Raw genomic sequence first — 144,179 nt, 5'->3', positions numbered from 1 at the left:
CAATTACAGGACTGAATATGAAAATAATTAGATTCTTGTATCTTAAAAATCATAAAAATGTGATGGGTGGGTGTTTAGGATGTTAATCCAAAAGAAAGATGTTTTTTTGCAAGATATTTTATTATGTTTTATGGTTATTAAATTGAATTGATTTTGTGCTTGTATATAAAACAGAAAATTGATATATAAAAGTAAATTAAGCTGAATTGAAGCATACATTTAAAAGAAAAAAAAGCAGTTATTCAAATAAATAAAAAAATGAAAACACTGGGTTATAAAACAATTAAAAATTAAATTCATATGATTAAAAAACAGCAGCCTGGCGGGTGAGTGGTTAGCACGTCGGCCTCACAGTGGGGAGAACTGGGTTGAAATGCAGGTCGCGTGGGTTTTCTCCGGGTACTCCGGTTTCCTCCCACATTGAAGATATTGGTCAGCTGTTTTACAGACCCAACAGTGTGAGCGTGAATGGTTGTTTGTCTCAATAAGCCCTGCGATTGGCTGGTTACCAATTTAGTGTGTCACCCACCTGTGGCCCCAAGTCAGCTGGGATAGGCCAATGTCCATCCATAGTGTAAAAAATTTGCGCCAAAATATTTTTCCTCTTTCAATGCAGATGGGCCAATTTCATTGTACAATTTCAAACTATCGTCTCCAAACGGCATGGCGCGGAAACCGCCACCAGTCCCGCCATCTTAAATGCTAGCACGGTCACCAAACCGGTGACGTCAACACCCGTCAAAGCCTTCAAGCCCACCCGAGAAAAAACATCGACACGTGGTGTAGCCCGCGAGACCTCCATGCCCCTTCTCTTCGCCAAAAACTTCTCCAAACTTCCCGTGTGGGATTTCGAAGATGTGTACAACCAGGACGCCGCGCCCGTGAACCGAGTAAATTGGCACCGTCGCCGTCGTGGGAAAGAAATGGTGTACCTGAACTGGAGTTTCGTTTTTTCGTTTTTTTTCCATCCTCAGGGGTGCAAAACATCTGTGAGGAATTCAAAGGATGAGAACTTCAAGGAAGCGTTCCTTCCCAACGTACGTTTGTACCTGCACAAGGATAACATCAACATGAGTGAATGGAACAGACTCTCCCATTTTAACAATCCCTTTGGCTTCATGGGATTCTATCACAAAGGTACATGAACATATACAGTAATCCCCTCGAATATCACGGTTAATGAAGACCAGACATGGCCGCGATAATTGAAAAATCGCTTAGGGTCAACCCTTGAACAATTTTATTTTATTTTATTATTATTTTTCTTCAGTGCTGAGTCCTAGTAGCAAGAGTAGCCTTCCACTTACGAGTTTCAGCATGGATTTTCACACTTTTTCACTGAACTTTAAATATTTTTTTTTTTATAGATGTTATGTCTTCAGTTAAATTAATCCCGGAACCAAAGGAACCTCTCCTCATCCCCCGCCCAGGCAGTAATGGTTGTATCCGCTGCGCTGTGGTGGGAAACGGCGGCATCCTCAATGGCTCAAAAATGGGGAAAGAAATTGACGCACACGATTATATATTTCGGTAACACCTTCTTTTATCCATTTTTAAATATTACATTAGCAGGGGCTTATTTTGTCCTCCTTTCCCCATTTTACTTGTACTTTCTATTATTCTTTTTTTGTGCTTGCTTTCAATTCTGGCTAGTTAATGAGTTGTACTTTGAATTTAGGGGGGAGACATAAATTGTGTCCTGCAATATTGTTTGAGCCGACTGTTGATCCAATCAAAACGTCAGCAGCCTTCTTTGTTCTTGATGTTCCGTGAGCTTCAGGATGTTTTAAATAAATATTGCTCAAGCTGCGCGCACATCATCCAATATAATCCAATCCAATTTTACAACTGCAAAATGCGTTAGAAAGCAGTTTGTCCGCATCCTAAAAACTGCTACATTTCCAATTTCATCTCATTCCGATTGAGAATTTCTAACACCTGTGTCGTGTGTTTGTGCGCCAGGATGAACGGCGCCGTCACCGAGGGGTACGAAGAGGACGTGGGCAACAGAACGTCCGTGTATGTGCACACGGCGCACTCCATCACCATGTCATTGTATGTGTTCAAGAAATACGGCTACAAGTCAGCGCCCCATGATGACGTAGGCCCGCTTTCAACTCCATCTTATTTTGTTTTACGCCGTTGTTAGTCACTCACGCGACCCGATTTATACAGGGGATCAAATATGTCATGATTCCAGAGGGCATGAGAGACTTCCAGTGGCTCCAAGGACTCCTTAGAGGAGAGAGGGTATCCCAGGGCCCCTACCATAACCAAAGGTAATGCAAATTCTTATTCTTATGCCGTAATTAGAAGGGTACACCTTGTATAAGATGCCCCCTGGCTCCCAATTTGAATGTTGTATTTCTGAGATACTGTATGAATCAAAATCACATTATTAGGGTCAACATCATAATTGATATTAGTAATTCATCGAGTAATGGTTGTTGTCTTATTGGAAAATAGAAAATAAATCATCGAATGGTAAAAGTTAATTTGCTGACATCCACTGGTGAAAAACAATATAGCAACACTGTAAATCTTGTGCGCATATATAAATAAGCCTTTAAAGAATTTTAAGGAACTTTCAAGAAAATCCCATACAAAAGTTGTTATATTGCGTACACAAGTTGAAATGATAAAAAAAATGCGCAAAAAAACGTATAAGTTGACAGTTATGATATATTTATGTTTTGAAACCTTCCAATTAGGCCTCGCACGTACTACTCGGGGCAATACAACGAGAGCCGCTTCTACGTTCTTCATCAGGACTTTCTGCGATATGTTCGAAACAGGTTAGGCTCAACTCAAATATTTCATGTTTCTGATTATTGTTTCTAACTCAAAAATATTTTCCAGGTTTTTGAAGTCTCCAAATCTGAACAAAGGTTTTTGGGCGATAGTCCGACCAACCAATGGTGCTTTTGCACTCTTTCTGGCTCTTCATACATGTGACAGTGTAAGCTTTTTCTTCTTCTACACAATTATAGACCCAAATGATTTGTAGGAAATTACCTTTTTTTACTGTTTGTCTCTATGTACCGTGTTTTTCGAACTAAATATAAGGCGCAGCAGCCAAAAAATGCACAATGAAAGTGAAAATAAACTTTTAAGTTGCATTTTGGGGGGATTTTTATTTGATAAGTTCCAAAACAAAGAACAGTCAGCTTGAAAGAAAGGCATTTCACAAAAATATGAAGAAGAAAAAACAATAGAGTAAAAAAAAAAAAATTGAACGTTTTTTCTATTGACAAAAAATGTCCTCAAACTCCAGGTTGACGCGTACGGGTTCATGACGAGAGATTACGCCAAGTACTCCAACTACTATTGCGAGAAGTACGCCAAGAGCCACGTCATTTTCTACGCCAATCACGACTACTGGATGGAAATGAAAATGTGGGAAAAACTACACAACAGCAAAATTATTCGTCTGTATCAAAGAAGTGAAAATCAACCACCTGCAAAGACTTAACTGGTTTAAACCATTTCTTTCTACAAATTGACATTTGATGATTGTGTTAAAAGACTGTTTATGTAGAAGTCTATTTTAGGCGTGAAATAGACTTCTTTTTTAATAGTGTGAATTGGAAATGATTCAAAATTGGTCATCAATCAACTGTAAATTATTGGATTTTTTTCCCAAAAGCATTAAATTTAAAAAAAAAGTCCAAGTGCCATTTTGAATGAATAGTTACATACATTTTTAGCTTTTTTTCCTAAAACATTTAGAATCCAGTCTAAATGTTCATAACTTGGATCCTCAAATTAATTAGTAAAAAAAAAGTGGTTAATTATGTTTAATAAATGTTCATTTTTGGGCTTTGTTGTCTAAAATTGATGTGTCTTACAATATTTGGAATACACTATAGTTTATCCTAATTTGAATCCTCGAATTAATTTGTTCAACAATGACAGATGAATGAATAACTTTTTGTCTGAATGATTAGTAATTATATTCAATGAACACATTTTTTTGCCCAAAAATGACTGATATGAGGCTTAATACATTTAGAATCTATCATAATTGATCTTTTTTTTGTGGATTCCCGAATTAATTGCTACAAAAATGACTAATTTATGTTAAACGAATGATCACCTTCCTTTTTTCTGGGTCTAAAATTAACCGAGATATCTCTTAAAACTTTTTTATCACTATAATTGATCCTAATTTGTATCACATAACTATTTAGTAAGCATATAATCGACTTTTTGCCCTTATATTATCTGGTCCCCGTGCGTAAAGGATTGTTTTCTACACTCTGGGTAATAAATTAGTTTCGGGGTCGTTTATGGCTATTTATTGGTCCATAACAATGCTTAAATCGAGGGTTAAATCCTAAAATAGCATCGAATGTGACTGTGAAGGAAGAGGAAGAGGAGGGAGAAGAGGAGGGTGATTTAAAGGCAGATTGGTCGCCTCAAAGTGTTTGTTAGGTTTTTTTTTTCAAAGTTTGGTCGGTCCAACTGAGAAGTTTAATTAGCCTAGCTAGCTTTCTAGCAAGCCTAGCTTTTAACTTGGCAAAAACAATGGCGGCGACGACACACAACCAAACCGTTGTGTACTTGTCCGAGCGGGTGGTGGTGTTATTTTCCTGCTTCATGTCGTTTGTGGGCTCTTCGCTCATTATTCTAACTTACGTGACTTTGGCTGACTTGCGGACGACTCCGCGCAAGTTGCTCCTGTTCTTGTCGCTGTCCGACTGGCTCTCGGCGGCGTCCTACGCCTTCGGTGTGGCGAAGAGATTCGAGTCCGATTCCTGGGACTGCGTGGTCCAAGGAGCCATATCCACGTTCTCTAACACCAGCTCCTTTTTCTGGACTGTGGCCATCGCCGTCTACTTGTACGTTTTCATCGTCCGCTCGAGTCAGAGAACTGCCGACGGGCTTGTGCTGTTCTTTCATCTGGTCAGGTGGGTGCTCTCCTGGGTCACGTGTCTTTCGGATGCCCCCCACTCACTGGTCTTACTGGGATATCCACTACTTTGGCCCCAGGGTCAGTGGCGGAACTTTTTTTTAGTCAACTTGCCCCTTAACTTGTGTTAGAAATAAGAATAGAATGTAGTATATATACAATAATACCTTGAGATGCGAGCTTAACATGTTCCGGGGCTGAGCTCGTATGTTGATTTAATCGTATCTCCAATCAACGGTTCCCATAGAAATGAACTAAATACACCTGAAAACACACCAAAAACAGGATATTGCAATGGTAAAACATTTTTATTTGTTCTAATTCACCATCTACTAACTATTTAGTGGTTATGATGTTGAATACTAAACCCCAATTTCTATCAACAGGCCCCTTAACTAATATTAAAAATAACAATAGAATGTATACAGGGTAAGGCAACTGGCATTTGGTTTACCTCCGCATGGTTGAAACCGTTGGCGTCATTGAAAGTAAGGATTCCGGCATAGAGCGTATAAATCACTGGAAAACAATATTACAGAGTCCGGAAAAATGATCTAATTATCAACTATGCAACAATGTATCATTTTTATTGCTCAATTTCCATTGCTATCTATCTGTGTGATTCTTTATTTTGAATTTAAGTTTAAGTAATGGATTTGTGTTAGAGTGGGACTTTAAATGATGTCTGTAATTCTTGTCTTAACTATTTTGTTTTATCTAGCTGGGGAGTTCCTCTGGCTATCACAGTAGCGGCTGTGTGTCTCAACAAGATTGGCTACACGGCGTCCGAGGTGTCTGTGGGCTGGTGCTGGATTAAAATCCACGCCGCTGACCGTGTCCTGTGGATGCTTCTGACTGGAAAAATCTGGGAATTCTTGGCTTACCTCACCCTCCCTGTCCTTTACATCCTCATAAAAAGACACATCCACAAAGCGGTAAGCGAAAATTGGCTCCCACTACAAAAATAGCGTCCAAAATGAAGATTATACATGACCTCACACCATAGCGGCTATCTAAAAGTCATTTATTGGTTATCTTATTTCCTTTCGTAACACAGCACGCGGCACTCTCTGAGTACCGTCCACTGGTGGCCAACAGGACGACATCGTACTCGTTTTCGTCCATGGCGGATATGAAGCTGACTCTCATTCCCGTCATCTTTATCGTGTTACGCATTTGGAGCACAATCCGCTTTGTCCTGTTGCTGGTTGGATCGCCTGCAAGACTCAACCCTGTGCTGGTGACGCTACATGTGAGTGGATTTTGAACTTTTCTAGAATTCTTGCAGGGTCAAGCAAACCTTTTGGAGCCATCCAACTCCGGGAAACTGTAATCGTATGAGGCGTTCAAGGCCAGCGCGTCGATTAAAACAATGATTGTTTTGGGTTAGGATGACCGTCCCTACCTCGAGAATTTCGGTCAATTGTCCAAATTCAATGGACCATTACTGCCAATCAAAGTGCCGATTTTTCCAAGTTGCCATCTGTTTTGCTAACCTCAGCAGACAGTAAACTAGCATGACACCTGATTGCGAAACCATATTAAATGTATATTGGCCTCGTCAGTTTATTAAACACAATCTGTTCCAATCCATTTAAATATAAGTCAATGGGAGTGAATGAGTTATGGGCTTCAAACAACTAAATATTCTCTTAGTATTTATATTCCTGAAACTTCACAACAATGAGAAAATATCAAATAACAGCAAAAACGACAAAATAATGTTGCTTTTTTTAACACAGGGTTTAAAAAATATATGTATGCGTATGTTTGCCTTACAGGGTATCGGAAACACTTCGCAGGGAGCGGCTAACTGCGTCATGTTTGTGCTGTTCACCGCGCCGATTCGCACGCGCCTCTTGAGCTCGCTCTGCTGCTGCCGTGATAACTCTTTTGGGACGCAACAAACGCAGGATGGGAACCACGAGAGGGAGGACGACGTCACCGATGTCACCCACACCGATAGGTGATACTTGATTACCCACTAGGTCTTGTGTTTACATTTGTACGTCAGGAACTTTATAATAATCAACATATAATGCACTGTGGTTATATACTGGTTGGATTTATTTATCTACTCCGTATATGGATGGGAAAGAAGAATATTGACTTACTTGAAGTAATTTTGGAGGACTCTTCTGTGCTTTTGTTCTCGTTAACGACTGGAAGGAAGAATACTCCAACAAGATGTTATAGAAACCATAAGTGATGGAACGAAATATTAATTGCTACAATTGTTTCTCTTGATTCCATTTTGTGTTTCTTTAAAACAGAAATATTCCATTTGAAATGACTGGAGTTTTGTGGCATGTCAATGATTAGCAGCCCCCAAACCCCTCCCTTAAACAATAAAACAATGGAATGAATATTTTCTGGGACTGGTGATTTCATTGTTTTTATTCTAGAGTCTGAAATCCAAATCTGACTTCCATTGATGTCACCAAAAGTGCTTGTCCTTTCTTTTGGACAAAATGTGTCTTCTTCCCTAATAATGTGTTGCAACTTTGTTGCGTTCGATGTGTCACAGAAGAATGCAAGCGCTGTCATCATGGTCAGTAAACATGACCAATCATCACATGCCATCCTTCCTTTTGGAAACCAGAGATTTTATTTTGTCTTATTAAACAATTCAAATTTTCCCTTTTTTGTTTTAGTGTATTCACTCATCATTAAAGTAAAAAGTATAAAGTACAAAGTAAAGTAAAGTAAAAAGGAATGTATTAAGAAATATTAAAATGTAATTAAAAAAAAGATAGAAGGGCTGAAAAACACAAAAAAACAAATAAGAGTGGACAGAGCTACTCCCACTGGCTTCCAGGTGACGGCGCCATCTTGGGAAAGAATAAAACATTATTTGGACAACATCGGCGGACCGGATTAAAAAGCCTCACGGGCCGTATGAGGCCCGCAAGCCACAGTTTGCCCATCACCGAACTATACTAATGCCAATAGCGAGTGATGCTAACAGAAGTCATCATTTTCACTTGATACTCTGTCAAACAGCGCGTACACATAACAAAATATAATAGCGGTCTCATAATTGAAGAGAGGCTTGAAAACTGCCTTAGCTTTTTTGATACATGTATCGAGAGCTGCGGTTAAGCTAAGAGGCCAATCGGAAGCAGGATTGTTCGCAAATTATTCTGGGAAATGGCGGAAACGTAGTCATCCGCCATAAGTCGTGTGCTTGATGTGGATGGCTGTCTATTTTTGTCCAAAAATGTTAGTAGTCATCTAATACTTACTGCTAATCTCCGAGAAAATGGAGAAGTATGGTCAGTTAATGCTGATGAGGATGCTTTTGTTTCTGTTTTTGTCCTTGTTGGCCATCGCGCATTGTTTTTGCTCCAGGGAGGAATTCACTGGGTCATTTTAGCGTCACTTATTTTATTCAAACTAATTCCAATAGAGATTTATTGCTTGCGTCATTCTGCTAGTGTTATGCTCAAAAATACAAAATATTTATTGCTAATCTAATTACAGGTTTAGTATTTGCACTGTGGACGTTTAGCGGAAGTGGCTTGTATCATGAGACAATCATACATGCCAATAATAATAATAATAATAATCTGGACTGCAGTTGCGTAATTTGGTGTGTATGTCTTTTAGAAACGGTTTTACAAGGATGTATAAATACTTTTAATTAACAGGGCTTGAAGGAACTATATTTTCCTGAGAGTATCTACTGCATTATATATTGTGGTGCAAATTGCGTCTTTTCCTCTCATTTTCTGCTCAAATTATGACAATTTAAAAACCAGTAGTTAAACACTCAGAGTAAGTTAACAATTAAACAACAACAAAAGAATATATTGACCGCAATAACTCACTGACCAACTATATTAAACAATCTAATCTAAAAATGAACCATTTTTACATTTCCAACACAAGCAGTAATAAATAATTACATCAAACAATAATTATATAATGTTCCTTTATATATCTTAAAAAGTAATTAAAAAATATTACTAGGACCATAAATCCTTTGTTTTTATTGAGAGAGTACATGTCCACCGATTTGAGGACACGAGGGCTTCATATTGACGGTTGCTAGGCAACCGAAGATGCATTTGATAAAAAAAAAAAGATGGCATATCTTGTGTTGAGAAATTAGCCCGCTAGAGGGAAGCCGAATTCTGTCATGAAATGCATACTGTACTGCAAATTCATGAATTCCTCTCCTTAGCCCCTCATTGACATTTTAACATGATTATGCAATACCAGTCTTTCCAATTAAAATGGTTTTCATATATGTTGATAGCTTGCTGGGATCGGCTCCAGCACCCCTTCAAATTCTCGTGGGGATAAGCGGTTCAGAAAATGAAAAAAAACAAAAGGGAATTGTTCATATATATTCATATATATATACATATATATATATATATATATATATATATATATATATATATATATATATATATATATATATATATATATATATATATATATATATATATATATATATATATATATATATATATATATATATATATATATATATATATATATATATATATATATATATATATATATATATATATATATATATATATATATATATATATATATATATATATATATATATATATATATATATATATATATATATATATATATATATATATATATATATATATATATATATATATATATATATATATATATATATATATATATATATATATATATATATATATATATATATATATATATATATATATATATATATATATATATATATATATATATATATATATATACATACACACATACACTGTAAAAGGGAATTGTTCCTCTTTCAAATCAAAGCGAAAGCTGACTTTTTATTGGGATTTTTATTGTTAGTAACAGATGCTGAGACGCATGAACCCAGTAGAAAGGATTAAGAGCAAAGTACAGTGAAAGGTTTAGCTGTAAATATGACAATCACCGAAGCACTAAGACAGGTTTTATCACTGTGATGTAATGGATCTACTTTAACAGTTAAGTGTGCTTGGGTCATGCTCCTTTTGATCCTTCCAGCTGTAACATGCTCGATAATTCATATGCTGTTTTTTTCAAATTTATTTTATCTTGTCTTATTTTTTCTTCCTCCAGTAGCCTATGAAATCTGCGAGTGAACATCAGATTCCAGATGGTCACGCTACAGTAAACAGTCGTTCACGGCGAATTTCGAAAAAAGATCATTCAAGCACTTAATGGCGTTGTGCCATTATTCCTCAACTGTACATTCATGTTAGATCAGACTAAAGATTCCAGTAACATAATAACCCCTCTGGATGAAAGTCATTCTAAGTACAATGTACATGGTTCAGCAGACAGGAAAAATGACCAGAAAGCAAGCATTCTAGACATGTACAATGTAAAAATAAAATCTAGACAGCCTATTATCTTAAGTTTTCTTAGTTTCCTGAGGTCCAGACTTTTTTGTTGCAGTTAATTTTCATATTGTAATTATTCCAAGCAATGGAGCATTTGCCAATAAACCTATGCATGTGCAAACATCGTTCATTCATTGGACAAAATGCTTGAAAATACATGGAAGTAAAAATTACAGACCTCCATGGCTCATTTCGTCATTGGTCATTGAACTTCAAGCATTTGTAGGACATTTGGCCAATCAAAGGGCAGGGAAGACATTGACATCATATTGAAATGACGTCAAAGTAACATGAAAAAAAATGTAGGCACAAAAAATGGTAATACACTGTCAGCATTATAAAAAATCATTGGCATATTTCAAAAGTGACCCTGAAGACCAAGTGTCTATTCATGCTTTGTTAGTTCAGGGCCTGGACCATTTGCTAACGATTGAACGATAATTTCTGCTCCTTACCAGAAAATCTTGTAGGAGAATGCATTTGTCAACACAAATCAAATTCCAATTTCTCTCAATGTGCAGGAAAGATTGTATCAAGTCATCCTACGCAAATTTACGGCATGTTTTTCTTCTGCTAATTCACGATTGGATTAGATTGTACAATGTTTTGCTTTTATTGCTTCAACGCTTTCAAAGATGCTTGATCAATTTTCTTTAAGTTTGTTGATGCTTCCTGCTATAATTAGCTAATCACTATCTGTTGGACTTCAGAGTATACAAAGAAGTAGGAAAAACATCCCGATTGCTCATTAATGCCACCACTGTAAAAGAAATCTGTTACACGGTTGGAAAGCATCTTTATTTAAGCCTTGCTTTTGTATTTTTTGTTTTTGTATTTTTTGTATTTTGCTGTGCAGCAGAGAGCTCGCAGATCTGTACTAATTTGCCCTACTTTTCAGTCTGTACCGACTGCGGGCTTGCTGGGGCCGGGCCATCGGTGCAGTTATTTGCCAATTTAAAACTTCTAATGTCATGCACCGTTGCCAGCTGAGCCACCAGGAAGCCCTCTGGTCTTGTTTTATGACTCCAATTTCATTAGTTTTATGATGCGGTTGATTTCATTTATTGGCTAAAACACATGCCACTGAAGGCAAGTTTAGCCCATGTTTCAAACGTGACGTTTTTTAAATAAGCTACCAGAATCATGGCTGCTGGACACCCAAGACTTGGGGGTTATCAATATTACCGACTATTTCTTTAATTCTTCTTTACCGTCTGTGCTCGAGGGAAGCGAATATAATCCCCTCCTCTTATTTGACGAGTACTTATCGTGACAGAGTGCCACTCAAAATCCCATTTGAGCAGCGCAAAGTAAATAGTGAATTCAGTGGCAGAACAAATGGGAACAGGGCAAGGGTGCATTGAGTAGCAACGGCCCTCTTGCATTCGAGGGATGGGGGTTTGGCAGACATATAAGCTTATACTATCCCCACTCTTTCAACGATCGCGGCCATGTTTGGTCTACATCACCTGCGATATTTGAGGGATTACTGTATTATAGCATTGGTTTTAGACTCTTTCCAAACCCAACCACGCCTCCTTTACCCGCTGAAATGTGGCATTGGGTGTGCTTACACCCCCATTCCCCGCCCCTGACTGTCACATTTCAGTTGACTTTGGGCCAGAGGTGGGGGACACCCTGAATTAGTGGCCAGCCAATCACAGGGCACAAGGAAATAAACAACCATTCACGCTCATACTCATACCTGGGGACAATTTTAGAGTGTCCAATCAGCCTACCATGCATGTCTTTGGATTGTGGAAGGAAACCAGATTATCCGGAGAAAACCCACGTAGGCCCAGGGAGAACATGAAAACTCCACACAGGTCGACAGACCTGGATTTGAACCCCGCAACGAGCCACAGTATAAACAAAATTAGATAAGAAGCAAAGATCCAAATTCATTTTGGCTCGGAGCCGGGTGCGGCTCGAGAGCCGCATGTTCCCCACCCCTACTCATGAGGGTTGCTGGGGTGCTAGAGCCTACCCCAGCTGCCTACAGGTAAGAGTACACCTTAAACTGGTTGCCAAGCCAATAACAAAGCTCCTATAGACAAACAGCTATTGATACCGCCATGGATAATTGAAAGTAACAGTACAGATGTCTGTTAGGTTTGAGTCAAATTTGTAAATGTTTATTCAATATAAAGAGTGCTTATAGCTTTCGGTGCTGCGGCATCTTGGGTAGGCAGACAAAGCCTGATTCCTAGCTAATGTTCAGCGGATGTCAGCAGGAAACAAGTTAAATGCAGCGTGACAAATTTGAATTAATAACAAGCTTTGTTTCCAACATGCCACTTCAATTACCTGCTTTTGCCCAAAATATTTGCCTGAGCAGATGAGCCACCGTGAAATTACGCTGATGAATTCTCCTCGCGTGCAATTGCATGTGGTGACTTCAGTTTTGGTGGATGACTGGTTGGCATACCTTCGCCTTTGTGGAGTTGGTGTGTTTCCTCCATGATTGCATCGGTTTATCTGGGTACACAATTGACTCTCACCTTTCCAAAAGCATGCTGGGTAGGTTAAATGAACACTGTCCAAAGGTGGGAATCAGAGTGAATGCCTCAGCATACCTGTGGGTAAAGAAGTTATTTTAGAATTAGAGGACATTTGGGCTACAAAATTCTTCAAAAATACAGTTTTGGAGTTTCTCCTGCCACGTATTTTCCAGAGTATAAGTCACACTTTTTTTTTCATAGTTTGGCTACTAATTATCTATGGTGACTTGTTTGTTTGTATTTTCTCTCTGGCCTGTTATGTTTTCTGCAGGCTATAGTTATCTGAAATACTGTTAACATGTCTATTGAGCCTGTTCTTCTCCATTTTAGGATTGGTACTTTAACATGTTTGTTCTTGCTTTTTAAATTAAAAAATGGCCCTCCTAAAAATGCAACTTGTACTCCATTGCGACTTATATATAATTTTTTCTTCAATGTGTATTTTTTATCTGCTGCGTTTTGAAGTCCGAACAATTTGGTAATAGGTTTGGTTAGCTTATGTTATAGTTATTTTTTTGAATGACATGATTTATTTGGTGATTTTCAAAATTTTGTATGATTACAGTCACATCTTGTTAATGTTTTGGGTAAAGGTGTGTGTGCTTTTCTCCTCTTGTGTCCCTCCGGGCTTCTCTTTCTCTTGAAAACAGCTTTTCGTGATTTGGTAATCAGCCCTTGTGTGTCTATTTAAACCCCGTGTGTTTGTGAGTCATTGTCCGATTGTAAACTTTGTTTACTCCATTCTATGTTCCATGTACCTCGTCTCCCCATATCTTCCCGTCAAGTTTGATTTTGTGATTTGATTTCCAAGTCCCTGTTATTTTCTGAAGATTCCTGCCCTTAAGTAATTCATGTTTTGCTACATCCAAGACCTTCACTGATTCCCTCCATTCAAGTCTTACACAACGTTTCACACTCGCCACCATTTTTTTACAGTTCGTAACAATTACAGCGGGAGGGTTACCAATATGTGCTAATGCTAGTAGAATGATACACGGATAAGCAGTGTTAAAAATGGATGAAATAGTTCACATTTCTTCTCATTACAATTTGCAATGCAAAGTTGACATAAGCCTCTTTCAGCCTTTAGCGTTAACAATTCATAAAAATGGCTCCTTGTTTACAGAATTTATTACAGTAACAAGCTAGGACATGTCCCAATGTCCTTGTACTGTATAAATGATTAACAAGACCAGCATCTGGTCGGCGTTGTGTAAAGCTACATCTTTCTGCAAAGTTCAGCAAAAGTGTGCCAGAATAGTCCCGCGTTATCCAAAAATAATCCTTCTGCACGTTCGGGGGAAAATACACGGAATTGCAAAAGCTGTTTTTTTGTAAACTGCCGATAAGATATTGTCACTTCTTAAGGGAATGGCTATATTTGGGTGGCTACAATCAGCACGCCACCCGTTGGTCTCCATGAAGATAAAGAAAATAGGCCCAGATTCTCTGGAATTCAACCTTACGGTCTCTGGGGATGAAATTGTCACATGCCTGTCTGAGTGGATATGCCTCGGATTCCATTGTCGAGCAAAGACTTGAAGGCGAACGCTTAAAAATGCTCCAGCACCTCAGCTAATGCCCCGTGAAATAACTAAACAAGGGACGGATGAGCAGATGACGAGTTTTTGCAAAGGATTTTCGTTAAAAGTAGTGTTTTTGTTTTTTTCTCCCTAAAATCCCTTCAATTTATCTGCCCAACTTCGCCTTCCGGGGCCACCAGGCCCGTTTTGCACCGTTGCGTCGTATTTCTGCCCGGAAGCCGTGTTAGCTGCTCAAGTGAAGGCTCGGGGAAGGAACTGCTGTTGGCTAGTCATAATTGCTTTTTTGTTTTAGTGTAAAACCGTTCAGTGATTTTTCTCCTTCGAGTAAATCGTTTTTGTTCTTCTCTGGGTGGCGAGGAGGAGATCAAAGGGCAAACTGGTAGGCGGATGTATTGTCAATGTTTGTGGCAAGAATGCTAATGATTTTGAAAAGGCAACAGACAGTAGCGTGGCGTAGCATTCAATCCCTACTGAGTTGCGTATTCATCGTATTTTCTTTGTAATCCGATAAAATCTGATGTCTGCATTTTCCGGACTATAAGTCACGCTCAGTCTCAGTCTGCCGACGGTCCCCACCTTGTGTACCTCCTCTGTGTGGCTCCAGTGTTTAACTAGGTCTACAATGTCTTGTGTGTCTTCTATCTGTCTTTCTACTGCAACCAAGAAATTTCCCGAATATGGAATGAAATAAAGTTTCTAATCTAACCTAAATAAGACTCAATAAAAACCTAGTTAGTACTTGCAAGTACAACGAGTAAGGGCGTTTTGGAGGGTAGGAAGAAAATACAGATCACTGCAAATCTCCGGGAATTCCTCAACTTATCCTCACGCAATTTCTCCAGAAATTGCATTTTCTAATCACTGTCAGTGTGAGCTTGACTGAGCGTGGTGCTCAAGTTTACCAAACCGTTTTTTTTAATCATTTCTTAGGGTCTTATTAAATAATTCTTTCTCCTCACACAATTTCAGAGCGTTTCCCCAACGCTATGTCCTATCACCGTCACCCCCGTGGGTTTCCACTGATAGGCATGCAGGAAAATAACCATTCCTCACTCCTGCGGTGTTGTCAATTTTGATGAACAAGATGGAACCGCATACTTAAGAACCTCACCTATTCATTACATCAGTTCCCACTGGGCATGAATGCATCAAAACAAGCAAACAGCCGAAACTGGAATTGACAGATGACGGATGCGTGCTTCCTCGCCGTCAAATTGCATGATTTTGTGTGCCATTTCATTACGCCAGCATTGCACAAAAAACAAAAAAGACACATAAACACAAAACCTAGGTGGAATGCTATCATATAGTACAAAATAATGACACTGATCCTAAGATTTCCCTCCTCATTATTATCCAAGTGACAGAAGAAATGATGATGATGCAGAGCCTTGTCATTTGTGTAAAGAGCAAAACAAAAACAGGCACCAGTGCTTGAAAGGGTGTGTTGACAAAGGAGCGCTGTTCTTGTTCTTTCGCCACTCAGCAGCTTCTAACGTCTCATCCTGGATGTGACGAGCGAAACTATTTTTAGTGCGCGAGACAAGTTAAATCTCATTAGATAATTCTCTGTGCGCATGAGGGAAATCCATTTGTCTTTCTTGATGCTGTAATAGAGGGAAAACATGTACGTCCTGTTCTGACTCGTCCTGACTGGTCCACACCTGTCACAGCATTGTGTACATTAGCTAGGCTAAAAGGAGAAAGAAAATTAAGAATTCAGTAGGGCTGAAAGAAGTCGGTCATGTAACGGGGGTTGTGATGTTGCTTGTGAACATGCTCCAGCGCGAGCTTTCGTTCGGATTGGCGCCAGGCCGCCGACCATAACATGATTCAAAGGGTCGAGTTGTTGCTTTAATTTGTTTTATAACACAATGCAGGAATGCCTTGGAGCTAACATTGTTGGATTCAATGAATATTTTGGAGCTGGTTTTCTCTCTTATTACCCAAAACATGTATTTCTTTGTTTATTATTTATCTTGTACTTTATAAGAATTGTGGAGCTGAGGTCATGAATAACTGTTTTACACTCCTGCAATCGCTGTTGACTTTCCCAATTGTCGTGTTATCCTTGCTGTTTTGTTTCCTGTGTTGCAGAGTCCAGGTGTGTGAAGTGGTGGGCGGAGTCTGCTGTGTACAGGTGCGCATACTCCATACTCTCGTTCGGGGTCGCAAAACCGAGGCTTTCCAAAAAATTCATTCATTCATTTAATTCCGAACCACTTATCCTCACAAGGGTCGCGAAAAATGCTGGAGCCTATCCCAGCTAATTATGGGCATCAGGCATGGGGCACTTTGAATCGGTGGCCAGCCAATCACAGGGCATAAGGAGACAAAAAGACATTCACACATAACTAGGGGCAATTTAGAGTCTTCGAACCTGCTGGCATGCATGTGTTTGGGATATGGGAGGAACCCCAAATATCCAGAGAAAAGCCACAGAAACCTTTGGAGAAGATGCAAACTCCACACAGTGAGGACCCACCTGGAATCGAACCCTTAACCTCAGAACTGTGATTTTTATGCATTAAACACTCGTTCACCTGGCCGACCATTCCAACAAACAATGAACCGCCATTTTGGATGTCTTGCCTTGGTTTGCCCTTATTTTTTGGTCGCTTTGATTAACCCATTGAGTTTTCACTTCCCACTGCCTCTCAGCACTAGTAGCAAAAGTCCACTTCCGCTTATGAGTTTCAACGTGGATTTTCAGATTTCTATGAACTTAAAAAAAATACTAAATTGCTAGTAGTGAATTAGCGATAAGTGATAATCGAGGGATTACTGTATTTCAGTATTTCATACAGACCCCAAACTCTCCCTTTAAGTTGAACTATAAAATCCAAATGATATCATATCTACTTCAGACTGAAGTACATTGAGACTCCCATTCCTTTAACATTTTAAACACTAATTGCAAAAAAAAAAAAAAAAAAAAACGAAAAGAGGCAACATCCTGTTCCCCACAAAGCTGTCACCCAGTTCTCTTTCGCTTTACCTCCCAGCTACCCAGGAATAAATGAAGAAATGACAGGCCTATTATGCCAAGACACAGCTGCCAACTGTTCGGGAGACACCAGGCAGAACAACGGGAGACGTTGTGCATAATTAATACCCCCTCGGTTGTTTTAAGCGCTTGCCCTTTGCATATTTTAAAGAAATATCCAGCGAATATGTTATGTATAGGACAAAGAAGACGATAGGACAAAAGGAATCAGCGTTGAAGGAAGTGATGGGAACTTCCTGCCGTTTACTTACAAGCCTTTCCCAGAGTGCTCAGGTGCTGGGGGACCAATTTGCCCATCAAAATTATTCATTTCAAGTGCCCCCCCCCCCTCCCATACACAGATTGTCTGTAGTAATATGCCAAAGACAGCCGAGAGGGACTTGTCTTACTCGTTTATGGTGGTTGTATTGTACTTGTCATGCTAATACATGTTAAAAACATTTATGTACTGTCGCGTGGGTTTTGTTAGCTTTATAATCAAGCACTTCGTTTAAGTGAAAGGACTGAGAAACGGATCTTTAGCTGGGTTTCTGAAATTTAGCATGAAAAAAATGGCAGATTTTTTTCCCCCAGACAGGTCGACATTTAAATATATCAATGGAGGATATTTTTAAAATTTCTGTACGTTTATATAATGATCACATGATCACTTTTCTTTCACCGGTGACACATTTTCAATCAAATCTAACGCAAAATTTTCTTTTTCGTTAAACAACGTTGAATGAAAGCGCGCTTAATTACTTAGATGAAATATGGCTGATATTTTGTAAAAAAAAAAAACTGGAATGGAATGGAACGGAGCCCACTGGGGATTTAACCTTCGATCTCAGAACAGCGAGGCTGAAGTCATAACCAGTTGACCACCATGTTGCCCAATGCCCACTTTTTATTTCTTTACCGTGATGACGTATCTTTCTAGCTTATAGTAACCACAAAAATAAGCGTTACGACAATGGCGAAATGGCTTGTCGGAAGCCATTCCTTAACAACGGTTGCTAGGACGTATGATTGGACAATAGTCACTGATAGTCACGTAAGTAAGTCACAATCCCAGCTAAACTTTGAAAAAAAACTTTGACTTATAGTCCATAAAATACGGTATTCAGCGTCTAGCTGTTTTTGTCTGACCACCACAGCCGATATTTCAAAAACATACATCTTGGAACATGACTGTGCATTATTGGCAGCATGACTTTGCCAGAATGGGCTTCTCTCTTTAATTAGACCTACGCGCAGGTGGCGAGCGGGTTCCGTAAATGAAATAATCGATCAAAGTCGGTTGCGGTGAAGCATTTTCCTCCAAAGTGTCACCTTCAAAAGGCGCTCCTTGCAATATTGCGAGATGGCGACAAAGCCCCCAAATTGCCAGGGGGGCCACGGAATGTGGCTCCTATTATGAATGCCATGATTTAGTGTCCCCTGGTGCAGCAACAAATCCAATGCTCACCACCCCTCCCCCCACCTTCAATCTGTATCATCTTCCTGAGAAAAGGGCAAAGTCACTCTTCTCACCTATGGAACTCACTCTTAATTGGTCTCCATTCCACTTTGTCTACGCTTTCCTAAAAAAAAAAAACACCCTCGGAACAAAGCATTTTGCCTAACCTTGATCCACCTTCAACCGTTCCTCGTTTTAATCAAAATCCAATGCCGAGCCCGCATGAGGAACATGAGAAGGGACACATGAGGCGGAAATAGTGGAGGGGGAAAAAAAGTGCAGCTCGCCAGGGATGGAGAGCGCAACTGAGGCGTTGCACAGCTGTCAGAACTCAGCAAGGATCCACATCTGTTGCCAATATGGCGGCGCGGCCGATGCCGTTCCAGTCGACGGGCCGTCGTGTAAGAGTGGGAGAGAAACTTATTATTTTTTTTCTTCTTTTTCTTTTTGCCCGAGTCTTTCTCGCTTAACTTGCAAAGAAGATATTAGCGATTTCTGGAGGCCGCCATGTCTACCAAAAGCTGCAATTTATCACTTCAACATCTGCGACGGTAGCTTCCAAAGCCTGGGGAGGCAATATGTTTTGAATACAGGCTCGTAAATGAGGCACGCGTGGCAATGCCGTCTGAAAATGGAAGTGAAGAAGTGCAGTGCCAACTTCGAATTGGCGAGTGCGGAAATTGGGGGGAAGCGTTTAGTTTTGCAAAAATCATAATAATAGTAATCCCACAATTTTCTCATATCTTAGTGTATAAAATTATTTGACAAACTCATTTTTTTCGGGTGGCCAGGTGGCCTCACAGTTCTGAGGTCGCGGGTTCAATCATCGATGGGATCTGACATTCCTGTGTGCAGTCTACATGTTCTACCCATGCTTGCGTGGCTTTTCTCTCGGTAATTCGGTTTCCTTCCACATGCCCCAAATAGGCATGAACACTCTAAATTGCTCCTAGCCATGATTGGTTGGTTTACTCTTTGTGCCCTGCCATTGGCTGGCCGGTTTGAGGTCTCCCGTTCCTAGTGCCTAAAGTCAGCTGGGATAGGCTCTAGCACCCCCGCGGCACTTTGAGGATAAGCAGTTTGGAAAATGAATGTTTTTTTTCAGGCAAATGGCATTAAGACTGTGTTTTTGTGTTTTTTTTTTTGCTCTATCTTCCACAATAAAAGACTACGTGTTGATGCTCAGTAAAGTCCAATCTATCCAATCCAATAACATATCCCCTGAGGTGATTATACAAGTCATTACCACCATTGTGATTTGCTTCGAGTGTTCAAAAAGAAAGGGTAACTATAAAACCCCCGTGGCTATGTTTCCAACGCAACCACCTTCAAATGTATCGTTAAAAACGAACACCTGAGGAAAAATGTCCAAATTCCCATGCCTGTTTGAACCTTCTCAAAATCCAAAGAGTGCATCATAACACAGTGTATTATGGCCAAATAATTCCACTATTATACTTGACCTTCAAAAGGCAGTAGCTTTTACAAAGGTGTTTAAGTGTATACTGAAAGGATTTGATGAAACATTGGTGCCTTTACATTATCCGGAGCATCTTGAGAGGACCTCGTTTGACCTCAATCTCATCTGAGCTTGTTCCGCTTGACCAAATCTTCTCGTTTGCCATTATTTTCCCATATTCTGCGGTTCGTGGGCAGACTCATTCAGATTCCCCTTTTCAAATATAAATTATAGTCCAGTTTGAGTTTGCATGTTGTCCCCTGGCCTGTGTGGGTTTCCTCCGGGTGCTCCGGTTTCCTCCCACATTCCAAAAACATGAATGGTAGGCTGATTGGACACTCTAAATTTCCCCTTAGGTACAAGTGTGAGTGTAAATGGTTGTTTGACTCCTTTTGCCCTGCATTTGGCTGGGCACCAATTCAGGGTGTCCCCCTTGTCTGGCCTGGGGTCAGCTGGTATAGGCTCAAGCACCCCCAAATGCCCCTAATGAAGATAAAGTGGTTCAGAAAATGCAGATGAGATGAGTCCACTATAAAAACCAACCCCAAAACGTAAAGTACTAATCAATTAGTAAGATTGCTTGAGCGTAGAAGCCATTTTTTTCATTTCATTTTTTTAGTTTTTACCGCGAAAGTAGTTGGGTTTTCATAATACTAAGCAGTTTTCCCCTTCAAGATAATAAATCTTCATCCCAGCCAGCTGCTTTTGATTAGTAGGGTGAACTGTTTAAGAGCTGCGTACGAGTTGCATAGGATTGTGGGTTGGCAAATGACCTGCATCTAGTGAATATTTAAAGAGAGCTAGCCGACTGCTCCTTAAAACCAAGTGGGCCCAAATGTGGTCTCGGTTGATGAGGTAGAACCATGACACCAATGGAGTGTTTGCGGGTGTTTTTCTTTTTTTTTCAAAACAAAATTGTGAATACAGAACTTGATGACTAGCTTGTTTGGAGCTCAAGAACAGTCAATCTTAGTATATAAATAGTCATATAAATGCAGTAATAATAATAGTTGAATTAATTAACTACTGAAATTCATTGTGCTGAGACAAATTGTAAGAAGAAAGATACCTAGAGCATACGTATTAAAGATTTTTACATACGTTGTTGGCCTGTGTGCAGTTTGCATGTTCTCCCGGGGCTGTGTGGGTTTTCTCTGGGTACTCTGTTTTCCTCCGACATTCCATGGATGATAGATTGAAATTACTCCATCACCCCCTGTGACCCTAGTGAGGATAAAGTGATTCTGAAAATGAATGAATGAATGAAAAAGAATAAGAACAATTTAGGGGGAAAAAACACCCGAAGAAAGACCGTAAGGGTTAAATTACAATTCAAAATCTAACCAGACAGAAATATATTTTTTAATCTAGTATTTTTAAATGTATGTATTAAAATACAAGCTGAAAATTACTGTTTTTCACAGGCTTACATCACTCAAATATACACCTAACTTAGGTTTGAATCAAATAATTGAAAAGAAAAAAACTTAAATGGTGACCTTATGGGTTGTAATTTGTTTATTCATGATTTCCATGGAGATTGAACACATTCACAGGAAGTGATTTTGTCTTAACCCTTTTCACCCGTCAGCTCACGATCATAGCTGAGCATATTAGTCTTACACAGCCTCACAGGTTAGTTGTAAAATCATTAAAGTTCCTCTTTCAAGTTGCCAATTAGAGCTGCCCCAAGAAGCCCGTGCAAAAAAAAAAAAAAAAAAAAAGCCATTGTAGCAAGCGTGTATGTTAATTGGAACAGGCGCTACAGCGGCTCCCCTGCTGCGCATGAAAATCTCATTTTGATCAAAGTTGTTAGCTTTACAGCTAATCACTCCTTAGATGACTTACCTCGGTGGACCTCACGAATTCAAATTTGTCAACGATGATGCTTGCGGGGCCGTCATAATGACGTTAAGCGATGAGGCAATTTTCTACTAAACAGGCTAGTTGAGCTCTTGTTACGTGTGCCACACAGGTGGCTTTATGAGCAACGTTTTAATGAAAGCATTTATCACCTAAATGGCAACTCAAATGAGTAAATTAGACTTGGGCATTTGACTTCTTGTGTTCTGTAATTGTTTCACAGTACTTGTTAAAGTGGTGAAGGATTTGTAATTAAATCAGGCTTTGACAAAAAGTTCGCTCGGTTTTTGCTTTAAGCAATATGGGGGACCGCTAGGGATGCAATCTATTTGGGGTCCACAACAGCCCTCAAATTTTCTTGTCACGTTAAATTAGTGGCATAGACTAAATGAATTGGACTTCTATTGTTGTCAATGCATACAAAGAGTTAAATACTATTTAAAAATACATTTCCGAGCAGGGTAGGCTGGTTGAGCACTCTAAATTGCCCCTAGGTATGAGTGTACGCGTGCAATGGTGTCCTGTGATTGGCTGGAGTGTCTCCCGAAGTTATCTGGGTTGGGCTCCAAGAACCCTCCGCTATCCTTGTGAGGATAAGCGGTTGAGAAAAGGAATGAATGAAATGATAATCATACGTATGTAGTCCTAGTTTTAATGAAGTGACTTCAAGCCTCTCCCAGTGAAAATAGCTCGGACATCTGGTGATGTCAATGGCACCCAATGAGTTAAATGACTGCTTGGCCCTCTTGTAATGGCTGTTTTGTTCCTGATGTGTCCATTCGTGCCTGAATTGAGAATAAACCCAAAGTCGCCTTGGGGCTACATCTACTACTTTATCTTACGCTGGAATACACAAGAAGAAAAAGACTTGGCCCCTTTTTAATTTTTGTCCTCACTGTTTCTTCAAAGGCTGATCCACTTAAAATTGGACTTTAGAAGAAATGAAGACACCTCTCACAGAGGAGACTCTCCACTTCCATTTTTTTCTGGCAGCTCTGCATTTTGTCGTGGGTGTCATTTGCCATTTTCCCGACAGCTGCTCACCGTCACCGTTCTGTCTCACGGCGGGGACCAAATGCTGCATCAGGAAGTTTCTCTTCCCCCGATTATATCCCTGTTCCAGATGGGGGTTATGCATTCTTTTGCAAGATTTTAGGCACTAGAATTTCCAGGAATGGGTTGGTGGTTTCAGGAGAGACATTTCTTAAGCAAAAGTAAATAGGGCATTGCTTGAAAATAGGCCGTTTGTCTCTTTTGTTCTCTCGTCTGCTCTTGATGTTCAGTTAAGATCAAGCTCAAGGCGGCTATGATTTTATCTGTCAGCACTCCAAGGTATGTCTGTCACAGGACTCCACTTTCTCTCCACACCCGTCTTGTCAGCACTTCCGACACTTCCCCGTGTGGCAATTTTGCGTCCGTCACGAGAACACTTATCGGCCAGTCGGCTTGGCGCCCCACGTCGGGGGTGGGGGTGCTCACGACCCACGGGTGTGATGCCTTCCAAAATTAGGCTCGAGATTGCAAAAATGAGGTAGCGCCGCCTCAATCAGGACAAAAATTGGCAGCCCGGTAATCAGATCGGTGGAATAATCCAGGCTTGAAAAATGTGCATCCTTTCTTTCTGATATGAATTCTGTTCTTCTAAAAATATAAAAAGTACAGACACCATAGAAAACATAGAACAGAACTAACAGTCATTGCTGCTGCAATGTAGACAAAACATTTACAAACAGTAAGATAACTAAATAACATTTAGTCATTTTCTATGTTGAGAGGGTGCTAGAACATCCCAGAGGAACTTAATCATGCCACCTTTGTGATAAAATACAAGTTACATAAAGTGTACTTACGTTTTTGTTGAGTCTTTTTATGCACGGCAACGTGCTTGTAACATAACATAAATAAATTTAAATGAACTTGGAATACGATGCAGACACAAAAATAAATTTAACTAACCTTACATTAAACTTAATTCTAATTTTGTTTTAAATTATCTTATCTTTCTTCGCACTGGTTGGCTCTATTTGCCCCGCCTCCACCATGACTTTCAGATGCAACCTATTGAGGGTTGTTTGCTTTTGTATTCCCTTCAAAATATTCCGAAAATTTTGAAAAAAAATGTCCTCACAATAGGATAACCCACGACCACTTGCCAACTTGCCCGGGAAGTAGTACTCCTCTCATATTAGCGAACAAGCTCCGCCATTCGCACTGACTAACGGGGGGAAAAAAAAAACACTGAAAAAAATGCAACGCTCCGCCCAGTGCTCCTATAGAGACATTACACGAGGGAGATACGACCAGAAAGCCAGTGTCCATGATGTCCTTACGAGCAGCCTCTCGTGTTCGCTGTATGTTCGTATATCAAAATTTGTCTCGTATCTCAAGGTAAATATTTGCCCAAAATTTTACACGTATCTCAAATTGTATGTCGGGAGACTCGTATATCGAGGTACCACTGTACTTCATTTTAAAATATCTGTAGCACGTGCCTTGATTTCAAACCTTAACGGGGAGACAAAATTCATGCAAACTTTCTCCACATTGTCCTTTAAAGCTTGGCACAAGTCCGGTCCCCTTTAGTCTGATTCACATCAAGTCCAATGTGCCAAAGCGACCAGACAAGGTTTTTTGTTCCTCCCTATTCATGATAACATTGACCTCCCTTGATGGAACTTTACACCCTTGTCTGCATCCATCACCACTGATGTTGCTGCAACTCGGCATGGGCTGTTATTCCCTGCCCCAGGTGCCGTCTCTTGCCCTTTTATCTACGTAAAGACGAGTCGGCGTAGCAAATTCCGACAACTCCCCTATCAGGAGAGCCGGCGCTTCCACGCAGAATACGGACGGAAGGTATCACGTGGGTCGGAATTGCGGTGCAAACACTGCCGGCAGCTTTCTATACTGATCAAATCACGTGTCACGAATCCCAGCCGTGTGAGCTGGAAAGTTCAGTTCATTATCTCGGGCAAAACATTTGGAGTTTATGTACGGCTTTGTGGTGTTAGCCCTTTGCTCATCCTATTGGCGTTCGGCCATGCAGTTTGTGACGAATACAGAGCTGCCAAATTTTACAACTCTTCCATAGTTTACTATGCTAGTCTTTATCCAACTACTAAATACGCATTTTGTATCAAAACTGTGAAAAAATATCAAGCAATGTTTTTTTGCTTAACAATTTACACCAAAAAACAATGAAAATGCTGAAAGTTTTTGACTCGCTATTCATTTATTCATTTTGAAACGCAACGTAAATACGTTTTGCATATTGCACGTTGTCTAAACATTTTGAAATTTCAGTAGCGTTTTCACTTCCTTTTCAACAACACGTGCATTCTCATCACTAGTTTCAAGTCGTGTTTGCTAAAATAAAAATGTGAGTAATAGGGGAATTGCTGTTTGTGTTTTTTTATGTCTTTGCAAGAATTAACTATTGAAAAAAGGAATCTATTTGAAAAGGATTAAGAAATGAGATAATATTGAGCTTTATATTTCTACGCGCCGCTGATCAATTCCACTAGGAAATAGGGTGAGAAAATCAAAAAATATTCTTTACCCACTGCGAAATATGATTTTTGACATTTGACAGCTTTGTGGATGTCGCACATAAAACTGGCTGTATCCTGGGAATTTGAGGATTCTCTTTTCTTAATTCTGCTTCCCAAAAGACGCCTATACAACAACCACTATATAAGATAAGCAGCTGTCTGCCTACCCCAACCAACTCGACCTGTTTTTGTTGTCTAGTATGGCTTGTATTTCAGCTTATTCTCCATAGACCACCATATTTCAACAATGGAAAACAATAGTTTTTATTTTTATTTTTCTAGGAGATGATTAGAGCCACTGTAGGATAAAAAAGTGGTCAAGATTCTGACTTTAAAGTACAAATTCTGACATTGTCAAATTTCTGCGAATAAACAAAGAATTACCCTTTAAAGTCAGAATCTTGACCACATTTTTTTCTTCTTCAATGGCGCTAGTGAAAAAAAAGATAAAAAATAAGGATAAAGAGTTGCTGCACAGTGATGAAATTCAGTACAATGTTGGTTTTACTGAAGGCGCCGATTTGCATGCAAACCAGACTAGACGAAACCTTGATCAAACTGTATTTAGTCAAATCCTCTGTGTATATTTGAACGGTATCGATCTTGTCATAAAAACAATTCCTTTCAAATCTTGCGTGTTCCGGATTAGCACCAAGGCAAGACACCTTTCTAATTAAAGAGATTAACCTTGGATGTGGCAACGAGACTTTATCGCCCCATTGTTTGACGAGGCGTTGCAATCAGAATTGTCCCGCTTGGTGGAAATTTGGCGTTGCAAACATTTTCCTTTCGCCCTTGTACAACCTAGTTTACGGAGCCCACCGGGGTTTTAGTCATCAACTGGCTTTGAATCTATCATTAGGTAGAGTGTCAAGATGAATCTTCCTAATGTTTGCGACTCCATTTCCCACCAATGGAGTGCAGTGAATTAATAGCATTTGACAAGCTTTCATAAAGAACACTTTTGGTGCTACAACACTAATACCACAGGCACTGAAGAACTGCCTGCACACCACAGGTTGTCACCTCTTATTACATTGTTAAAAAAATAACCTTGTCCGCAGGACTCTCTCACAAGTGGAAAAGAATATATGTTTCAGAGTATACTAATTTTACATGGTGGTACTGTTTAAAAACATAAAGATATTATCAGAAAGCTTGGTTGGATTGTCGGAGCAACATTGTTTTCAACTTAAAAAACAGCCTCAGAAGTCTTGCTCCATTGCCTGAATAAAAATATCATGTCAAAATAATCTTTACATCTACAGCAAAAATTCAGTAACAGGAATATTGATTAGATAACCATAAATACTGTAATTTATTATATTATATTGGGTTTCTGTGTTTTCCTGTGTACGCGTTTTTGCTTAATTTGTACCTCTTTGCCTCCCTTGTTGTGTGACCCAGGTGTTTGTAATTTGTCAGCATCCCCTGTCTGTGAATTCAAACCCGTGTTTTGGCATGTCTTTTGTGGGAATATTGTTGGTCCACTAGGGTGGTGTGTTCTGGATGTCCTGACTGACTTTGTAGCTCATTCATAGTACATACATAATGAAATACCTTCCTCCAAAACCAGACCTTTTTGAGTTGTGTGTTCTACTGCATTTTGCTCCATTTCCTATCCAAAAACCAACTAGGAGTAACATACAAATGCCCCAAAAATCAGCAAGAACCAAGAAACGAACAAGAAGCATCCCGAAAAGACCCTCACAATCAATATAAAGTGTTTCAAATTGTTCCGCAAGTGACATTTAAGTACCCTAAAATGGAAGTAGGAAAAAAAATGTACGTAAAATGAACTTAAACTGACTGCGGGTGCTCATCTTCCAGTTGGCGAATAAGTGCCTTTTTTGGGCCAAAAATAAAGTGGTCCGGCCCACATGTGATCTAGTTCAGTGTTTCCCAACCACTGTGCCGCGGCACACTGGTGTGCCGTGAGCAATGGTCAGGTGTGCCGTGGGAAATTGCAAGAAGTCATACAATGTGATATTGAGAGAGAAAAATTTATATGAATATAAGGAGATTATAAAGGAACTATTACAAGAATCAAATCAAAATATGATGGACGTTAAATTGTAGATTATACTATTATTTGATTCAAGTTGTCAAACAGTAATTTGTTTGCTCTTTCTCTAAGTCGAAACGGAAGTTGTCTGGTTTCTAGGACATCAACTTTTGCCGACGTAAAGTCTGTGTGAGAACAAATTTTTTTTGCGGAATATTAGGAGATTTAAGTAATATTTAGAGAAAAATCATAAAATGATGCGATCAATAACTTTACTTGGTTATTTGCATCACTCAAACCGGAAGTTGTTCAGGGTCCACAGGCCAAATTTCCGTGACATTAGGTCATTGTGAAAAATTTGATTTTGGAATAATTTTGGATGCGATTTCTGCTGATAAAACTTCGATGAGAATAACTATTTTAAATATAGGCGACAAAGATTTTCAGATGGTGGTGTCCCTTGAGATTTTTTTCAATGCAAAAAGTGTGCCTCGGCTCAAAAAAGGTTGGGATACACTGATCTAGTTGGCCTAAATGTGAAACACCTGAGTTAAACTGTTGACGAATGACACAAGCTCAAACATAAACAGCCACCTGGCTCGTAAAAGTAAAAGCATTCTTTTGGGTGCAACATTTTTAGTTTTTCACTAGCTCTTGTAGAACATATGCACAGCATATTTGGTTTTGAATTGACGCCGAAGGGTTTCACGTTTCTGTCTCGTCTGGTTGGCAGGCGCGTTGACTTTTCGCCAATATGGAGCCTTTACAAGTGTTTTTGGTTTCAAATGGCCAAGCAGTGGTGTTTGAAATTCCCTTAGTGGTAATATATTCCAATTGAAACAGCAGCGTGGAGAAAATAACCCTCAGATAAGGACTGTTCTTATTTTAATGATTGGACTACAAAGTCAACTGTTTATTCCCAGTGTTTGAAGACACTTGTGTGCCGGATGGTCGTGAATAAATACGATGAGGCGCAAATATTTTCTCCTAACCGATGCTGAGCTTGTTAACGAGAAGTGATGACAGGAAATAGCGGGAAATGAGTCGATCTCATTACCGCAATTTTTTTTTTTAAATCTCAAAAGCCCTTTTTTGTAATTTGAATTGAAGGACGAGCATTGACTTTAATTTCTAGCTAACTGCTTGTCAAAATGTTTACAGATTTACAGCTCTTTATTAGACTCAGGATTGATGTCTTGGCAATACTCCATCTTGGGTGCTTTATGTTCACCCCTTTTTGCCAACCCTTCAATTCGGGTATTCTAAAGGTATTTTAGATGAAATATTAATATCTGGGAGTAGCGCTTGAAGTCGAGCCCCGTTTCCATTATGGAAGATAACCTTGTCACCGTGGGGCCTCGTCCCAATTATGGCGACTCGTGGGGCTGATGAAATGGCTCGCAACGTGGCGACTTGTCATTTGGCCAATTATACTTAATGAAGTGCCAAAAGACTGAGGTATAACTTAGTAATCAACGCCAGAGGAACACTGTATACTGTCCGCTAGCATTTAATTAGCATTTTCTGGTTGAACCAACCCTTTGATGCATACCGCACTTGGGAAAGACCCTTTTTGCTTCCTTTAAATTGGCAGGGTTCATGGCGTTTTATCGCTTCATGGCCCAGGTGTCAAAGTGGCGGCTCGAGGGTCAGATCTGGTCCACCACATCACTTTGTGCACTTTGTTACGAAACCAATTATGTAGCTAATTTATTTTGTACTACCACGGTAATAGTTTTTGTTTGCTTTATATCCTTTATATTACTATATTTGTCTCCATGTTGTCTATGCTGCTGTGGCAAGTCAATTTCCGACGTGGGAGAGGAATAGAGTACTTCTCTACTCTACCTTACTATCCCTACCACACCCTACCACACCCTACCACACTCTACCACACTCTACCCAACCCTAATCTACTCTGTCCTATTCAAGATTCACTGTTTGTATTTTTGGTACAGATTTTGTGTGGGTGGTAACCATACGAGTCAGTTTTGTACATACTTATTCATTCATTCTATGAACCGCTTTATCCTCGCGGGGGGTGCTGGAGCCTATCCCAACTGACCTCGGGCCATTGGCAAGGGACACCCTGAATCGGTGGCCAGCCAATCGCAGGACACAAGGAGAGGAACGACCAATCACTCGTAACTAGGGGCAACTTAGAGTGTCCGATCAGCCTATCATGCATTTTATGGAATGCTGGAGGAAACCCAAACAGGAAATCATGCAAACTCCTCACAGGTGGAACTACCTGGATTTGAAACCATTTGTTTGTTTATTGTGGTTACTTGTGCACTTCCCGACTTATTATGGGACTACTTATTTATCTATTACTTATTTATTTATTTATTCATTGATTATTTATTTGTCTGTTTGTTTGTTGATGTTACTTTAAATCTCATTATACTTAGATAATGACAATAACGCATCTAAAATAAACTCCATCCATCACCCAGGAGTAGAGTCCCGACTAATCCCAAATGGTATGGCGCTCCCTCCACGAGCGCGAGTAGCACGAGGGCCTAGTTGGTGGTTGCACATTTGATTTGATTATATAAAAAAAAGCCCACGTGTCCTCTCCATATTTTAAAACAATGCAGCTAAAGCACATTGAGCAGTGCCCACTATTCCCTTTGTTGTGCTAGCGTGTTTACTTTGTGTGTGTGTGGGCAAGCGTTTGCAATCTCTTACGTCCGTCTGCGCGTGGCTTTTCGCTGGGTGATGGCTCGCTTGTAAAAAAACGTACGCGCACCCCTGCTGAGTGTGCGTGCTTGTGTGGGTGGGATGATCTTTCTTGCAGACTCCACTTCTAACAGAACTGGAAGGGGAAAAACATCAGACCAGTTTAAGAAGCTGTAGAGCGAATGTGGGGTGGGTGTTGGGGGTGGGGTGTTACTTTGGCAGTTTTCCCAAAGCATGATGACCTCGTTTTGAAGGAATACATTTATGAACTGGGCTGTATCAGTAAAAGCATTACCTGGAAACAAAACAAAATAAGACTCAATAATAGGCATAGGACATTTTGAAAATTACCTTTCCTTGGGTTCGACACCTGCAGGTTAATGATTCACTCACCCATTTTCCCTGTAGATTATTTGGATTAATTTCCCACTTGGTAATCGGATGATTGTGAATGGTTATTGTTGATTTAGTGAGCCGTGTGAAGAAATGAAGGTCATTTTCGGGTGAAATGTGTCATCTAGCGTTCAAGCACAGGTGTGGAATCATGTTTATATGATCACTATATAGGGTCAATAAAAACAACACTATACTCCAACGATGCACTTATTTCTTTTAAAAACCCAAAATAGGGAGTCTTAGTCTTAGATTTCGGCTCAGGGAGTCAGATACGCAATGAATCAATGCGTCGACTCGGGAAATAAAACGTGCGATGAATCAATGGGCACTCGTGCTTCCCTTTTTAGATTAAATTCTTTATGCTCTCTTTTTAAATCTTCTTCATCACTTTGTGTAGGCAAGCTTCATTTTCAGAACGTTCCCTCAGGCCGGGGGAGGCTGTTAATGCTTCACGGGGCAATCGTTCACCTCAACGCTCGCCAATGACCGCGCCAATCGTCCAATGTGTTTTGGCTGTGCCAGCCAATTCAAATTTAGAATTGTATTTCTTCATGAATCTAAAACCACAATTAATATTAAAAATAAAAATACAATAGTTGATATGGAGTGGACTTTGCTGAGCCATAATCCATAATCCATTTTTAAAATAAACCCCCAAAAAGCACCCAAAAAAGTTTGAATCCCATTTCGCACTTGGTCAGAGTATTTTCCGAGTGTTTTCCCGGATGGACAGACAGCCGCTTTGCACATTGTGTTCTCTCCTGTTTAGTTTCATTACTGCGGTAACCAGTGTTTTATTGTCTGCATGTTTTTCAACAGGAATACTGCCGATGTAAGCTTGTCTTTTTTTAATTTATTCCGGACAAACCAAGCAAGCGGTCAACTGAGTGAATTGAGCTCATAGAAGGACGTGGAGCAGCCGGCAAGTAGTATATTTTTCAACATTTCCTTACTAGATTCAATCCTTTAGTTGGTGTAAAAATCAATGATAGATGATTAGTAACTTTAACACAATGAAATGTTGCTCAAAATGCTTTATAATTCCAATTTATAGCTGCAATAAGCTCGATATCGAGGAATTCTCTTGCCAACTGTTCTTCACATCTTCACTGCCTGCCATTCTGTTTGTGACTGTTTGTTGCCCAACCAACTGCTCATGCACCAACAATCTGTCAACTAAGATCCTCCTATACCAAATGTTGCTATTGTGGCTTCCACTCAAATCCAACACCTTTAATTGTAACTACCAAACCTAGCTGGTGTTCAAAAATCCTATTAACACTTCCCTGTTTTTCCTAATCTGTTTTAAAATGTAACAATCCCATTTCCTGACATTAGAATTCCAAATGCCACTTTCCCACCCACCTACCTACCTCTCTTACCGCCTCGACAAATGAAACTTATCGCAAACAAACCCCTTTCCACAGAGTCTCACAGCTTTGTTCATATGATCCTCTTTGTTCTGTGACACGAGAAGACCACAGCGAGGAGGCACCAATACGTCTAATGTTGCAGATATGTTACATGGCAATAGGTGGGGGTGTCGTAAGGTCTTATATTGGTCCTCCGTGTTCCCACGAAGGAAATATTGGCCCGTGTTGAGAGTGTAAGGGAAGAATTTGAAAAAGGGCCACGCTCGGTCATTCGAAGAGAGCGCTTATCAGCTATCTGGAGACGCGTCCTGTCATGCTACTGGAGAGACAGGGGTCCTCTTTGACTGGGACAGCATATGTGTCACTCAACAGACATTCCTTCATGTACCGCCTCCTCTCAGACTGTCACTCGTAGAAATATCACTCACTGTTTCTTGGTGTCTCTGCTTCCGTTTGCCCCAAATCCTTAAAGTCCCACCATCAGGATTTGGTTTAAATATCTAGTTAAATTATAGAACTGTGTCAAAGACTATTCAATAAAATATGAACAAGACTGAGAAAGATGCATAGCTATTGAAGATATATAATCAAAATCATGTATTTAAGTATGAATATGTCATAAATAAATGTCATAAATGTGTCTGGCCTGGGAAGACGAACTTGTGGAGAAGCACTATACAATTTCGTCATACGCTGCTGAGGGTATGATGACTACTAGGCTTTTTGTCAAGTCAATGATGACGACAATGCCTATGTCTGATTTTCATTTTTCATGTATTTAACAGTTTGCCTCTGCATAGTTGAAAGTTCACTCTAGCTTAAAGTCCCACTATCAGGATTTGTTTTGACTCACTAGTTAAATTATACAATTATGCCATAGACTAATCAATAAAAAAATGATCAACACTCAGACTGATGCAAACCTCTTTAAAATGTACAATCAAAAAATTGTATGTAATGGTTTGCCTCTGCATAGTTGAAAGTTCACTTGAGGTTAAAGTTCCAGTATATGGGTTTGTTTTGACCCACTGGTTAAATTATTGAATCGTGTCAAAGACTATTCAATAAAAATGATCAAGACTCAGAAAGATGCAAAAGTATTGAAGATATATAATAAAATCAGGTATGTAACGGTTTGCCTTTGCATAGTTGAAAGCTTACTTCAAATGTTATTTTGGCATCCGGTGCATTTTTGCTATTTAGGCCTACTATGAGACCCTTTTAATTTTGGCCAAAATGTGCTTTAGGCAATCAGTGGGTAATTGTGCTTAATCCACTCATGTCACCCATTGGTCAGATGGATGGAATAAATAAAGGTTTTCTATCGATAGATTGTGGGTTGGAGCAGTTCCACATACGAACATAAAACAAATCACTGGCCGCCAGAGCAATGGAACTCAAGGTAAGTGGTCTTAGCCAGCAAAACAAATGGTTTAAAATTGTATTGATGCTTTTTTCAGGTCTATTTCGAAAGAAAACGACTATGGGTAGTGTCACTCCGTCAAGTCCAATCTCCCCAAATTCAATAAAGTAGCCCCTGAGGTGATATTGGGACTTTAACTCCTGCTCTGCCGCATGGCTCCATTGTCACTCCTTGTAACACAAGCTGGCGCTCATTCTCTCTTTACGTACAGCGTGTTGCTTGAACTTGGAGTACTTTGATCAGATGTGGCTATTGTCCGTGCTCAGTATTGCCCCTTGGAAATGTGCTCGCTCTTGTAAATTGAGATGTGAGCCCCTTCTGTGCTCCCTCAACAACAAGGAAGGCTTTTGTCTCTCAGTGCATACATGTGTGTGTGTGTGTGTTTGGTGGGTAAAATAGGGATAGGTCTACATTTGTAGGAAAGCTTTTGCCTATACACCACAATTAAGTTTGTATCATTGTATCCTTTCCAAAGACCCTCCAATTGCTTGTAACATCCCATGTAAACAAATGATGTAATTTGTAAATAATGAGCGACTGAGTTTTCAAACAACAAGACTGGAAAATTACTCCAACAAATGTTGTTTAGCTCTGATCGCTCGCCAGAACATTGCCAACACCTTTTTTTCATTAATTCGTACATTGCAAGGCAGACACGGAAGTCATTTGGAATGAAACGTTGCGTCTTATTTCCACCAAAAATAGACAGCAAAGGCTGTAACATCTGTTGGGTTTATTCTGTATTACTATTATACATATATGTGTAGTAAATCCTTATTTTGTTAAATCATTCTTCCCATTGTTCGAAAAAGTGCTCAGGGTCGTAACCAGTCATCTAGTTCAAGCAAAACATTCATTTTCTGAACTGCTTTATACTCACTAGGGTTTGCAGGGGTGGCTGCCTATCCCAGCTTACTTCAGACCAGACGTTGGGGACATTGGTGGGCAGCCAATCGCAGGGCACAAGGAGACAAACAACCAATCATGCTCACACTCATACCTAGGAGCAATTTAGAGTGTCCAACCAGCCTAAAACGCATGTTTTTGGAATGTGGGAGTAAACCAGAGTACCCAGAGAAAAGCCACGCAGGCCTGGGTAGAACATGCAAACTCTATACAGGTGGACCTACCTGGATTTGAACCCAGCAGCCCAAATACGTGAGGCCGACTTGCTAACCACTCATCCGCCGGATCACCTATGGCAAGACAAATATGCAAAATAAGTGTCATTTAGAATATGTTTCCATTAAAGTATACTTATTTAACACAGCGAGTTTAGCTCCCACAAGGGCATATACGATTGGGTTGAAATGAAACGTGAACATCCAAATTTCCGTTTGCCACGCTGAGGGACTTAAAAGCATCCATTTCACATTAACTTCATGCTAAGTGTTGTTGAAAACAATTCACAGTTATTTAGGCTAATGTTTAGTTATTGCTTATATCTCCAATTCATTTAGGATAGGATAGAATTGGACAGTTCTTTATTCACGCCTCACCGAGCAAATTAATTTGCTACCACAGTATAAACAAATATAGAAATATTAATAAATATATATCGCTCGCTTGCCTACCCACTCAACTTTATTTGTTAGCACATCTAAAAGCCTCACAAAGTAAACAAAAAGCAGATGTTAAAGCAAATAATACAAACATAAATCTTCAAAAATATATATTTTTATTGAACAACTAGCACTGCAGATTATTGTTAGCCCATATGCGTAATTACTTTAGTTGTCCAAAATATTATGTAGCACAAAAATACTGCACTAGAGGGGAACTCATTCCCCTCGAAATAAAAACAAATACCTTTTTTCAACCTTAGATACCAATACAAATAATAAAATTATATTATTGCAAATTGTGTTCAACTTTTTTTTAACCCTAAAGATTCCCTTTTGGTGCTTAATAAAGAAGCCATTGTAAATTTTACTCAGTTCATAAAACATATGCAAACCTGTGATTTGTGAAAAAAATATAACTCAAATTGTCTACATCTTCTCTCTAATTAAAGTTTAAAACCTGCAAAGATGGCAGTTGCATGATAATAAACTTGAAGCCAACATAATCAAGCTGCCACGTAGGGATTGTTGGCTGCCATTGAATACAAAATAAATAAATAAATAAAAAAACAGATTGCAAGAAGAAACTTGGCAGCTCATTGTGTTATGTTATAATATGATAAAGTAGTCAGTATTCCCAGTGACAATAATTATTTCCAACCACCCATTCACCCACTTTTCTACCGCTTATCCTGTCCGGGGTCTTGCGACATATACTGGGCACTAGTAAATTATAGACACCTACTTTCTCTGCTCGCTTCTTTTTAATGTTCTGTTGAACTTAACATGCATTTTGGAACATTGGAGGTGAACCATAATATATGAAGATACCCATCAATATAGGAATGGCGTGCAGACAACATCAAGGTTCATTAGGTATTACTATCAAATCAACAGGTTGCAGCAGCGGCAGTCATTTTGTCGTAGCGCCTTCAACTAATCAATCCAATTCTCAAAAACTTTTATGGCTACTGCAGCAACAGCTTCGAACACGTAAAAAAATCATCAATAATAACCTCATTCAATTGAAATATTATTTAGGAATATAGCCATATTTTACTCACCAAAAATATTAACTGTACACAATATCATCCTCCTTTCTTCCTCCTTTTCTATCGCCATCAAAGCTAATGCTGAAAGTCGAGCCTATCCTATCGAATTTCTGGCATTCGTTTTTATTCGATTTACTGGTGAAAATGTTCCCCCCGGTTGCGACAGGCTTGCCTGCTTTGAGGGTGTCCGACCTTTCTTAATGATGTCCAGCTTTTTTTTTTATTTCTTTCAGCAAATCTGCAACCAAATCCATTTGTTTTCCTCTGCTGGCCATTGTGGGTTGAGCTTGCGAGCTCTAGCTGGCTCACTCTGGCTAGCCAATGATAGTTGGTGAAAGCAATGACGTATGCCTACGCCTGCGAGAAGGATATGACGTATCCCTATGCCAGTGAGAAGGCTATGACGTAACCCTACGCCTGCGAGAAGGCTATGACGTATCCCTACGCCTGCGAGAAGGCCTTGTGGTGTTGCATACTCAAAATCTGATTGGTTAAAGCAACAGTCTTAACTATGCAATCAGGGGGAAAGCAATGAAAGGAAGCTAACATATAATTTGGAATTATAAGTATTGATGGACAAAATATAATACTATAAGATTCAGATATTTCTTAGGGCAAAAGTCAAGTTGGATAGGCTCTAGCACCCTCACAACCCATGTGAGGATGTGTGGTTTGGAAAATGAATGAATATATATTGACAGACACAACGCACACACACACACACCATCTGGCATCGACAACAACCACATGCAGTCATACATTGATATTAAGACCGATCTCCCAAATAAAAGAACATGACATCCATTGCAGATATTGTGCGCATAATGTACCGATACACAGTGATCTAATATTACATATCCACGGGGCATTTGAGTGGAGCTAGTTTGCAGCTATCCACGGTGGGTACAAAACCTTGCATTGTGAGTTACTCATGTCTTTGTGGTTTCTTTGCACTAGAGAAGCTTCACTTATGGGAGACTTCTTCTGTGTCCTATTTGCCAGATTTTTGCTTCCGGTCCTCACTTTTGGCAGACCGTTTGGTTTGTGTGTGTGTATGTGTGTGTGTGTGTGTGTGTGTGTGTGTTTGTGTCTTGGGGATGTTTGTGCCTGCGTATGGGTGCACACACACAGGTCTTGTTGTGACACGTGGATATGTTGATATAGATTTTCACCTCATCGCTTCATCACCTTTCCAAGGGACGCAGGCCATACAAAGCAGAATGATTAATCATCAAAAGTCCCTCATGTGAAAAATCATGCCGTTCAGGCTATAGCAAGATAAATTCATGAATGTTATTTTAACGAAGCCGGAAAGCGCTTATCTTTACCTAGAGAAAACCCACACGGGATTGAGGCCACAAGCTGAAATTGAAATCGTGACCGCGGAAATGTGAGTAAATTGTATACACGCGGGCAAGAAAAATGTAAAAAAATAGGCTAAATGCGACATGCTATATGTCCATTAATCACACAGTGAACAAAAATAAGGTAAATATGAATTAAATATATATACATATTTACTAAAATAATAGATACATATTTCAGAATCAACACTAAGGTAGCTCTCAAATATGAAACATTTAGTCGTCAAGAAATAAATTGGCTCTAAATTTGCTAATATGCGCTCTTTCGTGACCAAGTTAACGTAATTATGAAAATTACACATTATATATTCTACATTCTAGTCATTTACCCGTATATATATATATATATATATATATATATATATATATATATATATATATATATATATATATATATATATATATATATATATATATATATATATATATATATATATATATATATATATATATATATATATATATATATATATATATATATATATATATATATATATATATATATATATATATATATATATATATATATATATATATATATATATATATATATATATATATATATATATATATATATATATATATATATATATATATATATTTACTAGTAGTTTGTCTTTTTACTTTAGAGTTTGTAACTCATGTACCAAATGGGTGGTCTATCACGACATTGGTTCAAAAGCTGAGAGGTGGATATGCAAACCTAGGGAGGAACACCACAAAAATCTACCCAAACAAAAGCCAAACATGGTCATTGTCTCTAAAATATCTCCCCGAGGGGTGATCCAACACCCCCAGGTCTTACTCCTAGTCCTAAATTATCATAAAGAACACCTGACACTGGGTGGGCCGAGTTTATCCAGGTGTGAGTAAAGTGACCCTTCACCCTTAAAGGTCAAAGTCCTCAGGCAGACAATTTCACTAAAGAAGAGAAAGCCGAAAAGTAACCAAATATTGAAAGCCCTAAGTATACTGAAATCATTTACATTTTTTTTTATATCAGATAATTGGCTGCCACTGAATGTGAAAGATGTCAAATCATCTGAACTGGGAAGGATGGCAGGCAGTGAAAGAATGCATGTTCATTTAAATTCACAGACATTTATCATCATCAATGGCTTTGTAAGTGTTAAAAACTTTTTTTTTTACTATTGACAAAATTTTTAACGTTGTATTCTCCATGTTTGTTATTTTAATACTATAAATCAACGTCTGATTGTTTAGTCTTAAATGTAAAAGTTGTTGAGCTCATTCTTGACAGACAAAACAATTTCATTTCCAATGTAAACTCTTTTAATTTGGTCAATTTGAGGTTTATTTTCTTTCAAAATAAATGCACAATAACTTTTCCTACCTTCAATTTGGTCAATTTTATGTTGGAGACGATAGCATTTTCTTCCAAAATAGCCGCACACTATCTTTTCCACCCACCAGGTATCAAATGTAATAAATAAAATATCTCTCTTTTCATCTATGGTGAGGCCAACTTTTTTATTTTTTTAACCATCTGCTGTAAACACTGAATTAGCCCTCAAGGGATCATTAAAAGATTATTGCCTTTTTTCTCATCATAGCTATATGGACATATACAGTACTTACCTTTGGGGGACAGAAATCACCGTCCATTGTTCTCACAATTCCCCCAAGTAGAAGAAAAGTCTGTTGAAAAAAAAAGAAAAAATACATAAAATCACTCAAGCGACAATTAGCAAAATGAAAATTAAAGATCCGACAAAGCCTTGAAATCTTTAAACAGGCTCGTCATTGATTGACTGGGAAAAGAAAGTCAAACACAAACAAACAAAAAAACAAGCACAAATCAATATAGAAAACTAATCATGCTGTCCAAGTGCGCAGACTTGCAAATATCTTAAGAAGCGATTGATTGTTTCCCACCAATTTGATGCGAAGAATTAGACAGTAGCTAAAAAGTCAGGGGTGTCCAAACGATGGTCCTTGGGCAAACTGCGGCCCGCTGCCTTGTTTTTTTTTTTATTGGCGCATGGCAAATTAGGAAAATATCAGTCAATATTGGCCTGCACAAGAAGCTGAAATTCAGCCTACAATTTGTCAGACATGAAAAGTTGGCCAAATTCTTCTTTTCAGCCTCTTTAGAGCAAATATTCTCTTTTTTTTTTAATTTAGCAGCCAAAACAAAACAAAAATTGGAAAAATATTGGGCACTACTTTTGATTTTGTTTTCAAAATAAATAGTAAATATTCCATTGATTTATTTCCATTGAAAAACATTGTCAAAATGTTTTCTGTAAAAGTGGGGAAAAGCTCTACAAATTCAATTATTATATATTAAAAACATCAATTCCAGGTTTCTTATAAAGAACAAAAAAACTTACCCATTTGTTAAACATATTTAAACCATATGTTTTTTATTGAAAGAAAGACAGTATAATCCATTTTAAGGAATAGAATCCATTTTTATTCCCATTTTAAGGAATATAATCAATTTTTATTCACATTAAAATGTAATATCTTGTTTCCCTTTTATTAAAATGGAAAAACAGCAAATATTCAGTTTATTTATTTATTTAGATTGAAAAATAAAAGGGGGCAAAACAAATTCAGTTTTTATAGATAAAAAATATCAATTTCAAGTTTTCTTATAAAGAAAAACAACACTAATATTACAATTATTATTGTTAAACATATTTAAATCATAATTTTTATTGAAGTAAAGACAGTATTTTTCCTCCGTTTTAATAGAATGCATTTTTATTCCCATTAAAATGGGTAATGGTAAATATTCATTTATTTATCTTGAAATGCTTTTTTGATTTTTTTTAAAAAGGAAATGTTACATTTTTAAATAATCAAAAACACAAGAATAAAAAAATTCTGCTGCCCAAGGGTCAACAATTTGCCAAATGAGACAGATAATAGCTAAATGATGCATATTCATGTCTTGGATACTTTTCCCGGACATTCTAATGAATGAGCACGTTTCCCTTGGCGAGAAACTTCGTTTCTAATTTAAGCCTCAGACAGAAAAGGTGAGAAAACCTTCTCCATCGCCAAAGCAAAAAAACCCTACAAAGAAAAGCGCGGTGGCACAGAGGCACTTGCAAAAATATCCTGGCAGCAAATCAGCCATGTTTGTTTACCCACTCGTGACGCGCTGCTAAAGACTCATTTAAAAAGGCCACTTGTTTTTGCACATGATGATTACGGTCCGAAATAGTTGCACACTGGAACGCGCTGGGATTTCATCTCGCGTATTTGCTGAGTTAATGGGAACACGGGCAACTCCGTAGAGGACGATGAGCTCTGTCTAATCGAGTTTTATTATATTTAACCTTGCCGTCTGCTTTAATTAACAGCTGCAGGGACGCTGATCCAATTATGCATATGTCAATTGAACTTATTTCTTGATAAACCTGTGATGAAAACTTAAGCGGTGGGAAGAGAAAATGTTTTACATGCTCTGACGTTTCTGCCTTGGGGGGGGTTACCATGTCAGCCGACAAATATCAGAAAATGAACTGCGGTTTAGCTCATTTGATAACATTATAGTTGTGCTAATATTTGACAAATAGAGGAAAGATAACCATCATTACGAGAGAGAGAGCATGACTTGTGAACAATAAAATGCGGGTCAGGTGTAAAGTAGAGTAGTGTTTCCCAACCACTGTGCCGCGGCACACTGGTGTGCCGTGAGCAATGGTCAGGTGTGCCGTGGGAAATTGCAAGAAGTCATACAATGTGATATTGAGAGAGAAAAATGTATATGAATATAAGGAGATTAAAATGGAACTATTACAAGGTTCAAATCAAAATATGATGGACGTTAAATTGTAGATTGTTACTATTATTTGATTCAAGTTGTGAAACAGTAATTTTGTTGCTTATTTTTCTCTAAGTCGAAACGGAAGTTGTCTGGTTTCCAGGGCATCAACTTTTGCCGGCGTGAAGTCTGTGTGAGCACAACATTTTTTGCGTAATATTAGGAGATTTAAGTAATATTTGGAGAAAAATCATAAAATAATGCGATCAATAACTTTACTTGGTTATTTGCATCAATCAAACCGGAAGTTGTTCAGGGTCCACAGGCCAAATTTCCGTGACATTAGGTCCTTGTGAAAAATTTGATTTTGGAATAATTTTGGATGCGATTTCTGCTGATAAAACTTCGATGAGAAGAACTATTATAAATATAGGCGACAAAGATTTTCAGATGGTGGTGTCCCTTGAGATTTGTTTCAATGCAAAAAGTGTGCCACGGCTCAAAAAAGATTGGGATACACTGAAGTAGAGGTCATGTGGTTTCTCGGGTTAGCTAACGACCTGTAGACTTTCTCATTTTTTCAATTATCGCGGCCGTGTCTTGTATACATTAACCGCGATATTTGAGGGATTACTGTATACACTTACCTGCTATGGAATCTACCGTAAGTATCATAAAGCTTGACAGAGTAGCAATAGTATCTAAGTGGGGAGGAGATTTTGCGAAAGGGCATTTGACATCTATTCGGTTGTCCAATAAATCCCCAAATTATTTATTAATTATTATTAAAAAATAAGATCTGAAGGGGAACAACCTTAAACTTTCAGTTGAGTTTTGTTTGTGTTGCTTTCAATATGTTTGGCTCTTATATAACCTCTTTCAGATTTATTTATCTATTATCAGAAAATGGAATTCAAACTCTAAATATTCTATTTTCAGTGAGCAAACAAACACAAAATGTAGTTTTTGTGGGCCAAACAAAATGATACGGCAGGCCGACGACCCGCAGGTTTGACACTTTAGGACAATTTAAAAAATATCTCTGAATGTATCTTTGGGGCAATATTGATTAAATAAAGGATAGAAAGCCGGCACTACCAACTGGAGTCTTAAATGCACCTCAGCCAGGTTTCTTTCTTTCTCACTGCATCTCTTGGTGACATAAGTTGACTTTACTTGCCCGTTGGCTTGGCATCAGAAAGCATTAGGCTCATCTCTTCTTTGCAATAAAATGGAGCAATTTGAACCAAAATTGCAAGGCTTCCAATTAAAATACCCCAAATGTGAATCCCTGAAAAGTGACACATGAGCAGGCTTGGAAGGGACAAAAGGCACAAGTCCAAATTTCCTTAAGGCACTTTGTCCATTTAATTAATTTTAAAACAGCGGTAGGGCGCACGCAATTGACTATTTTGGCCGAAAGAGGTCATATTTAATAAACAACCATTTTGACTGATGTATACATACAAAATGTTTCTTTTTTCCTTTTAAGGAGGTGAATTTAAAAGCTATATAATATCATTACTGATAGTGAAGTTATTACTGGATGTGAGTGCCATTGGGGAATTGTCGTGTTCATATCTTTTTTGAACGTTTATGCAATAATAAATTAGACTACGGCTGGTAATTTGAATTTTTTTTGACGGGATTTGTTTAAGATTTGCAAATGACATGTTTTCTGTTCAAGCAATTACAAAAAAAAGCGCTTATAAGCATAGCCAGAAAATAAATAAAAATATAAGAAATTAGAGCATTAAGAATGAATCATTCAATCAATCAGTCAAAAATCTTTATTGTCATCATACACAGCTGCGTATAACGAAATTAGTGGTGCTACTCCACAAAGGGCGTTCTCCCAGTAAAAAAAAAAAAACATAAATTAGTAATATAAAAATATAAAAAGTCACTGTGGCAAGGGAAATTCTAAAATTGAATACATAAACTAACGCACCCATGCACAGGAATTATGGGAAATTTTCTTTCTTTCGCAGTAGGTCGCTAACATAAAACGGTATATCGACTAATCAGGAGAGGGCATTTCTCATTGGCATATGGATGTTGCATCAATACCTTCTGATTGGGCCACAAAGACTCGTAATTGGCCGAACCATATCAATACGAGCCAAGTGTTGCTCCGTGATTGGTTATATTTTACCACCTTACCTTTTCCTAGGCCCAGTAACCTGTTAACCCGTGGAACCATTATTTCTAGAATTGTTTAAACGATTATAACGTATAATTATACTCAATACACATACAACATATAAACATATAACAATGATTTTCATCCTTATCACATATCAGTTAAAAAGAAGCACTTGGAAATCCCTTTTTCATTATTCAATCCGTTAAAGCTAATAAGTGTAGATGGGGTGCTGGAGCTTATCCCATCTAACTATGAGCAACAGGCCTTGGACACCCTGAATTGGTTGGCAGCCAATCACAGGGCACAATGAGACAAACAACCATTCACTCTTACTTCGGGAGAATTTAGCGTACAATTAGCCTAGCATGCATGGTTTTGGGATGCAGAAAGAAATCGGAGTACCCGCAGAAAATCCACAAATATGCAACTGGATTCAACCCTCGATCTTAGAACTGTGAGGTAGACGGGCTTAACGCCCCATGTCGGCGTAGAACGTCCAATTCACTTTGACTGGGAGGGTCGAATGAACAAAAGTTCAAAATAAATGGCATCGGCAGCCAATGAGAACGTGAAAAAAAAAATCGTAATTTCTGCAGGACAGGTTCTTAATACATCCACTCACTGCGAGCCAATCCAATCGTAATGAATAAGCAACTTGATTTTCCTTTATTTATTTATTTCATCCAAGTTTGATAAGCTATTTAAACTGTGAAATGCATCTCATCTATTGAGAGTACTTCTAACTAATTTGGAATCAAAGTCCTTGCTGAATTCTTAGCCTGGGAAACCCTGGACTCAATTGACCTATCGCAATGCCCCCCAGCATTGATATTCATCGTGATGATGATGAGCCCTGAGAGAGGATTTATGTGGGCAAAGGCAGAGGGAGAAATTTATGAAAGGAGGAGCTTCTGAAAATGAAGGACGCCCTTGGCCTGTCCCCTTTGGTGGACGGATGCGTGCGACAATTTGTCATCGTCTCGGATGCTGATGAAGCTCCCGGAGAGCAAAATAGCAGTTGTCGTTGGCGTATTTCTTACCCCAGAGTCCAACTAGACTAGGCTAGCTAATCTGAGGCACGGGTGTCAAAATGGCGGTTCGTGGGCCAGATCCGGCCCGCCAAACTAAAACATGACTTAATGTTTTATAATGGCATTCAAATTAAAATTGGAGATGTTACAGAATGTTTTTTGGGGAAAATAAATTAAAATAATAAGGAAATATTATTTAGAAAATATAAAATACCTTTTATTAACTATTATTTTTTAACGGGAACTTTTTAAAATCTAAAAAAAAGAGTTAAATAAATGAAACATGCATACAAATATTGAATGCAATATATTTGATAATATAGATAATATTAATACATATTTAGGTTTCCTTGGCTTATATTGTAATAATCCCATTAATTACAACATTTATGACAGAATATTTGTTGTTAAGAGGCTGAAAAAGCGAAGTCTTCCTTTTTTCTTTTAAACCACAGGTGTTTCTCATCAAAAGCTTGATTTTAAATAAAGCAGTCGTGTCAAATGTCGACATTGACTGACATTTGTTTCACTTCCTTGCCAGTCAACTTGCAGATGTTATTCACAAAGAAAAAGTCAGATTCCAATCTTTGACACATCCAACGAATCAAAACGATTCCAAACGGCAGACTGAAGATGATAACCGTCATGACTTCCCTTGAGAAAGTGAGCTCATTTTTCTTTGGGGTTTTCCCCCTGCAAATTGACCCCCTTTGTTCAAAGGCTTGCATTTAATAGGACGAAGCGATGAAACAAGTGCAACTTCTGGCCTTGTGTGAAGATCATTTATACATATATCTGTGGCTGCATCACATTTTTCGATGTGAAGTGGTTTGAAAGAACTTGTCAGAGAGGTCGCAGGCTGGACTACAGATGCCGACTGTTAGCCGAGGGATGACCGTATGAATGGCGGTACAGTTTGCACAGGAAATACCACAATGGAGTAGATGGCTTTTGACTTATTATTTATGTATTGCTTGGCATTTCTCAGACTGTAACAATGTCAGTCAAGGGAAATTACCCTCTTTTCCAGACCATAAGTCACATTTTTTTCATCTTTTGGCCTGCGATTTATACACAATTGTGGCATACCATATTTACTCGCATATAAGCCGCCCACGAAATAAATATCGGCCACATTCGCTTGCGTCATGACGTCACGTGCCGACGCAGCGATGCCATTTTGTCGTGACGTCATCGTGTCATGGCACTGTCAATTTGCAGTAATTTTGCATTTCTTGTTTTTAATGCGCTTATAAGTGGTATCCTCGATTTAATCATTTTCTGTCAGATGTGTCAAAGGTGCGGCCCCCGGGCCAGAAGTGGCCTATTAGGCTGCTCGGGCGTTTGGTCGCCAGTCTTTTGGTCGCCGGTCTTTTGGTCGCCGGTCTTTTGGTCGCCGGTCTTTTGGTCGCCGGTCTTTTGGTCGCCGGTCTTTTGGTCGCCAGTCTTTTGGTGACAGAGAGTTTACTGTTGAAACCAGCTCTCAAAATTATATTCATGAGAAAGAGTTTAATATCGAAGAAAGAGAGACTTTAATATCTAAGTACTGTTTAATATCTAAGTACATATGACCGGCGGACAAAAGGGACTAAAAGACCGGCGACCAAAAGACTGGCGACCAAACGTCTGGCCACGCCCATTAGGTGTCCGATCTGACTCGCAGGGTTGTTCTACCTGACGAGCACTTTGTAGCTCATTCATACATAACCTAACATAATAACCATGTTGCTGAAATATATATATATATATATATATATATATATATATATATATATATATATATATATATATATATATATATATATATATATATATATATATATATATATATATTTGTATTTGTTTATGTATATGTATATATATATATATATATATATATATATGTATATATATATATATATATATATATATATATATATATATATATATATATATATATATATATATATATATATATATATATATATATATATATATATATATATATATATATATATATATATATATATATATATATATATATATATATATATATATATATATATATATATATATATATATATATATATATATATATATATATATATATATATATATATATATATATATATATATATATATATATATATATATATATATATATATATATATATATATATATATATATATATATATATATATATATATATATATATATATAATTTGTACAGGATTAAATGCTCTCATATTTTGACAAGGGCGTTGCAAAACTTCAAATGTTTGTGAGTTGTGTGATCAAGTGAACTTTGTTCCATTTCCTATCCGCTATAAGATTTATTTATTCGCCCCCTGTTGTCAAAATAGCACCTTCATTGGTAGCTGCTGAGTTAAGTAGGAATTCTAAAATGCCTGAAAAACAACAGGAAGTAACCTGGAAATGCCTCAAAATCAGCCAGGACTGACAAGAGAATAAAAAGCATCCTGAAACATACCCCAAAATCAATAGAAAATAATCCAAAATTGACTGTACTGTATCTAAAATAGAAGTGGGGAAAAAACTCATTGCCTGCTATTGACAATGACAAATGTCCAATTGACTTAAACTGGCTGTGGATGCTCATCTTTCAATGCCAATGGCGCCAAGTAAGTTAACGTTTTTGGCCAAAAATAAACCGGCCCGGCTTACATGAGATCCGTTTGGCATTAATGTAGCCTGCCAAAGTCAGTTTGTGTTATGTTATGATTTTTACGCTATGGGCTATCCCAAAAAAAGTTACCATGTTATATTATTATTTCAACACTTAATGTTTTTTCTTGGTTTCAAAACAATTAAAAAACGAGTATGTCGATTCCCCCAAAAAATTATATAATAATAATCTGGAACCTGAATCAGTGACATCACTTTTAACCTTCAAAACACCCTGACGCAGATTAATACTAGGATGGCTTAAACAAAACAAAAAACCACAGTGTTTGGACTGAAAGCGGAAACACGCAGCTCGTCTCCCGGTTTGTGTCATCCGTAAAAGCGACATTTGTTTAGAACCCCATCTTCACTGGGTGTCAGACAGATCTGTTTCCAGTCCCACCTATCAAAAGCGCCGCTCTCGAATGCATGACGGATGGCTAGTGGTTTATGAGGCGACAGCTCGGGCAAAGAAGTTCACCTCACACCTGCCACATGGTGTCTGTTTACCTGTATGGTGAGGGGAATTAAGCCCAGGTGCATCGTTGACGCAGGTTGTTTGCTTGTGAGTTGTTTAACTCATTCCCATTTCCGAATTGATGACGGAAATGTTTTGCTTCGTTCGGTAAACAAGACAGACGGCTTTAAGCACAGTTTTGACTATCTTTGACTGCAATGAATGGAGCTTTTTTTCTGATTTAGAACAAATTGTGGTGCAAGTATCATATTTTCTGGACTGTTAGACCCCTTTTTTTTTAAATGGTTTACTGGGCCTTTGACTAAAACTCAAATGCGACTGACGGTATTTTCTCGCATATCAGCCGTACTTGTCCATATCTGATTCGAGGGTACGGCTTATATGCGCACAAATAAGACATGTATTTACCTTTTCGTAATCCATTTGTTTTTATAATGAACTTTTTATCAACGTAAATGAGTAATTTTGCCTTGTTACCTGTATTTTTGGAAAATCTTTGTTGTCAGGTGCGACTTATAGTCCGGAAATGCAGTAAATAAATGTACATTTCGACATTTAGGACATCTATGGAGAATACAACACCAGATTAAAACAATTTCAAACTGCTACACCCATGCACACAATCAACAATAGGAAGACAATATTTCTAAGATGTATGAATTATACCTCAGTACAACCTTCTATGCATGGCAGGCCTAAAGGTCATTAGCTCGTATGTCAGACTTGGACAAGTGCGCTCTCTAGTTTCAGCAACAAGATCCGCAGACCGTGTCCCCGTGTCTCGGTGGTCATCATCCACAATGCATTGCTCTTAGCCCCCAGTCAAAACCAATCAGCTCGTCAAACGACCCGCTTCATTGTCGCCGTTTGAAGCCGGCGAAAAGACTCGTAGGAAGGTTTTTTATGACTGGACTTTATTCGGGCCGTGAAAAAGTAGTTCAAGGACAGTTGACGAGGTAACCCTTGACGATGACATTTTTCTGATCCATCTGCTGGAAATTCTATTACTAGTAGATGTATATATAAAGAATAGTTATAAGGTATCTAAAATTTCTTATTTTTTAATGAAAAAAAACTTGTTTTTAAGCATTTTTTTGCAATTTTCTTTTGTAAAAAGATTGAAAATGATTACATTTATAAAAAATAATATTTCTTGGAATGTATTTATTTGAGTAGAAGTTAAATAAAGAAAATGTTTAATGTTTTCGTATTCAAAAAAAAACAAACTAAAAGGATACATTAATTTTTTTCTGACTTCATTGCCATTTTTTAAATTGAAAAATAAAAAATAAGACTGAAAGTTCATCTTTAATCTTTCAATGTAAATAAATGAATATCCAAATATGTACTCCTTGTCCTCTAACTAAAACACATCAGATAAAAACCCCCAAACTCTTGTTCCCCCTTTGTTATTTACAAAAATCATGATATTAAAGAAAATAATCTAGATATTTGCCATTAAAACACTCACAAGGAAAATTTGGAAATATAAATGATCTACCAACCTTTGGAAAAGATGTCAATTCATGAGTCGATTAATTCTGTTAAGCTATAACGACAATGTGACCAATGACAAAAATAAATTTTGTCTGCTTGTTGAACCCTGCCGAGACCACCCGCCGCCTCATCCCATTGAAATGTGCAACAATCATGTGTATCGGTGTTTATCCTCCGGACGTAAACACAGACTTTTTCCCTCTTCGGCAGTCTTAGATGGTGACGTACCCGTATAAGTTATCTGGGCCACGTTCAAGTTGAACAGGGCGCTGTTTACTCCCCTGGCTCCTCAAATCTCATCCCAACACGGACGGGCAAAAGGACACGGCCTTCTTTTCACTCCGAGCTTATTATTCATCTTCAGTCACGTTTATTTTCAAGGATTGTATCGTTTGTTGAACAGGCGTCTGATAGTTCACAGGATGATGGTGAGCATTTAGGACAGGTTTTCCAGGTAAACCTGCTGCCCCAGGCAAACTGTTTTTTTTTTTTTTTTAGGGGGGGATGGAGTCAACATGATTTGCCTCTGTTCAAGACTAAATATAGGACATTGTTGTTCTTGCATGTATGAATGGATTTTGAAGTATCTTTTGCTTTGAACCCTATTTTTTCATATCACCACCTGTTTAAAATAGACTTTTCCACCCTAAAAGTAATTTAGAATATATATATATATATATATATATATATATATATATATATATATATATATATATATATATATATATATATATATATAATTGAAAAGGAACTATTTTCACTGTGAGTGCGGTAGTTAAGTTTTCTAAATGTATACATTATAGTGAGCTATTAATAAATTAGTCTTTTACATGCTTATGGCTAATATTCAATGAATACACACTTTTTGATAATTGCACTTGTGCACGTGTATTTCTATATAGGCGCGAAAACATGTATTTTGCTATTTATAATGGGGTGAGCCTTACTTATCGCGGCCATGTCTGGTCTGGTCATTCACCACGATATTTGAGGGATTGCGGTGTTATTTTTCTGCATTGGTAAGGATTAAAATTTGCCTGCCTAAATATTTCTCAGGAATTGGGTGCTTCCGCAAAGCTGTCAGCTTTGGTTTCATTATTTATCATTTGAAATGTGCTTTTGGCTGCTTCGTCAGCTAAACTTTCTGTCGCTTATGTTCTTGGAATTCTCCAAATGTTCAGGGAAGGTGCTTGGCAGAGAATGTGACTTTCTATTAATGTGAACACATTCACGTCCATCTGTAGTGAAATTTCCTTCGGGCCTGAACAGTGTTTCGTTTTTACCGTGACATCGCTACGTGCCCAGCGCAATACTCATTCTTTCGGGATCTGAAATGCGGTGTCAACAGCCTCGGCTAACATAAACGACCTGTCACAGCTGCTTGTTAAAACCAAGCTGACCCAATGTGACAATGTATGACGTTTTAGCTGAGGGCACTCCAAAAGTTTGAAAAATCTCAAACCTAATGCTTAAAACTTGGCCAGAATATTGCATAGAGCGCTAATACGATATTTGCTACAGTAGCCAACACAGTAACAAAGTTCGTTTACCAAATTTTATGATATTCAAATAAAATAGGGGTGGAATTCTACATTTCTAAACGAGATTTTTTGCATTTTACAACCTTGTTTTTGAGCCATCTGGGTCTTAAAATAAAGAGTAGAGTAAACATTTGGCTGGAGAGGGTGTACCCAGCCCTCTGCCTATTGTTAGTCGGCTCCAGCACCCTCGCGACGCTCGTGAAGATTTGCAGTTCAGAAGATGAATGGATTTTATTGCTACGCTAACAGTTTCGGCTGTTCAGTCCTCGTTGCAGATGCGAGCTGATGTTTACAGGGGGAATCATTCCGAAATGTACTCGGACTGCAGTTTGCTACACTCCAAATTGTTTGGAAACAACGTACCGGGACTCTCGGGGTAAAATTCGGGCATCAGATTGAGACGGACATGTTTATCAAGCAAAACAACAAACAAATTAATGATGGGGCTTTTCTACTATCTGGCCACCATCTACGCAAGAACTTATTGTTTAGTCACACAATGTTTATAGATGTTATTGATGTGGGCTGTGCACTGCAAAGATGTAAATCTACATGAGTTCATCTGGGGGTGCTGCACAAAAGTTTTTTCCTATTTAGCAGGGAAAATGTGCTGATGAAAACTTGCATGCATGCTAGGCTAGCTGGTTGAACACCAATTTGCCCCTAGGTGAGATTATGAATGTTTTATTTTTGTCTCATTGGGCCTTTTGATTGGTTGACCACCAAATCAGGGTGGTGCCTGAAGTCATCTAGGATACCCCCACAACCAGTGGGACAGAAAAGAAATGAATTTAAAATTAGAGGTTACACTTTACCTTAGTAGTTGAAATCTCTAAGATCCTCTCACGTTTATCCCAGATTACGAAGTGGCCCAGATTCCTTCTCCCAAGCCACTTCATCCAGGTCTTCTTAGTAAAACCTAAGGCATTCCCGGGAGACATAGTGGGACGTACTCGCAATACTTTACCTGGGAGGACTCTGGTAGGCATCCTAATCGGATGCCCTAGCCACTTCATCCAGGTCTTCTTAGAGGAACCCAAGGCATTCCAGGGCCAGCCGGGAGACATAGTGGGACATACTCGCAATACTTTACCAGGGAGGACTCTGGGAGGCATCCTCATCAGATGCCCGAGCCACTTCATCTGATTCCTCCTCAATAGGCAGGAACACCGACTCTGCTTCGAGCCTCTTATTCCCAAGGTAGAGCCCGTGAACAATACCCTGGGATACTTAAGGCTTATTCACACCTGCTCATCCATTGTCTAGTTGGATGTCCAAGGAGTTGCACTTATCTTTGCCCGTTCAGACTCCTATTGGGAATTATTTCAGCAGGAGGTGGACTGTTTGAATCTCTTCCTGCGTTTAGAAAAGGTGTGCTAATCCTACCAGCCCAGTTTTAGGATACAGCTGTATACAAACCACTAAGATTCTAGGCTTTGGGTGATTTTAAACCCTTGAGCTTTTGAGATTATTAAAATGGACTCGTCAGTATATTCGGGGATTTTTTAATGTGTTGCAATCTGCGATAGAAGCATTTTTTACTTCTACAATGTACAAAAATGATGTAAAATACTTGAGCCATGTAGCAAAGCTGCATAATGATAGATACTAAGTTATGGTAAATAAACAAACAGGCAAAGAACCAGCAAAGCACATCCAACGATAAAAGTGAGCCCATAAAACACGTAGATATGATTTTAGCCTTCGTGGATGTGATTGTGTAATTGTTGCTAGATTGAGCTGACTTGGGTAAAGCACCCCGTAACCACTCCACTCTAAGCGGTGTTGAAAAATGGATAAATGGAGGACCTACCTTTGCGGAAGCAATACGTGGCTTATTAAGTTATAAGCCATTGTCCACATTCGTCTCTCGGATAATTAGCTCCTTTGCTTCACTCTGAGCAATTGGTTCCAAGTTACTTTGGCAAATTTACTTCTCATTGTTTTCCTGAAAACAAAACTTGTATTGATCTGGCCATCTTGTTCGTTTAATGCACTGTTTAATAAAGTTATTCGCCTATATTCATCCATCAGATCTTTTTTTTTTTTTTTACGACCCTTCCTACCGGAGACCAAAAGATTAAACATTTTAACTCCTCCATTAATACAAATTTTTTGTGTGGCAGGTATTCATCTAAACTTCTATTAAACGATGGCGTTCAACCCTCTCCCGTGCATAAGACTACACAAGACCTCAAAATACATCAAACGGCCTAGCATTCGCACGGCATCAAAGGAGCGAGTATAAAAGAAGGACGAAGTAGCCTCAAAGAGGAACGTACAGAAAAAAAGATGAAATAAAAAATATATTCTCCTGAACTTTAAGTTTGCCTCATTTAAAACAGTTAAAACTCTAGGATACACCTTCATTATTACTTGTTAACAATGTGACCCCAAGTGCATGTAAGTTAAGAGGCTGGAGCCTATCCCACACCCATACATAAGGGGCAATTTAGAATGTCCAGTCAGTCTACCATGCATGTTTTTGGAATGCGTGAGGAAACCCACGCAGGCCCGAGGAGAACATGCAAACTCAACACAGGTGGACAAATCTGGATTAGAATATTCCAACATATTTCCACAGTTTGCTCCCTTCATCTTAACTGGACAGGGAGCTTGAGTTGGCTTTTGCTGAGAAGTCAAGCTACACTTGCGGAAGAATAAACAGCAAAGACAACCTCCTCACACTATCTCACAGCAAAGTAAGAACTTTATGAAAATTTCTCGATTTGCATGAGCTCCATGAGCAAAAAAAAAAAAAAAGGTGCCTCCCAAGGAGCTTCAAACACCACACGACACGCTCAGAGTTAATCATCCACCCGCTTCCTTCATATCACATACCTGTCAACTTATACGTTTCATCCCTATTTTATACATTTTTTGATCATTTCAGAGTGTGTACGCTGTACAACGTTTTTTACGGAAGTTATTTTTAAAAAAACAATCCCATTTCACTCATTCGCCTCTATTTCGGATCGTTTTGGTCACATTTCCACTATATAAATATAGCGTGTCAGCAAGCAATGTACCCAGACAGTCAAGCTGTCATACAGCGAAGTCTACAGAATCTTGAATTTAGTGCTCACTGATTGGGCATCCTGTCCATTTTGGAGTAAATTTTTGACTTTTAAATGCGCCCTATGTGAGTAAATATCTGCCATGTTGCATTTGTACATTTTTGTATTGCTTAATAAGGGGAATTGCATTCATTAATAGGGGGAGCAATTGGACGAGGTTGCCAGGTATATCACTATGGCACAATACGTGAAGATTTCTATACGTGTTACGTAATGGTGTCCAGACAAGCGCCACTTGGCCACTGGCTCACTGGCTGCCTGGCTGGTTCTTCCGGGTCAGCCCAGGAAAAACCGCGAGGTGAACCTCTCGCGCATCGGCGGCAGTGAAGACAGTGATGACCATTACTGGAATAACCAATGACAGCCACATAACAGCACAAGGCCACGATTGGCAATGTGCAAGCTTTTACGATAGCTAGCTTTACAGTAGAACGTCAGTAATGAGCTCCTTTAATACACTTTTCTTCAAGTTGACTGCCTTGTCACCCAGCCAGTCTTTACTCGTTAACGTCTCAAGAAAATAAGTCTTTGATAAAATAGGAGTTTTGATGCTGCTTGTCAAGAAAAAAAAAGGAAAAATGAGACTTTAATGTCACTGAGAATGGCGTCTCATTGAAAACATAAATGGTTTGCTGAGGTGTATCTTATTGATTGGACAATTGGTACCCAGATAATACCCAAATTTTCCCTTTTTGACTTCTGATTCAAACTGATTTTTCTTAAGATATGTTTTGAATAGAAGTCCATACAGTGGTACCTCGGGAGCTTAATTCGTATCGGCACTGAGCTCGTATGTCAATTTTCTCGTGACTCAAACGAACGTTTCCTATAGAAATGAACTAAAAACAAATTAATTTGTTCCAAGCCTCTGAAAAAAACACCCAAAACAGGATATTAGATTGGATTTTTTTTTTTATTTGTTCTAATTCGCCATCTATTAACAAAGTAACAAATAACTAGTGGTTTAATATTGCTAAAATGTGTTTAATAGTACTAAAATTAGATGGATTTTGCGGAGGGACGGAGTGGGGGGGGACTTTTGCACGGCAACGTGCTCGTAACATAAACAAAATTAAATGAACTTGGATTACAATGCAGACACCCTCAAAAAAAATTTAATCTAAGCTTACATTAAACGTAATTCTAATTAGTTTAAATTTTTGATACCTTTCTTCTCCCTGTTGGCTCTATTTTCCCCGCCTCCACCCTGACTTTTCACATGCAACCTATCGAGGTTGTTTGACAACCCACGATCTAACTCCATCTTGTCGGAAAAGAAAAAAATAAAATAGGCTGACGTAGAAAAATTATGTTGTGGTCCAGCATGTCTAAAAGTGGATAAACCTAGTTAGAGCACGGGCCTCGTCAAGGTTAAACTCGATTTCTGCTCTTGGAAAGTCGTGATGGGACTGAAGATAATAAAAAAAATGAAGTTACTTCAACTCAGCCACACAAACACGATTCAGTGGGAAGAAAGGACTCGGAGGTGTATCTGAATATGTTTCTGTCCGACAGATGAGTCACATTTTTCCCCGTCTGAAATGGTGGGCTTTCCTCATGTCTCAATGGCTTCATGAGAATATTGTTGCTGCATTATGATAAACTGTTGAATTTTGATCATGCTGTCGGTGAACTCTGGTTGCCCACATTCCTCCCAACGCCACCTGAGGGTACATGAACTGGAGGCTTCACACTGCAATGCAGATGAATGAATCACATGCGAATCCAAACTGCAGGCATCTGGCAGCCACACAATTCTCACATTATTTTATTTGACCACTGTTGACGACTAACAGGTTGAATAACCTCTTTGAAGAACTCACATGTCTTGTCGCAGCAGGCTGAAATGTGCTGCCAGTGGGTGACATGTTAGTTCTGAAAACAGCAGATGATGCGTGTTGAGAGACACGTGAAATAAATTGCTTGGTCATCTGAAGCGTTACACAAGATCAGGAACACACATTTTTGAATTTTTACACTGTGGTCATTGGGATAAAATGAGAATAGTATGCAGGATTTGGGTAGAAGATTGCTGGGTGAATGCTAATTGTTTAAAAAAAATACGTATTTTGGGAATATTGGAAGTATTTTTTTAGGCTTTGTCGTAAATGCAGAGTATTGATGAGATCTCGAAGAGTTATTGTGGCTGGTTCATTTTTTAGTGACAGCGATGTGAAATGAAGGAGAAAATTGACATTCCACAAATCACTCTGCCTGTTCTTAATAGGCCTCTTGGACAGATGATTGATGACCAACAAGTTGCGGAGATTGTTCACATTAACACCATTTATTTTCATTTTGCCCTAAAGGCAACATTTTTTATTTTTTATATCACTTAAAGTACATGTCCAGTTGTTTTGTAATTTTCTCAGTTTTACCCCAACTGGTCTTTTTCTTCCCCCATTTTTACAGTTTATTGTAGTTTAGGGTGATAGGATGGTGATTGGGTTGAAAACCTTTTAAAAAGGGGAAAGAAAGTTACACGCGACATTATCCTAATTTCAAGTTACTAAGCAGATCAAAGTATTATTCTTGAGTTTACTAGTCACCTCTTAAATTAACGACAGACATGCAGTAAAGTGTTTAAAGTGATAAAGTAGAAGTGAATAGGTACATTAGCTAATTGAATGAACCAAAAAAAACCATTCGATTTGTTAAGATTGATGAGTACAGTAATTCCTCGAGTATCGCGGTTTCAACTATCGCAAGATTTATTTTTTTAAATTCATAAAAATGTGAACATCCACACTTAAAATCGCAAGTGGAAGCCACTCCCCTCTCTTCCGCTTGCTACTAGGACTCAGCACCGAAATAAAAAAAAAGTATATATATATTTTTAAATAGGGGTGACGCTACTTTGCAGTTTTTCCGTTTATCGCGGTCATATCTGGTCTACATTAACCACGATAATCGAGGGATTACTGTAATCCAAAGATAAAGGGAAAAAAACAAGAATACAGAATGTAGTTGGCAACAATTGTGCTGAATTATGTTTCTGTCTGATGAATGTTTTTTTGTCTGTTTATTTGTGTTTCGGTCCCTACTTGCTTGGTCGTTTGTTTGAACTTGTTCTATTTTTAGCCTCCTCTTTTAGTACCTAGGTATTGTGATATACTTGCTTTTCATTCCTCTTCTTTTTTCTTTTGACGTGGCTTCTTATCTAAATTTGGACAGTGAGGATTTGACATGCGACTTAAATATTGTAATAAAAAAAATCGATCCCCTCAACACACACACAATTTCCCCCCAAAAAACAAACTGAGCCATTTTATTTTCCACTTCTAAAGTCTTCAACAGGAAAATTGCATTGTAAAGATGAAACAGGCTATAGGGAGGCTTTTCGCTGCCATGCCCTACTTCCACCAGGCTCCGAATTGACGTCATGGCAAAAAGAAAAAAACCTCAAAGACCCACCCCAGCCGTCAATACCCTCTGATTGACACACTGTGAAGCACATTTTTTAATTTCATACTTTAGCAGTGAACCAATAAGGCTTGTAATTGCTAATTCCATTGCAGCTTTTTATGTCTTACCTTGTCCTTTGAATCATTTGACAATGTCATGCTATGAGGAGCTATATTTTGACATTTGCCAAGAATAGTATCACCTTAAACGTAGCACTGTGGGTTTGTTCTGCCTGACAAGCAACTTTTAGCTCGTTCCTACTGTACCGACACGTGCTTTTATTTTGACATCGGTGCCGTAAAACCAGAGATTTACGAGTTGTGTGATCGCGTTCGTGCACTACTGCACTTAGCTCAGTTTCATGTCTCCACTCACATTCGCCCTTTCCCCGTCAAAATGGCGCTGTCAATGGTTGCCAATTACTTAAGGGACCTTAAAATTGCCCAAAACAAACAGGAGTTGCCACGAGATCAAGATAAACGGGAAAGAAACAGAAATCAAATGACCCAAAATATTTAGGTACAGTAGTACTTCGACATATGAGTGCCAACACACGAGGAATTTGAGATACGAGTAAAAAAACAGTAATACGAGTTATATTTACTTTTTCTGGACGTGCGTTATCCTATTGTGAGGACATTTGTGGGCATTATTTTGGGAGTATTTTGAAGGGAATACAAAAGCAAAATACCCGTCGATAGCAAACGTGAGGGTGGAGGCGGGGCAAATAGAGCCAACCCAGGAGAAGAAAGGCATTAAAATATAAAACAAAATTAGAATTAAGTTTAGTGTATGGTTTGATTAAACTTATTTATGAGTGTCTGCATTGTAATCTAAGTTCATTTAAATTTGTTTATGTTATGTTACGAGCGCGTTGCCGTGCAAAAAAAAAAAATCGACATACGAGCTCAGTCCCGGACGAATTAAGCTCGTATCTCGAGGTATCTTGAGAACTGATTGTTGTTCATTCCTCATTTTCCTTTGTATTTTTGTTGTGATTTTTTTTTCTATCCTTAGAGATATTTAGATTATTTTTATAGTATTATTATTATTATTATTATTATATAGTAAGACTTTTTAAAAAAAAGACCATGTATAGTAAAGCCTTTAAAAAAAACAACCGCTAGGGGTTAGGGTTAAAAAAAAAGACAATATATTAAGGATTTTTTGTAAAAACGACATAGTAAAGTAAGGCTTTAAAAAAAACAACCGTTAGGGGTTAGGGTTAAAAAAAATGACAATATATTAAGGATTTGTTGGGCTATTTAATCAAATTTTTGGAATTACCACCACCCTACTTACTGCCTGCAATTGATCCCATCGGCCATTTTCTCCCTCTGTTTTGTCACAATATAAAATCAGTGGGTGAACTTTTCACACAGATTTTACCTTGTGATGAATTCCATATTTTGACAGTTGGAAGTCTAACTATTCCAATTTACGTCTCTGCATCCACCACAAATCATTCCTTCTTTGAAAAGATGCGTAATAAAATGTTAGGCTCTGAAAAGATCTAATGAAAGCGAGCGAGCGTATTGACCCGCTAATTATCGACCTCAGGTGCGGCGTTTGGGAGTTGTCCAGACTGACCGCGTTTTCTGAACATTTAGATGCAATAAGGCCACGGTCATTCAATCCCAACCTCCTCGGGCTTTTGCGGTGATTTACGGCAAGTGCCTTACGAGGACATCGTTTAAATGCCCGAGTGATTGAAACGTCTTAAAGTGAGGAAAAGGCTGGCTGCAAATAAACCTTAGATGTTGTGCAAACGTATCCAGCATCCCTTCGGGAGGGTTTGAAAACTGGCTCTGCTCCATAAGCCCCCACGTTTCAAAGAGATTCCATCTGCGGAGATTTAGTCCCCTATTCTAACGTTCTGAGGGTGATGCATGACTCATAATAAGTTTCCAATAAAGTTTGAGGAGGCCCGGCTCATTTTTCAAGCCGGGGCTAAAAATAGCTCAGAGGCGAATGGAGCAGAGAGAGAGGAACATGCAAATTGGGAGATGATTCGGGATTGGAAGTCAAACAAAGCAATTAAATTGTATTGTGTCTTTCAAATAAGTGGAAAATAGAGGACAAATGTAGAAGTATACAGAAATGAACATTTTGTTTCCCAAATTTAGATTTAAAACAGTTCTTTTTAAAAATAAAATATAACAATCGAAAACAGAAAATATTAGATTTTTTTTTTTTAAAAAAGGATTTAAATGTTTAGATTTTTTTTATAATACGCAAAAAATAATCTAAATATCTCTAAGGATAGTCAACATTCGACTGACCGCACAACGTGATGTAGCCGACCGTATCTGGCCCCCCACCCGCTACTTTGAAAACCTGTGCCATACAACATGCAAATACATAAATTATAAAATTGCAAAAATCTTCCAGAAAGCAATGTACAAATGTGATGAGCCTATTCCCAGCAAAGCTTGCCATCATGTGCATAAGTCGGCATGTGGGAAGTTTTCACCAGGCACAAATTAGTACTGCCTTTGAGATGTGTGGTGGGTGGTATGGAAAATAAAAAAAATCGAAATAAAAAAAGCGCATACTGGCTGGCCCCTGTGAGGGAGTGGCATGCTCTTTTGCAGGGATATGATGTGGGAAAACTCCAAACCTTGTGGGCGTCACATCATTCCTAAACAGGCTAGGGCTCGCAAGGATGAGATCTCAGGTAAGCAAAGCCATCAGAAAATGACTTTTTTTCCCCTCAGTGCCATTTCTGCCAATAAAAACTGTCGGATTGCAATTTTGAAAAGGTCTGCGTCCCAAGATAAATCTTTTGGGTTCCCAACATTGCGCATTAAAAGTCAGGTGAAGGGTCAAATTACATTGCCTCTACTTATGAAATTCTCAGGTAACGAAACTGTACACTGTTCCAACATACAAAAACATAATATAATACCTCGCCATTTCACACTTCAACTTTCACGGCTTCACTAAACTGTGGATTTATTTCTGGGGATTTTTTTTTTATTATTATTTTTTAAATTTGATTTAAAAAAGCAGAAACACGTAAGAAGAAGCCACTCTTGCTAGTCGGCACTAAGGAAAAAGAAAAAAGATATTTAAAAAAATGTAAATCGGGGTGACCGTACTTGGCATTTTTTTTATTATGGCGGCCATGTTTGCTGTATTGAAAATAGGACACTATTTGATAAAAGCATTAAAAATGAAATGACTGAGCTTTATTTTTGTACTGGTCGCTGATAAATGCCACTAGGAAAAGTCTTCACATAAACTCTGAAATATGATTTTTGATGTTAGGCAGCTGTGTGCAAATGAAAGAAACCATTGTATAATGATAAATATTTGGATTAAAAAAAACGTCCTATGGACGCACATTACTTTGAAAATATGAGCTGTTGCCAAAAATCACAAACGAAAACACACTTTCCTTAAATTTTTATCTGGAAAAACAAAAACAAACAGAAACAAGTAAGATGTAAATATGCACTGTTGTTAAACAAAATATCCAAAACGAACATCTTGTGTCGTACAGCTAGCTGACTTGGTATTTTTTTTTAAATGGACTTTTTTTGACCGTAAAATCACAGTGGGGATAAATATTTCATTTGCCCCAGATTTCCCTTGAGCAGAATGCCAGTTTTGTAGAAGTACTTCAACGCAAAGTTTCATTTTTTTCTGATCCTTCACGCCTTGTCATTGACAGCAATAAATGTCCAAATAATTTGGACTTGGAGGACAGGCTGTGAATGCTCATACTTCAGTGCAATCATCCGCTGCCTGCCTTTCCTAGTCAAAATCAATCGGACATCTGCCTGCTAGACTCGAGTGCTGTCAACGCCAAAGTTTGCCTTGAAAAGGGATATGAATATATATATACATATATATATACACATAAATGTGTATGTATATATATATATATACATCCAATAAAAAAAAAAAAAAATGGAAGAAGAAATACAGACGACCTTTCTTTCCAATAAATCCCCCCCTTTAAATCTGTTTTCCTTTTCTCTGAAAGCAATCCGCTTCGCTTTAATCCAAAAGATTAAGCCCTGGCAATAATTCCATTTAAGTGATTTCAGAATGAAGTGATCCCACCGAGGGAGCCCCCTAAATCCAAGACCCACGCTGTGAGTGGCTCTTTAAGGCTGGGACAGCTCGAGACATGTGGGACATGACCTGCGAGTCACATCTGTTCGGTCACGTTCAAATCAGGATTGACAGTTGGACAAATCTGATCCTCGCTACAGATATCCCAAACTAGCAGATTACCGGAGTAGCTCTACTTACAAATGCCTCTAAATACAACATTTGCAGGTTACAAAGCCCTTTGCTATGGAAATGACCATTCCAACATTCAAAAGAGAATTACAAAATCCACCAAAACGTCAATTCATTTCCATATCATTTTTTATGTAAATATATACATTTATATCTATATATCTATATCTATATCTATATCTATATCTATATCTATATCTATATCTATATCTATATCTATATCTATATCTATATCTATATCTATATCTATATCTATATCTATATCTATATCTATATCTATATCTATATCTATATCTATATTTATATCTATATATATATATATATATATATATATATATATATATAGAGGGAGAGAGAGAGAGAGAGATGTGTAGATGTATACATGTATACATGTATATATGTATATATGTACATATGTATACGTATATATATGTATATATACAGTGGTACTTCGGCATACGAGTGGCCTAACATAGGAGCCTTTCGAGATACGAGTAAAATTTCGGGTAAATATTTATCTTGAGATATGAGACAAATTTTGATATACGAGCAGACAGCGGATGCGAGATGCTGCTCATAAGAATGTCATGGGCACTGGCTCTCTATCCGCAACTCAATCGTGTAATGTCTCTGGTACCAACTCCCACTTTGTAATGTCTCTGTGAGCACTGGGCGGAGCGCTGCAGTTTTTCCACTGTTTTTTTCCCCGTTAGTCAGTGCAAATGGCGAACATAATATTGTGAGGATATTTGTGTGCATCATTTTGGGAATATTTTGAAGGGAATACAAACTCAAACAACCCTCGATATTGACTGAAGTCAGTGCAAAAAAAACACAAAAATACATGTATGAAAAAAATAATATATATATGTATATAATTAGGGAATGCTAATACTTCATTTGATAGTCACAATCCTCGTTTTTGGGTCTGTTTCCCAAAAACCACCGCGAATGAGAGAGTTAGACTTTGATCTTAGACGGCTGCGTCTTGGCAATCTCGCTCGACTCACCAAGTTTTCTGCGCTTCGTCGTTATTGTCGCATTCATCTTATACTTTGAAACCTGGTTAGAACCGTCACCAGAAAATCACGCAGTTGAACGCAAATGTGGGGAATGTTTTATCTCTGTTCTCACGTGTTTCGACTTCGGGCATCGTTTCTTATTCTGCCAAGGGTGCTATTTCGTCAATGCTTAAATTGGCTTTTTGTGAGATGTCAGGAGTTAAAAAAAATGAAATAAAAAAGACAAAAGATGAGAACAGACTCACCATGGCCCTTAAGGACAATTGTCATCAGAAATACGTCATATCTGACACATTGTTTCAAACTCGTTTACTGTCTTTTAAAGACAGAGTCATCAAAGTAGTAGTTGGGGATTTTAATTTTGGAACTCTGACTGTCACTTTTTCGAGATGACTAGAAGAAGAAAAAAATGAGTTGACGATGATGACTGTGATTTGTGATAAATATGGCAAAGGCTGGGATGCAACTGTGCGTATTTTAATCTCAAACAATCTTATGATAGCCTTTTATTCCCTTTCCTACTTGATTTCTATAGAACATTCCTTTTGATAACTGACAGACAAATACACTTTTAATTTTGCAACAGAAGAAAGTTGTTTAAAGTCGGAGATTTTTTACGAATATAAGAAAATGCAGCTTTTTTTATCTACTGCACAAACTCAACTTTTGGAATAAAAGAGTATAGTGAATGCAAAGTTTAGATGAATGTAGAATGACATCAGTCAAACTGATGTGTTTTCTTGACTTACCTGAATATTCATATTTTAATCTTCTGATATGTAAGTGAAACTGTCAAATGTTGGCAGATGATGATGAGTTTTAAAAGTGCTATTTCTGCTGTATTGTGTCAAGAAGGCCAGACAGTAAAGCAAAAGTTAAATATTTATATCAACACTTAAAGATTTTATACAGCACAATTATGGAATGATTTTGAAGTGTAGTGTTTGTATTTTTTTGGCCATTACCTTAGTGTGCTGTTATCAAGGACTTCTATATATCTATATCTATATATATCTATCTATATCTATATCTATATCTATATCTATATCTATATCTATATCTATATCTATATCTATATATATATCTATATATATATATATATATATATATATATATATATATATATATATATATATATATATATATATATATATATATATATATATATATATATATATATATATATATATATATATATATATATATATATATATATATATATATATATATATAATATATATATATATCTGGAGCAGCAAATTAATTGAAAGTTGTAAATATTATATAGTAGGAAAAAAAGAATGGATTTTGAAAAGACATTTTCCTTTTCAGTAGTTTTAGTCGGTCTTTCATTCCAAAACAATATAGAGGACGTCGTCCCATGACTGGACACCTTTGATGGGCGAAAAAAATATAAAAATTGGGTCACTGATTTGATGTTCCAACCGTTTGCCAAGTTAACAACAGGATGGGGGCTCAATCCGCCTGCTTTATAGCAAGCTGCACAGCTTGGCAGTGCTGGCATCATAAGATCGGCGGGCGTGAGTTAGGGGGAGTGGGGGCGGGTCTGGCTATCTCAGACAAGTCCCAAAATCCAGAAAGTGGAATATTATAAAACTAAAATTCGGGCGGCCTGGTGGAGGAAGTGCTTAGCCTTAGCGCGTCGGGCTTCACAATTTTGGGGTCCTGGGTTCAAATCCAGGTCATATCCACATGTGTGGACTTTACATGTTCTCCCCAGGCTTGTGTGGGATTGGCTCCAGCACCCCCCGCGACCCTAATGAGGATAAAGCGGTTCAATGATCTTTTGGTTTGGTTAAGGATATGTTTTTTTATCTTTAGTGGGCAACAAAGACGTGTCAAGTGGGATTTAATGGTTTTAATTAATGTGATGTTCCTAGAAGGAGATTCGGAATTATTTGTAAGCAAACTTGCTGATTTTTGCTCTTTTCGGAGAATTGCTGCTTGTTGATCGTTAGGAACCAAAGCTTTACTTTGAACAGGACATTCTCTGTTCAGCCACTCTTTTAAATGTACCAACATTTATTCATGGTTGTTGTGCTTTTTATGTTACCCCAAAAACCCAATGCCCTCAGAAAAGATTGCATGTTTAGGTCATTTTACTGAAATTCTCATTTTATTTAACTTTTTTAAAAAAAAAAGAAATATTTAAATAAAAAGTTTTGCTAACTGCATACCACTAAATAAGCAACCTGATGTTCTGAGCATTTTTTTTCTGGGGAAGAAAAAAAAGAAAACAGCTCAAAACTGTCAGCGAGAAAGCAAAACCAAAAAGAAAAATAACTAAAACAGCTTATCGTTCCATGGATGTTAATCGGAGACACTTTAAATGGCGCTAGGTCTCGCGTTTAACATAACTTTGCATGTAATTTGCTTAATTCTGCACACAGTCGTTCGCACATTGAGGACAGGACCAACTACCGTATTCCACACACTATAACGCAAAATTATATTGAAGCTCCTCCTTATAGTGTGCAAAATATGTTTTTAATTGTTTTAACTTTAATATTGATCTTATTGATTCAAATATAACAGGTAAGATGTTTTTATTACTTAAGCACTATTATCTTAGTTTTGCTACATCACAAAAATGTGTCTTCCAACAAAAATGTATAAGTAAACCATATTCAACAGCATACCATACTAAAACAACAACACCAAAGTTACTTATATTACCAAAATTAGTCACCTATTAAGACCATTTTTTATTTCAACTATTTCAAAAACAGTGCACTAATAACAAAGTCTAAATCCGTGCCTTCCTAGATTTTTACAGCATAAACGTACATAAACCCGCCCTCCTCCCCCCAAAAAAATCCTCTCAGTGGAAACCGACACTTTCTGCCAAATTTTCTCACCACGTTAATCCAGTGTCATTTCTTCCCATTTTTGGCATTACAGTTAATCCGCCATGTGCAAGTCAAACACAACCAAAAACAAACATCCATCCCAGGTGGTGTGTGTTTGTGCTGTACATGTATACTGTGTGTGTTTTCTTAGACCCAGCCCCCCCACACCCCCCTACCCACGATCCATCTCCAACCCCCCACAAGCCATTGTTGTGTGATTAAGGATAGATTTGAGCCATTGCGCAGAACGCCGGGGTACAACAGCAGGGAAATAAATAACCCCAAAACAGGCGCCCGCATTGCAGGAAGCTGATTGGACGCTAAAAGAGCGCGAGGGGGGGGGGGGGGGGGGGGGGTTCTTAAGCAAGCAAAGATGGAGAAGTCCACGTCCGATGTTTATCCGCGAAATTCTCATTTAGGCGTCAGTATTTGTGTTGTATTCTTTATTTTCTTTGCTCTTTAGGTACAACTTTATGGACTGTACAGCACTGAAGGCACACAAAAACAAAATATAGAATGTGACGTGACTATTTACAAGATGTGCAGAATAAATAATGCAGTGACGTGAGGTTAAAAAAGCTACAGATAGTGTGCTTATGTGGTGGAATCTTCAATCCTGAATGTCCATGTTGAGAAAGGCGTTTATTAGGATCATAAAAAGCGGGGGGGAAAATCCAAATTGGTCCGTGTGGTTGGTAACGGATGTTCGGATCAGACGGATTGGGGTGTTTTGAAGCGAAAAAATGAAAAATGAAAACTTCAGCAGGACTCGGTTGATTGTCATGCACCGTATTGATTAGCGCAGTGCATTTTACAAGACGATAGTTCTTTACTTCTAAGTGCTCTGTTTTTTTTTCCTTTTTAGAAAAAGAAACCATCCGCTACTTTTGTAGAAAAATAAAGCAACATTTTGCAGGACGGTAGATGAAAGAAAAAAAAAAGACTATATACATACACGCTCCTTCCTCTATTTCCGACAGTACGTTGCTGACCCAAAAGCCCACCACCCAGCCAACGTACAACCCCCCCTTTTGCCCATGACACAATGAGCATTCCGGTTGGAGCCACCCAGCTGGTTTATGTTGACAGAGGGTGGAATCAGGTCAGGCTCGGAGTTAGGATAGACTGATTAAACAGCAATTCTAGGTCAAGTGGTGATTCAAAATTCACTATTTTCTAACATCTGCTTTATCCTAAACAAATAAAGAGTGTGTGCATGGGGGTAGGTTCTGGGCGAGGGGCCAGTCTTTACCCATCAATTCATCTAGGGAGAAAAAACGAGTCTATTAACGTGCCATTTGGCTCCACCCCCCCAAAAAAAGAAAAGTATACCTTCCACTTAGCTACATTATATGGCTGTCAAAAAGCTAAGAATTTATATGCGCATTTACATTCTGTGCTACCATTTGACTTACAGTGACATGCCCATTACACGTACTTCGCACCGGGGAAGTAGAAAGCGGGCAAGGCACTTGCTTGGGAACGTCACGCTCGCTTTCTATCCCTGCTGGATTTCAGTTATACGCCGGCGGATGCTCGACAATCTCCAAGTAGTCTGGCTCGCTATGTAAATTGGCTTTGAGTTCAAAGTACTCGTTCTTAGTCTGCTCGAGCATGACCTTGCGCGGCCGGGAGTACATAATTGTCTCCATTAGCTTTAACTCCTCCTGGTGCCCCGGGACTTGCCTTTCCACGGTGGGCTGAAGATGGGCCATGTTTTTTCGGAGGTATTCCGTAATTCCCAGCTGCTGTAGCTCCTTCTCCCGCTCTAGAATGTTTCTGTACAAAGAGTTGGGGTCTCCCAGCGTGACGAACTCGGCGGGGCGTTCCCCCGCCACCGCCGCCGCCGGTTGGAACTTGGAGCCGGGGTTCCCGGTGAGTGGGGAGGTGTTCTCTTTCTCCATGATGCTCCGGCAGACGTGATTCTTAGAGCCGGGACGGTCCGGACCGTAATCCAGATCGCTGTCGTGATCCTTGTGCTGAGAGCAGTACGTGGGGTTGCGGCAGATCTGCACCACGGGACTACGGGATCTCTCCTCGTACAGCCCGGCCGAGCCGGGTCGTTGCGTCAGGGTATGGTGCGTGGTTTTCTGCCCGTACATGCTGTAATGCAAGTGGATGGGGCTGCTAGTGCTAGTTTCCCTGGGGTGCTCGCCTCCCACTTTCCTCTTGGCCCGGCGGCGCCGTCGATGCACCACGAAGACCACCAGGCCGGCCGAGCAGAAGATAATGGTCAGGACAAAAACCAGAAGGCTCAGGATGAGCACGGAGAGCGGAACGGTGTCCGTCAGCGAATCCAGCAGGTTTTTGCGGGCGCCGTCGGGGCCCAGCGTGGCGGGGGCGCTCTCCTCCTCGTCCACAGAGTGGGTGCCCAAACCCGTGCAAAGCGCTTCGTGACGCAGGCTCCTGAGATCGGACTGCGAGGCCTTTTTAGGTGTGTGGCACAAGACGGAGCCCACCACAGTGTCCTTTCTCAGTTTTTCCAGCCACTCTTTGAGGCTAAATAAGTCGCAGCTGCAGTCCCAAGGGTTGTCCTCTAAATAAATCTGCTCTAACGAGTGGAGTTGATCGAGCACATTGCTCACCGGCAGGTGTGTGAACAGATTTTTCCTCAGATTCAATTTGGTGAGAGGCGCATTGCGAAATATCTGTGCGGGAAGGGAGCTGAGCAGGTTGTTGTTTAACGACAGCAGATTAAGATTTGGCAAGGGATTAAAAGCGCCTGGAGCCATGTCCTTGATGAGGTTATATTCCAGGTACAAATACTGGAGATTGTGCAGACCCACAAACATGGTGGGATGTAGTTTCTCAATCCGGTTACCGTTCAAATGCAGCTTCTTCAAACTGCTCAGGCTGAGAAAAGTCTCGTTGTCGATGTACTCGATTCTATTGTTGGCCAAGTTGAGCAGTTCCAAGCCATCATAGGTAACAAAGTCGTACCTGTAGAGTTTCTGAATCATATTTCCCGTCATGACCAATTTAGTTGGGCTTTGAGGAGCCACTCCGATATCCGAGACCTTTTGAATTCCTCGGTCTTGACAATGCATCAAAAAGCCCGCCGCCGGGTAATTGTGACACGAACAATGTTCCACACAAGGGCTACCCGGAACCTGAGACGGAGTCGGCGGCTTGCCGTCGTTGTCGTCGTCTTTGCCCTCGGTCAACTTGGGAACCTGCGCCCCCTTGGAGGATGGCGTGACTACCATATCCAGTGACTTTGAGGGCTCTTCCAAATTGATGTCGGCGTGGGACGGGCACAGGACTTCTCGCTTGACTTTGGCCAACATGGTCCCTTTGAAATTGTGCGGTGAGCTGCAGACCACCTCCCCGATAGCAGACTGCCCCCTCATATTTTCCATCCATATTTTCAGGTGCAAAATATCGCAGTCGCACACCCAGTCGTTGTCCTCCAAGAGCAGTTCCATAATCCGCCCGATGTGTTCCAAAAAGCCCACGTAAGGCAACGTCTGCAGTTTGTTGCCACGAAGGTCCAAGTGGGTGAGAGGCACAAAACGAAAAACGTTATTTGGCAAAAACTCGATGGAATTATCGTTGAGGATCAGGACTTTGAGCCGGATCAGTTTATTGAAGGCCCCCGGTTCGATGACCCGGATGAAATTGGTGTCCGCTTGGAGAAACTCCAAATTTCCCAGGCCTTGAAAGGTGTCCTCCTTGAGGGTGACGAGGAAATTTCGATTGATGTGGAGTTTTTTCAGCGAACCCAAGGCGCCGAACACCCCCGGTTCTAACTCTTGTATGCTGTTGCCTCCGACATGGATGGAAAGGGCGTTTTTGAGCGCTTCCATTTCTTCGGCTCGAAGCTCGACCAGGTCATTTTTGTAAAGGTTCAAATGGAAGGGCACATTGGACAGGACTTGGATTTGACCCAAGGAACTGATGTTTCTCTGCTCGCAGTTCATGTAGAAAACGCCATCTTTGGCCTCACAGGAGCACAAGGAATCGCACGATTCGCTGATGGAGGCGGAAGGTTGCAAGGGATGCGAATCTTGAGACTGGACTGCTTTTAAAAACAGGCTGATGAAAAGCACACAGGGCGACATGATGCTCTCTCCCTTACCTGCGATGACACAAAGCGGATGGAGGGGTTAAAGAAGAGGAAAAATAACATTACAAGACAGATTGTTCAAAGTAGTGTTTGATTTGTAGCAGAAACTTTTAGTACAAGAGCCCCCCTTGTTGTTTTGTTCGGCCCGCCAAAGTAAATCATGTGCATCCACTTCAGAGTAAAGCACTGTTCAAATTTCCAGATGTCACATCTTTGCATGCTTTATCCCCTTTTTTTATTACACTAACATTTGAGACACAAGTGTGACCCATGTGAACCAAAATGGGATGTCTCTATGAAATGGATACTTGTACTCAATGTTGTCAATGATCTTAGTATGATTCAAAAATGGTTAAAATATTGTTTTTATATTGTATTTTTCTATTTGTTGTATTTTTATAGGCAAATTGATTTAAAACAAAATTAAAATACTATTTTATATGTATTTTTCTATTTGTTGTACTTTTATTGGTGAATCAATTTAAAAAAATGATAAAAATATTGTTTTTATATGTATTTTTTGTTGTTGTTGTATTTTTATGGATGAATCGATTCCAAAAACAAATAAAATAGTCGTTTAAAGAGAGGGAATATTTAGTTTTTTTTCCTTCAAAACACCCCCCCCTTTTTTTTTTTTAAAGAAAAAGAGAACAATACCCTCCAAACCCACTTTGGAAAGATCTATAGTGCCGCATGTCTCATATTTAAAAAAAAAATAGATACTTTAAGAGGGTGCCTATGAGTCCCCAAAAAAATGCTATATTTTAGATCATTTCCAGGTCAACCACCTCCAAAAAACAACCAACTAGCTGTTGATTAGTAGAAAAAAATCATGGCACCCCTGTTTTACTGCCATTAACGGCCCAAATGATCAATGCCAACCCTCCCTGTCAGAATAGATTAGACCTCCAGCATCATTATAGATGGGCAACACTTTAAAATAAAGGTCGGTTGACATAAAAAAAAAATAGCAAAGACGCGCTCCGACAAAGATGAGTTGGACACCCCTGCGAATGCAAAGTTAATAAATAACCGTTCCAAAGATCCCATCTCTTTCCTATGACTCACGCGATAATAGCGAGTTTGAAAACATGTCCCTACTTTGACTCACTGCCTATCCTATGCATTTACATGACTCACGCCAAGCTACTTGGCTTAAATGTCATCTCCCGTCTAGCTCAAGTACACATTAGCAACTTTTTACCAGTTGTCCCTCATCTGGAAGTATGGACGCAACAAAATGAAATGACGGCGTAAGGATTGTTGCCACATCAGAACAGATCTATTAATCTGATTAAAGTGACGACAGATGAAAAAGGATGTCGTGAACTGTGTGTTATCTTTATTTTCTTCTTCAAAACTCAACAGCCTAACGAATAAGTGTTGATGCATCACAGATCAAAACATTCCTCATTTGTCCTTTACCATTTGAAATTAATAAGTCTTTTTCCATGATCCACTTTAATGTAATATTTAAAATAATATATGTAAAACAAGAAAACTGTCTAATTCCAGCTCTTTATGCATTTTGAATCAAAGAGAGTGTCGGAGATATAAAACACACAATTAATGAGAGTAAAACATTTGAAATGTAACATTGCACACCCTTTTATTACAGGGAAAGGTTTAAGACCTTCCTGCAGCACATAAAGTTTGGATATAAATACAGCAGTACCTCTACTTACGAGTTTGCTTCTACATACAATATTTTCTGGTTACAAACTCGAACGAACAAAACGAGACCCATGTTACGAAATCCTATAAAACGTCAATACATTTCCTATATCTGTTACTTTATTTTGAAATTGTCACGGTAGCGATGCATCCCGCTTGACCAACCCCCCCTACACTCTGCTGGCTTCCAATTGGCTGTCTCCAAACAACAACTGTGTTTTTGTTTTTAGAAGAATACATTGCAGAAGATACAGCGATGGAGTCGATTATTTAAAAAAAAACAGCAATTGGTGCTAAATTGTTTTGAATTCATTTTGTTGTTGTTTTGAGGTTTGTTTATGTGCATGTGTTCGTGTATTTTTTTCTGTTGGCTAACGTTAGCTTTCTCACACCTGGATGAGATTACATAGAAAATGTTTGTTGTTCATTATAATACGTTAATAAATTATTTTTTCTCATTTTTGGTTCAACGCTCATACAAATTTGGGACACTGATCTCGTATTTAGTTTTTTATTTTGATTTTTTTTGAGGACCATGAAACTAATTTGAGGCAGATTGGGACTCTGTTTCAGCATATCCACAAAATCGGGTAACTCAGACTCAGCTTGCATGCAAAAACGTGCAATTGAGACGTCCCTCATAAAAAAAAAAACAAGGGGGTTACCAAATCCACACAAAGGATTACCAGTCCTATAGAATAGGGATTGACCATTCTCCAACATTGGTACAGGACACATTAAGAAGAGCTCCGCTTTCTCGTGTTCTCAATGTTCAAGACCTTTCTGTGTCTCACAATAGAAATCTCCTGGCCACAACTGATGTAATTCCAAGGTCACTTCTCAGAGAAAAGACAGACACTGAGGAACTAGGACAGTCTCAAGCGTCATTATTACACGGGATATCTTTAGATAAACTTAAAAAGAAACAAAAGCCAGGAATCAAGCATGACTTCTCCGAACAAAAGCAGACTGCTGAATAAATTAGACTGTCGGTAACAATTTATCTGGAAGGATGGGAAAGAGTTCATGGGATTACACCATTAATTCTTCACACAGTGGCAACATCTGTTTCCACTTCTAGGAGGACCAGTGCAAGAAATGACTAATATCGACTGCCAATGCCAATACAGAGCTCCAAAAGGGTTGTGGGGGTGCTGTAGCCAATCCCATCTTACTGCGGCTACCATGTGGGCGACACTCTGAATTGGTGGCTAACCAATAGCAGAATACAATGAGACAAGCAAACCAATAACTCATAGTTAGGGACAATTTAGCCTAAAATTAGACTAGAATCTATGTTTATGGGTTGTGGGATAAAACCAGAGTACCCGAATTTAACCCACACACACCGGGGGAGAACATGCAAACTCCACTCAGGTCGCAACCCACCTGGAATTGACCGAATTTGGTTAGTTTGCCGCCATCGATATGGACTTTCCTTTTAAAATAAATAAAATACATTGTGTTTTGCTTAAACTAATGATTTCAAATACTTAAAAGCGTATTAATAATGTGCCGATGGCACGCCAAGAGCAGAACGAATTGTCTTTGAAGTTATTAAACAACAACTTTGGTCAATAAAAAAACAAATTCACTGAAAATATCCACTGTTTTTGGTTCTTTTGTTTAATGCTCGCAGCTGTGTCACATGCTATCGGTACAAATGGACATTTTCCGAATCATTTCTTCCAGTCACAGCCTCCCTTTTGTTCAAGCTCTCTACGGTGGTTATTTTGGAACATAACTCCCATTTTATAATCAAAAGAAAGCTCAGTTGATAAGACATCAAACAGGCATTTCAAATCCAGGATTCACAAATTCCCTTTTTTTCCCTTCCTTGGTGTTTTTAACAGAAATTGACCATCTCCAAAATGTCCATCTACACTGAAAATAAAAACAAGACTATCATTCAATCTGAGAGTGTCGCCTAGTTCAAGATTTTTGTGCCATTCCTATTTCTATCCATATTTCAAACAGACTGCGTCAAAATCATTTGTATTCCTGAGCTGATCAAAGTTGCATGGGATGCCATGTCCCAGGAGCCCGAGATAAAATGTCTTTCATTGCTGCTCCACATTGGACATTCAAATATGCATCACTTTGGTGTTATGACAATTCATTTGTGGCTCCGCTAAAGCCAAGTGAGAGCTTCCCTTCAAATCCACTGAGTATAATGTACCCAATATCCCTCCATTACAAGGCTTTTTCTCTAAAATCAGCACTGTTTTGACCCAGATTTTTGATACCCTTACAAAAGCCTGGCATGATAACAAAATTGAGAGGGCGATACATTGTTTGATAAATTATTGCCAATATTCAATACAAGTCTCATAAAAGAAATGAGCCAATTTAATCAATATGTGACAATATATCTTAATAAAACAACAATTCAAATGCAATAATGCTCTTTTTAGATAGAAAACACACAAACTGAGTTAAAATAATATTAAGAAATATATATTTTTTAAAATCACATTTTTTTTGTTCACTTCCAATTAGACTACGTAAAAAACATTGATTTAATTCAAAATCAATGCAATCAAAATGTGTTTGTTGGCTATTTGAAAGCAAATTATTCTTTTTAAAAAATTTCAGTGTCTACTTTTTAAAAAAATATGTTTTACTCACACAGCCACACATGAAAAACATAGTTTTAGGAAGAATATAATTTAGGGTTTATTATTATTAATTTCCCAAACCGCATATCCTCAAGGGAGTCGCAGGGGTGCCGGAGTCTACCCTAGCAAATTTTGTAGGCGATGGACACCTGAATGGGTTGGTAGCCAATCGCAGGGAACAAGTCAAACAACCAATCATATTCATACCTTTAGCATACAGTTAGCTTAGCATACATGTTTTTGTATGTTGCAGGAAACTGTTGCGTAAATTCTGTAATTCGTTCCACAATTTTCTTTTTTGAAATCACAGAGAGAAAAAGCAGTTGTCCTTCTCAAATGGCGGTCCAATGTTGTTGTTTTGAGACAGCCAATGAGAGGCCAGCGGAGTGAAGTGAGATTGTCAAGCAGGACGCAACGCTACGGCAACAATTTCAAGATAAAATAACGGATATAGAAAATGTATTGAAGTTTTAGGGGATCTCATAACTTGGATCTTATTTTCATATATTGGGACAGTTATTTGCATAACAAAGGTCGGATTGGAAGATCGGAACGTGAGTTTTGGTGGTTATCCCTTGTCTAAAAATGACAATATTATGCCGACTAAAGTGCAATTCTGACATCGAAACACAGCTGCTCATTATTTCGTTAAAAATGGGGTTATCACAAAGCATGTGATATTTATTCACGATATAAAACCCTTGTTTTCCATTTATTTTGTACAAATTGTGCACAAAATGCCTCTTGTGTTGTAGGGTTTTATTTTTATCCTCAGATGTGTCACACTTTGCCGGAATCAACTTAATACGGCAATTTGAATTCATACAGTGCAAGGTTGTGAGCAAATCATTGCATTGCATTGGTCATCATGCAGTATGCGCAAAAATAGGAAAACGGCATATTGTTAAAGGACATTCCACTTATTGATTATAAGGGGACTGTGAACCGTAATATTTGGATTCACAAGCAATGCATTAGTCAATCAAAAAACTTGTCGGTTGTGATTTTATCACATTTTGCTCACTTTTTTTACATCCACATTAAAAGTGCATTTGACAATTTAGGGTGGTTCCACCTCAATGGCTGTAATTGTCTAACATGAACATCCAATCATATTCAGTTGTGATTTATAATTATTTTCTCGCATATCAGCTGCTTGTAAGCCGTATCTTTAAAATTGCCTTGGAAATTTTACAATTTCTCTGGTATATGAAATGGATGGGAAGCAGCAAATGAGTTTAAAAAATTATAATAGTAAATCTTTGTATTATTGATGGTTAAATATGATTATACTGGTTATATATTTAAATATTTTAGATGTGATTTAATCAAATTAGAATGACTCTGGTTATGATGCCGTAAAGCTGTAAGAATATTCATTTCTTTAGTTTTTTTAATTTCACAGTGTTCATATTGGTATAATAAATAACTTATTAGATGCCATTGAAGGGGAGAAATGTCCAATCCATCTGGACAAGGAGGGCTGAAAAACATTGTTTGCACCGGTCTTTAAATCAATTGGACATATCTATTGCTATAAATGAGTTAATCAAAATAGATTGGATGTCTAACACAAAATAGATTGGTCGCCAATGGGTTAAAAAGCTCATGGTGACTTCTCGAAGATGATTATGTCAATATTGAAGAAAGCACACTTTATTAGCGTAAGCCCCAAATATTTTTTCAGGTTTTTTTTTTCCTTTTTGAAGTAGGATCAAATGAGTGGGAAAAACAGCAGGGAATTTTACACACTTGAATGTGGGAATGATGCCATCCTGCGAAATGTCTTTTTCTCAATGCAGCGTGCATTTACCGTTGCCTTTTGATCGACTTTGGCTTCTCACATGCGCCAAAAAAGACAACGTTTTTTTTGTTTTTTTTTTTTTAAAGCAGCGTGACGTTCCACCACTCGGTGTAATCATGTTCATGATAGTTCTCCGTGGCTCGGGGCTGGGTGTGTTCTCTACGACTTGAATTGCTCAATTGAAGCCGCCAACCAAAGCTAGAAACAACGGCCACGGGCTACTGGAAATGATCGTCTTATGATTCCTTCCACGAATAGGTGTTGACACCATCTGATTCATTAATACTCATAAACGTTGAGCAAAGCCAAAATGTGTACATGGATACAAACTTGTGTGTTCTGTAACTTGGGAAAGACAAGCTAAAGCAGATGGATTGGGCCCAACCGTCCAATTGAATCTATCAAAATGCAACATGTCGATTGATACCAGTGTTGTTTAGACTTGCTGATTTGTTGAAAAGAATTAATGTTGATTATTTTGTTGTTTTTTAGATGGCTTTTGGTCATCAGCCGTGTCATTTTTAATTGAACGTATGCAATCTAGTTTGGGAGGATTATACAATCTATTGTTGGTGGTTTTCAGTGGTGCTAAATGGTAAAGCTAATTACAGGTAAATACGTAAAAGACACATACTGTAAATTAAAATACCAATAGTACACATTTCCATTTTCAAATGTCCCCTAGCTTAAATTCCTAATATCACCGATTTTTAAACACTAAATGATAGTACAGAATTACCAAAATGGCTCACTTAATTACGAAAAAATACTATTTCTCATTCATTGGTTGCATTATTCATTCATTTTCTATACCGCTAATCCTCAAATTAGGTGGGGTGCTGTAGCCTATCCCAGTCAACTATGGGCACCAGGCAGGGAACACCCGAAATCAGTGGCCAGCCAATCACAGGGCACAACACAACAAAGAACCAATTACTCATAGCGAGGGACAGTTTGGTGTACAATTAGCCTAGCATGTCTTTTTTTGGCAATTGGGACGAAACAAGAGTACCCAGAGAAAACCCACTCGAGCCTAGGGAGAACATCCAAACAACATACAGTGCAGACCCACCTGGGATCGAACCCTCGACCCCAGAACTGTGAGGCAAACACTCTAAACACTTTTTCACCGGGCCGATTGTTCCATTATATAAATATGGCGCTCTATTAATTGAGACAAATTTTAAAGATAGGCCACTCATTGAATGTGAAATGATTGGGTGCGCCTTATAGTGCGGAAAATGATTGATTAATGATGAATTTTATTGGATAATAAAGAATATTAGTCCATCCCTTTCCTGAAGACAGAAAGACGAAAAGGCAAGGCTCCAGGCTGCGTTGATATCGGCATACAGGCCGCAGTGTAAACAAAAGTTATTTTGCTTAAGTAATGTTTATTCTTCTTCTTCAGAAAGCCCATCAATTCTCCGTAGACTCCTCTCCGAACGAAGAGTGTATTTCCATGGCTCAGCAAGCGGGCCAAACACCTCGCTGCACACCCGCCTTAAATAAACTCCCATCGCCGAAGCAACCTGTTTCTCCAACTGCAGACAATAATAAATACAATATTAATGGAAGGTTGTTTGGTGAGCGCAGCCATCCATTTTAGCGCCTAAAGCCCAGAGTTGTTGGGTAAGAGGCTTCCTGATTGTTTTTTCCTTTCATTTTCTTGGCTTCTCTCTCCCTGATCTAGTTAGGTCTCCTCACAATGACACAGGCATGCTTTGCAGCGAAACATGACCTGCCTTAGGAACGTTCATCTTTCCTGATTGGTACCAAAAGCACAAGTGTCCAAGTGGCGGGTCGGGGACCAAGATGAGGCCCGGCGCGTGATCTTGTGTGGCCCGCCAAAGTCCATCGTGTGTCAGATATTTTATGCTAAAATTAAAATGAAGATTAACCAGAATATTTCACTTTTCGGCCTATATCTAGAGGGAATAAAAACAATTTTATACACTGTTTTAAATTCAAAACATGTAATATTTTCATTTTTTAGTTCTTTTTAATTCTATTTTTGAAGATATCTATAGATATAGAGATATTATAGTGATATTTGAAGAAATATATAGAGATCGATTCCCACTCGGTGATGGGTGTTTGTCTGTTTTATTGTGCCCTGGCCTGATTGGCTGGCAACCAATTTGGCCTACTGCCCATGATTGGCTGGGATAGGCTCCTGCACCTTCGTGAGGATAAAGCGGTTCAGGAAATTAATGAATAAAAGATTAAAATAAAAAAATAAAACTGTTTTTCGTTCCCCTATATATAGATATTTTGTTCTAAAAATCGAACAAAATAAAACTAAAAAGGGTATTACTTTTTTACAAATGCAAAATTAATATTACTGTTTTCCGTTTATAAACAAAAAGATCTAGACCAGGAGTGTCAAACATGCGGACCGGATCCGGCCTGTCTGGTGGTTTGGTACGGCCCGGGGAAGAAAGCTGCATTGTATAAAAAAATGAATTTTCTTTAAAATGTGTAGTTCTTGTATTATCCGCTAGGGGACACAGTGTTTTAGTACGTGGAGACAACACGAATTGACATTTATTTATGTTCTTATGTTATTCTCTTGTTCATAATATATTGCTCATAACGTAAAAGGCAAATTCTGTAAATAAACATTTTGATAATTTACTCATTCTTTGCACTAATTATTAGTATTAGTGACTAATACAAAGGAAAACAGTGGGCTTATTGTTAGTTCTATGTAATTTTGCAATGAGTTTACTGGTCCGGCCCACTTGATCTCAAATTAAGCTGCATTTGGCCCGCAGACCAAAGGGAGTTTGACACCCCTGATCTAGACAAATCCCAATGTCTATAAATGATCGATTGTTGATCAATAAAGCTTTCAATTCATGAAGTATAGCATCCAAATAAAAGTAATTATGACATGGCCTAAAACAAAATTTCGGAATTCGGCACCCCTGCACAACTGCTTTCCCCACAAAGAATGAGACGGCATTACTTGTTGCATGCAGCACAGGCGAGGTTTCTTCTCAGTCACACACACACACACACACTTATACACACAACACACACACACACTTATACACACAACACACACACACTTATACACTCAAAACACACACATACTCACAACCGCTTCTGCTCTATTGCTTGACAGTGCAGAAATGCGAGTGCGTTTTTGTGCCTTTTTAATGCACACGTGCGCACTCTCATCGTTGCACGCCACAGCGATCCACCGCCGTTGCCGCCGTTATCCCGGGAGCCAATTACTGAAGGAGTTAGGGTCCCCTTTTCACGCGGCGTAATGCAAGCGATGTAGCTCACCCCACAGGGGTCATGACCAAGACTCCAACATGAGAGAGCAAAAGAAATTCACTCCAACACAATCTTGATTTAATGATCCTGCCAGAAAACGAGCAAACGAGCAATAGCCACTTTTGCCCGCCGGCATTTTTTACCACGCGCACGCATGTTTCTCTCTATGGCAACCAATTTTGCAATGTTGGATCTTTGTGAGAACCTCCATGAGATCTTTTATTTTTCTTCTACTTGGCAAGGGTGTTAAAATCAAGTTTTGTGGCCGGCCACGTTGTTGTTACGGGCCAATATGGCTGCCAACCAGGCCGTTACGATAACGAAAGCTGCCAAACGTGAAAAATAATATGTCCTAATTACTGGCCCTATTTTCCTAGTGACGCGTACAAAAATAAAGCTTATTATTCTCTCATTTTGTAAGACTTTAAGTGTCTTGTGGACCAGGAAGTGGGCACACGCTACTTAACTTTCAAAATAATTGAACGTTTTGACAACCTGCAGAACATAATGTTGCATTTCAAAATGCATCATCATATCTTTCAACATTTCATTTGGTTTTTTTTTTACATAAATTGCTGAAAATAATATTTCTGGATTTTTTTTAACATTTTTAATTTTGTTTGGATTTTTGACTTATATTTAGATTTTCTTAGTTTTGATACAAAATGCGTACTTAGCAGTTTGGTGAACACTGGCGATGTAAACTACGGGAGATTCCTTGTATTTGGCAACTCAGCAATAATCCAAGCATTATAGACCGGGTGGTGTTAAACGCGAGGCCCGTGGGCCGGAAGTGGTCCGCTGAGGATTCTGATCTGGGTCATCCTACCTGACTGAACTGACTTCGTAATCTACATACAGAATTCATTTTTTGGGCAAGAGTGCCCCAAAACCATACGTTTTTGCACTTTTCTCCATTTCCAAATTCACTATCACATTCGTTCAATTGCCCACCACTGCCCTCAAAATGGCACCTTCAATGGCAACCAATGATTTAATAAAGAACCTCTAAAGCCCTAAAAACCAAAATGAAATGCCCCAAAAATCAGCTGGACCTCAGAAATGAACAATAATCATCTTAAAAAAAACAATAGAAAAAATCCCACATTTTCCAAAAATGACCAGTGAGTCCCCTAAACTCCATTTTAGTGGAAAAAACGCCATTGCCTCCTATTGACAATAAGAAATGTCCAATTGACATAAACATAACATTGATGATGATTCAATGTACTTCAAATTTTGGTGATGTTAGAATTGATGTCAACACAAAACCTCTACATTAGAAACATGTATTTGTTTGGGAGTTATAGCCTTCCAAATTGATCCACTTAATATTGGTACAATGTTCGGCTCAATCCGTTTTCAGAAATGTTCACAGCTCTCAACTTGAAAGACTTGACTTGAGAGAAAAAAACACTTTTGAACATTTCTTATGCAATTAATGATCTAGAGAACAGAAAATAATGCATGCATTTAAGCGGTCTTTTTTTCTCCAAGTCATGGGGTTGCTTCTTGAGTCAATAGATCACACTTAACAATTTTCTTTGTGGTTGTCTCTCATAAAACAGGAAGAAAAAAATCTTAAACCGTATTTTCCGGACTATAAGTTGCAATTTTTTCATAGTTTGGTTGGGCCTGTAAAGTACAACTTTTGTTTTTTGGTCTCTTTTACTGACCAAGAACAGCTTCATGATTTTTTTTATGTATTTATTTTTTCGACTATAGTTATCAGAAAAACGTTTATGTTGACAGATGCTGTTGTTTTCTATTTTACAATTGTTACTTTAATGTATATTTATTTTTGGTTTCTGATTGAATGAAATAAATTGCAAATTATGAAAATAAAATATGAATAAAATAAGTAGGAAGAATGTGTGGATATCACAATTTTGGTCATTGGGCAACAATTAGACACCAAAATGTCCCGATTTGATGATAAAATAACCCAAATTTTTACATGCATGTATATGGTCACTAGATTTTTTTAAAAACATTTTAATTCATACTTTTTAATGCTCAAAAACAGTCATCTCTGCCCCTTTAAAGGGTTAAACGATGCTGAAATAATCAGATTGAATGCCTTGACGAAAACAACATTGAAATAACAACAACAAAAAGATTATCAAGTAATGTCCAATGGTGTTGCAGCAAATCATTGACTTGACAACTAATAACAGGTTTTAAGAACTGTTTTTTTAAACTAAATATATAGATAGGATGATTTTTTTTTTTTTTTTTTAAATAGGAATTTAATTGGATCATTTACATCAAAAAGCCTTAAAAATGCACAGCATGAGCCGTCAATCTGTCAATTAGCAAAATTCCAGGTGGGCTCAAGGTTACCTGTCAACTTTGAGCTGACGTTTTTTCCACCCCAACAAAATATTAACATTAAAATCCGCAGTTTGGTAAATTCACTTTCTTAAGTGCACATAACAAAATGCAATGTAGATGAGGAATATGATGAAATGATAAAGATTTCTTACCCAGGAATAAAAAAAAAAAGTGATGGTAAAGAAGCTATTCCAATTGACGCCGCGGACAGTCCATCAGTGCGCGGAAGAAACGAGTCTCTCTGCAGTGAGGTTGAACTTCTTCACTTGTCCTCCCGGTCACGATGTCCACCAAAAAAATAAAAAAAATGTCCACTCTTGTCTTGAACCGGGACGATAATCGATACGAGTCCTCTATCGGTTTTTGGCAAATTGTGTGAGTGCAAAGTTCCCAGTCTGGAGGATTTTTTGTTTAAGTCGTGCTAGTATTTTTTTTTTTTTTTAGATGCACATCCCATAAAGAGCAAAGATGTGCTCCGTCATGTTCTTCTCAGCGCCGCGCGTTGTTTAGCGAGAAGAACTGAGCGACGCCTGGGCTCGGTTTCTTCATTTGCATGGAGCGGAGGTGCAATACAGCGAGATGGGAGGTCCATCAAGCTAGACAGAAAACAGCAACACATCCGGTAAAGCTGAAGGAAATAAAAGCATCGAGCTGAAGAATCTCCCCTTTTTCACAGCAATACCATAACAACGAACGTTTTTTTTCTTTAACCACAAAATATTATCTTTCCAATACACTATAATATGACAGCAAGATAGATATAAATATGATTTTAATAGAAAAATTATGTATTTAAACCAACCACTTCCGGTATTCACAAATCCAAATGTGTGGTCTAATCATACAGCTGGGAGCTGTTATACTCAACTCCCTATTGGAGTATTTTACATTACAGAGGAAGAAATAGGAATTGTTGTGCTTTAAATAGCTCGGCAGCAGCGCCATTCAAATGCTTGTTGTTATATAATAAGCAGGTAGCCACAATAATCTTATATTCTATGATAACAATAAGGAAAGGAGGAAGGTCAGGAAAAGTGCAGAAAAGGATTATCAAGTGTGAGATTTTTTTTCTTCCTTTTTCTTTTGAAAGTTTGGACAGCAAGGTGACCCGGTGGGGCGAGTGGGTTGCAAACCGGTCCTAGAGGGCCACTGTGCTTGCAGGTTTTTTTTCTCCAACCGATCCAACACAAACAGTGCAACCAATGAGCTTTCTGCTGAAACAAGATGCACCTGACTGCAATCCACTTATTGCACTTGTAGGATACATGATTGGTGGAAAGGTTTCCCCTAATAGGTTGGAATGAAAACCCGCCCCCACTGCAGCCCTTTCTGGAATACTTTGCCCACCCCTGGGTTAGCGTGTCGGCCTCACAGCTCTGGGCTCCTGGGTTCAAGTCCAAAGTCGGTCCATCTGTGTGGAGTTTGCATGTTCTCCCCGGGCCTTCGTGGGTTTCCACAGGGTACTGCGGTTTCCTCCCATATTCCAAAAACATGCATGGCAGGCTGATTGGACACTCTAAATTGCCCCTAGGCATGAATGTGAGCAGGAATGGTTGTTTGTCTCCTTGTGCCCCGCGATTGGCTGGCCACCAATTAAGGGTATCCCTCACCTCTGGTCAGTAGACAGCTGGAATTGGCTCCAGCACCCCCCACAACTCTCACGAGGATAAAGCGGTTCAGAAGATGAAATGAACTGCTACAGTAATGTTGGTTTATCATAATTATATTCAAATCTGAAACCAACTGCATACATAAATATATATATTTTTAAACTTTGTATTTTAACCCTTTTAGTGGACAGCAGTTTAAAAATGTACACTTGTTTTTCAAGCCCAGGTTAACCAAGTGTGTTTTTAATAATTGAAAATGTTTTTTTTAACGGTCAAATGGATTGGACGTCTCGCTCTGTCCGAGGCAGTGACTTGTAGGGGTAAAGAAAAAAACTAGTTTACCCTGAAAGAGTTGTTTAACCTAGCAACATTACTCTTATAGAGTTTGTATCGTGAACTAAATCCGCTTAGTGGCTTCATCATGCAGTATGCTAATGAAAGCAATAAAGCTTGTGTGTTAGTCCAAGATTTCATTTGGTCAGCAAAGTTGTTGTTTTCAGCACGTAGCTCGTATTGATAATGAGGCGGCAAGGTCGATAATCGGTTGTGCAGTTCGGAGATTAGTTCTTCAATCCTAGCCTGTGGACTTCCTGTGGGCAGTTTCTGTTCATATATATACGTACATGTATAGTAGTACCTCTACTTATGGGAAAGTTTTGTTCCAAGATATGAAAGAAATTCAAGTTACAAAAGTCTTCTTCTATTTTATTTTGAACTTGGCATGATACTCTAACAGGATTTTCTTCAGGTCCTTAAGGCAATTTTATTCTTTATTTCTCATGATGAGTTCCAAGAAAGTTAAACTCTTTTGTTTTCATAATTTTAAGTTCTTAAGTTGTGTGTTTACATGTTATTTATATGTTTTGTCAGTTGCCCACGGTTTAATATCTAGTCCTCTCACCTAGCAACAATAACATTTTTTATACAAAATCCCTAGATTTGAATCATTTATAAAGAGTTTTATTGATATTACTAAGAATCTTAGAACAGATTAAAGCTTTTTATACGTAGTACTTTTGTGTCTCTACTTCTGAGAAATTCAAACTATGAAACCATTTCTGGAACCAATTAATTTTGTAAATTGAGGTACAAACACCCACACACACATTTTTTTCCACCTGCCAAATAATCCTTTCATTATATTGCTTTGCACAGGTGTCTCTTTGTCGTACCAGTTGGTTTCTTGTTGCCTGTTTTCCATCTTCTCATCCTCTGACCTATGCAAATTCCATTATTATTTTTGCATGGTCTCTTCTTTACAATTTTACTATTGGATACGCAACGATGACAAAAAGTACCTGCCCCCTTCTCAAAATTTCATTCTTTTTTTAAAGTGTTTCTCTTTATGGTTTGGGTACTTTAAGTGGAGGGAGTCTCAGCAGGGAGTGGTGGGATAATAAATAAAATTGATGGTGGCCACTCCCTTATTAAATGCAAAATTGCACAGAAATTCAATTTATCCCCAAAATGGACAGTTTTTGACAGTAGAATGTCTAGATTAAGGGACAGTTTCTTCCCCCAGGTGATAAATCTGACTCTTCTATGTAATAGTCATCAACTAACACCCCCAACTCCCTCCCCAAATCCCCCCTTTGATGACAAATTCCTCATTAAAATTCCCCATAAAAGGATGCTATCAGATAGCGTAGTATTATTTTCTTTGGTAGGTATACGCTTTGTTAAATGACCGTGAAGGAAATGTAGGTGTCAGTCTTAAAAGTGTATCCGATGTTTCTTTTTGTTTACCTTTTTGGAAGTGTGTCATGTTGAGACTCTCCTGATTCGCTTCCAAACTTGGCTCCATTTTATGCCCGGAAACTATCATGACGAACCCGCACAAATATGACAGAAGTATTTACTCAAGACTTCAGCAGAAAGTTTAGTTGTTGGAGCCATTGGTTTATATGACAAGGACATGTTGGAGCCTGTTCACACGGTTAACAAAAACAAAACGTAATTTATAGTACTTTAGTAACTTTAGTATGGATTTGGCGAAACCAAAAATTGTTATCTTTGCTTATCATGCTTCAGCAAATGTAGTTTTTTTTAAGCTGCCCAACAGAATCAGAATATGTACAAAGTAGAAAAGTCTGGTCTATGATAAAGACTAATGAAGCAGTCGACATTTGGGTCAGAAGTTTGTGCGTTCATTTAGTCTCTCGGTCGTTAATTCAGGGATTTAAATTATTCAGTTGAACTGCTCTTTTCCACTATTTAATTAGTACAGTGATTCTGTATGTCTTAAATGAGTTTAAAAAAAAGATTCAACTGCAAAAATTTGGATAAAATAATTAATGAATGGTTTAAAGAATCTATTTTAAGGCCCCAATTTTACAATAATTGTGAAAGAAACGTGCTTTGTAAATACTCACATTGTTATCAATGTTAAAACTGAGATTTTCTCTTTACTAAGAGTCTAAATTAATGTCAAAGCCCAAAGGTGAATTTAGTATTTTGTTCATTATTTTTTAATTTGTGGTTGCAGTACCATTTCTGGCCACATATCTTATGCATGACTCCATTAAATTAATACATTTTCATTTGCGTCAACAATTTATTTAAACATAGTCAAGCTTTGTAAATGGTAGGATGATTGCAAATTGAAATTAGCCTATGTCAGCATAAATCATGTATTAGACAGCTCGCATGGGTAGACTAAAACCAAGAACAACGGAAAAGCCTTTAGGGTGGGATCTAGATCCGTGTGATGTGCAAAACAAAAAGTTATCATGCGCTAATGGAATATTCTTTATGATGTATTTTTTGCTCACGATTGACCTCTTGTCAGTCTTGTGCAGATGATCAAAACAATGTTTTTTTTTTCTCTTAAAGGCCTACCATCATGGGTTTTTATAAACTAATTACTGTATTTTCTCGCATATAAGCCGTATTTGTAACAAAAAAGATGACTGAATCAAGGGTATGGCTTATAAGCGCACAAGACTTACAGCATTGCTACACTCTTTCACCAGTAGATGTCGGCAAATTAACATTTACTATTTGTTGGTTATTTTCTGTTTTGCAGTAAGAAAACCACCAATATTGGATGAATAATTCCTTAAGATATTGACCCTAATAATGTGCTTTTGATTCATACAGTATCTCAGGAATGCGATGATTTTTCTTAAGATTTTCCCTTCAAAGTAACACATTTGTAGTCCCTATTAAATCCATGAATATGGAGGGGAACATTGAGAATGAGGGGGCGGCCTATACGCGAGAAATTGTAAAATGTATGACCTTTCACTTTACCAGCAAACTTGTTGATTGAAAGTCTAGTTTGTCATCTCAAATTAAAAGCAGGATTTTTTTTACTGGTGCAATTTATTCATCAGTTATTCGACTGCAGTTTTAAAACCCAAATTATTCACCACACATGATTTATCACTTGGTCAAAACAGTCTTCAGTGAAATGTCTTCATCCAAACAACCAAATAGGCTACTGACCAGCTGCTCCACTTCCTTCTATGTGCTTAATCCACCTCTCTTTCGAAAAGTTTTATATCGTTACTGTTTCTATTGTTCCAATTTCCTACACAATATGTCTAAACCATTTTCCAATAAAACGATTCAATTTCTTGGGAAAAACAACAACAACAAAAAACAGCCTCCACAGTAACGACATTGAAATTACTCGACAACAACTATCATTTCCTGACCAACAATAAAATGGGTTTAAAAGATTTTTTTCAACACTTTTTGGTTTATTTGATGATGAAAATGACAATGAAATTCAATAACGTGAGAGGGGCTCTTTAATGGGTGCAGTTTGCACACTCAATCAAGTGACGGCCTTCTTTTTAAGGTCATCCTGGAGTTTAAGCAAAAGTCATCCTCCACATGCAATCTTGGCTTTGTTTGGACCCGGAGGCATTGTCTTCCTCTTGGTTTTCTGCTTCCCATACAGAGCCGCATCCGCCACGCTTACTTTCCCTACCTCTGATGTCACAATAAGTCATCTTCATTGGAGCAGCTTAGTACCTAAGGAGCCAAAGGAGTAATCCTCAACTGCACGATGAGCCGTGTGAGACAGGCCAGCCATTGGTCGTCGACAAAAGGCATCGCGTCCTTTTCGCGTCAGCAATTTTTTTCCCCCCTCAATTTTAGAGTGCGCGTGTGAATTGTCAGGTCATTTCGGGTTGCACGGATGCGGCGCTGTTCTACACGTGAACAGGAAAAGTCAATTAGGACCCAGTGATGTGTGCTAAGGTTGTAAGTGGAGGTAATAATGGTTATCTTATTATGTGTTCTGTTATATACTCGGGATCAGTGGTAGATGTAATAGTGTTACTGATTCCCCCCTAAGTCAGCTTGGATAGATTGCAATTCTCTGTCATACTGAACAGAAAAAGTATTGAAACTAAAAAAAAAAATATATATACCATATTTTCTCCCATACACGCTGTATTCGTACCTAAAAAAGAAGATGACTGAATCAAGGGTACGGTTTATAAGCACACAAATTAGACTTGACATGCGCGAAACTGCAAGGTGGCAAGGACCAAATACCATAACGCAACAAAAAAGCAGGCCAATACGGTAATCTATTTCAAAATACAGAAAAGATAAACAAATAAAACGTTTCACAAAATGCATTTCGATGTAAATGAATGAAATTGAAGAAAAATAAACCCTTTCATGCATAAAACGTGAAAAGACTCACTTATGCCTGCCATTGCTCGCTCAAAATGCCGACATTTTAACTAGAGATGACAAACGAGATCACTACTGACACACTTCCTAGTTGTACTGCCCACATGACTTCCTTTTTGAATTTGTCTAGGTGCAGACAACACCCTTTAGCAAAGTCCAATCTAGCAGATGATACTTTCGATTCATACAGAAACTCAGAAATACCACGTGTGATGATTTTTCTTAAGATTTTCCCTTCAAAATAATACATTTGTACTCCCCACTAAAACTATGAATATGGAGGGGAAAATTGTGAATCAGGGAAGCATCTTATTCGAGAGAAATTGTAAAATTCTACAATTTCACGGCCAATTTAAGGGTGCGGCTTATACATGGAGGCGGCTAATATGCGAGAAAATACGGTACTAAATACAAAGGTCATGGCTGGTATTGATGGTGAAATACGTCAATCCATTCAGAAAGGGAGTGGAGAATGAGTGAATGGATCAATTTGTCCTTGTTTTTGTTCACTGAGCTGTTCATTTTTTTTTAATAACCAGGCCATTTGTCTTTTGTTTTATTTTGTCTTTTATTTGTTTACTAAAATGAGTCACTTGCCACATAATTAACCTGGCAAATTTCTTTTCACTGACATTTGGTTTGCTACGGAGTGCTATTCCTCCTCCTAGTCAGCCCAATTGGTCCCTTGGTGCTCCTCTGGTGGAGCTAAGAGGCTTTTCGACAGCCTGTTGCTAAAAATGTTCCTGTGGCATACCACAGTATTCCAGATCATTGACGTAATCTCAATAAATTATTTTTTGAAGGGATCAACCAGCCTACACTGGTAATTTGCAGTTAATTGAAGGATGTGTGTCGAAACGTAACCATAAAAACGTAATCATCTGAAAACTTGAACTCAAAACACAACCACAAAACACGACAGAGGGCCAATTACTATAATCCTATGTCTCTTTACACCAGGGTGTCAAAAGTACTGCCCACGGTCCAAAAACGGTCCGAAAAAAGGTGCGATCTGGCCCGCGGAGCTGCTCCGCCTGATAGTCCCATTGTCACTCATTCATACTGTACTTACAAAATCAAATACTTTTATTATTTTGGACACGGGTGCCATAAAACCAAAATTTTGTGGGCAGAAATCACCCACAAAACCAATAGTAAATAATCCAATGTTTATAGCAAGTGACCGACCGGCAAGTACTCAAGATGACAAAGACGTTATGCAAAATTAACTCATCTATAATCATTATAAAGCATGATATATAGATGGATATGTGTGTATGTTGAGATTCTCTCACTACGTTTGTCCAAACCGTGCATCGTATAGAGTTGAAAATTTTCATGCTTGCCAAAAACGTCTATCGGATCCTAATAGATTGAATTTCTTCACCTTCTCTTACTGTGTAGGCTCAATCTTTTATTTGTTAACGCTGAAAGCAGAGGTGATGAATTGTTGTTTTTACATGATGTGCCTAAACGCACCGCATGGCTGAGTGGTTGTATGACGTCATACAATGGTTCATTGAGATTATGTCATTTGTCACTTGGTCAAAACAGTCTGAAGTCAAATGTTGTTATCGAAACAAGATAATACTTAGCAGCTGAGGCGGGTACTATGTGCTCAATCCACTCGGCTCACAATTCGGTCGCATGGAAAAAAAAACAAAAAGGCTGACATCGGCAGTGTTCCTGTGTCAGCGATTTCCTACAAAAAGAACAGTTAATTTGATAACACCATGGAATTTCTTGAAAAAAATACTCTACAAAAAAAAATCCTAACCAAACCGCAGGCTGCCACAGCAATAAAATAAAATAGATGGAAAAAGCCTACCTTCCTGTAAGCGACTCTGGCTTCCTGTCCAACATTGAAGCGTGATTTTTCTTGGTTTATTTAACAAAGAAAAGTCAAAGTCCAATCTTTTGAATTCAGTAACGTTCCCATTTGAGGTGATTGTGGTAACTTATTGATTTATCATTATTATTTTAATGACAATTTAATTTTTATTGTAAGAGTATGTCAAAAATGAGGTGAACTACTTTTCCATTTGTTCCAGAGACATTCTGACAGTCACTCCTCACATAAAGGGGCCATTTTGTCACGACACTGAAGCTTTTTATTTTTTTTAAAACACGCCAGTGGGCGGCACTTTGCGATGAAGGAAGCATGCTAATTTCTCTCGCTGACACACGTCCAGGCTTGTATAGCATGCTTGTTTGCCCAAACTGGCAACCGAGCTTTTGATCCATCTGCAGTTTACATACCAAGTGCACCTTGCATTACTGCAGGTATTTTAAAATATTAGTTACAGTATGCAAAAAAGTATTTTCGGGTTCACCAAAATTGTCATGGGGTGAAAATATTTCTTCCACCTCATGAAGTTTTGATTGACTTAACAAGCCAGGACATGCTCATTTTGAAGAGTGAGAGGTTTGTTTCTACCATGCAGATTTTGTCACAGCAATATATTACAGCACATAATGAGCTACTGTGAGGTCTGTGTGCAAATGACAGGGAAAAGAAAAATATGATGTCATTAAAGCGACACGGCTTGCCATTAGGGTTGAAAAATAGATGGACTACTGTTTTTTTCCTGACATGGATATGTGAGGGCCATTACACAAAGAAGGGTGGGATGAAAACAGGTGAGAATGTGAATGGCCTTCTGACTGAGTTGAGAGGAAAGCTAGTCCTGTGGTGATTTCAATTGTGTTGGATTAGAAGCAAGTAATGGTGCTCTGTTGTTGAGGAATATTCCTCCTATATGCTAGCCTAAAAACCCAAGTTTGAAACCCAACATCGAATCCCAAACTCTTGTTTTAAAGCCCAATTTAGATTTAAAATCCTTTAAACTGTCACTATACAGTGTTCCCTCACCATTTTGCGCTTTAACTTTCGTGGCTTTACTATATCGCAGATTTTTTTCCAGAGGATTTTTTTTAAATGTAATTATTTTTTTAAGTTCATTAAATTTGCAAATCCATGCTTAAACTCGCACTGCTACTTGGACTCAGCGTTGAAGAAGAAAAATTAAAGTTCAGAAAAATGTTAAAATCGATGCTGAAGCACAGAAGAAAATTATATATATATATTTTTTTTAATAGGGGTGACCCTACTTCACGTTTTTTCCATTACCGTGGCCATGTCTGGTCCACATTAACCGCGATAATTGAGGTATTACTGTAGTTCGAATCCCTACTTTGGAACCCGGACCACGGTTTAAACGCGAATTTGAAAACCCTAAGTAAGGGTTAAAACTCTTATTTGGAAAAGTAACCAGTCTTTAAGCCAAATATACAAAACGCATACTTTTATCGGAATGTGCACTTCAGCAGACAATCTTTTCGGTTCATACAGTGTCTCAGAAATACTACGTGCGATGATTTTTTAAAAAGATTTTGCCTCCAAAGTAACACATTTGTACTCCCTATTAAAACCATGAATATTGAGGTCAAAATTGTGAATCATCAGGCGGCTTATACGCGAGAAATTGTAAAATTCAATGATTTTAAGACAAGTTTAAGGGTACAGCTTATATACAGAGGCGGTCAATATGTGAGAAAATATGGTAGATATCATGTGGGCCAGTTTATTTTTGGTCCAAAAAGTGAACTTACTTGCTGCCATTGATGGCGCTAATGGGCCATTCCATTTTGAGTAGAGTAGGACCTTCATTCAATTGGGTTAGAAAGCACTGCCACCAGGTCTCCATGCAGGAGCAGTTCATCACCAGAACTCCTGAATTAAAAAAAAACAAAAAACGAGGAGATGTGAAAATCAGATCAAGCTGGTAAACGGGTACTCATGTGTACCTTGTCCACAGAGGGCAGAACTCATCTGGCAAATGTATCACTCGTGATTCCCAGACCTTACTGATGTAATATTCAGGCTAAATCTGATTATCCGACTAGTATTTGTCGCAGAGTACCCTTCGTGGCTTTTCCCCCTTGTGAATCAAAAACGTTGTAGCTCAAAAAAACACCTGCCTGTCGCCTTCACCCGACACCGCTCTAGCTTATCCCGAGAGACCTCGCTTCTCACCCCGCCGTATAACAAAAGAGGCCAATATCCTGTTTGTTGTTACTTCTAATTAAAGCCTAACATTGCCTTTGTGTGTCAAACAATGCACTTGGGAGACACCTATGCTTTTGTGTTGACCCTTTTTTATTGACTGTTGAGCTGAGTCACTTCCAGGTGAAAGTAAATAAGTACACTGTGACCCCCCCCCCCCCCCTTCCTCTTACCCGCACCGAACGGAAAAAATAAAAAAAAGAAAAATCAGGTGACATCTGGTAAACAGCAGTCAAAGAAAGGCCTAAGGGTGCTGGCCTTCCTGTTGCATGGTCACATGGCCCATTACGCTCTTTTGTTGCTTATTCTTGCTAGAACACCAAATCCAATGTCTTTCATATTTTATTTTTGTATTTTTTAAATCAAGTTTGTTAAGTTGAATGGGCGACTGAGTGGTTAACGCGTCGAGTTTGAATCTGTGTGGAGTTTGCATGTTCTCCCGGGCCTGTGTGGGTTTTCTACGGGTACTCCGGTTTCATCTCACATTCCCAAAACATGCATGGCAGGCTGATTGGTCACTCTAAGTTGACTTTAAGTATGTTTATGAGTATATATGATTGTCCGTCTCCTTGTGCCCTGGGACTGAAATTAGTTGGGATAGCCTCCAGCACCCCCCGCAACCCTTGTGAGGGTAAAGCACTTCAGAAAAGGAATGGATGGAAAAAAACAATGAATTCAATGAAGGTGAAATAAAGGACTGTTCTACATTAAGCAGAGCGTATGGCCGTCCTAACTATGAATAATTCAAAATCAGAAGACTAACAAAAGAATAATATTACTAATGTATTTCATGTTCTAAAAAGACAAGAAACATTTATTGCAATTTGCATTATACTTTCCAATGCACAAAGAAAATATTAAACAAATATAGCAACATTGATCCTTTCTGGTATATATGTTTTATTTTATTTTTTTTCCTTATGAGGACTCAACGTGAGCCATTAGTTTGAAGGGAATGTGTCATTGTAAATGTTAGTGTAGGCTACCATCTGGTGGTCATTAGACGTAACAAAAATATATAAAAGATGATGGATTGGAACAGAATTTAAAAAGGAAATAAGCCATTTTAGAGGTATAAACCTGCCACAACATTTTAACACGATGATTCACCAGTTGACTTTCAGAATCAAGGATCGATTGCAGTTTAGCAAATACAAGTGTAAACGGTCATTTGTCTCCTCAAATTAACCTGGCAACCTATCGCCTGCCTTCATCCAAAATCAGCTGTTTCCCCAAGCATGAATATAATACAAGGAATTGGATAAAATCTTAATTTCTGGGCCAACTCGTCCTACCAATGCAAGCCTTTTCAAAGATGAAGGCGATAACTCAAAATGACTTTGGTGCAATTAATGTTCATCGGTCTTGGTGTAGCGATTGTACGCGTCAAGGTGGTCCCATCAATCATGTAACCGGCTATTGTATTATCAGAGCTTGAAGGTGCGATATATTTGACACAGAGGCCAAGTGGGCCAAAGCAGCTGCCCGGAATGTCATGCATTCCCCCAATAGCTGCGCTTCAGCTGCAGGTTGTCCTCCTCTGGCAATCACTTTCATCCACAGACTGTGACCAGGAAGTGTTCCCCTCGGGGTTGACACACACATATACACATACACACTTGTGCACCTCTAGCCCGCTGAATACTAATTCTGGGCTTCTGCCAAAGCAGCTTTGGTTTGAGCTTCTAATCCCTCCCTGTATAGTGGCAATCCCCCTTTAAATGTACCCTGGTGGTTGTATGTTCACCAGTCCGTGCCCATCCGTGCTGGTCAAACACACGGAAGCCACGCCAGTGAGACGCATAACAGCGTATGCACAATGAAAAACACTGTTGGCCGAGCTTTTTAGCACCACTGAATAAGCAATGACGCGTTTATACACACGGAGCCACTCATTTATGCCGGTAACACAGCATCAGGGACAATAATCTCTATGTATTTGGTGTCTTGAACCTGATTAAAAAGAAAACAAACAACGAGTAGTGTTTTGGATGACTCAGAGTAGTCCGCCTAACGTAAAAAATTAGCTTGGACCGCCTCTGCAGTAGGTATAATTATATAGCATTGCAAAATTATAATCAATATCAGAATGAAATTGTTTCTATGACGTGGCTCATGACGGAAATGAGTTTGACATTTAAAGAAAAGTTTATTCTTTTCACTGATCACATCAAGACGACACAATAAAACAAATAATAATAATATAAAAGACCATTGAATTCATGGTAAGGACATGGCTAACTAAGTCGTTGTGGCAGTCAAACGTGCTGACCACTGAGCTAATAGCATAGACAAGTTTTGACAGTTGATGTAATTCTGTTGTTGTTGTTTTTTTCCAACACTTACCTGGCAACTGTGGCTATTATAGTAGTTTAATACCATCAAGTGTATATATATATATATATATATGTAAATACTGTCAATTAAGTTTCTTTGAATGTCTGGAAAGCGCTATTAATCCAATGCAAATGTTATTATTAACATTATTAAAGGTACCCATCTCCAAAGAGGCTGTTAATTCATGGCAACTCTCCAATGTGGCTGAATTAAAATAATTCTACAAGAGTAAATGGGCCTAAATAGCATCTTTTAGTAGTAAGACTAGTTTGGAATTTTTATTTCCCAGTATAAAAAAGGCCAAACAAACATGCAAGGTTCATCTTCTGATATTCACTGAACTGATCTCTCACTTAACTGAAGCTCAATACAAGTTTAGAGGATTATTGTTTTCTGTAAACATATTACATGTTCACTTTATCTGTCAGCCCGGATGTTTTCCCCATTGTGTGCAACACATTCGCCCCCAAATCACCTTCATTAAAAAAGTGTCTCATTACGTTAATGAGACGACTTCATTATCACTTAAACGACCTTGTCCCTGGCGTTAAACAAGGCCGGCTGTTTGCTACACAATGAGCCTCTTACGTAGGCTCGCACCGGGGGTCGGCAGTAAATAAATAAATATTCAAAAATGAAGACTTCTAATCTGAAGTCTACGTACACGCAAAGGGTATTTCATTCAAAGCAGGGCTGGGTGGGGCAAGTCATGGTGTCAAAAAGCTCGTTCGGGAAATTTCATCTTAAAACTAGGAACCATAAGGGAGAGATTTTCCGACCTTGGATTACTGTCACTGGCATTTGATGAGTTAAGTCGCATAATTATGCAGACAATTTGGGAAAAAATAACACTGGATGTCCTTTAGGAAAAATACACACTTTCAACATTTTCAAACTTCCCCTCCTACTTCAAATTAGAAAAGTTGTTATAATAAAAATTAGATTAGATAACTTTGTTGTTAGATAAATATTCAGGAAAAATCATTGTCAAAGTACCAAGAGAGACATTTTGGACATAAATAAATAAGTTAATAAATAAATAAATATGTATTAAAAACATTTTATATATATATATATATATATATATATATATATATATATATATATATATATATATATATATATATATATATATATATATATATATATATATATATATATATATATATATATATATATATATATATATATATATATATATATATATATATATATATAAATAAATAAATAAATAAGCGTGTTGCTGAAAAAAATATACACATACATACATACACATATATACACAAACACATATACACACATTGAATTCCAGTGTATGGATTAATCGTGATTGAATTCTGACCTGTGAATCGTGATGTGAATTCTATCGCTAGAAATGAGGCAATACAAACCTTTCGTATTGAGAATTTATAACAAAAAAATGCTTTTTCAGCTTTTCTCAGTGCAACCTCTTGGTTTAGTATGTCCATACTTGTACGAACGGGACCTCCATTATTCACAGACAGTCATAAAGACTGCCGATAGGACATCCGTCTCCAATACTACCCTACATTAGCTTGTCAGGCGTAGTAAATAGACGCGTCTTGGAGGAGGCATTTGTCTGGCCAGCCATGTCGTCGTTGTCCATCTTGTCGCAAAGCATGGATTGACAGAGAATTTCTTGTACCTGTCAACTGCTCTTGTGCATATTCCTAAAGTCTATTTGGAATTTTGCAGGCTTACAAGCGGCCCTTTGTTTGCGTCAGTCCATTGGGACACATTCATTGATCTGTCCCCCCCCCATCTGTACTCTCCTTGTCCTTTCCCCACATCCCGCCATTTTCCGAGCCGCACACTGAAGGGATCCCGCCGTCCATACCAATTAGTGGTAGTTAAATGGCCGTGCCACTGGGCTACAGATGACTACATTTCCCACCGCGCAAAGAGGACGATCCCCTCCCATTATTAATGACGCTGCCAGGGAAAAGACGGATGCTGAGCGCTGCCCGCTGAACCTACCACTGGACTCGTTCCAGCTCCCCCGTAACCAACACTCCTCTTGCTAAAAAGGTCAAATCATGAATAGGCGAGGACATTTTGATCTCGCTGTTTATGCATCGGACCCCCTTGCCTGGTCGCGAGTGAAACATGATGTGATTGGCTACACGTTATCTTCTCACAGATACACTTTGAAATCAGGGTGAAGATGAAGACAAGGTGAGTCAGGGTTGACTGATCGATCTTGGTGGCGTGTTAATAGTTTTAATGGAGGAAGGCAAGACTTCCTGTTTGCCCGCTTAGGTGTGGGTATGTGCGTTTCATAAAGATTTATCGATCAAGTGCCATGGGGGTTAATGCACAGCGTTTGGGAGTGCTAAGGGCGCGGAGCAACCAAAGTCATTTCAGGAAAAAGGGCCGCTGGCGAGGGATCGGCCAGTTTAATCCGTAAATCAAGAGGGTGGGATGGAATGTTGCTCGGCGCATTCGTCGAGTACGAATTTTGCGGAAAGTGACTCGATCGCTTGTTTCGGGATCAGTTGGTGGATTGCACGTTTGGAATAAATTGGGGTGGAAATTTGAATGAAATATGTTGGAATTTAACCTTTGAATAAAAGCTTGTATCAATAAAAAGGACATACAGGGGTACCTTGAGATACGAGCTTCATTCGTTCCGGGACTGAGCTTGTATGTCGAGGTACTCGTGAATCAAATGAACGTGTCCCCATAAAAATGAAATAAAAAAATAATAATTTGTTCCAACCCTCTGAAAAAACACCCAGAATAGGATATTAGATTGGAAAAATGGCAACGTGCTCGTAACATAACATAAACAAATTTAAATGAACTTGGACTACGGTGCAGACACACTGAAAAAAAATGTTTAATCTAACTTTACACCAAACTTAATTCTAATTTTGTTTTAAATTTTTACACTTCTCTTTTCCCGGGGTGGCTCTATTTGCCCCGCCCCCACCCTGACTTTCAGATGCAAACTATGGAGGGTTGTTTGCGTTTGTATTCCCTTCAAAATATTCCCAAACTGAGGGAAGAGAAAGTGTCCATTATGTTCTTATGAGCACCCTCTCGCGTCTGCTGTCTGCTCGTATATCAAAATATGTCTCGTATCTCAATATAAATAATTGGCCAAAATTGTACTCTTATCTCAAATTGCTTGTATGTCGTCGCATTCGTACGTCGAGGTACCACTGTACAGGCTTCCAGGCTCATAACTGGCCATACGATTTATGTCAGGATTCACAGCTTGATTCGAACCCAATCAGCACACTCAGCTATTTTGGTAGATTACAAAGCATGACAGCTAAGTGATGCCAACTATTGGATGGGAGTGGAAGTGCAACCCCCTATTGTTTTTCCAGCAAAGATGTGTGTAACAATAGTTTCAAACACACTATGAATCACTACTGGAATTGTGAAAGGTAATACAACCCTGGAAAATAAACATATACATCTGAATATAAGTCAAACAACAAACACCTAATAAAAATAAACCAGAAAATACGGTCAAATGCTGTACAGAAAAGTTAAAAAAAAATAGTTGGTGGTCTTCATTCTCTATCATTAAACTTCATAGCGTTGAATATTCTGGATACGTATTGACATTTGCTTTTTAATCCTGGAATAAAATCCTTTCTCATCATCCGGCAAGCTTACTATCTTAATCACAAAACTCGTCTTACCATAGGAAAGATTTCACTTCCATTTTAATTGAGCATTCTGAGCTCATGTAGCGCTCTAATTACCAACAGTTGTTGTTTGAAATGCCAAGAACGTGGCTTATGAAAGCCAGCGATTGCACTGTTGTTCTTTTTCAGTCGACTGCTGCCGATTAATCACCTTACTAACGGTAAAGGAAAAGCCAATTTAATGGCCCTTACAACACAAAACTAAAAAGGTGAAAAGATTAATATAGCTGTTCTTGCTTTTAGTCCATTTACCAATTTCGTCATACGCAGCTGGGTATGATGCCAATTAGGCTTTTTTAAGCCTATGTCCGATTATTATTATTATTATGACAGTATGAAGTCCTGCTGAGCAGTGGCTTCATACACAGTGGTACTTGAATGTCTCTACTTACAAAAATAAAATCTCCCAAAATATCAAACATCCCCTCAAAACATAAATACACTATCTTTATTTTATTTTGAAATCAGCATGATAGAGTTGCTATGTCCCAGAACCTGGCTAGTAGGGGACCTGCGTCTTTACAATGCTTTTTGTATGCCTCCGACCATGTTCATCGTCACGTTGTTTTGTAACTTTTTCGAGAGTGCTTAAACACATTGACTTAAAAAATTTGACAGATGGGCCGGGTCAGCACAAGATACGATACATATACAAAACTGCATCCGTTAACAGTACATATGAAACAAACAGAAAAAAAGGACTAGAGTATTAACATACTCATCACTCATCATTCAAGTAAAAGTATAATGTACAAAGTAAAGTAAAAAGGAATGTATTAAGAAATATTAAAATGTCATTTACAAAAAATTTTGGACAACGTCGGCGGGCCGGATTAAAAAGCCTATGTGGCCCGCGAGCCGTAGTTTGCCCCTACCTGCTCTACAACACTAGAAATGTTTTTGCAATGTGTTCTTGACTGATTCTTATTTTGCTTAATAAACAAATTGCTATTTTTTCTCTATATTATTGCGTGTGTTTCTCCCATCTTTCAAACTAAATTGCTAAAGTGTCTAGTTGGTAGTTTATTCAGGACCGTGTAAGCAATGAGGGAATTTACAGGTAAAATGTGTCTCTATACTTAGAAAGAATCCAAGTGACGAAACTTCTTCTGGCACAAATTAATTTTAGTAGATATACCACTGCAGTTATAAAGAATTGTCACTCTTGGGGCGCTACAAACACCCACTAGAGCAGTTTTTAGGCGAGGTGGGCTATTGACTTTTCATTTGGAGGCAGCCTTCATAAAACAAACATTTGAAAATATTGTGTGTATGTGTGTGTAACACAAAATTATATGTCTGCACCACCTTAGGTTTATTTTATACTCGCCATTTACCAAGCCACATCCCCCGTACCACCCTAAAACCGGGGCCAGTGTGCAGCCATATCCCCCAAGACCCTCCCCAATTTCCGCCCCTGCTTCTCAGAGTTTCCCGGAGGCCTTAGGGAGTTGCCGATTGCAAATCTTGAGTAGCAGCATTGCTTGCAGCGCACACTTCCACTTCAGGGCGCCCATAAAATTAACAGTGGCTATAAAATACACACTAGCAAAGTATGCTTCTAATGGCACCTGGAAGCCCGCAGGTCATTGACAGAGGACATTATCCAGTAAAATGGCCTTGATGCATCCCCAGATAAGCGAATTTGTTGACTTCTCGTTAAGCATTATCTCGATAATGGTCAGGGAACCGTAGAAATCGGGCCATCCGCCTTAGTTCCCATCGTTTGGACGAGGACAACATATTTTTTTAGTCTTGGCCACCGTGATATGGCACATCATATATTCTTGCCTTTTATGTTATATAAGTGCTGCAGTGGTCTCTGCAGCTCATTATTTTTATGTATGTGAAGATCTGTGGTTGCCTGGAAGCTGTCCATCAGATTGTCAGTTTCCTAGGCAATTGGAGTTACTGTAAGGAAGTACAAATGCAAATCTGGGACATATAACCAGATAAATATATATAAATAAATGAACTTTTATCGTATTGGCTTTCATTGATGCCACTGGACGTCCAATCCACTTTGACTGAGAGAGGCAAATGGCAATAAATCAATAAATGTATTACTGATATTGGTGTTTGTAACCAGTGTGTATTTTTTTGTAGTTATTCGTTTTAATTTTAGGGATTTTTGTTTGTGACATTTTATTAGACTAGGAATTATGCATCAAAATATATTTAGAAAAATATAAATGTACCTATTAGCCTTCAGTACTACTAAATAGTAAAAATATATCAACCGCCACTAGATGTTCAATTCATTCGTGGTAAAATAAAATTTAAGAAAGTGGTATTTAGTGGTATTGGCAGTCATAACGGGTGTGTATTATTGTAGTTCCTTGTTTTAATGTAATTGATTTTTGTTTGTGATATTTTATTATATTAATAAATATGCATTAAAATTTTGGAAAAATATTGATTTACCTATTAGCTACTATTGGTAAATTGTTGAGATAAATCAACCGCCACAAGATGTTCAATTCAATTGCAGTAAATGGTTAAAAAACAACATTTTTTTGTGGTATTTGCGGTCATAACGGTTGTGTATTTTTGTAGTTACTTTTTTAATGTTATTGTTTTTGGTGTATTCACATGAATTTGTAATAATGCATAAAAATATAAATGAAATGAAAAGAATATTGACTTACCGCACAGCTACTATTGACAGCAATAATCCATCTCAAGTGGGAGGGCTGGCCACCTTCCCAATTCCAATGGATTGGACATCTAATAGCCACAAGCTCATTGAAATTCCAAGACGAAGAGCGACATGATTGGATGTCCATCATCGTGAGCAGCCCTGTAATACAGACAATACGACAGTTAAATTGAGAGCACAAAAGTAGACATCGTATTTTGGGTCATGGAGGCCACATTTGTAGATCAAATAGTTTATTCAGGAAGCTCCAATTGAACAATTTACTGAGCTGGAATTGCACACTTTGAACCACTTGGTTTGAAAATAGAACATTTCCAAGTTAAATGAGGAGATTGAGCTGATAAATTGGCCGGTCTGGGTCGCTCACAGCATGAAAAGAAGCTCTTCAGAGGGCCACCAGCACCCACCTTATTATTAGGAAGGCGATTTAAACGTGCAATGTAAAGCATGACCGCAAGAGGGCGTTGAAAGCTTGTTGCATACTTTATTGAAACCAAGGTGGTTTGTGTCATTCCATTGTCTGTCTGTCATAGGCTACAGTAGCTTCAATGCAGTCTTTAGAGAACAAAACAACAGCCGGAATTTTTGGAATGTGTTTCTATTTTATCTAAATCAGCCTTCTATGTAATTTTTCTATTAAGTTGCGAGTGGTTAGCGCTTTGGCCTCACAGGTCTCGGGTCCTGGGTTCAAATCCAGGTTGGTCCACCAGTGTGGAGTTTGCATGTTCTCCCCGAGGCTGAGTGGGTTTTCTCCGGGTACTCCAGTTTCCTCCCACATTCCAAAAACATGCATTGTAGGCTGATTGGACACTAAATTCCCCTTAGGTATGGGTGAGAGTGTGCATGCTTGGTTAGGCTCCACCCCATGATCCTAATGAGGATAAAGCAGTTCAGAAAATGAGATGAGATGAAAAACATCAAGACACTGACTGACCTCAAAAATAGTTAATGCTGTACATGCAATACATATTGCATACATACATACACAAGTACATGAAAATATTAAAAATGAATAGCCATATCTTGATCACATTTTATTTTTTTGCATATGAGTGGGAATAACCTGATTTTCACAATCTGACAACACCATGTCCCAATTTAATACTGAGGAAATGTATTAAGGTGAAAAAAGAAATTATGTCCATATATCATTTTTTTTAGCAATGTCCACAATCAGAAATTGGATCGGAATTTATCGTTACTCAGGCCAATTGCATCTTTTTCAGAGGACTGGAATCAAGTAAAAAAAAAAAAGTGTTTAAAATATATAAACCGTATTTTCACGACTATAAGGCACACTTAAAAGTCTTAAATTTTCTCCAAAACAGACAGTGCGCCTTATAATCCAGTGCGCCTTATATATGGAAAAAACAGAAAACCAATAACAAAAAACACCACTGTCTGATATTAAAAAAAAAAACACAAACGCCTGAACTGAAACAATACTGTTAAATATGCAGATGCCATCTTAGTTTACAACATCTTCCATCATATAGCTCCTCCCCCACTGCAAGATTTTATACAAAAAAATCCAAAACATCAACAATGGCAGGCTCTAGAGGTGACTGTGTAGTGAGTGCTTCTTACCTGGAAGTCAATAGCAATTACCGTATTTTCACGACTATAAGGCGCTCTTAAAAGTCTTAAATTTTCTCCAAAATAGACAGTGCGCCTTATAATACAGTGTGTGTTATAATACAGTGCACCTTATAATACAGTTCGCCTTATAATACAGTGCGCCTTATATATGGAAAAATGTCATTCATTGAGGGTGTGCCTTATAATGCAGCGCGCCTTATAGTCGTGAAAAAACAGTATATATTTGTAAAAAAATTTAGGGCACTGACAGATCAGCACCAGTAAAATTTGAAGGCGCTATTTTGACAACAAGGGGCAAACGTACGACTGCAATTGCGGATAGGAAATTGAGCAAAATGCGGTCGTCATCAAAACACCCACAAACATCTGTTTTTGTGACACCCTTTCGAAAATAAAGAATGCATTTAATTGTGTATATACAGCATAAATAACCTACAAAGAGCCCATCAGGCAAAACAACCCGGCGGCCCAAATCCGAGCCCCTAGCGGACCACTTCCCGGCCCCAGAGCCGTACCCCTGAAACTCTTGGTTTAACCAATAGGAAGTGAAGATGTAACGTGTCGGTTCTTAAAATAAAAGCAGTTCCAATCGATGGAGGTGGGCGAAGAAAAGAGTTTGTTGTTGCTCCCAGTCAGAAGTACAAAACACTGGAATCTCAATCTATCGATTAAGGAACAGAGCCACACATCACTGCGAGTGCAAGGGCATTTCATTCCCCTGATGAAGCCCCCCTCCCCAGGGTGAAGATTTAAAGAGTACCACTGTAATCACTCTTTTTTTTCTTTTTTCCAAAGAACAAGGTTATTTATAACACCTCTTGTTGCAGACTTAACACCCCCCTCGTGTCTTTGAGAGGACACTGGATCTTTGCCAAGTCACCGACCGGCCGGCAAAAATCAGTCACACCACCATGTTCAGCTTTATCTTAAAGGTGACTTGTCAGTGACGTAGTTCTTTGCAAAAGGAGGAATCATTTTGTGCCATCTACGTTTACTAGTTGTGTATTTACCCCTGTTTTTGAGCTGTGGCGCACTTTTTGCATTGCGAAAACATCAAGGCACACCACTAGCTGGAAAATAGGTCTCATTTATGAGGCTCTGAGTCTTTATTTCCTCATTTTTCAGTACCCATGTTGTTTAGTGAATTTTAAGATGCAGGAAATGCAGTGTTTAAGGCATTGTGGTGTTGGTTCTAGCTAAAAAAAATGAAAAAAATGACTTCTATGGTGGTGGAAAAGGTGAGCCAGAAAACTGACGACACGGGTAATCCAGTTCTGATGTTGTATTTTAAATTTGAAAAAGCAAAGCCAAAGAGTTTCTGCCTTTAACTTATTTGTTTTGTGCTTGCAATCATCTTTTCTGCACTTATTTTCAAATTTCATGCATTTACAAGAAAATGTCTCTTTAATTGAACGAAAAGTAGCATATTTTCTGGACAATAAGTTGCCATTTTTTTCATTATTTATCGACCAATACTCAAGTGTGACTTCTATACGTATTTTTTTTCCTCTCTCGGGCGAATGAAAGTCTATTTCCTCTAAGATGCCTGCAGAATTTGACTGAAGGTCCCTTGATGATTAATAAACGTTCGAACTCCCTCAAGGAGTTCCATAAATTTCTCAGACAGATTGCTGCAAAGACTCATTTATTTCATTGAGACACAATCAATAATTTGATGGCCATCCTAAAGGCTACAATTAACGTGGCATATTGTGAAAATCTCTAAAATAAAACATGGGAAATGTGTAAACCACATAAAAAGGTTTAGATACCATTTTTTTGCCTAGCGATAGTTCAGTAATCCACATTTTAATACTTAACTATTTTATCATTAAGCACCTTCATAATTAATTAATTCATTTTTTTGAACTGCTTTATCCTCACTAGGTTTGCGGGGGGTGCTGCAGCCTATCCTAGCTGATATAGGGACAATTTAGAGTGTCCAATGAGCTCATAATGCATGTCTTTGGAATGATGGAGGAAACTGGAGTACCCGGAGAAAACCCACACAGCCCTGTGGAGAACATGCGAACTCCACACAGGTGGACCGACCTGGATTTGAACCCAGGACCCCAGAGCTGTGAGGCCGACGTGCTAACCACTAAAGCCTCCTTCATAATTAGTTAGAACATTTTGGTACAATTAATATGTTAAGTGAAAGTACATTTTCTTTTCCAGTAGAAATGGAGGTGCTGAAAATATTCTTTGTACTAGGATGTCAATTTCCTGCACTTTGATCATTTAGTTTGGGGCACAGCAATTTTAGCAAGTGAGCTTTTCCCACAATGCCTTGTAGGCATTTTGGCCCACCCATCACAGGCTGTACTTGTTGGCCTGTCCTTTTTGGACAGGACTGACAAAGAAGGAATATTGTCCCTCCCGCATGTGCATTCGCACAGTTGTTATGCCCTTACGCTCTCCAAAGATTCCGACAATTGGTTTCAACACAAAGGAAGCAATGCTAGGCTCCCCACTTGGCTTGAAGCTCATTACACATACACTGTGTTCTGCCAGTCTTATGTATTTTCGCACCTCAGAAATCAGCAATTTTGCAGTTCTACTTCAAACACAGGGTAAGGAGGACAGGAAAATTCACCAAAAGCTCGTTTTGATGGCTCGTGCAAACAGCGTTGCAAGATTGGGAGGTTGGAGTGGAAGAAAAATAAAATGAAAGCCTTGATGAAATGTAGGCTTCTTTTGAGAAAGTTTTGATTAGTTTTGGTCATTGCTTTTCTCCATTCAGCCATGTACATCTATGTCTATGTATATTTCTATATTTAGTTATACATTTATTAAATGATTTTTATAATTCTATATTTATTTATATATTTATCAATGTATTTTTATAATTCTATATTTTTTTATGTATTTATTAATTTATTTTTACAATTCTATATTTATTTATATATTTATTAATTCATTCATATATTTTTTAAATTATTTAGATATTCATTAATTAATTTGTATTTTTATTAATTAATTTATATTTATTAATTAATTTTTATATTTCTATATTTATTTTTATATTTAGGAATTTATTTTTATATTTCTATATCTGTTCATTTATTTATTTCATTATTTATATATGTATGAATTTATTAATATATTTATTTGTTTATGTACTTAGTTCTATATTTATTTACTTACTTATTTATTACCTATTTATTTATGTCTATAATGTCTTTTCCTGTGTTCGTATTCTCACCCTCTTGGTACTCTGACGATGAAATTTCCCAAAAACGGACGAGAAGAATAAAGTTATGTTATCTAATCTAATCTAATCTAAATACAGAGGTACCTCTATTTACGAATTTCATTACTACTAGAAGTGGGTCTGTAACTTGGATTCTTTTCTAGGTACAAGGATATTTGACGGTTTACTTTTACATGAATAAATCTCACTCTTGTGTGAGGGTTGACAAAATGTAGGCTGCTTTTAAAAAACTTGGGATATTTTAGTAGAAACAGTTTTGATTAATTTAGTCATTGTTGTTGTACATTACTAGAATTACAGTAGTACCTCTATTTACGAAATGTATTGACTCCAGATTTGAGACTGTAACTTGGATTTTTTTCTCGCTAAAGCGTATTTTACGGTACGAAAAAAAAGTATGCAGTATTTCACATTAAGAAAAAAGAATTTTGGCATGAATCTAACGTCCTACTGACACTAACCTCGTGTTGTTTGTATATGATCTGTTATAGTAAGCGTTGTCACGAGACGGGCAATTTTTGGAGGCGCACTGCTTTTCTGTGACATGCTGCCTCTTTGCCGGGGCCCTCAGCATGACTCATTCGCCCGTGGGAGTCCGCCTGTTCTGTGCGTGAGACGGACCGGACCGGTGCATGTCACCGTGCCTCCAGCAGGAGTGGAATAAGGCTCACGGAAAACTGTCACTGCGAGAGAAGCAGCCGGGGCCGTTTGCCTTTCACACGGTATCTCCGAGATGCTACTGTACGGAGCTTGCGTGACTCCTACGGCACTAAGTTTGCGCTACACTGTCACTATTCGCTTACGTTTTTATTGGCGACTAAAGCGAGTAGCGGCAGCCTCAAGCAAGTGCCTTCAAAATCTGACTTTTCAAGTCATTTTAGATTCCCCTGTAAATTTTTCTGTAAACTGCTGCCAGAAAAATTCACGCTCTTTAGCCGTTTATATGCACTACCGTATTTTCCGGATAATAAGTCGTACTTTTTTCATAATTTGGCAGGGGCTGTGACAAATACTCTCTCAGTCAAAATTGAATTGGACGTTCAGAATTGTCAATGGTAATGCCAATGAGCTTGCATGTCCAGCCGCACTCTGCCAGGAGTGATGTTTCAGTTTATGTAGTTGGCGTATACACCCTACACACCCTCCGGTGGATACACAAGCAAATAAAGGGTTTATTGTTCTAGTCCAATGGAGTGAACTCGGCTTTACTGCTCGGTAAAATTGTGGTGGCTATTTTCTTTTCTTATTGCTCTGAAAGAAAAGAAAAAGAAACAAAAAAAAAACTCCCACAAAAGACTGTTTTAACGTTTAAATCAGCTATTTCCAAATTCAGTTCTTCCAGGGAACACATGCAGGGACCAGCCTAAAATTCTACCACTTTCATTTGTTAACATATAACAGTTAACTTTGCGGATTCACCACCTATAGTGTCAGAGAACAAGAATACAAATATGAAATTAAAGCCACAATTGGGAATTGCCATTTAAAAGTCCAATTAATATAAAATAGACAGCATAAAAACACTGTCCCTATAACGCGGTCATTCATATATTGCCGTAAGGAATGGAACCCATTAACCGTGATAAATGAGGTATTACTGTAATCGGTATCAAGTAAGATTTTTTTTTTAAACACGCACAGTAAAAATTGGTTGGACGTCTAGCACGTCTAAAATCAGGTCGGTGGTCAGAAGAAGAAAAAACTAAAACACATAAATCGCACTTGACTATTGATAGTTGCCTATTTAGCCTGTTTTTCCAACCAACCAAACCCCAAAAAAAACATTTATCCAAAAATAAATGAAAGCTCCTTTCACCCCTGAAATTATCCTCAAGTTGATTTAAATAGAGCATCAAATACATATCTTATCATATCATATCTTATCTCATATTAAATACATATCTCGTAACTCAATTTTGACTTCCTGGTTTGAAAATACAAACAATTTAATTGACACGTCAATGCATTCGTCCGCACAAGTGAATGGAAGTTAAGTTTTGATACAACACTATAAAAGATGACCTGCAGTATATTACAGGTATTCTCATCATCTATCCAGAACATCAAGCCTCTGGTCACATTCTGCCCCAGTGTCAAGGACCCATGGTCGATCATTCTTGCAAATTAGACATGTATCCAATGTGAAGGCGATGATAGGGCTCACCATACACGGTTTAATGTGACACTTGCAATTCCCAGGTTGATAAACTATATATGACAGAGCTGCTAAATGTCAAAAATCATATTTTGTAGTGGGTAAAGAGCATTTTCAGATTTTGTGACCCTTATCTTATCTCATTTTATAATGCTTTTCAAATAGTTTCCCTTTTTTTCCCCCAATATTACCCACGTTTTTGTTTTAACGAAAAATGTCGAGACTGCTTGAAACATCCGCTGAGAATGCACACGCCATTGATATGGAGGTGATCTTTTAAAATAATTGAATGTTTTGAGAACATGCAAAATGCAAAACCTATTTAGAACACAACGTTGCGTTCTAAAGTGAATCGTTATGGTAATTTAAAATGGCTAGCCAAAAATGAAAACTTTCAACCAGATATTTTCATGCAAATAGCTAAAAACAACAAATAAATACATTAAAAAACATTGCTGGATTTTCTTTTTCATGCAAATAGCCATAAACAAATCATTGCTGGATTTTTTTTCCATAGTTTTCATACAAAATGCATATCTAGTAGTTTTGGTAAAAAGATTCATAGTATTTGACGGTGTAATGTTCTTTAACTTGGTGTGGATACATTAGAAAAATGTGTGCCTTGCCTTTATATTCTATTCAATTTAGATGCCGAATCATAATAGCAACTGGTACAAAGTCTCATGGGTAAGTTTGGCAGCAATCTCATAATTGTAACCCTATTATAACCTGTCAACTCATGAGAATCATTTGAGAAGCACTTTCTAATTTCATCAAGTGGACATATTTACAATGCAATTGCAGCTACAGTGGCTGCGTTAAATGTATAACACAATTTTATCTTTTGATAGCATCTTGTGAATGGATCCAATCCATCTTTATCAAAGACTGTTTCTAAAAAGTATAGTTTGAGATCTGTTCGAAGAATTGGAGAGTTTAAAATCTTCGTAAATGAGGACAATATCCAGAAACCAAGAACAAACATTACGTAGTTAAAGTAACAACAGAGAAAATACACACCTGTTAATATAATATGAACAGTGTTGGGGAAATTTTTAGCTTAAAAAACACAACATAAACCGCTGTTAGCGGTCAGAGTGAAAAAATAAGCTAATATATAAGAAGCAGGCCCACCCAAACAATGAAAAAATTGCGAATTATAGTCCTGCAAAATATGGCATCTAGAGCATATTAATGTACATATTATTGCTTCTATATAACATTTAAAGGGAGTTTATTTGATATTTATGGGAACATTAAATTTTCTCCCTTCTGCACTACACAAAAACATTAAACATATCCTATTTAATTAATTTCGTCAGATGACACATTTATTAGACATTTATTAAATATTCGCTGCCTCTACTTCCTGTTGCCGAAGGAAATGTTCTCTTCTTTAATGCATGTTTCTCATTGGTGCAGATCATTAATTACGCCATTGTAGATGACCAATATTTTTTTTTATGTATACAAAGGCACGCTATTTTTCCCTGCGACACTGTGACCCGCTCCATCAAAAGCGATAAGAGATTTGTCATGCGCTTAATTTAGATCTATACATGTATTCTGGAGTTTCCGGACCCATGGGGAACGACATAATTGAATAGTCTATGTCAAAATCTCCCCACTCCACCAAAACCTCCCAGGGACAGGCCAACATTAATTATCTCCCAATGCAATATGGCCTAGTTTTATAATTACTGGTCCTTCCAAATATATTACAACATTACACTCTTCTGCCAGACTGTTAATAATTCAGCCTATGACATTGATAGACATGTCCAATGCAGTTTGCCTGTGCTGTACATTATGAGACTGGGTTGAAAAACAGTAATCCCTCGGTTATCGCGGTTAATGTAGACCAGACATAGCTGCGATAGACAAAAAAAAAACTGCAAAGTAGTGTCACCCCTATTTAAAACATAAATAAATAAATTAAAAAAAAAAAAATATATATATATATATATATATATATATATATATATATATATATATATATATATATATATATATATATATATATATATATATATATATATATATATATATATATATATATATATGTATATATATATATACATATATATATATATATATATATGAAAAAGGAAAAAAATATATAAATATAAATAAAATTTAATAAAAAAATATATATAGGAGAGGGGAGTGGCTTCCCCTTGCTAGTTTCAGCATGGATTTTGACATTTTTATAAATTTCCCCAAAAATGTAATTAAATAAAAAAAAAAAATCCCACAGAAAAAAATTCTGCAACTTAGTGAAGCTGCAATATTCGAGGGATTACTGTATTCACTTTTGTTTGGGTTGTGTGTGCCTATTAAATGGTTAAAGGTATTTGGACATGCATTGTACCTGGAAAGTATCCACTCTATATAATACCACAAATAATAATGAGCACCTAAAAAAACTGCAACCGTTGTGTTGCTGTATCAAAAACATCTTTTGCATAACACATGCCGGAATGCAGCTTTTAATATTTTATCTGGGGTCACTGATTAAATTTATTCCAACTCTTCAGGGCATTTTTTTCCCAACAGATTTACAAACGCTAAGAGATTGTTCTTCCATCTCAATGCTGAGAGGCTGGAATCAGCTAAGAAAATCTGATTCTAGAAGAGCAAATCAGCAAAAGCAAATGTCATTACTTGTACGTTTCACTTTAGTCATCTTCCATTGGCAGAATGGACTTCACAAGGTCACATACAGTACTTCCCCCATTTGATTATTTAGTCCCTGGACGGAGTTTTCCCACAATTTTTTTTGTAGCGACGCTGTCTTACAGTCCTAAGCCGGTTGCCCTCCAGTTATTATCCGCATGCTGTGCATTTATGGCTGGAAAGTGGAACCTTTTATAGCCCCAATTACTGAGTGCAGTTCTAAAATAAAGCTAGCAATTAAAAGACACACCACTTATCCAAATTATATAATTGACAAAAAGGTTAACAGCAAGCTCAAGCAAATAAAGTTCACTGGCAAGCAAGTTAGAGGAAGAAGAAGTCCACTTGGGCCTCATTTCCCCTAATGTAGTCCCCCAGCACTTGGCTTACATGCTGGGTCCACCATATATCCAGTTAACCCTCTGCCAAGTTTTTATTGCAGCGATCCCCCAAGCAGCGATCTATATCAAGAACAGCCTTCTCACCCCCATTAGCATAAAAACCTGTGAAATCAAAGTAAAGAACATAACTTCCATGTTGTCCTCAATTTACACGGGCCGCCGTAATGGCGCTAGATGAAACAGTTCTGCTCGGAAAATGAACCGTTTTGAATGTTGAATGTGTAACAATAACTTTGGCATAAAAGTGCCTAAAACAGTCAAGCGAATAAAAGAGAAGCGTCTGCTTTCATGATAATTCCTAAATGAACTCAGCTGCTACTGACAACAATAGATTTATAATCCCTTTCTACAGGAATGGACCCGAATACCAGATTGAACAGTGAGATTTATTTAAATAAGAACAAGGAACACTATAAACAAAACACACCTAATCAACCACGCAAGTACTAAATCGAGTTTTTAGCAACTCTACCTTTCTAATCCTTATAAAGGTACCACTGCTCTGCTTACCAACATATCTAAATATACGTTTTGAAAACCCTCAATCGGAAAAACGTATTGGCTGATCAAATGGGATGAGTTTCTGCTTCATGTACCTTTGAACATCATTTTTCCACAGAGATGTTTCTTGAGATTTTCTGAATATGCGTAACATACTTTTAAAATATTAAGTTACATGTTTACATGCATTGGGACTTATATTTACTCAGCTGCCACTCGCAATTTCACAAAGTTGGAATATATGTAGGCATTTATCATTCCGTTTGATAAATGTTTTCTCTGGACCTGCGTAGGTTTTTTTCTGGGTTCTTTGGTTTCCTCTATGGTCTCAAAAACATCCTTGCTTGGCTGGTTGATCATTCTAAATTGCCCATAGGTATGAGTACAGTGTTCCCTCGGTTATCGCGGTTGATGGGGACAGGGACCACCCGCGATAAGTGAATTTCCGCGATGTAGGGATTCCCCTTCAAAAATGCTTAATTTTAATTTAATTCACAACTTTTATTTTTATTATATTTATTTTTTAACCCCCTGTATACAGTACACCATATAGAATACGCGTAGAGAGAGTGAATTTCATGTTATAACAAAAAAAAAACTGTAAAATATGTTGTTTCAATGTAATATTTGTATTTTTTCCCAAAAAAATCTGCGAAGCTCTGAGTCCGCGGTAGCAGAACCACGAAGTAGCGAGGGAATACTGTATTTCCTTGTCCTCTGCGACTGACTGGCTCTCAATCCCTGCGACTCTCGTGCCGAAAATGAATGAATGAAATCTGTGATAGTTTAAACGGCGGACGAGGTACGGGCATCGTAAAGTCCAAACGTCGTAGGTCCATCACATCGTAATTAGAGGGCTCCCTGTATTCTAGTAGCTATGACGAGACATATTCAGTTAGCGAGCTCATGAAAAATGTGCATGTGCCGTGACAAAAACAACCCAAATATTGAGCCTTTAAATATCTCGGCCTCATTGTGATGCCGAATAACAGGGAAACATTTATCTAACGTGACAAGCCGTAATAAGGTGTAACATTCATCAAGCTTGTCACAGATTGTTTGCTTTGCCATTTAACCAATCTGCTCTCATCATTAGCACCGTGCTATTTCATTGAACTCGCTACATTATCATTATGTTTGTGCACTGAACTCCTCAAGCACCCTTTTTTTAACAACTCCCACGCTCATTCATTTTTCATCAGTCAGGACCGGTTAATTAAAATGCTGAATGGGCGCACTTTAAGGTGCAGAACACCAAATTTTGTTGTTTGACCTTTTCCGCTAGCCAATGTGCAGCAGTCTTGTGTATGACACCGTGATGAATGGATCCGGTGCTATCCCAGCTGGCAGGCCTCTTTGGGAAAATTAATGGGAACGTCGTCAAGGAAGGGAGAATGAGAGAGGGGAAAAAGGTGCAGAATTTCTCGCCATTTTCTCAGACCCGAATTACCCTTGATAGCTTATGTTGCTAGCAGAGCGTGTAACTAGTTAATTGACGAAATGTAATTTATCATGCAATGTCGTGGTAAGAAAAGGGAGAGGGTGAAAGAGAGAGAGAGAGAGTGTGAAAAAAGTGATATAACCTTCTTGCGAGTCACCCGTCTTAGCTTCATCATGCTAATCTTTTGTTGCAACCTGTTTTTTTTCCTCCGACCGAATGAGAAATTCAAGATTACATTATGCAAATTGGAACACAAAAGGGTATGTTTTCCAAAGGAGACGTTTCTCCGGAAGGTCTCGGGAAGCCAATGTTATGAGATAACCTGAATTGTGGCAAAGGATTGCGTCTTGTCCGTGCTTGGCGGTCATTAAATTTTTACCAAAGTATGAGCACGAAATCTATTAACTCATGCAAATTAGTGAAGCCTTCTTGGCTTCATCTCACGAGTCATTATTGCAAAGGTGAAGATGCTTCTCTAGTAGATTAGCACTTTATGAAATGCAATAAACGGTCCTGAGCTTCACTGATGGCCACATACAAGGCAGATGATTTCCCGTTGGTATTTGTAGGTACGTCCATTTTTTTCTTTTTTATTTTCTTTTGTGTATCGCTAATATAGCAATGCTCCTTCGAAACGTACCCATTTTTTTCTTTAAACCTTTAATTCACAACACAAACATGTCCAACAAGATCGCACGTGGACCGAGTTAATTTTTTTGCAGAAATGTTACCTTGGTAGCCGCCATTAATGACGCTAGACATCCAATCAAACTTTGACTGGGAGGGGCCAGTGATTGTTGGCCCTTCCCACATGGGAGGGGACATCTATCACCATCAATGACAGTGAAGAATGACCACTCACTTTCAACTTTAAATATATTTAATAACAACAACAAAAATCCAGCGATATAACAATTAAAAATGTGCCTAATCTTAGTGTGATCAAAAATCAGGTCTTTTTTTAGGAGATCAGAATAGGGTGAAAAAGATTTGGTTGTTAGGATTGTTTTTTTTCATGATAGGACTCCAAAATCAAAAATAATTGCACCGTGCAATTTTTAGATTTGAATGGGGTAGAAAAAGATTCTTTTTTAAAGATTTTTTTCAGGCACTCCAAAATAATCGAGAGGAGAGATACTCTCAAAATTAAGAAAATGTAATAAATTACCAAATAAATTGCCAAGGAATTGGCAGATCCTGAAAATCAAGTCACACATCTGATTCTCTTCAACTTTACAAATAATTGGTCTAAATATTATAAATAATCAGGCGGTTAATTTTAGAAAGTGGGAGACTGTCAGGAGTGGCTGGATTGCCTTGCCTGGCATGACGTCACGATAATTATCAGCTGTCACTAATTACGTGATTAGATTATTTTTGGTATTTAAGCATTATGATTTTCTGTGGCCGCGGTCGGATCGTTCTGGTTTCGTCCTGGTTTCGTTTCCTGTTTATTCTCTTAGTCATGGCCGTTTCCATTGACGCCACGCCGCATGTTCATTCCGTTTGTCACGAGAGATCAAGCTAAGTTGTTTATGTTATGTTACCACGTTTATTAAATGAACCTACAAGAGCTACAGATCTGCCTCACCTTTCCATTTACTTCGGCGACTCTGCATCTGGGTTCAACTTCTCCACCGATCCAGTCGCACTACGCGGCGAGATCGTAACAGAGACATTGCATTGAGAGAACACTGATGTAAGACCGTTGTATCCACTAAAATTATTAAGGCAAATATGGTGAGGTGGAACAGGCAGTTTACTTTTTTTGTCTCGGTGCTTTAAGTTCACAATTTATTTTGTTCTCAACATTAAGCCTGTTATAAAACAGGGTGATTAATGTCCGCGGCTAGCTAATTGGAGTCTGTTTTTGTTCACATCTTCTTATTTATTGGGGTGACTCAGCTGTTCAGTGCGCCAAACATTGGTCATGGCCATCTGGTAGATTCCAAGTGATTTAAGGAATTAGCTATTTGCAACAAAATGGATTATTTTTTCAAGATTTTAATCCTCACTACCTGCTCGTGCCTCCACTTTGGACAACATCAACAAAATTCAGGTTTTATATTAACATGTTTTTAAGCACAGACGATCCTTTTTTTGCACTGCTTTTTTTCTTATTAATTCATTTTCTGCACTATAAGACCCAAACACTAATTCATTAATCACATTTTACACGTCAATAAAATTTGTATTAATACCCATATCGTTAACTCGGCCACAATTATCTACAAAAAAACTAATTTGGGTATGACAGCTTTTTGTGAATGAAGAGTTAAAGCTTTTCCCACATAAAGATTTTTAGTTGGATATGATGACCACTTTTAAGATTGGCCAACCCAATTATCCACTTTAAACACACATCCTCCATTAAAATAATCTCATGAGATAATCTTTTAAAACAAGATTGTCTGGCCATTGACGACCTTGGTGGAGGAGAAGAAAAATTAAAACAAGCGTTGTTGTTAATGTTATTGTTACCAAGTTCATCCAAAGGCTACATGTGACTGTCTATGTGCAATTTTACCAAGTTTGTCCATGGAAGGACAAAGAACTGCAAAGGATCAACCACCAGAGAGAGAGAGAGAGAGAGAGATTGAGAGAGAAAAAAAAGAAAAAGAGGAGTGAGGCTGAGTAGCGAGGGAGTTGGGAAACAAAATAGACGAAGAAGCAAAGGAGGACAAGGACAAATGTGCGGAGATATTGTATGTCGTCCCTGACCTAATCATGGTCTTAAATCGGGGATGTGAGGTCAGTGGAGTCTCGCATGCATTTGAAGAGGAAAAAATAAACAATGAAACCCAAAGAAAATCTTGTTTTTTATAGGCTAGGCTATATGGAATTACCTATTGAATACTCTGCTGTTCAATATTTGACAGTTTAAATTGTTGAATTCATGTAGTTTTCTCAGAAAGGTCAGTAAGTAATAATAAAATAGATAAATAATGAAAATAAAATAAATAATAACAATAATGATAAATAATGAAATAACAGGAATGGGATAAAAATAATATTAATAATATTAATATTTTTTAAAGTAAAAAAGAAATATATATATATATATATATATATATATATATATATATATATATATATATATATATATATATATATATATATATATATATATATATATATATATATATATATATATATATATATATATATATATATATATATATATATATATATATATATATATATATATATATATATATATATATATATATATATATATATATATATATATATATATATATATATATATATATATATATATATATATATATATATATATGTATGTATGTATATATTCTTTTTTTTCATTTGAATTTAATCAATCTTTTTTAGGTTTTTGTTAAAGTTGCTTTTATGAATTTATAATGTTACAAAAATGAAATTAAAAATACTTTTAATGAATGAATTTTTCTTCCTTTGCCTCTCCAAGTCAAAATTGATGGGATGTCAATCGATGCCAATGAGTTTCTAATTTTAAATAAATGAAAAGAGATTAATTTTTATGCATGGTGTTGTTAATATTGGGAATATATTTCAATGGAGAGTTTCTGAGAAGTCAGTCTTATTCTCGAATTATTTTTATATTAACGTTTATATGCCATCGTTAATGTGGGGTCAGTGCTAAAACACAGATTTTCGAGCAGAACTGCTTCGTCTATCATCGTCAATAACAGCCAATGAGTTCACTGGAATACAGTCTGCAGTACGTAAATTGGGACAAAATTGTATTTTCCAGTTGAGTAGCTAAAAGTAGAGTTAATCGAGACTCATTTGCCTCCTGATTTATTCGTACTCATGCTGTTTTCATTCAGTGCTTATGCACCATGACTTGAGTATTTTTGTTTGTTTGTTTTTCTTCCCCCGATAGATGCAACGATACAAACCATCAGATTAGCACTAGATTGAGGGATGGAATCATTTTAACCCTTTGACTGCCTAATGCACATTTTTTTTGCGGAAATTAAAACTACCGTAAATTGACTGAATCAAGTGTACTACTTGCCTGCGCACAAATTAGACTTGACATGCACAAATCTGCAAAATGACAAAGATGAAAGCCCATAACGCTAGACAATCCGGCTGATACGGTCATTTATTTCAAAATAGAGAAAAGATAAACAGATAAAACGCTAAACAAAATGTATTTTAAAGTGTATGTATGAAATTTAAGAAAAAGTATCTTGCATAAAACATGAAAAAACTCACGTATGCCTGCCATTCCTCGCTCACAGCACCGCCATCTTACCTAGGGATGATAAACTAGAGCGCTACTGACACACTTCCTGATTGTACTGCTCACATGACTTCCTTTTTGAATTTTCGGAATGTGCAATCCAGCAGACGATCTTTTCGATTCATAAAGTATGTCTGAAAAGTCACATGCAATGATTTTTCTTAAGAATTTCCCTTCAAAGTAACACATTTGTACTTCCTATTAAAACCATGAATATAGAGGTAAAAATTGTGAATCAGGTGGCGGCTTATACGAGAGAAATCGTAAAATTCAATGAATTTTAAGGGTGCGGTTTATACGTGGAGATGTTCAATATGCCAGAAATTATGGTAAAGTGCAAAAATTCACCGGATGCCAAAAAACGTTGGCACTATGCAACCAACAACCTGTAGCAACAAAAAAATAATCTTTCAAGATTGTTTCGCCACCTTAAAGAAATACTCACTCTTCGCAAACAGCCGTTTGAAATTCTGCTTCTCACCATATGTGTTGAAAGCAAAAACTTCAAGATTTTAGGGAAGATATGGTTAGTCTATTACGGTCAATAGCAGCCAATAAGTTCATTGGAATACTGTTCGCAGTAAATTAGGACAAAATTGCATTTTCCAGTCGAGTAGCTAAAAGTACAGCTAATCCAGACCCATTTGCCTTCTAATGTATTGGCTCTATTTTAGTTGTCAGTTTGCATGAATTTCACTATTAATTTGAGTCTATTGAAAATGGTTTTACCAATATTGTATGGATGCAGATTTATGTCAGCCAACCCATTTTGACTGCAAGTATCGTATTTATAATCACCAATGAACTTCTATTTACAAGTTCAACTCTTGTAAACACTTTTATTACTGTGAGTATAGTTCATATTTTACTGTAGAGATTTTTATTCCTATTGTTGCCACTGTTTTATTTCATGTGCAATTTATTCATCAGTGAGTTTTACTTGCTTTGCCAACAGTTTACTGGATTTTTTTTCAGTTTTCTATTGCGTATTAATGATTATAGTTGTTTCCTGTAGTGACAAAAATGTATGCGAATTCAGCATTGTTGCTGGAAATTTCCCTTCGGGATAATAAAGTTCATTCTGATGCTGACACGCTGTCTAGTTTTTCTAAGCTTACTGAGGAACAGAGAAAAAAAATTACACTATGTCTAAAAGGTAAATATTTATGACCCTGTTTGCGTTATGAAACTAATAGATATTAAAAACTAATTAAGTGAACACATTTGCTGGTCAAGTATTAGACGGTGTGTATATACGACAATATTGACATTCCGTGCTAAACTACAGTACAAAATCATTACGAGTCCCAAATGAATATGACATTTTTGCCCATAATTACTTTGTGTTTTCTTAACCTTTGATTTGGGAACGCATTTTAATTGTAAAGAAAAATGAATTAGACTTGCTTCCCCCATGTCGGCGCTCTTGAAAAGCTCCTGGCAATAATAAAAAATTACTTAGATTTATACAGCGCCTTCCAGGGAACTCAAAGACGCTTAGGTAGCATAAAAAATAACTGAGCTTGAAGAGAGAACAAACAACACTTGAAGTTTTTCCCATCTTGAATTTTCAAGAGGCCGTGTTGTCTTGCTTCACAGTGGCTTGCTGTCATGAGATTGTTTTCAACTTTTTTCCTACTGCTTTTCGAGATTGCTTTTACATGACTAATCATGATTTGTTGACTAGATGATCTCATTCACTGCCAATGAACATATTTCTGTGCCAAAAAAGGCCACTGGACGAGTTGTAAGCCCATCTGTCTCACAGTTCTGATATCGAGGGTTTAATCCCCAGTGGTTTCCCGTGTTACATTTGCTCTCCACCTGCCTGCATGTTTTTTTCCCTCCAGGAGTTCTACTCTGCTACTGTTGTTTTCAGCTCCAGACTACTGAGAAACTGTATGGATAAGCTTAGAAGAGTGACTCTGCATATTCTCTACCTTGGTCACAGTCTGCAGAAGTTCCCCATCTTGTGGAAGACTTCCTGTTTGTGGTTCCAGTGTTTGTCCAACTTTACAACGTCTTTTTGAGTCTGTATCCCTTTTTTGCTACCGCAACCAAGATGGCACCGTTCAAGTGGCAGCCGGTCCTTTCACTCTTGCTCGCTTTGTATTTTTGCTGGTTTTCTGTCTTAATGATTTGATTTGTCGATTCTTAATGATCCCATTTACTTTGATTTGCTTTGTACTTTGTGCTTTTACTTTGTTGTTCTGTCTAATCACCCTCTTGCTACTGTCACAATGAAATTTCCCGAATACGATATGAATAAAGTTATCCAATCCAATAGCTCCACTTGTATACAAAGTGATTTATCATTTACTGCATACATTAAATTTTGCATTATTTTTACTGGTCTACAAATATATGAACATTGGATCAAACATCGGATTGGATCAAAAAGTCATAATTGGGACATCCCTGCTTTTGGTTTCCTCCTACATCCCAAAAATTTCGACTGTTTGAGAGCTCTAAAGCGGGATTTATTTATCTCATTGTACGCTGCAATTGGCTGGCAATTGGTGTACCTCACATACTGCCCATTGCTAACTAGGATAGGCTACAGCACCCCCACAAACGCCGTAAGGATAAGCGGTTTAGAAGATGAAGGAATAAGAAAAATAGAACTCACTTACCGTGCTTATTAAACTCATCGACAAATCATAAAATCATTCAAACCTCTCATTGGCTATGAGGTAATGATTACCTTTTTGTGACAATGGCAACAATAGATGTTTAATCCATTTGGAGGGTTGGCAGATTGGACATCTTTCAGCCATCATTGCGAACGAATGAGTCAATGCAATGTTCAGTTTTTTATTTTTAGGGTCCAACCAGCAACTACAGTAATTGTAGGAGTCGACACTTTTACAAAACTCTTGCGCCCATTCAGCCCCTTCTCCGTCAATGATAATGCAATTTAGTGCACTTCTCTGCCCCAATTGAATTCGCACCTTCCCTGTAGTCAGGAGGAAGACGTATAGACTGTCTGCGTGGAATTAAATCAAGGAAGGAGTTCACAAACCTTGAAAGCTTCCCGAAACTCAAAATTGTGATCTTTTTCTATCAATGTCAACAGTGACTTGACTCTGGTAGAAAATCTGGTCGAGGATTGTACAAAGGGGGGAAATCAAATGATCAAATGTTTGTCGAGGCAAAGTGTTTTGTGTTTGTTTGCGTCCCTGCACAGTTGTTTGATCACGTTTCCAAAGATGATAGTTTATTAAATGAATTATGACAAAAAAGTTAAGTTCTCCCCCTTTGTAATGCCTTTGTTGTGCCTTCCAGATGTATTCATACTTAATTTGAACTCTGCGTTTCCTACTTCATATTTTGAAAGAGCAAGCAGGCACGAGCTGTCTTGAGTTATACAAATCAAACGGTTTTCAGTTTTTTTTTGTATTGTGAGTAGCAATTGTCCTCATTTTTTACATATACTTTCATTTTACACAGCCTCACAGATATTTCCCTTCTATTTAGGACAATTTTTACTTGTTCCCATCTGTTCCACATGGGTTAGAAAAAAATAATTTTAACATTGGGGAAATGTTCCATCTGTCTTTAAGTTCAAGGTTGGTATTATTAGCTAAAACAAACTAAATGGCAAAAAACACTTGTTTTCAAAGTCCCCATAAGACGATTTTTTTACATTCCAATTAAACGATAGTGTTTTCAAAGAATATTCAAGATTCGGAGATTCATAAGTAGTAAATTTGTTATTTTTAAATGAACAATGACGATGGAAGAGTAGCAGCAGAGAGCGTATGCCTCAACGAAAAGTTTTATGGCATTCTTATTGGTTTTAAGATGGAATGCCAAATTGAAAGTTGGAAATAGAATCCCGAAAACATAATTATAACCATCAATACAAGTTAATAGCGCACAAAACACTATGTGACACAACACACTATACAAAAACTAAAAAAGAAAACTGATCAAAACTAGCAAATCCATCCTATTTAACAATTAAACATCGCTGAATTAGACAAAAAAATATACAGGCTAAACTATAATGGAAAACTATAATCTTGGTTAGTTTAGTCCCATTTCCCTCGCCACTTCGGATTTGTTCCATTTTGAAGTGCTTGGTGTCGTTTGCACAGCGTTTAAACTCAACAATGCCCCCTAGAGTCGTGGAGAGTGGTGCATGTGGGACATGCATTCATAAACCAACATCTGTATTCCTGTAATACCAATGACAATCCTTCTCAGCATGAGGGAATCACAGCAAAACAAACAACCTCTCCTTCTGTTTTACACAAACACAGTGAACAATCAATGCACTCTCCTTAGAAAGCCTCGCTCTCCTATCAGTTTCGCGCAGGACATCAAGCATTAATTATTGGGCCGTCGTTGATTCAGAAGTGGCGGAAGTCATGAGGTATTTCACACACAAACTACGGCATTCAAATGGAGCATCACTAATGCCCTTTGAAACTCAGACTCAAACCGTATACATCCCCAAGATGTTCGGCTGTTTTTTGTTTTCATTTGGGCACGGGTGCGCGTGCATGTGCTTTAAAGTTGAGAGGGGTGTTGAATGCAACTCGCTGGCTAACATACATAATGGAAAGTGCAAGCGCTGTCATTTTCTGCAGATAAAAGTGTTCTGATGAGAGCTGGAGACAATAGCTGCACATTAATCTCCTTGACATGCTGAGCCTTAGTTTTTAAATACACCCCCTCTCTCTACTTCCCTTTCTTCCTTCCTCCCTATAATATAGCCTTTAGCATGGAGTGTTAGTTTGGCAACCAATTCAGGGGATGTTGTTGGCACCCCTACGACCCTCGTGATGACCGGCAGCTCAGCAAATGAATGAATGAAAGAATCGTATTCATTTATCTTCCACACCGCCCATTCTCGAAAAGGTTGCGGAGATTGCTGGAGCCAAGCCCAACTGTTTTTCGGGCGGAAGGCAGAGTACACCCTAAAATAGTCGCCGGTCAGTCGCAGGGCACATTGAGAGACGTATAAGGAATCGAACCCAGGCTGCCCGCACCAAAAGTCAGTCGGAAGAACAACTGTACCATCAGACAGCAATTGCAATAAGTCATTTAACTAAATTTGTTTTAGATGAACAATCTATAATCTGATTATTATTTTAATATCATGGCCATGAGGCAATTGGTAGCTTGAGTTGTCCTGGGACCAAAGGGTCATGGGTTCACATCCTGGCTACAATTGTGCACCATGAAATTGTATTGAATTGAATGCTTTTATTGTCATTATAGTAAAATTAGATTTAAAGCTTCACAACGAAGTACAAAAATAACAATAAACAAAGACAAAAAATAATGACAATAAATAATAAATAAATAAGTACACCTGAAGGGTACGTGATAATCAAAGCGACTCAAAAGCAGAACACCAGGTAAAGTGTTAAATAAAAATGCTTTAAAACACACACAAACACACACACACACACACACACACACACACACACACACACACACACACACACACACACAGTGTCTCATAGAATAAAACACAAGAAGAATGAGGTGCAGCGAGAGCCTTTATTAGGAAAGATTAGTAGCCCCTTTACTGCCGTCAAAGATGTATGGTTTGTTTAGCGAGTAAAAATGCTCGACCCATGTTGCCATACTGTGCATTACATTTCAGCAACGTATCGATTCCTATCCTAAGTGTAACGGTTGGATTGAACCAGGGTCAATCGACCAATTTACCAGAAGCTGTCAGGACTGTGTAACTGGAAATAGTTGTGCCGTAAAAGATTCCCGCCGTTCCTGTGGTATAAACAACGTTCACTAAATGTGTATGTATGCCCACCTAGGCACCCCAATGATCAATCATATCATAAATAATGATAATAATACAAAACCAATAGTGATAGAAAATAAATGAAATAGTCAAATTGCGGGTTTTTTTTGTAAGCTGAATATTTCACAAGTAGAGACATTTGTAAGTAGAGGTATCACTGTAATCGAATTTTGACTCCCAAGCTGTGAGATTTCCCAAAATAATTCCTGCTCCTGTATTCACCTTTTTATCGATACTGAGTAATGAAATCCAGTGCTGCAAATTGAATTATAATCTAATTGGGTAGCGGAAAAAATATTCCCACCCAACCCACAAGTGTGATTGTCTTGAAATTGCAGGGTATTTGTGCTGCCTCTTACACTCGCCCTCCCCTCTCACGTTAATGCAAATAATCTTTCATTATGATAAGGTTTGCAGGGACTGAGGATTGTACTTATATAGCACAATTTCCCATCAGAGCACAACACGATCTGATGTTCCGGCAAACTTGCTGTCAGATCAGAATTTGACATATCCTGCGTCTCTCTCTCCCCTGCGTCTGAAGAGGCTATCTTAGTGCTGCTTCAGCAGCACTCTTATTTGCATTCATGCCCGACAGCATGGTGCACGGACCCTTTCGCTTCCTGTCCATGCAGCTGGATCCCAATCTCTTGGCGAAAGGGTGCCCCAGTGAGATTTACTCATTCCTTGATTTTACTGTGTGGATTAAATGCTGACATTATGGTACCAATGCGATGCGCAAAATTAGAAGCTAGTAAAAGCCAATAAAATTGTCGTGGGTGGATAAATCAGTAAGCTACAGCCGCAATGTGAGCAGGTAACCTTTGCAGATCGTTAGAATCTTTGCTGATCCCATAAGGTTTATTGTGGCCTGTTGAAGAACCGCCTTCCAAATGATTGACTACTTTGGGGTTCCAAGAGCAATGGCTCCCCGCATTGGCCGCTGACTTATTGCCTGTAATGTCGCCTGCTAGAAATCAGGCACAGTTCTTTTTCCGGCATCAATTTGATTCATTTCAACACACCCCATGGTGGGAGTCTTCTATCACTCTATTTCAAAACACAAGCAGTCAAGGCAGAGCAGAGTTCACACTAGGGCTTGGGTATGTTACATTTTCTGTTCTTGGAAAGAGTTGTTATGACATACGGGGTATGTGTGTGTCGTGATGTTCAACAGGTCAATTAGCTGCACTGTAGATTAAAATGAGGTCGGTCATTTTCCTGGCTTTCGATTTATCACCATGTGTGCCTGTGTATTTTGAGTGCATTGGGCATGTGCGGATTAAAATTCCACCCATTAAGTGCATGTGAGAGTCCATTTTCTTGCATCGGCATCCATTGTGAAAAATCTGGTTGGTTAAAAACAAAAATCATATTTATAGTTGGCTTTCAAATGAAATAAAATGTGTACTTTGATGGCCTTCATTTTGGATCAAATGAACACTAATAATGGACTCTAATTGGCAGAGAACAAAAATAATGTGTTTCTCACCTAGTATTAAACAAATTCTACTTTTGCTCTGTATTATCAACTTTTTATTATCTGTTTTAATAATCAAGGTATACTATCACTACATTATTGGTTAAGTTTTTTCTTTATTTTGACAATAATATCACATATCTGCAATCATTTATGACCCGCTCAACATGGAAAGTGCCTTGAGATACTTCCTATTGTAAATTATGAATAGACATCAACTCTGTAGAATTAATTTGTCAGTTTCGGATCTTTTTCAGACAAAATAAAATGTTCAGATGTATAGGCAGTGTTTGACAAAACCTTTATAGATTTTTCAGCGAAAGCAAAACATGAAGAAAATGGGATTTTATGAGTTCTACCTGTGGGAAATTACTTGAATTAAAATAAATAGCACACTGGCATTTTTTTTTATATATGGGTTGAATTGGAACACCAAATAATTGTATCTCAAATTTAAACAATTAATTGAAATAAATCAGAATGCAATTTGTAATCTGTTTAAGCCACTAAACAAACAAACAAAAATCTAAATTAGAATCATTTTGGGTGGAGGGCTCCTCCTTTGAGAGATTCCTATATTCATTCTTCACAGAGGATAAAGAATATGTATGTAGGATGTGTATGTGTGTAGGATAGACCTGTTATATTGTTATATTTTATTTCAAATATCTTATTTATATATAAAGCTCCAATAGATAGCTACATATGTTCATATATTAGCAAAAATTGGCTGTTTTAAATACATGTTGATTTTATTTTACTGTGCATGTATTTTAAAATTTCATATTTGACCATCATTTGAGTTTGGCAACAAACAGCTCAAAGCTTCTGTGTTGAAGATTAATTCTGTCTGACACTGCCACCCAACAACACTCGGGTCACAAGTTCACGTACATTTGAAAGCACCACTGTATTCTGGTATGCCTTTGAAAATACTGATTGTTAAACGATACCCATGGGTGAAAATACTCATTTTTCTTGAGCTCTATAGTACATCATTCACAATAACTGCGGTGTATAAATTCACAACTTTCATCCTTAACCACAATGGCTTAATACGACGAGTACCCCTTTGACCCATTGCTTTTTTTCCCCCCCGGGACTGGCAAGGCAAAGTGGAGTGGCAAAAAACTCCCTAAACGCCCTCTGACAGTTGCCTGCACCTCAGCTAATGGTGACAGAGGAACTTCCCACACAATCAGCCAGTGCATCAGTCTGCCAATGAGAGTGCCAAGATGGGTGGGTGGTTGAAGGACGGTCTACAGAGAGCGGGCAAGAGAGTGAGAGAGAATCTGAGTGAAGGCTGGAGGCAGCCACTTGACATTTGCTTAGCAGACCGTGCCAAGGTGTGCGAGAAACGTGGTGTTTACATAGTAGTGCTCTTTGTTTAGGCCAAACATCACGACGTCGTCACTGTTTTTTTCCCACATTTTGTTTAAAATCCTACTATTATTATGTTTACATTAATTCAATGATAGAATCAAAACTTAACAATCCAAAAAAAAAACAGCAGAGGGTGTATGACTCAATGGTAGTGGGTCCTCGTTGACATTATCGTGCGATGAGTCGGAATACGATATTGAAAGTGGGTCAGATGAGTAGTTACTGTATTTTCTCTTGTTATGACCGCATCCGCGTATAAGCCTTACCCTTATTGCCTTAAAACCATTGTACTTTACGATTTCTTTCGTATATGACGCCCCTGATTCACAATTTTTACCTCCATATTTATGGTTAAGGGGCTACAAATGTGTTAGTTAAGAAAAATCATCGCACATTGTATTTTTAAGATACTATATTAATCGATAGGATTGTCTACTGGATTACACATTATTTGGGTCAATGTCATTCAATTAACCTTTTCATTCATCTTCTATATCGTCCATCCTTGAAAGGGTTGCAGGGGTTGCTGGAGCCTAACCCAGCTGTGTTCAGGCAGCTATGGTAAACACTACGAACACATGTATCAAGGCTAATCGTGATCCTGAGTGAGCAATGGTAGGCACAAGTTAATTTTTCATGCAGAATATGTTTTTTTTCTTTCTTGAACTCCATTCATATGCGTCAATATAAATGTTGTTTTCCAATTTCTGTTTATCTTTTCTCTATTTTTTAACAATCCATCGTATCGACCTCTGTCTTTCGTCATGACGCTATGGTTTTTCGTCTTTGTCACCTTGCAGTTTTGTGCATGTCAAGTCTAATTTGTGCGCATATAAGCCATACCCTCAATTCAGTCATGATTTTTTAGGTCACAAATAATATGGGAGAAAATACGGTAAGTCCCGGTAAGAACGTGATTCTGCCAAGATTTTGCTATACAAGTTTAAACCGGAGGCAGAATCCGGATAACGCAGCGCAAGTGACTTGAAAGAACGGCGGACATGAAGGCATATTAACATAACATCTCGGGTGCTCACTGAATGGTAAATATCTTACATTTATTCCTCTTGATTATTTATTTAGGACTAAATCATCATTTGCATCAGGGACGGAACCCAAATTGAAATAAAGCAAAACATGCACGCATGGTCAAAACCTGGAACTCATCCAGAAAAAGTGCAGACGTGTTTATACCACGACATCCCGGCGATGCAAATCACCCCTTGTTGTACTTTATTTTCAGCTTAATGAAACGCAGTCCATCAATGGTCAGAATCACCGCTTTCACTTGCATCACCATGAAGTGAATAATGTGCCTGCAAGGCTCTGACGACGGTTGGCAGCAAAACCAGAAAGTTTGTTTTCACTCGTCTTCAGCTGTCATCTCACATTCCTAAATCAATCTGAGAAGCCAGCCGGCATGCAGCCTATTGCTGTTTCGTAACAGTCGCGTCTTGCTTAGTCAGGCTGCTTAAAACAACACCCTCCCTTCATTGCTGCTCTCACAACTCTATGCCAGAGGTGTCTAATTGACGGCCCCCGGCCCAAAAGTGGCCCCAAATGTGGGTCCGATATGGCCCGCGGGGTTGTTCTGCCTGACTGGCACATAGTAGCTAAATCATACTGCAAGGAAAACAATTAAGAGCCTTCAATTTTTCGAGGGGGTGCCAGAGGACTGAGTTTTCCGATCAGGTGCATGGACAATTGCACTTTACTCAAATTCCGATCTGCAGTTATATTCATACATTTGCCCTCTGCCATCAAAATGGCGCTTTCAATAGCAGTCAATGAGTTAATCAGGAACCTTCAAATGCCTGCAAACCTACTGGAGGTGATCTAGAAATGCCCCAAAACAAAAAAAGTTCCCAAAAATCAATAAATCATCCAAAATTTATTGGAAGTGATGCAAAATTGCCTGCTATGGGTAATGTTAGATGTCCAATTCACTTCAACTGTGAGTGGATGCCCATCTTTCAGGGCCATTGATGGTCTAGGACGTCCGATACATTTGAATAAAATACCCATTAATTCACATTTAATGAATCTAATTTTAAGACGTTACTTTAATTAATTTTGCGCAATTATGAATCTTCCTTGCAGGATCTTCAGAGAATGTGGATGGTTGATAAGAATGACTATACTTCAGTGTAGTAATAAATGAGGCTTGATCACGTCATTTTTAGAGTCAAAATGGGTAAAAAAAATCGTGTTTTTAAAATGTGTTTATCTATTTTCAAGTAGTAAATCATTGGCTGACATTGACAGCAATAGATATATACATTCAATCTCCCAGTCAAGTTTAAAGGGGCGTCTGTCGCCGTCAATGGGAGTAAAACATGATGCCAGTCTTTACAATTGAAATGGATTTGAGGTCGGAACTGTCATTGGCATTGAAAGAGTTATTTTTTCCAAGATTGTAGACCATCACAATTTCTGGGTGGCAGGGAGGGAGCTTCCTATCTAATGGCAGATTTTTATGAATAATTAAAGCCCTGGAAAGGTGAAATTTGTGAAAAAGTTCTGATTGGCGATACCAATACCGTGGCGATGAAGAGTCATAATAATGAAAGTTTGAAACTTAAGCTTTGCATTTATAAAGAAGATAAGCTTTTCTTTTATTTTACTTAAACTTAAAGCATGTGAATTAACTTGAATGATAGATTATACTCAGATTCAAATTGTAAAACTGTCATTTTGTGGGTAAGGACAGTAAACCTTGCTCTAGGAGGCCTGATTTTAGTACGTAAAATGACTTGGAGTGAGAGGAAAGTATAAAATGATTACAAGATGATCTGCAAAGCAAAAATAATGTTTCAGTATATAAATAAAAATCTCTGCCCCCGCTCCATATAACCTCAAAAATAAACTCCTTTTTTTTACGTCTGATCTTCCTTCTCATTGCTACTTTCCAATGAACCTACAGGTATATCCAATCCATTCTATTTAACCTGCTCTGCCAAACATTATGTTAGCGACCCAGAATATGGATCCTTTTAATTAAAAGTTAAACAGGAGCTCCAAATGTTCTACGGTAAGCACACTGCAGCAAAAAAAGGGTTGGAACCCTTCATAATAACTTTAATACCAGCAGTTTTACTCCTGGGTAATCAATGTGATGATTATTTATACAGTGCTTGGGACCCAGAGGACAATGAAACGTGCAGAAATTTGCACAAAGCACACAAAAGGCCCAGCTCCAAATGGTCAGGCACACAAATACACACGTACACACTCTGTGAAGTTACCCTACCGGTGTGTCTATTGCCTTCAGAGGTAATTACAAGTGCCAAGGAGGAAAATGGGGACAAATCCAGGACAATGCTCAAGGTAGTGCTGTCACAGGCTTGCAGACAAAACCAATAAACATCTTTTTTTGCCCCCTACAACTTTGCAACAGGTCCAAATCGCAAACAAAGGCAAGGAATGCAAAATGACAAAGGTAAAGCGAAAAATAGAGAAGCAAACATACCAGGGCAGGACTTGGATGCACACCTAACACTGACGAAGACACTAGAAGAAATAAACAAGCAACAAGAAGTTAAATACATGCACCCATAGATAAAGAGATATAGGAAACAGGTGGTTGACACATGAGGGTGCAGATGGCTGAGACACGAGTTACACTGGGGGGGGGAAAAAAACAAGAATAAATCAACACAAAACTCCAAAAGAAACACAAAGTACAGTTTTGTAACCTGAAAGCAGTGACACCTCTACTTACAAACCCCTTTAAAGAAAAAAAGGTATTATGGTATTTTGCCATTTAATATACCCAGGTATATTAAATGAATTTTGCTTTTTTTGAGCCTCCTGTTTGTGCACCATTTAATATACCCCTGCCGTTTAATTTACCCAGGTATATTAAACGGCAACTCAGCTTTTTTGGCAAGATTTGTATGGTGTTCATGGGGGCGTAATTATAGATACTTAAGTTTATTAAAATTCCAAGTCAGACTGTATTCAGCAGGAGGTAGTTTTAACCTGAGCAGTAAGTAGTTTTAGTCTGCAAAACGTTGATGCACCCCGTCACTGCATAAAGAGCGCGTAGTGGATTTTACCTTGCCGTTTGTGTGCCGTTTAATATACCCCTACTGTTTATTATACCCCTGCCATTTAATATACTCCTGTCGTTTAATATAGCCCTGCCGTTTAATATACCCGGGAATATTAAATGGTGGGAGGAGGTATAATAACCAGCAAAATACGCAAACTACTGGTCAAACATACAAAAACAAGTTATCAAATCCCCCAAAATGCAGGTCACAATAATACACAATAAAGATTTTGTATGTATTTTGTGTTCAAAAAATCGTGAAACCACTGCATTGATCTTGACATTTTGATTTAAGACGTCATTCTCAGGTTTAACGTAGGGTGCAGGTGATTACCTCCAAGTCAAAAAAATACAGGTAGAGCCCATAGGGTTCATGAATGCGAAGATGGAGGTGACTGGTGTTTGTGTTTCTGTTTCTGCCACACATCACACCCGTGTTGCCTTGCAGCAATGCTGGCCTTGATGGCTGACAGAACCAGATCCACTGCTCAGTGAGGGAATAAATCAAGGAAAACATTACACGCTGAGCAGCGGATTCCTTTCTACTTCTTTATCTATAAAAGCTAACACTTGATTTACGTATTCGAAATCAATGTGCCCTACAAAAAGTTGCACTTTTAAAGCAAAAAATGCACAATGAAAAGGAGAAAAAAACAACACTGTCGTGTGGAATTTTTACTATTCACCAGGGATAAAGACTGTACTGTGCATTAGTGTATTATCAATATAATAGAGATAAAGAGACTAAAAAAAGCACTAGACGTTTAATACATTAGTACCGTGACATACGAGTGCCCTGACATACAAGCAATTTGAGATGAGAGTAAAATTTCTGGCAAATATTTATCTTGAGATACGAGAAAAAATTTGATTTACGAGCAGATAGCAGAGGCTGCTCATAAGAAAATCATGGCCACTGTCTTTCTGGTCGCAACTCTCCCGTGTAAAGTCTATACCAATACTGGGCGGAGCATTGCATTTTTTTCAGATTAGTGTTGAAGGTAAAAATGTATTAATTTATACTTGGCAACAGTTTCTTGTCTTTGGTTGAATTCTAGTAACTCTAAAAGTGCAGAAAGAGAGCCGTCGTGTTGTTTTAGTCTTTGCATTATTTATCTATCTAGCTAAATTTAGATTTTGACACCAGCATTCATTAGGCTCTTAGCAGATATTATCGGAGTAGCATGATGGCTCTTCATTTGTTTTTCTTCTCATCACTTGTGCTAGCAGGCAGACTGGCAGATAAAAGGATGCGGCATCATGCAGAGCTGACATCTGACTAATTCAATGCAGTCATTCAAAGGACAGCCTCCTCTAGTGCACTTTTTTTAATGACGACCTGCTGAGCATCCTCACAGAGGAGTGTGATGATATAAATCGGCAAAATGAAACGTGGTTACGCGTATTAACATGGCAAAAATATGGATAATTCACTCCGGACTCAACAACACACTGCAAACGGATTGTTTTAACACACCGCTCACCTTGCGTCCATCGCCAAACACCGTTCTACATCTAGACCGATCTTTCATCCATCTATCCCGAAGAACTTTTCGTAACATAAAAACAAGTAATGTAAGGACTTTAACCTAGCAAATTGAGTGTTTAGCATGTCTGCCTCATAGTTCTGGTGTCCTGGGTTCGAATCCAGGTCTGTCCACCTGTGTGGGGTTTGCATGTGTGGGTTTTCTCCGGATACTCCAGTTTCCTCCCACATTCTAAATTGCCCCTAGGTAGGAGTGTGAGCTATTATAGTTTTTCTCTTCGTGCCATACGATTGGCTGGCCACCGAATCCCTCCTGGTGCCAGTAGTTATTTTGGATTGGATCCAGCATCCAATGCGACCCTTGTGAGGATCAAGCGGTTCAGAAAATGAATGAGTAAAATTATTTTAAATGTGAAACTTACAGTATTTTCTTGCATAACCACCACCGCATATAAGCTGCAACTAAAAATTGCCTTAAAAATCATTGAATTTTACAATTTCCCTTGTATAAGACGCCCGATTCACAATTTTGGCCTCCGTATTCATGGTTTTAATTGTGAGTACAAATGCGTTACTTTGAAGGGAAAATCTTTTAAAAAATCATCGCACAAGCCACAATATGGCGTTTAGTCTGTCACCTCGCAGTTTCGTTCAAATCTAATTTGTGCGCATATAAGCCGTACCCTCGATCTAGTCATCATTTTTTAGCGACAAATACGGCGTATATGCGGAAAAATATGGTAATGATAATAACATCACGCTTTTCATGCAAAGTTGGTGTGCATTCATTAAACTGAAGTTTCATCCCCCTTGCACAGAGGACAGTGGTAATCAACAGTCATCCCAATCTCAAAAAGAAAACCCCTGGTGTGGGGGTAAAATCGGGCCCTGGGAACGAACTAGTTGAAAAATACGACTCTTCTCACCTTAAAAGCAAACGCTCCCGAAATCATTTCGGGAGCAACTTCATTTGCTAAGGTGAGATAGGAGTCTATGTTCTCTGAGGAAAGTGACCCTTTCCAAAAGTTCCTCTCAGTGCAAAACACTGAGCATTGAATTCCATGGAGAATGAGCCCTTGCTTTACTCATCTCATCTGCTGTCAGACAGGAGGCTGCATCATCAGCAAAGTGCAGCGGCTACAATGACAGCTCCCATCTCAGATTAGTTGCCATGTCTTCCTTTATCCCCTCGCCGGAAAAATAAAGAAATAAAAGCAAACAGCACTAACTTGTTATTCAACACAGGTGAGGCTCACCCACTTCCCCCGGACTCTTTGTCACAGACAATCTCATGGGTATAGATGCTCACAAATGTGCACTGATGCACAATGTCAGGGACAATCGTTTCCACCAGGCAAAGGGCCAAGGGCTGCGTGAGAACTGTAATTTCATCCTATTTTCCACAAAGGTTGCCGTATGGTTGACCTACGTGTGTGTGTGTGTGTGTGTGTGTGTTCGTGTGTGTTTAAAAATGGGATGTGAATATACTGGCAAGTAAGCGAGAGGTTTAATGGAGAGGCAAAACAAAACTGGTCTTTGTGAACAGGGGCAAAAGCAACATAATGGTACGTTAACGTTATGGACTCATAACTTTGATGCTATTTTGTCTGCTCTCCATCTTTTGGTAGTGGGCCGCTAGACAATGCTATAACTCTGTTTGCAAAACAGACTTTGATAGCACATGGTGTCCAGTTTCAACTGCCCGCAGGTTTGGAAACAAATCTGTATTTTAAAGAGTGTTTAACACGGCTGTCATACGGTTCTGTGACCGAGGGTTCAAACTGACCTTTCTGTTCGGACTTTGCATTTTCTTCTGGTGCCTGCAAAGGTTTTTGCAGAGGATGGAACATTTAAAAATGTGGATGCCGTATAATTATTAATATTTTTATTGCTTAATTAGGGGAATTGCAATCATTAATAAGGGGAGCAATTGGCCGAGGTTGACAGGTATTAAAGCATGTATGCTAGGCTAGGGTAATTGTACGCTAAATTAGCATTAGCTATGAGCTATGGCTGGGGACTGATTCGATTTGAGAAAATGAATGAATGAATTTCAAGGAAGAACTGTTTGGAATTGACTGAAAAATGGGCTGGGAGATGGACGGAATTAGATTTTGACAAAAAACAAATGGCCCGGGAATGAGATACATTTTCTTGGAAGTGGAATTAAAAAAATAAAATAAATGAAATAGAAAAATAATAAAAATAGCACTAGGGAGAAATGGACCCAATTTCACTATTTTTTTTAAACCATAGACAGTTGGGTGGATAGATTGAGTTAGATATTTCAAAGTGGGCAATCTGATACAATTTATCTAATTTAATTTGACTTCGCAAATAAACCTGTATGGCAAAAGATGTAAATTGTAATGTTTTTCTGCTCCATTTTTCTCATGATTGTATTCAATATACACCACTTCTCGTTCTTTGAATTACATTGTTATAACTTTTGTAGGGTTGTCATAGCAACACCTCTCGAAGGTCATTTGCACCGGGTTTCGAGGAGGAGCTTTTTTCCTGGATTGACATTATAAAAACACCCAAATTCATTCATTCATTCTTTTTCTGACGGCTTATCCTAACAAGGATTGCGGGGGTGCTGGAGCCTATGCAGCTAAGTCTGGGCACCAAGCTGGACACCCCATTTGGCTGCCAGGTTGCCACGACTCAAAATATTTTTCGAAAGTATTTTCTTCTTCCTGATTATTTCACATGCTCTAGTGTGCCAAATATAATATTAATATGTTCAAGAGTAGAATTTTTTTTGCACTATAGGTCGCACCAGACAAATAATGCACAATGAAGAGGAAAAAATACGTTAATCGCACTGGAGTATAAATTGGAGATTAATTATTTATTTTATGGGAAACCAAAGAAAATAACCGCAAGTCTTAAGAATATAAAAATGAAAAACAAACGGCTATGTAACTTATGTTACTTGTTCATACAGCTTTGTTTTACACGATTCACATTTGGAATTAAAGTGGGAAAATGTTGAGTTTTCCTTTGCAAAACACTGCGGAGCATGTGATCAGACAAACCACACCTATCGCACTGTAAAAAATGAATACAAGCAGTCTAAGGTTTTCACTGAAAGGTGTTGAATTTGCAAATTCTCTCCAGATCTGTGTATGCGAGGGAGAAAACAAATCAGTGTAAATTCATATTATTACTTAAAAAAAAGACCTTGAGTGGTATCAGTGAGCAGAGATAAAGAAATACATATAAGGCACACCCAAAATATGTATTAAAGTGCAATTTATACCCTGGAAAATATGGTAATCTATCTGAAGCATTAGCATGGTTTTTGCCCGAATTCCGTTTCATTACATATTTCCAAACAAACATGTCCCAAACAAGTTTTTAACAAAATGGCAGTCACATTGTGGATAACATGTAGAGGGGTGAATACGTGGATTTTACTGTACAATAGAAGACGGAACAAAAATAACAAACACTAGGTTAATGAGCGCCTCTTAAATGAATACAGCAACTCTGATTAGCTGATGGTAAGCAGGGAGTAAGGTATGCTATCATCAAGTGGCAGGCCAGTTGCCCAAGCCATTTATTAACACGGCTGCTACCTGTAATCTGCTTTCAGGCAACAATGTCGTGAGCTTTGGTGCTATTAAAGTCAAAGAGGGGAGTGACTATTTCACAGGATGTTATTGTTCACTCTTTCCGTCAGAGGCTGGGAAGGAGGAGGTGTATCTGGTAACTGTGCTAAGCAGAAAAGCCTTATGGGGGGACTCAGAGTCAAGATGGTGAATATGTGCCAGGAGATATTGGGCTTTGTCTCCTTATGCTTGACAGAGAGCAAAGCCGCAATATGCACGGCAAACAACTCGGCTCAAAGCTTTTTGAAGAAAAATGAAGATCATAAGGCGTTTGTTTTGATCAAAGCCAGGTCCCTCTGTCGTCTACTGATAGCAAGTATTTTTGGAGAGAAAAAAAAAGCATTTTTTTTGTCAGTTTAGCCTTCTTTTCTTTTTAAGTCAATGAACATGGATTGTTATGTATGGAAGTACACATTCCTGTTTTAAAATCACATGATCATAGATTTGTTTTGCTCACTAATCTTGTGTTTCATTCATTTTTTTTGTACTGCTTATCTTCACAAGAGTTTCATCAGCTGCTGGAGACTATGATAGGATGTGGGAGGACGCCAGCCGACCTGGAGAAAACCCACTTAAACCCGTGGGACAACATTCAAACTCCACATAGGAAAGCCGGCACTGAGCTGGGATTGAACCCTCGATCTCGGAACTGCGAGGCCGATGCGCTAACCACCCCATGGCACAAATTTTGTCAAAGAATAACATTAAAACTATCGTGCAGATACATTTCTATTTGCAGAATTGGACTCCACTTACTATTTCATTTTTTTATGTTTTTATGCAGAATGGACACAACTAAAGACGAAGCGGACAGGAAGAGGGAAGACAGGACAGATTAGGGTGTGCCAAGTACAAATTTGTGCACAATGTTACTGCCATTTTTTCTTAAAAAGAAGACAAATATTAAAATGTAGCAATATTTAATATCGCTTTGTTCTTATGCAGGGGTCTAACAATATATTGATATAGCTATACATTGCAATACTTTGAATCCCGAATTGGATATTGATATTGTTGGAGTTATTGTGGTTAACTGATGATCTCAATAATGTTATGTCCTGTCATTAATGCTGAGTGGAGCCATTTTGACTGAGTGAAGTCTAAAGCTTAGGCCAGCCATTTTGGCTCCATTTTGAAATTGATCTTTCCTTGGTCATGTGACGTGAATGAATGGGACTTGCCAGTTTGAGAGCTCAGAATTCCTCATGACTCTGAGGTTTTTCCAAAATGACCACACTTTGCCTGAGTGTTTCTGGTTAGTTAGATTAGACAAGTTACCTTAACTTCTAGTCTAACAGATATATTACTTTTAAAAGGTATAGAAACAAGTTGAGATGGAGATTTTCTACTTCCATTGGCCATTTCCAACAAGTTATCAATGAGTTTTTGGCCCTGGTCAGCAGATTTAGCCAAGGATTACAGTAGCTCATTTAAAACTTGACACATTGACGGATGGTTAAGAACAGATGCAATGCGTCTTAAAACCGATTACTACTTTCGAGTGACCCAGCGTTAATCTAACTTTTGTCAAGTTTTCCATCCCCCCCAAAAAGGGAGGGTATCGTTGTTTTAATCCCTTAAGGCTAGTATCTTTTTCCCGTTGCATTCAATCTAAGATCCTTAGGCAGTTATAATTCAATCAATAATTAAAAATCTTCCTCTGGCATTCACTCCTAAATAAATTGCTGTCAATGGCAATTTGATATCTGCAGGCCTAACCTTTAGCAACTTCACCCAGAGGGTGGAATTATGAAAGGGATACATTGTCCTTGGCGTGTCTTTATTCAAACTATCTATAGTCAAGTGCATCTCATTTGAATGGATGCCCACAGTACAAAAAAAAGTTTAAAAAGTAAAATTTTCCCGACTAATAATCGTACTTTCCATAGTTTGGCAGGGTTTGCGACTTATGTTTTTTTTTTTCTCCTCCTGACCATGGAAAGCCTGTTATGTTTTTTTCTTTAGGCTATATATGGTTGTTTACAGATGCCTTTTTATCCTGTTCTCCCTTTTACTATTGTTATTTTAACCCTTTGACTGCCTCAAGCACATTTTCGCAAAAGTTCAAACGGTCTCATGACAGGCCTAGAGAGAAAATTTCTTCCAATTGGCCATATTTCTTTTTTAAGTTAGCGCCATGCTCTCAACACGCTGTAGGAAGAAATCAATTAATGTTTGGAGTCCATTAGATGCTGCCACAAGAGATAATCGAACTCTGCAAAACATGTCTTCGAATGTAAACAAAAAACGAAGGCGGACGAACATTTTTGTGAACTTTTTTTCGGGTTCCAAACTCCAAGTAGTTCTAATTTTTCAAGAACAAACATTCATAATAGATAGAAAGCTAATATTGGTGTATTTTAGCGAGGAATGTTCTCTACAACATCAGAAAATGATGCAAAGAAGGAAACAAGATCTTTATACTATGTAAAGTAAAGTAAAGTAAAGTAAAATGCAATTTTTTCGGAAGCGTGAATACTCCTAGCGTCATATTGTTGTGTTGGTTTAATATTGGTTTTGTCAACCCACAATGGCTGGAGGAGAAGAAATGGATTTGTTTGCAGATTTACTGTCAAAGCCATTTTAAAGAAAAAAAGCTGGACTTCATTAAGAAAGGTCGGACAACTCCGAAGCAAGCAAGCCTGTCACAACCAGGAACAAACATTTTCAGCACTAAATCGGATAAAAACATATGCCAGAAATACGACAGGGAAGGCTCGACTTTTTGGTGAGTAAAATATGCCTATATTCCTAAATAATATTGCAATTGTATGAGGTTATTATAGATTTTTTTTGTGTCGCAGCTGTAGTTGAAGTTGAGGTTTTATAGCCATAAAATAGTTTTTGAGGGTTGGATAGATTCAAACATAGCTGAAGGCGTCGGTATGAAATTCACGGCTCGCCACAGTTTGTCACTCTTCACTGTGTATTCCTTGGCTAGTGCACCTGAACAGTTTTTTTTTATCTTACTCTATTCAATCAAATCACAAATCAGAAAGAAAATAACATCCAGGCCACATATAAACCTTTTGCCTATCGTATGCCTGAAAAGTAAAAAAAAAAGAAGTAATTAAGTTCCACCGCTCTAGAACATTAAAACTCCTTCAACTCACCCAACAGTTCATTCTAAGAAAATAGCAATGTAATATCTTTATGAATTAGTTTTCTGACCCGTCTTTGTTCTGTATCTGTCATTCTGGCGGTCCGACAAAATAATACTCTCTTCTCCGGGGGATTTATCAGCAATCTCGTTTCACTTTGGGCACAAAAAGTCTTTGTGGAAGTGAACACGCTCTTCTGGGAATGACCTTAAATATCGGTTTGTGACCTTTATTTGCTCACTTGTTAAATAATCTGCATGTAGTGGGTGGGGGCTTCTAAAATAACATTGGCAGTGCCGTGATGTGTTTTTTAATTTGTATTGTATTTTATTATCTTTTTTTTAACTTAAAATGTTTAATCATGAAAATGGATAAAAAATAATCATACAAAAGAACATCATTAGTTCAGATTTGGCAACCACCGTGTCCTCGGTTGTCAGATTTGAACTAATAATGTTCTTTTGCATTATTGAGTAATCATAAATTCAAAAAAGATAATACATTTCAATTCAAATTCGATTATTTTTGATATAAAAGATTAAAAGAGTGATTATTTATAACCACTCTAACACAAAACTTCAATTTGGTAATTGTGTGTGATTAAACAATAAGGTGTGTTTTGGAATTATCTTTTTTGAACTCATGAAAATGGATAAAAACTAATACTACAAAAGAACATTATTAATTCAAATCTGGCAACCACCGTGTCCGCCAGATCGAGGCTAAGATTTACTAAATGGCCCTGGTAAGGGTTAACAATATGTCCTTTTGTCAGTCAGGCTTCCTTGCCACATTGCTTTTGATCCATTCATCACTTGACTGCACTCGCCTCGGTTTGCATGAAACTGGGAGGGCTGATGGCGCCACCCTGATGACACATATTGATTGCCCGCAAGTCGAGTCTACGCAAATGGCTAGATGACAGACGGAGAGTTAATCAGAGCCGTGACACCAGATCAGATCAGTTCTTATCATTGAAACAGCTTTCCCCATCCTTCAAAAAGCAAAAAGACCACGGCTTGCTTGCTGTCCTGGATATCGGATATGGAAAATAAGCTGCGTCATCAGCAGAACATTCTAAAGCTGGTAGAGACTTCCTAGTAGTTTGAATGGGCACACTTGTGCTATTCTGAAGATGTCTAACAAGCAGATCACTGTAAATCTGTCCATCTCTTTCAGCTTTTCCACTCAGCAAAGCAGTGGATTTACATGATACATTTGGCACGCAGATTTTTTGAAAGTAAAACCCATCCCACTCCCATTGTACTCCCGTTTTATTTTTAATTACACCTTTAAGTTAGTCATTAGGGAATCAATCCCACACCTGCCCTCAGTGAAGTCAGGCGAGTGAAACACTACACCATCACGATTTATGCAGTTAAAATCAAATTGACATTGAGGCAATGACATTGAAATTGAGGTTTGCATTGTTTTGTGGCGTTATTTCACGTTTTGGTTGTTCCTAGCGGAGGCCAGTTTAGGTTGTCCCCTCTCTGCTGACCATATTTAGCAAAGATCGGCTCCAGCACCCTTACGACCCTTGTGAGTATATGCAATACAGAATATGAATGAATGGAAAAATAATCAATTTAAAGATTTTGTTGTTTTCGACCCGTTCTTGGATCGTTTGGTAATTTCATGGTCTCCTAGAAGGGAGGACTATATAACAAAATTAACTTGGCACATATCTTATTTTTTATACGCTACTTATAAAATAGTGACACCCTTAATTTTCACTCGCTTCAAATATTCCAATAACAGACTTTCCAACAAGTTGCTTCAGTTTCGGTTCTCCAAGTTGTTTGACACAGGTGATAATCACCAATTATTTACGATTTCCGCTCCAATTTATTCTTCTTACCGTAGCATCCAATCACAGGACTCATAAAAAATTTGACTCCCACCCTGCCCGAGTCCCGTGACCAGTGGGATTTCCCCAAATAATTCATGCTCTACTCTTGAGCTCTCACCCGGCTAAGCTGCTTCACTAACAAAAAACAGTAATTTACAACTAAGCTCCTTTTCAGGTTTAAGGCATAAATTCATGTAAAACGTAGGCCACACATAAAGATAACTATAACAATATTAAGCCTGATTTCCCCCCATAAAAATTGAAGCCAGTCAAGGCTTATATACTGTAATCCCTCTTCATCACCAGTACTGGATTGTCTTTTCCACAATATCTCATATTATTTTTTACAGGTTTTAGACTATTTTCCAGTGTAATTCCACTGCTGTCACTGCGGTCGACAATGGAATCTCACAAACGCTGTAAACGTGACTAAAGGGAACAAAGTAAAATGGTATTTTACCTCACCCTTGTTTTTGGAAGGTTACTGAATGCATTCCTGCTTTTTATATCCAGCTATAACCCCTGTATTCCTTATAAATGGAGTGAAGGCCAAACTGCGCTTTCAATGACAGGCCATCCAAAACTGAACTAAAAGTGGAACTGCTGCTGATAAACAGAGAAGCAATTCATAGAGTTGAGTATTTTAGGGCTGCAGAATATGTACTATAGCAACAGCAGAGCATCTGGCAATCTCAAAGCAATTTACCACATCTATTATATATGACCTTCATGGGAAAAAATGAATGCACCAAGTATATACTGTATTTTTTTGCAAATTAGCAGCCTCCACGTATAAGCCATACTCTTAAAATTGCCTTGAAATTGCCTTAAAATCCTTGAATTTTACAATTTCTCTCTTACAAGACACCCCAACGACTCACAACTTTCATTTCCGGCCACATTGTCTTCCATTATGACGTTTCGACTTTGTTACCCTGCAGTTTCGTGCATGTCAAGTCTAATTTGTGCTCATCTAAGCCATAACCTCGATTTAGTCATCAATTTTTGTGACAAATATTGGAGAAAATACAGTATGTGCAAATCCAAACCTCTGATAATGGAAGAAATATGTTGAAATCCAAATGATGACACCACTGGCGAGTGTAGTCATTGGATGACGAATGTTATGTCACGTGTGTTTAAATGCTGATCCACTCAAAATAGGTCAAAGGTAGCAGCAAAATATCTCACTATCTCTCATAAATCTCACTAAATTCAAGATTAACCGAGGCCATCTGGATTAATGCCGAAATGGGTAAAACAAGATCAGTTTTACAAAAAAACGTATTTGAAAAAAATCCCGTACAAAAGTTGTTATACTGCATAAACAATTTGAAATGACCAAAAAAAAAAATACTCGACAGGTATAATTTAATATTATTTGGATGTTTAAAAACATTTCTGTACAATTGTTGACATCCAGAAGGTAAAATGTATGACTACAGTTATTGTTTTATGTTGTAATACTTGCATTCTATCTACATATCCTTCCTTTTCTTCCAAATCACAGTCTTTCAGTTCAACTTGTTTTATTTCTGCGGTAGTTTCTTTTTAAATAGCGTTAATTCAGAACGGGGAACACCAATCCAAGGGGAAAGTTTTGGGTGCCATTTTTAATCTTTTGTTGAACTGAGGCTGAACTCCTCTTCCGACAATTGGGACGGGCATGATTGCTCATGAGAGAGGCTAAGAAAGAACCAATGTTGGGCCAATATCTCAGTGCTCTTCTGTTTTCTTTTTTCTCTCTTCCTTTGTCATGCCGAAAAGATAATAGTTAATTTCTACTCTGTGTATCAGACCATTTCTATCCACAGTGTTTATCTTGTCCTAAATTTGGAAGTTTATATAACAGAAACCAGCATCAGATATTATTTAGCGTTGCCTTAAAGCTTCACTTCAATGTCGTGAAAGATAGTTTTGTAGACGTTTGAGCAAACCTGAATAATTACAAACAATAGATTCCCAGAATGATTAATGATATGCAAAGGATTGCTTATTTTGGAGCCCCAAAAGACTAGAAACGAGCAAAATACAAAGGGTCTTTTATCAGATTTTCTTGACAGATTTGGGCTGTACGCAGAGGCTCGGGCGAATAATATCCTTTACTCGGTGGTCATCTCGTGTGGAGGGATTTTCAAGCAAATCAGTGTTGCGCTGTGGGCATTATTCTCAGGGAGTTTTAACAAATCCAACCACTGATTTAGCCTTAAGTTGTATTTTTTTTTATGCTTAAAAAGCTCACGAAAGATAATGATAAACATCAAACCATCCTTAGCAAGGAAAGACAATGCAAATGTATTTGTATTGCAAATTTTAACACAAGGTGGTTCAAATTGCTGTCAAAATTCCTCAAAACACATAAAATTATACATAAATGTCATAATAAATCATGGAGGAAACAAAGACAAACATTCATGTTTATCTTCATAAGGGTCGCAGGGGTGGTGGAGCCTATTCCAGATAATTTTGGAGAAACCTGAATAGGTAGACAGCCAATCGCAGGGCATAATGAGACAAACAACCTACTCTACTCAAACGTTGGGGCATTTAAGATGAAATAATGAATAAAATCATTAAAGAAATAATAATAATAAAAAACAACAGCTGGAATTTTTGGAATGTGTTTTAATGTGTTATGTATCTAAATTGGCCTTCTGCACAATTTTTCTATTAATATTCAATTATGGAAAATGAAATCAAGACAAGGCAGCCGGGTGGGGGGATTGGTTAGCAAATCAGCCTCCCAGTGGGGTCCTGGGTTCAAATCCAGGTTGGTTTGCATATTCTCCCCGGGGCTGAGTGGGTTTTCTCCGGATACTCTGGTTTCCTCCCACGTTTCAAAGACATTCAAGGGAGGCTGATTGGACAGTCTAAATTGCCCCTAGTTAGGAGTGATTGGTTGTCTGTCTCCTTGTGCTATGCGATTGGCTGGCCACCATTTCAGGAAGTCCCCTACCTTATTCTGAGGGCAAATAACTGCAAAAAGTTTTTAGCAATACAATGCATTTTTGCTTATTTAGACCTGTCAGGAGGCTCTTTTAATGTTGGCAAAATGTGCCTGAGGCAGTCAAATGGTTAAAGTTCTCTGGACAAGTGTAACTTGAAATGTCACAGTCTGCCAAGGTTCACCAAATGAAAGTTCGCCACCCAATAATCAGTAAATGCGCACTAGCACAATAATCAAATGTCACCTACTTCATATAGCTACCATACTGATTTATTCTATTATGCTCGTGTTCTGTTCTTTGTCAACTAATGATGGGTCTAGGAAGGTGCTTTCTTTTTTATGCATGTGCTGTCTTTTCACAGTTGATTAATGGACTTTTCATGCTGAGCATACTGCAATCACCAACCACTGTGTGGGTTGAAAAAAAAAAGTACGGCTTTACATTTGTTCATGCGCTTGTATTCACCTGAGGTTGGATCATTTTGGAATGTGCTTAACCAACGAATATAATGTTTTTGACCGCCTCCAGCTACATGTCCTCTTCCCCACTGCAAGTTTTTTAGTCCCCCAATCATCCCAATCGTCATTTCTCAGAAAGGCCCAGAGCGGGGCAAATTGACTCTTTTAATAAAGATGTCATTTTAACTTTAGAGAGGTCATTATTGTCTCCAAAGGAAAAAATAATATAGCAGTACTGTGATTTTTCTTTCAAGGATGAAGCATCTCTGCAAGATTATTTAAATTAAGGCACCTTAAAATGGCATTTATATTTAAAGTAGATCAGCATATTATAATAGTAATGCATTCTTGTCCGGAGTGAGGTTTCATATTTCCGGACAATGTTTATTATTATCATGAATGTTCCCAGATGTTGATGATGATTAAACAGCGTGAAAAAATCTTTTCCTGATGACCAATCAAATGATGACACATGTTTGTAATTGTTTTTTGGAGCAATAAAAATAGATAACGGGTTGATAGATATATAAAATGTCAATCATTATGGTAGTTAATGTAATATTTTCATATCAGTACAAATGTGTAAATTTATACATATAGAATACAATGTTAATACAAAGCTAAGGTAACAACAACAAAAGAGATGCACATTAATTACGGCCTGATGGAACAATTGAAAATATATGTAAAAATTCATAAGACTTACCTTGTGGGATGTCATTGAAGGTGATCGATGTTTTTTTAATTTAAACTGGGAGAACTGGTCCTGAATGGTCATGTTTCAGCACCATAGAGCGCCCTGCAAGGGTACAAAAAAAATATGGTAATAATAATTCAGGCATGATATCTTTTGCCAGGATCTAACATCAGAGCATTGTTTCTTTGTCCTTTTGTCTCAGGGTAAAGCATTAAGAGAATCTGTCACATTCTACTGCCACATTAAAATATATATCTATATATATATATTTTCTGTATTTCCTTACTTAGTTCATCCTGACAGTTTATGCCAACTTCGCACAGTGTTCTCAGTGGCCACCGCAATGGGACCAAATTATACTTGATCATTTTCCTACTTGTCAAAGAATTCTTCCTTTGTGTTTTCTGTCTCTGCATCTACATTCCTTGTGATGCTACTTTTGAAAAAGAAGAGACAGCTTTTGCGTGGCCATGTATTTCTCATTTATTATGATTATAATGGTTAACTTTAAAGAATTCACTAGACTAAAGGACCACTATTGGTATTGTTGAAAACTGCTGTATTTTATGTCAAAATAGAAGCTGTAGCCCAGCTTGTAGACTGATATCCATTTGGGTAAAGGGTCATTAGTTCAAGTGGGAATGTAAATGGAAACATTTGACATGTCCAATCAAATTGCTGCCGAATATAGCCACGGTTCCTTAGTTCAATATGCCAGTTTTTTACCAAACAAAATCAAAACTTTGAAAAACATGAATACATTTAAAAAATAATTAAATACCAGGCGGCCCGGCGGATGAGTGGTTACTTCAAATCTAAGTTAGTCCACCTGTGTGGAGATTGCATGTTCTCCCTGGGCCTACATGGGTTTTCTCCGGGTATTCCGGGTTTCCTCCCACATTCCCAAAACATGCATGGTAGGCTTATAGGACACTTGAAATTGCCCATAGGTCTGAGTGTGAGCGCAAATGGCTGTGCATCTCTCCATGCCCTGTGATTGGCTGGGCACCGATTCAGGGTGTCCCCCGCCTCTGGCCCAAAATCAGCTGGGATAG

General features: G+C 38.1%; 3 protein-coding genes across 4 annotated transcripts in view; 2 read left to right on the top strand and 1 right to left on the bottom strand.

Annotated features, from left to right (window-relative positions):
• Nucleotides 1-3,843, top strand: part of LOC144203928 (alpha-N-acetylgalactosaminide alpha-2,6-sialyltransferase 2-like) — a 4,187-nt gene extending 344 nt beyond the window's left edge. Inside the window, exons 2-9 of the mRNA XM_077727548.1 lie at nt 617-890; nt 975-1,137; nt 1,368-1,530; nt 1,963-2,101; nt 2,176-2,279; nt 2,712-2,795; nt 2,860-2,959; nt 3,275-3,843. Of these exons, the coding sequence (XP_077583674.1) occupies nt 617-890; nt 975-1,137; nt 1,368-1,530; nt 1,963-2,101; nt 2,176-2,279; nt 2,712-2,795; nt 2,860-2,959; nt 3,275-3,472 (1,225 nt within the window). The 3' untranslated portion in view covers nt 3,473-3,843. The remainder of the gene's footprint in view (nt 1-616; nt 891-974; nt 1,138-1,367; nt 1,531-1,962; nt 2,102-2,175; nt 2,280-2,711; nt 2,796-2,859; nt 2,960-3,274) is intronic.
• Nucleotides 3,844-4,232: 389 nt separating this feature from the next.
• gpr157 (G protein-coupled receptor 157) lies at nt 4,233-7,278 on the top strand. Its single transcript, XM_077727536.1, has 4 exons — nt 4,233-4,910; nt 5,634-5,847; nt 5,970-6,164; nt 6,694-7,278. Exons 1-4 carry the CDS (start codon nt 4,528-4,530, stop codon nt 6,880-6,882), a joined length of 981 nt encoding a protein of 326 aa, XP_077583662.1. The 5' UTR covers nt 4,233-4,527; the 3' UTR covers nt 6,883-7,278.
• A 58,386-nt stretch (nt 7,279-65,664) lies between these two features.
• slitrk6 (SLIT and NTRK-like family, member 6) lies at nt 65,665-143,209 on the bottom strand. Of its 2 annotated transcripts, none has more exons than XM_077726642.1 (5): nt 143,134-143,209; nt 100,020-100,171; nt 90,898-91,018; nt 81,175-81,618; nt 65,665-69,316 (listed from the first exon to the last, which is right to left on the bottom strand). In XM_077726642.1, exon 5 carries the CDS (start codon nt 69,297-69,299, stop codon nt 66,753-66,755), a length of 2,547 nt encoding a protein of 848 aa, XP_077582768.1. In that variant the 5' UTR covers nt 69,300-69,316; nt 81,175-81,618; nt 90,898-91,018; nt 100,020-100,171; nt 143,134-143,209; the 3' UTR covers nt 65,665-66,752. The 2 variants fall into 2 exon arrangements, with proteins under 2 accessions (XP_077582768.1, XP_077582760.1); XM_077726634.1 differs by lacking the exon at nt 143,134-143,209 and adding an exon at nt 128,381-128,424.
• Nucleotides 143,210-144,179: the final 970 nt, after the last annotated feature.

Source organism: Stigmatopora nigra, chromosome 1 (genome assembly GCF_051989575.1).
Source record: "Stigmatopora nigra isolate UIUO_SnigA chromosome 1, RoL_Snig_1.1, whole genome shotgun sequence".
Lineage (NCBI taxonomy): Eukaryota > Metazoa > Chordata > Actinopteri > Syngnathiformes > Syngnathidae > Stigmatopora > Stigmatopora nigra.
Note: the sequence above shows the minus strand (reverse complement) of the source record. Positions and strands in the feature narration are given on the sequence as shown.

What these genes read in the sequence shown, in the direction of transcription:
- gpr157 (XM_077727536.1), top strand. Translation starts at nt 4,528, where the DNA reads ATGGCGGCGACGACACACAACCAAACCGTTGTGTACTTGTCCGAGCGG. An exon ending in AAAGACACATCCACAAAGCG is followed by an intron (nt 5,848 to 5,969) that starts GTAAGCGAAAAT and finishes TTCGTAACACAG; the next exon opens with CACGCGGCACTCTCTGAGTA. An exon ending in CTGTGCTGGTGACGCTACAT is followed by an intron (nt 6,165 to 6,693) that starts GTGAGTGGATTT and finishes TTTGCCTTACAG; the next exon opens with GGTATCGGAAACACTTCGCA.
- slitrk6 (XM_077726642.1), bottom strand. Translation starts at nt 69,299, where the DNA reads ATGTCGCCCTGTGTGCTTTTCATCAGCCTGTTTTTAAAAGCAGTCCAG.